The 106,271-nt window shown below is 32.5% G+C and overlaps 7 protein-coding genes and 2 long non-coding RNA genes across 23 annotated transcripts; 6 read left to right on the top strand and 3 right to left on the bottom strand.

The window, feature by feature from the left end:
- Positions 1-5,584: 5,584 nt before the first annotated feature.
- Positions 5,585-14,520, bottom strand: LOC118057707 (uncharacterized). Of its 9 annotated transcripts, none has more exons than XM_035070369.2 (10): positions 13,488-14,518; positions 12,728-12,916; positions 12,066-12,158; positions 11,504-11,686; positions 11,320-11,422; positions 11,020-11,205; positions 7,488-9,943; positions 6,650-6,956; positions 6,370-6,538; positions 5,585-6,159 (listed from the first exon to the last, which is right to left on the bottom strand). In XM_035070369.2, exons 1-10 carry the CDS (start codon positions 13,719-13,721, stop codon positions 6,150-6,152), a joined length of 3,930 nt encoding a protein of 1,309 aa, XP_034926260.1. In that variant the 5' UTR covers positions 13,722-14,518; the 3' UTR covers positions 5,585-6,149. The 9 variants fall into 9 exon arrangements, 8 of the variants coding, with proteins under 8 accessions (XP_034926260.1, XP_034926258.1, XP_034926255.1 ...); XM_035070367.2 differs by having other exon boundaries at positions 6,370-6,956; positions 7,488-8,278; positions 8,363-9,943; positions 13,488-14,517; XM_035070364.2 differs by having other exon boundaries at positions 6,370-6,956; positions 13,488-13,892; positions 13,993-14,517.
- A 3,150-nt stretch (positions 14,521-17,670) lies between these two features.
- Positions 17,671-20,118, top strand: LOC140955238 (uncharacterized). The gene is made up of 2 exons (XR_012169055.1): positions 17,671-18,524; positions 18,751-20,118. It is a non-coding gene; the product is annotated as an uncharacterized lncRNA (long non-coding RNA).
- LOC118057706 (phospholipase A1 PLIP1, chloroplastic) lies at positions 19,648-23,008 on the bottom strand. Its single transcript, XM_035070362.2, has 5 exons — positions 22,013-23,008; positions 21,141-21,689; positions 20,902-20,961; positions 20,371-20,787; positions 19,648-20,064 (listed from the first exon to the last, which is right to left on the bottom strand). Exons 1-5 carry the CDS (start codon positions 22,706-22,708, stop codon positions 19,648-19,650), a joined length of 2,139 nt encoding a protein of 712 aa, XP_034926253.1. The 5' UTR covers positions 22,709-23,008.
- A 21,341-nt stretch (positions 23,009-44,349) lies between these two features.
- LOC118057705 (abscisic acid receptor PYL9) lies at positions 44,350-47,095 on the top strand. The gene is made up of 3 exons (XM_035070360.2): positions 44,350-44,685; positions 45,042-45,257; positions 46,362-47,095. Exons 1-3 carry the CDS (start codon positions 44,560-44,562, stop codon positions 46,578-46,580), a joined length of 561 nt encoding a protein of 186 aa, XP_034926251.1. The 5' UTR covers positions 44,350-44,559; the 3' UTR covers positions 46,581-47,095.
- A 10,000-nt stretch (positions 47,096-57,095) lies between these two features.
- LOC118057704 (protein WHAT'S THIS FACTOR 1 homolog, chloroplastic-like) lies at positions 57,096-59,328 on the bottom strand. The gene has a single exon (XM_035070359.2). It carries the CDS (start codon positions 59,117-59,119, stop codon positions 57,509-57,511), a length of 1,611 nt encoding a protein of 536 aa, XP_034926250.1. The 5' UTR covers positions 59,120-59,328; the 3' UTR covers positions 57,096-57,508.
- A 122-nt stretch (positions 59,329-59,450) lies between these two features.
- Positions 59,451-68,006, top strand: LOC140955298 (uncharacterized). 5 transcript variants are annotated; one of them, XR_012169219.1, is made up of 5 exons: positions 59,451-59,636; positions 60,062-60,146; positions 65,380-65,467; positions 65,795-66,211; positions 67,656-68,006. It is a non-coding gene; the product is annotated as an uncharacterized lncRNA (long non-coding RNA). The 5 variants fall into 5 exon arrangements; XR_012169220.1 differs by lacking the exon at positions 67,656-68,006 and having other exon boundaries at positions 59,460-59,636; positions 65,798-67,578; XR_012169218.1 differs by lacking the exon at positions 67,656-68,006 and having other exon boundaries at positions 59,460-59,636; positions 65,795-67,578.
- A 712-nt stretch (positions 68,007-68,718) lies between these two features.
- Positions 68,719-72,766, top strand: LOC118057703 (rhodanese-like domain-containing protein 4, chloroplastic). Its single transcript, XM_035070358.2, has 8 exons — positions 68,719-69,531; positions 70,323-70,425; positions 70,521-70,607; positions 70,985-71,059; positions 71,190-71,264; positions 71,735-71,815; positions 71,940-72,140; positions 72,281-72,766. Exons 1-8 carry the CDS (start codon positions 68,891-68,893, stop codon positions 72,326-72,328), a joined length of 1,311 nt encoding a protein of 436 aa, XP_034926249.1. The 5' UTR covers positions 68,719-68,890; the 3' UTR covers positions 72,329-72,766.
- Positions 72,767-73,118: 352 nt separating this feature from the next.
- On the top strand, positions 73,119-79,346 carry LOC118057702 (histone H3-like centromeric protein CENH3). 2 transcript variants are annotated; one of them, XM_035070357.2, is made up of 7 exons: positions 73,135-73,481; positions 73,663-73,712; positions 74,249-74,306; positions 74,456-74,580; positions 76,105-76,158; positions 76,854-76,929; positions 77,747-79,344. In XM_035070357.2, exons 1-7 carry the CDS (start codon positions 73,424-73,426, stop codon positions 77,800-77,802), a joined length of 477 nt encoding a protein of 158 aa, XP_034926248.1. In that variant the 5' UTR covers positions 73,135-73,423; the 3' UTR covers positions 77,803-79,344. The 2 variants fall into 2 exon arrangements, with proteins under 2 accessions (XP_073263824.1, XP_034926248.1); XM_073407723.1 differs by lacking the exon at positions 76,105-76,158 and having other exon boundaries at positions 73,119-73,481; positions 77,747-79,346.
- Positions 79,347-91,474: 12,128 nt separating this feature from the next.
- On the top strand, positions 91,475-93,090 carry LOC118057701 (transcription factor TRY). 2 transcript variants are annotated; one of them, XM_035070354.2, is made up of 3 exons: positions 91,475-91,648; positions 91,874-91,997; positions 92,803-93,090. In XM_035070354.2, the coding sequence occupies exons 1-3, from the start codon at positions 91,594-91,596 to the stop codon at positions 92,936-92,938; spliced, it is 315 nt and encodes a 104-aa protein (XP_034926245.1). In that variant the 5' UTR covers positions 91,475-91,593; the 3' UTR covers positions 92,939-93,090. The 2 variants fall into 2 exon arrangements, with proteins under 2 accessions (XP_034926245.1, XP_034926247.1); XM_035070356.2 differs by having other exon boundaries at positions 91,478-91,648; positions 91,910-91,997.
- The last annotated feature ends 13,181 nt before the right edge of the window (positions 93,091-106,271 follow it).

Below are 106,271 nucleotides of genomic sequence, written 5' to 3'. Positions count from 1 at the left end.
GCAGTTCTTTGATTAAATTAAGAGGCTTGAGTGCAAAATAATTAGATAAATTTAATAGTATGGATTCCCTTTCATTCCTTTATTTTCTCTTTCCTTTTTTTAATTTAATTATGGAGACTATACTAGAGAATTATATAAAGACTAGGATTGAAGTGAAATGACTAAAAAGAAGGGAAAAAGAATCTTGGTTAACACATATAATACATGCACTAGCATGTGAGCCACACCCAGATGCCTTTGGAAAACATGCATGGCTTACCCTTGGCTCCAACGACAAGCTTTCTTGGTGTAACAAAATTCTTTTTGTTGAAATTTTTCAATGCAAGTATCTAAAAAGATGAGTTATTGTGCCTTATTATGGTATTGGTGGGAAAAGTTGCTGCTTGAGTGTGATTAACATGAAAAGTGAGCGAAGGCAGGCACTTTATGAGGAGACAAGTTAGCAAGAGATAATTATTGATGAGAAACTTGAAGGTATGAGCCACACTAACAATTCATGTGTAAATATATGAAAGTGCATCGCAGTATTTAGTAACTTTGAATTGGAGTGTGTGCTAATCGCTTGTTTTCCTGGAATTTACCTGGGATTTGGTCCCAAGTTTGTTGGGGCAAGGACTAGCTTGTGGTTAAGAGATTAACAATGATTGAAAGGGAGTCTGATTCGGTTTGAGAGCAGTTCTTTGATTAAATTAAGAGGCTTGAGTGCAAAATAATTAGATAAATTTAATAGTATGGATTCCCTTTCATTCCTTTATTTTCTCTTTCCTTTTTTTAATTTAATTATGGAGACTATACTAGAGAATTATATAAAGACTAGGGATTGAAGTGAAATGACTAAAAAGAAGGGAAAAAGAATCTTGGTTAACACATATAATACATGCACTAGCATGTGAGCCACACCCAGATGCCTTTGGAAAACATGCATGGCTTACCCTTGGCTCCAACGACAAGCTTTCTTGGTGTAACAAAATTCTTTTTGTTGAAATTTTTCCATGCAAGTATCTAAAAAGATGAGTTATTGTGCCTTATTATGGTATTGGTGGGAAAAGTTGCTGCTTGAGTGTGATTAACATGAAAAGTGAGCGAAGGCAGGCACTTTATGAGGAGACAAGTTAACAAGAGATAATTATTGATGAGAAACATGAAGGTATGAGCCACACTAACAATTCATGTGTAAATATATGAAAGTGCATCGCAGTATTTAGTAACTTTGAATTGGAGTGTGTGCTAATCGCTTGTTTTCCTGGAATTTACCTGGGATTTGGTCCCAAGTTTGTTGGGACAAGGACTAGCTTGTGGTTAAGAGATTAACAATGATTGAAAGGGAGTCTGATTCGGTTTGAGAGCAGTTCTTTGATTAAATTAAGAGGCTTGAGTGCAAAATAATTAGATAAATTTAATAGTATGGATCCCCTTTCATTCCTTTATTTTCTCTTTCCTTTTTTTAATTTAATTATGGAGACTATACTAGAGAATTATATAAAGACTAGGATTGAAGTGAAATGACTAAAAAGAAGGGAAAAAGAATCTTGGTTAACACATATAATACATGCACTAGCATGTGAGCCACACCCAGATGCCTTTGGAAAACATGCATGGCTTACCCTTGGCTCCAACGACAAGCTTTCTTGGTGTAACAAAATTCTTTTTGTTGAAATTTTTCCATGCAAGTATCTAAAAAGATGAGTTATTGTGCCTTATTATGGTATTGGTGGGAAAAGTTGCTGCTCGAGCGTGATTAACATGAAAAGTGAGCAAAGGCAGGCACTTTATGAGGAGACAAGTTAGCAAGAGATAATTATTGGTGAGAAACTTGAAGGTATGAGCCACACTAACAATTCATGTGTAAATATATGAAAGTGCATCGCCGTATTTAGTAACTTTGAATTGGAGTGTGTGCTAATCGCTTGTTTTCCTAGAATTTACATGGGATTTGGTCCCAAGTTGGTTGGGGCAAGGACTAGCTTGTGGTTAAGAGATTGACAATGATTGAGAGGGAGTCTGATTCGGTTTAAGAGCAGTTCTTTGATTAAATTAAAGAGCTTGAGTGCAAAATAATTAGATAAATTTAATAGTATGGATCCCCTTTCATTCCTTATTTTCTCTTCCTTTTTTTTAATTTAATTATGGAGACTATACTAGAGAATTATATAAAGACTAGGATGAAGTGAAATGACTAAAAAGGAAGGGAAAAAGAATCTTGGTTAACACATATAATACATGCACTAGCATGTGAGCCACACCCAGATGCTTTGAAAACATGCATGGCTACCCTTGGCTCCAACGACAAGCTTTCTTGGTGTAACAAAAATTCTTTTTGTTGAAATTTTTCCATGCAAGTATCTAAAAAGATGAGTTATTGTGCCTTATTATGGTATTGGTGGGAAAAGTTGCTGCTCGAGCGTGATTAACATGAAAAGTGAGCAAAGGCAGGCATTTTATGAGAAGACAAGTTAGCAAGAGATAATTATTGGTGAGAAACTTGAAGGTATGAGCCACACTAACAATTCATGTGTAAATATATGAAAGTGCATCGCCGTATTTAGTAACTTTGAATTGGAGTGTGTGCTAATCGCTTGTTTTCCTAGAATTTACATGGGATTTGGTCCCAAGTTGGTTGGGGCAAGGACTAGCTTGTGGTTAAGAGATTGACAATGATTGAGAGGGAGTCTGATTCGGTTTAAGAGCAGTTCTTTGATTAAATTAAAGAGGCTTGAGTGCAAAATAATTAGATAAATTTAATAGTATGGATTCCCTTTCATTCCTTTATTTTCTCTTTCCTTTTTTTAATTTAATTATGGAGACTATACTAGAGAATTATATAAAGACTAGGGATTGAAGTGAAATGACTAAAAAGAAGGGAAAAAGAATCTTGGTTAACACATATAATACATGCACTAGCATGTGAGCCACACCCAGATGCCTTTGGAAAACATGCATGGCTTACCCTTGGCTCCAACGACAAGCTTTCTTGGTGTAACAAAATTCTTTTTGTTGAAATTTTTTCAATGATACAAATACATGTATTTATCAAAGTTTTAGTGTGTCACCAATATCCCTTTTTTTCTTTGTTTTTTCTCTCCCATCACTTCAAATCTATACTATTATTTCTTCGTTTCTTCTCTCTCACGTGTCAACTTTTCCTTGCCATATTTAGTCATTGCTATTTTTATTTTGATTTAGCTTGGTCTCAACTTTTCCTTGCCATATTTAGTCATTGCTATTTTTATTTTGATTTAGCTTGGTCTCTAGTTTATTGTCTTACCTTCTACTATTTAGGTTGACAAAAAAGGCAAGGGTTGTCTCTTTTTTTTTGCATCACCATTTTCCCTCAGTATTTAAATTTGCGTGTAATTTCAAAGAATCATAAATTTATCTTCATCAAGTTGTACAACACTACTAGTGTCCACTATGGTTTTTCGGGTAAATAAAATCTTCACAAGTAGAAAATGCTTTTGTGATGTAGCAAGGCATTATATATGAAGATATTACATGAAGACATGGAGTTTTTATTGGAGACATAGAAATTCCATAAGAGACATGCAGATATAGAGAATCCATTAAAGACATGGAGATTTCATTGAGATATAAGGATTTCATTTAATGCATAAAGATTTCTCTTGTAGATATTATCATGGAGAGATGAGAAAACTTTGTTTGAACACGTTTCATTAGATACATTGAGATATGAAGATTTTATTGGGGAGATATGAAAAGTTCTTGTTAGAGGCCTTGAGATTTTGTTTGCAGACATGGAGAATTTGTTGGATACATTAAGACTTCATTCAAAGACATTTTGTTAAAGACATAAAGATTTTATTATAAGCATGAAAAATTATTGTTGGAAACTTGAAGATTTTATTTGGAAACAGAGAGATTTTCACTTCAAAATATAAAGATAAATTAAACAATGGAGAAAAATGTATAGAGATTACTTAGCGAGATAATATTAATTTGTTCATTGAAAAGCAATGGAAATTTTGTTTGGAGATATTTTATTAGAGATATAAAGATATAAGGATTTCATTATTGTTGGAAACTGTAAATTTTATTTAAAGAAATGGATAATTTGTTGGAGATTTTCTGAAGATATGTAAACTTCATTTGAAGACATAGAAATTTCATTATAAAATACATGGAGAATTCTCGTTGGAGACCTAACGATTTTATTTGGAGATATGAAGATTTTTGACTTACAGACACCGAAGATAAATCAAAACATATACCAGTGTGTTGTCATACTAGCAATTCATAGGTAAGTATTAAAAAGTACATTATTATACTGATTTTCTTGGAGGCAGTAACCTTGCCCTATAGTACGGGCCAGTGGCTTTTGCATTATTGTATGTGCAAGTCGCTTGGCTTCCTAGAATTTGCATGAGATTCGATCCAAAGATGGATAGAACAAGGCATAGTTTGTAATTGAGAGCCTGAAAATGACTTGGAGCGAGTCGTGCCATTTTTTTATTTGGGTTTATTTTTATTTTATTTATTTTTTTTTTTTTATGAAGCATAGCCTGTATATAAACTTTGCATTGGGGAGTGTGCTGTTATTTTTCTTTTCTTCTCTCCTGCGTGCCTTCTTATTTAATCGGTACAATTAGAAGTTCACTCAAAACCCAAAAAAGCGAAGGGAAAAATAGCAAAGACCTATGTACATAGCAAGTTGCATGGCAGGAGGTTAAAAAAAAACTAACAAGAAAAACCAAACATTTAAAGGTATAAAATCAACATTTTGGTATGCCTAGTGACAGGGCAACGTTTTTTTTTTTTTTTTTTGAGTTGAGGGTTTAAGTTAGAGGTGCAGGTTGACTATGATTGGGTGAGTGAAAATAAAAACTAATTCTTTTTATATATAAAGTTTCATGTATAAAATGCAGCTTTTGTATATAAAAAGAATAATTTTCTATGTATAGTACATTTAATTGCTTTTCAATTGAAAATATATTAAAATAGTATTTTTTATTTTTAATATCAACACCCATCAAAATACATCTTAAAAAAATATTAATTTTATAAATCATTAAAGCTATCAATGCAAGTCAATTAGGTTTGATTTAGACATAATAAGCGATTTTTCATGCGACGTGCGGCTTGACCTTTTCAAACTGAGGATTTTTAATGCAATGTTTTTTTTTTACATGGAGGACTAATGTGTTAAAGCTAAGGCAAAATAGGATTAAGTTCTAAAATTTTTGAAGGTTGCAGACTGATCCATCAGTTGTTTATACATTGCACTGTTGTTATCCCAAAATAGAAAATTATGCTGAAGATCGCATAGCTAACGAAAATTGTTTTTATTTTATTTTATTTTATTATTATTTTAAAAAAGATAAAAAATAAAGAGCAAAGCCAAGTAGAAGGATGGGCAGATATTCCTATAAAAGAAAGGATGTGAAAGTCTCAAAGTAATGCCTCAACTATCCTCCTATTCTCAGTAGTCCCCAGTCATTTTTGTCCTCAATTAAGTCGCATAATATTTACAACATCGTGAATTTTTTTTAAAAAAATCCTTAATAAAATCACTAGAAACTTAACAGTATTTGACCATAAAAAGAACAGAAGCTTTCCTGAACAATCACCATTGGAAACCTGAGAGCATCGTGCATTTTCACCCCATCTTTGGGGGTAGTATTACTACACCGTACTTCTTGAAACGAGTATAGTATAGCTGTTACACCGAACTCATGAATCAAAATCCCTAATACATCGTGGAAGAAGATCCCGAGAAACGTTTTTTAGAACACGATAAAGTTCTAGATTCTAAATCTGCGAGCTTCTACATCAGTGGAGTTACATGGTGTTGAACCCTAAAATATATTTTAAAAAAGAACTAATCACAGAGCCTGCATCCCATTACCTGCCAATCTGTTAATTCTTGTAAGCAGGACAGGTTCGATAATGACTTCTAGTGTACAAACAAGCACAAGTCATCAAGAAGTGCGACCTTGAGAAAATGATGACATGCATCAAACTGAGAAACCATTGACAATAAGGCGAGAATGGAAAAACCTTGTAGTTGAAGGTTTCTCCCTCCATCGTTTTCTCCCACCATCGTTTTCTCCCTGGTTTGGAAACGCACGAGGGGGAATTGTCATCCTTGATTGATAATACCTGATTCCTCTGGGCCATAGATGTTGCAACGAAAGTCAAATCCCCCTGTTAACACAATAAATCAAATCCTAAAATTAGCTTGTTACGTCACATATAATAATTTATAATATGGACGAGACCGCTAACCACATTGCATTAGTAACTCTAGTACTAGTATAATACACCGCAAACTTACACCAACTTGCCTTTAACACACAGCAATTCTGAAATCTTGCACTTCTATAACTGACTTCAAGAAATAAACAGTGTAACTACCTCTGGACATGGGGTGAAGAAGGCTGATCTGGTGATGGCTGATGAGCAGAGCTGCTATGAAACCTTTGGTCCTCAAATCCCCCACTTGATCGACTCACCTCATTTAAATGCAAGGTCTCATTTGCACCGGAGAAACCTACTGGCCCAACGAACCCAAGCTCAAGATGCTCTGCAGAACCATAGCCAGTATTATGATCATAAGGATACAGCATGACAGCAGAAGGAATGGTAGGTCCATTTGATGACACTCCAGGATTCAAGGATGGTAATGGATACATGCCATATGCCACATTGCTGGAACCACTCTGAGTTGTGTTTGAGCGGATTGGACCATTCTGAGACTGGCACGAAGGGAACATATCATGTCTATGTGAGCCCCATGTCCTCTCAGCTTGACTCTCACCAGCCAACCAGTCTGGCCTTGTATTAGACTTCTCAGCATGGCTGCGATTGTTGCCGCGCCCAGCAGCTCGTGCTCTAGAATTATTGTTCCAGCTCACTTCCCTATCACCATGGTGGTCACTTCTATTGTAGTTGTGATTTCCCTTTCTCATATTTGTAGCATGCCGGTCTCGGACAGCAACCTTCTGCAGTAAGAACTTAACTGTAAAAAATTATAGATTTGAAGTGTACAAAATGCTGCATAATTCAAAACTATTTGAATATGACACAAAATCAAATTATTTTAACCAAAAAAATGCCAACTTTCCAAACCATGTTAGAATCAAACAATCACAGCACATATTTTCCACATCCAGGTAAATTAAAGGTGAATAGTTTTCCAATAATATGCAACCAGAACCAAATTACTACCACCGAATAAAAAGCACATGGCAAAGAAAACCATAAGCTCATCAAATGAGCGGTCATTACTGGGGAAAAGATTGTCTAAATGGAGAACTAGAAGGGTCTACAGTTCAAGAAAACATGGCAAGAGAAGTGCAAAGCATCCATGCAAACATAAGTACATAAAAAATATTACAACTGAATGACGGTTGCAACTCTCTGCCTCTCTCCAATGACAACTGCACTGTTGATACAAAAAAACATGCACAACAAAGAGGGGGGTGGGGGGAGCATGGAAAGAACAAAAGATAAAGCTGGTCAGGTAACCTTACTGGATTCGGCAAGTAGGTCCCAGTTCCACCTCGATATCTAGGCATTTCATCAACATAATGCTGATAGGCACCAGCAGGTCTATTAGATGCAGACTGTAGTGGAGCAACTGGAACAATACTAAGCTGAGTAAAATTATTCATGTTAGTTGAAACTGGTCTCCCAGAACCATCCCATGGAAAACGGCCCTGTAAATACACAGGCGGCACCATAACAGGTGATGGATAAATCATAGGTGCAGGATTTTGTGTGTTTTGGCATAAACGCCCAAACTGCAAGTTCTGCCAGTGGCTATGAAAATCACTATTAAGAATGTCGGGTTTGTGTTCCAATGGCTCTACAGAAGCAGCCATTCTCATAGAACTGGAGGTACTTAAGACCTCAGATAGATCAATTCCTTCAGATGAATCGAAATTTTGACCCGAATCACTGTTATCAAGGCCCTCTTCACCGTCGAATTGGCTAGTTGATGCACCAGAAGTTCCTGTCTCAGTTGGGAAGTTGTACAGTGGAAGCATTGTAACAAATGGAACTGGTAGCCCTGCAGGATAAAATGTATAGTGAACAGTCCCTGACCCTGAGTTATCAGCAGATCTTTGCCGTGAACCATGACCTAAGAGCACTGGAGCAATGGGTACCAATGAATCAGATTCACTTGGCTGTGCTCTTTCATATCCAGGTACTTGATGCCTTGAAACATGCAAAGCAGCAGAAGATTCAGTTTGGGATCCTATGCTTCTTTCAGGTTCAGGGCCCATTGTTGATGGCTCATTCCATTCTTTATTGTCATCATCTGTCAGATTGGAAGAATGTTCAGAGGCACTCTTACCTTTTCCATAAACAGAAGACTGCACTGCAGAAGAAACTGTTTTCCTACCTCTTTTTTCCTTCACAGGCTTTGACATCTTTGCTGATGATCCTTCCCATGAACTCTCAGATGAGGTTTTACTTCTCAAAGGACTAATATTCACCGTAGTAAAGGACCTTGAACATGCACTTCTATCATCAAAGTATTCTTCAGTGCCTCTGTTTTCTTGATATATTAAAGCACCTATAGATTCTTCCCTAGCTGGCCCTCGGGTTTCTCTGGTGAGCTTCTGGTGAGCTCTCAAAGAGTTGCCAGAGCCACCTCTTCGAGATGATGAAACAAATTTATAACTAGATGAACTAGGCTGCGGATCATCTAATTGATGCATCTCAAAGCTTCCATTTTCTATATCAAACCCACTAATGGAGCCCCTCTCCTGCTCATGCCAGAAATCATGATCAGGCTCCCTGACATTCATTTTCATGGGACCAATATTCTCATTACCAGGTTGAATTGAATCTTCTTGGTTTGAAGTCAATTCAATGCCAGGAAGATAATGGGCTAATGGTGATGGAATCAAACCTTGAGGAAATTGCATATTTAAACCCCAAGGAGTCTCCAAGAAGGGAATGTTTGCGGGTACCATTCCACCCATATTTCTCTGACCATATCCCATTGAAGCTAGAACAGAAGGTGGAATTGGAAGAGAAATGTGACCAGGTGCCATATTCAGTGGAACATGAACCTGTCCATTGAAATCCAGACCAGTAGAAGAAGCCATCACATTCACAAGATCTTGCTCTTCCTGATGCATCCCCTGTGACCCTAGGACAGAAACAAATTCTTCACTGGCAACATCCAAGCATGGATCTTTGTGGTAACTATTTGAATCAGCAGCAGGATTGCAGTTTTGACTGGAAATGGTGTGCCTAACAGATGAAGGATCATCACTTGAAGAGCTAATACCATGGTTTTTCAAATTATCAGATCCCAGGTTTTTCCTCCTGCCATGATTTAGCCTAGCAGATGAAGACTGGCCTTTCCCACTTTCTTGGACTTTGTTACGCCTTCCTTGAGAAGAAATTTCGCCATATGTCTCAGAAAGTTCAGGACTAGAGCGTGTCCTAGCAAAAGGATACCTTCCCTGAAAGTCGGTGACTAAGTTGTCGGGCTTTTCATTTCTCTGACTTCTATCAGCATGCATACTCTGATTGGAAGTAGATTCCCTTCTACTCTGATCAGAGGTGCTCCTTGTGCTGTTAGTGTTAGCGTTAGTCTTTTGGCTTTGAGTACGAGAAAGTGTTGAAACTTCACTACCTTTGGATGTGCTATCTATGGAATAATTATCATTCTGGGAGGGAACAGTACATGAGCCATGAGCCACATCAACTTGAGCTTCATGACCGGAAGGTTTGCTGCTTGAATTGTTCCTTAGACTCTCAGGCCCATGCAAGTGATCATGATTTGACAATCTCAACAGCCACAAATCATTCCTTGGCGCATCAGGACGATGGCCACTACCATGTCTCTCCCAGGTGTTCAGAAAAAACTGATTTACTTCAAAACACAGGTCTTCTTTGGGGCAATCAATTAACCTAGATAGCCTTTTAGCTCCAAATGCAAACGCACTGCGTATCCTAAAGAAGTTACCTGGAAAATGTAGGTTGTATTACACAATAAAAATTACTAAATGTAACAGATCAGTAAGAAGTATAAAACATTCATGAACTGATCTATATGTTTACATTCCAATCAAATTCTGTTGCGTCCAAGGACATAAATGCCCATATGCACGCGTGAAGTTTAGAGAAGCACACTTATGTTATCATTTCCCTTTGTTCTGTACACTCTTAACCTCAATTACAATTTGCAACCATTCCCACCATCCAGACCACTTAACCTACATTAAATTTTCGACCAATATGTATACATATGTATATAGGTAAGGCAAATAATGGAAAACCATTAACACGTCAATATTAATAGCATATTTAGGCAATTGACAACACAAGAACCCTTTACAAGTCCTAGAACGAAAAATCTAAGTATATCAACTTGAATGCCCAATTTCCCTGTTATAAGCCTTAACCCTACTACCAATAAAAGAACAAGAACTAGGATATATTTGAAGACCAGAGAGAGAGAGAGGCAGAAAAAGAAACATAGTTACAGATGTTTTTCTTTTTCCTTTTTTGCAAGGAATAAACAAAAAAATAAATATAGAAATACATCAACATACATCTTTTGCCCCTTCTTTATTTCTGGTACCTTTCTTTATCAAAACCTTTTCTATCCATTTTTGCTTGAAATCATCACTAAAAACCATGGTGTACAAAATAACTTAAGGAGAAATTTGCAAAACAACTGCACAAACCTCTCTTACGGTTCTTGCACGCTACTGTCAGCAGAAACATGTATAAAGAAGAAATAGCACCAAAGGTAATGCTAGTTTGTACCATATAAAAAATGACACAATCAATAAAGAAAAAAAATTGCAGTTGGATAATGCTTCAATGAATATTAAAAGCCAGCAAAGAAAAGACAAGACATTAAGTCCTGATTCTGTGCTATCTACAGTAACTTGTCAAAGGGAAGAAGAAGAAAGAAGTGCATTTGTCATGCAGATGCACAATAAAACATATCTACAACTCAAAATGAAAAGGGAGAAATATTCAAACAACAGTTAACTTGGTAGCAGACAACATGGCAGGGTTCTATTTGTGTACCTTTACTGACACTACGTCCCAGGTTGTTGTTTACACGCAAAGGATCAATAACATTGAAGTGTTTGGACAAAAAAGGTTGCCCTTGATTATCCTGTCCAGCAGGTAAAACAGCATACACAGCACTACAAGCCTCAAGAAATAATTTGCTAAGTAGTAACTCTCCGCCATCCTTTCGAGGACGTTCCGCTGTGTAACATTTCACTAAAATAGTTGGTGCCAGTAGATTGACAAATATTTACAAAAAAAGAAAGGGTCACTTATTGAGAAGATGGAAAGGAGTCTCCAATCAATCAAGCATACCTGTTACATCTGGAAGTGAACTAATAGGTACAGGACCCCAGAGACTAACACATAAATTATCCCAATCAAACTTACTGAAGAACTTGAGAAAACGATAAAGGACCTAGACAGGTAGATAGAGAAAGAATCAGATAAACGAAGAGGGGAATGCAGCAAGACAGTGAGACCAAGCACCAAAATCCACCTCAAGAGGACCCGCGAAGGAGTTGTTGAAAACATGAAATATATATAGAACCAAGGTTTCCAAAGCATAGGTGGAGATCAATCCATGGTGAGCACCAAGTATTCGGCTCTCATAGTAACACCAGGCCTTTATCAATATAATGCTACGCTTGAATAGATGGTTTTGATTTATCAAATTATCAACCTACAGAGGCAAGAATACTATCAGGGACAAAAATATAAAAGAGTATCCTGGTTTCTAGTTACCAAGGGAAAAATGCTACTTCTCCATCTGAAATTATAATACATGTTTTACTTTTCAGTTGTTTAAGGAAGGCTGATCACATGGTTGTACAGCACTTTATGCCATCACCTTTTTCATTTTGTTAGCCTCTTTTTTTGGTTTACTTTTTTTTTTTTCAACTTTGAGGTTGCTTAATGATTAGGGCATGACAGCTAAACATCAAAATAATTTGTGAATTCCGAATAATGCACTAATAATTTGGTATGGCAGAAGTGTTCCAACAGGGATCGTTATATTTGGACAAAGGAAGTAAGAAAGATTTTCCAGATAGAGCACTAACCTCCTCAAGGAAACAAAGGGTGCACAGTCCACCAAGTTGGTTAAATGAAATATCTACCACAATGTTTTCCACAAGACACTTTATTATCTTCACCTGTATATGTGTATTCAAACAAAAAGAAAGTTACATCTATCATCAAGAATTGCTTCATAGAGTACAGGGCATTGAGAAATCTTTAATTGAGATTTTTTGGTACGCCTTCTAGACACAGATCTCAGAGGGAGAATCATTTTCTTAAACAAACAAATATGAAAACGATCAAAACAAATTACATAGAAATTAGATTGCAAAATATAATTTCACCTCAAAATAATGTTGAAAATGTGTTGAAAAGCTTACTAGTGTTCACCATTGCCCCATAATTAGAGGTAACACAGAGTGCATATGTCTAGCAAACTACCCACTTGTTTCAAACATACCACAGAACCTTGAAATATTCACTGAAGATTACAAGTCCACTGTAGTAGAAGAAAATGCATGGATGGAATATTACTGCTGCTATAACAACTCTGAAGTCAACATTACTAACTAGATATATTCAAGCCAAACACAAACAATCGCATCTAGTTGTAGAAGCAAGCTTAAAATAAAATGAAGAAACAGTGATAACAAAAGAAATAAACAGAATGTAAGGGAATTGAAAGGATTAATAAGGGACCTACCTCTGCCTGAATGTACTGAACCTCCTTCACTCGGAATTCAGCATTTTCATTCCTCTCCTCATTCTCCAGCATATCACGAACCTGATGAGCCCATGTATCTTTTAAATTAGGATTCTTACTGAAGGCTGTTAAGTCAATATCCCCGTCAGGTAAATAAGTCTTAAGTGGTACAGACCCAAAGGTGAATACCTGTAGATCATAGCAATCATGGGTAAATAATTATATTAAAAACTTGAAGATGCATACCTTTTGCAGCAATGAAACAATTGATATTATGAATCCAAATCACTCTCACTATAAAAATACTCAAGTCCTGCCAGCAAGCCAGTCTGCATTGTTCACAGTTGTTGATGTCTTTGAACTCAACCTTAGGTCTTTAATCTATTCTAATTAAGACAAACATATTCTTTTTGTTTGGACACTTACACAGAAAACACAGTATTTTACTGCCATCAGCTTATTATCCACTAAATGCTCTTGTTTGCATACATTGCCAATCAAGACATACCATCTCATATTTCACAAAATATTTTTTTGATCAACGCCTTAACTTACAATTCCTACGCACAAAATCACATTCCCAGATTCCATATCAACAATCCAGGCATAACGATGAGGCATTATTCCATGTCTCTCTCTACTGGACCAACACAATCCACAACAATGGTTATAGAATCTAAATCCAGAAACCCATCAGGACATACACCATGAGCGTGAGCAACAAAAAGGTTTCATACGTTAAGGCATATAGGCAATGCACCTGGCAAGGAAAGCACTTTGCAATAAGCCGCTGCACATAATCTGCAACGGCATTGCGAAGCTCTTCAGAGGGCTGGTTGGGCTGAATGCAGGCAATAAGCTCTGCAGTTCTCTCTTCGGCCTTTGACCATCGCTCTGAATCAAGCACTCTGATCACAGAGGGCGCTTCATTGGGCAATAGGCCATTTGGCGATAGCTCACTTGGTGGCTGTGCCCACCCTTCATGCTCTCCCATGCAATCCTAAAATAAAAGCAAGTGTTTTCCTCTCTCTCCCTCTCCCCCCTTTTATTCCACAACCAACAAACCAACTTTCTTCCAGAAAATAACAAATTTTAAACACTTGAAACCATAAACAACCACACAAAAAAACAGGTACAGTATTCAGATATAGGTTTTCAGGACAACCTGTTTCCAAAAATGGAAAAAAAAAAAAGCAGGTGCTGAAATTTCCACCAATATTGGGTAAAAAAAACACAAATCAATTTCAGTTAAGTTGGGCACTTACGTGACATTGCATGATTGAAAGGATTCTCCTGAATAAAACAGAATAATAAATTAAACTGAATAAAATGAAACGCTGGAAATTACGAGCCCAGATAAAAAAAAAAAAAAAACCAGAGAAAATCAGAATCCTGATAGAAAAAAATTATAATGATTGAAGTGTCGGCAAATCAAATAAAGAAATATCGCAGGATTAAAAAGGACCACATAGCAAATGCAATAAGCAATATTAGGTGCGTTGAATTTATCTCTGAATAAAGGATGGAGGCGTGGATCAATTTCAATACAGTGATTAGTTTTTTTCCTTTCCTATTATTCTCGGGGTTGCACAGAGAGAGAGAAAGGGAGCGGGGGTGTTTGCTTGGAGGAAATGGAAATTGCGGGGGCTAGACAAAATTACATTTGAGGGAGTTTGGGCCTCTGAGAGGGTCTTTTTTCTTTATTATTATTATTTTGATTAGATTTCTTAAAACTAGTTTTTTAAATATTGAGAGAGTTGAGGATAGAGTTTCAGGGAAGGAGAGAGAAAAAAGGGGAAAAAAACAGTATCCAAATTAATAAATTATAAGATTATTAATCTTAAATAAATCATCGTGATTTTATATTAGAGGCCCGAATATGATGATGTTTGCCCACTCCAATGACTTGTGCATTCAAGTAGCGTTAGGACAAAAGAAATAGAGAAGGTAAAGACAAAACAGAAAAGAAGATACGAATAAAATTATATTTTGCATTAATATATAAGATAAATTGATTCTCTGGAAATGATGAATTAAATAAAAAAATAAAAAAAATTTTATTTTAAAAATAAAAAATAACAAATATGGTCTTTGGAGACATATCTTCTTTGTACCTTATATTTTAAGAATACAAAGATTTACTCTAAAATTATCTTAGAGACAAATTTATTTTTATATCTCTATCTCTTTAACTAAATATATTTTTTGTCTCTACTTTTTGGATATCTTATTATTTTTTATTATTCAAATTACTTGTGAGATTAATATTCAAGTGTAGGTTGTTTCATGTTGTTTACAACTTTCAAAATATGCTAATAATTTACTAATTATTTAATAGCACATTTAAAAAATATTTTGTTATTATAGTAAAAATTAAAAATAATAAAAATAAAATGCATACACTTAAAAAAATAATGAAACTTTAAATAATGCATACAAATTAAAACTACTATTATATCATTTAGTTAATATATTTATCTGATACATCTCATAATATTCAATTAAGTATTAAGGCATATATATCGTATCTATCAACATTATTCTCTCATCTTCGTGTTATTGTTTCATTCTTTTTACATAATAACAATAATCTCTTATTTTATTTTAGTTTTTTTATGTTTTGCATTTACTTTCTTTTACTTGAAAGCAAATATTTTCAAAAAAAAAAATTATCCTTCTTGCATTTCATTTCTATTTTATGTTCTTTATAATCCTCTAAGATCAATCCAACATATTTTTTATCTTTTTTCTACCTATTGGTCTTTCCATACTGCCATTATCATTAAGTACAACATCATCTTCTTATAAGTTGATTGAACTTTGAGTAAGAGGAGAATAAGTTGTAGGAGTTGCATTTCTAATGTTTATGAACTTCTTCTTTGAATTTATAATTATCCATTTATATTGGCTCTTCAATTTCTTCTAAAAATAAGAACAGTGAATTTTAAATTTTTTGATAAGCAATCTTTATTTCACTGATCCAATATTAAAACACATTGAAATCTATTATTTAAAAAAAAAATTGAATAATTTAAATATATGAGTTTTATGTAAACAATATGTCTATATAGGTGAAACCACTTTGGTTTTTATTTTCAATTCAAGTATAGTATAAATAAAATAATATCGATCGAAGATGCATTAGAGAACTTGATGTACTTTTGAATATAAAGTTTTTGTTTTGGTTGTAGCTTTTGTGAATTCTTTTCCATCACACCTAACTTTTTTTTATTAATTTCTACATATTGGATCCATCCTAGTGTTGATCCATGTCTCTCTAAGAACAATATTTTATTCGTCCTTAAAGTTACTCGATCGCTTTGTCATTTAGCCGCAAGTGGATTTAGGGATTGGGGTATTGATAGGCTAGATTATAATTTTCTTGTGAAAATTAGGCATTCGGGCTGACCCTTCGTAAGACTAGTGAATTAGCCACCACCTTCTTGAGATTCCTTTGAAAAACTTTGAGCAACTGTGATCGAGAAAGAAATTGAAGCTACGCAAATATACATGAAAGTGTAAATTTTTAATAGAAAAAATCCAATTTATAAAAGAATTTGGGTTGGGTGCAAATTATACCGTTTATATTAAACGGTAAAATTGTAATGGACAATTTTTTTTAAATGCAACAACTTTGCAATTTATTATTGGAAAATTGAGAACAAACCTAAGTAAATAAAAAATTTCAGACTGAACTATTTAGTAGGTAATTCAGTAATAAAAGTTTAGAACCAAAAGATTTGTTTCTTTATGGTTTCAGGTTCGAGCCCTGTGATTGCCAATATTGATAACCACTGGAGGTTTATCTGGTCGTTAACTTCAAGGCCAATAAAAATTAGTCGAAGTGCGTATAAGTTGGTTCAAATACCCCAAGTGAATCAACAAAAAAAATCTCTTACTAAACTTTATATGTATAATTTAACTGTTTAGGTCTTGAATTTATTCTTCAAATATCACAAATTCAAGTTTTATCAACTTTAGGGTCATTAAAGATGCTAAAATTAACCTCCATTATTTTTCTTAAAAAATTACCAAAGTAAAAAAAAAATAACCTTAATAAAAAGCAAATAAAAAAATAGAATCTTTATTTTGTCATACTAAAAATAAAATTTTTAAAATTATAGAGTAGCATATACATAAATGGATAAAACCCAGCAAAGATTGTCTCTTTCCAAGTTTGTTTGAGCACATAGAGTAGTTAGAAAACTAGAAAAACTATATCACAAGGAGCGTTTAACTAGATAACTCCTACCGAAAAGAATAATTGAGATTATATATAGTTGTACTTGCAACAACAAATAATTTTAGACAAGTATATATCAGTTTGATATACTTAAATAAAGATTTATTTTAGATAAATTATATAAATAATTTAGTAGATATATTTATGAATTGATAAAATAGATTTCAGTTTAAAAAACAGTTTATTTATACCAGACTAGAATAATAACTTAAAAAGAGTTATAACTTTTATTTTGATTATTGGATTACGCTTAAATTTCTACATAAATTTTTAAATGATATTTTTTTAGAATATTTATGAAATCACTACTTCGATTTTAAAAATTTTACTTTGAAATCTTGTTTTTGATAATTTTTGTTATTTTTATATTTCATGCTTTTTTTATATAATTTTAGATTTTTATTTTGTTTTCTAGTTAAGATATAATTTTTATCCTTTTTAAAATTTTACAAGTCTCTACGAAAACTATTCATTCAATAAATTAACAACTGCAAAACTTAAAATTCTCATTTATAATCATTTGTACTTTTAAAATTCATATTCATTTTTTTTATTTGTTACTATCTTTGACTTCTAACTAAAAGAGAACATTTTAGAAGTGAATTTCAAAAAAGAAACGACAAAACATGTTGACTACTTATCTACTTGGTTTGTGTAGGAAACAAGCAAATTAAAACACCATCCAGGCAGTTGGCTCACCACGATCTTCTCTCTTTATATAACCATATCTATATCCAAAAGCTACCGGTCGGGAAATTTTCTAATATCTTGACCATAAATTCTTCCGAGAACTAAAGGCATATAAATATGATAGACCTAAATGCAAATCTCATAAAAAGAAAAAAAGAAAACCAATGTTAGAAAACTAGAAAGATTCATAATTTAGAAATAAAAAAGACCATTCCTTTCTTGGGCAACAGTGTCCCAAATCCTAGTGAGTTGTTTTTCGTAAATCTTCACCAAAGATTGGATTTTCCAACACCAGAACCATCTGATAAAGAGATGATCAAGACTCAATTCCAGTGGATTCTCTAGCTCCGGATCAAGATACAACCCAACCTTTCCCTTTTCATGCGACGACCTCACCTTCTTTTCCCTCCACACCTTTTTTCTCATCACAAAATTGAGGAGTGCTACAATGCTAGCATATATATATATAACAAGAACTATTCGCAAAGCGAGGGTAGATAGTTTTTACAGAGCATGGATGCTATGGGAAAAACCTTCACTTACTAGCTATGATAGCAAAGGAGAGTCGTAATACAGAGAAGGGTGTGAATGCTCTTAGCTAATGTGAGTAGGTAAATGTTCGAATACCTTACCAAACGTCATCTGATCACACGGATCATATGACATCAATCACGGATTATAATTACAAGGCAAAGATTGAAAGCGGCAGCACGGCAGGACAACGCCCATGCCCGCCCTCTAGGCGTTCCTACGTTACCCCCAGAAAAGCCGAAACGGATTTCGAAAAAGTTCCTCAATCAGAGAAATCCCCGGACGAACCTAGAACTTTCTAGAATTTGACGACGGTTTTCTTTCTGCTTCTGGGTAAGTTATTGGTGGTTACTTTATTATCTCGCTCGGTTCTTTCGGTCTTGCTTTTAAGGGTTTGGTTGCAAGAGAGATTGTAATCAAGGTTCTTAGTTAGTCAATCGGTGCTTTACAGGCGGCTTTGTGAAGTTATTTGCCTCAGATTTGGATCGAATTGCAGTGTAGAATGTGCTTGGTGAATGTTCTCTTGTTGATTTCCTAAGGTTTCGTCATTGATTTTCAGATTCTCAAAGCACAGTGAATTGTAGCTATTGGATGTATTGGACTGGTGAAAGCTGTGATCTTTAGTCTTTTATATGGAAGATTACACTGAACCCGAACCTCAAAAGAGCGAAGCAGTTATGGATTTTCTTTTGTCAAAGCTCATCTCTTTGTTTGCTTTTTTCTACTTTACCTGCTATCGGTTGCGTTAATGTTTACATTTATGCATATGCAAATGGCATTTGCAGTGTGCAATTTTTTCATGAAGTCTATTTTTCAGTAGTTCCTCAAAACTCTATGTATCTTTCAGAGCTATCTTTTTAGAAAACAATCCGATTCATTAGAGAGTGCTTGTAATTAATAAAATAGAGGCTTCTTTTAAGTGTATTGGTCAAGAGTTTCAAACTTTTGTAGTTTTAAATTGCTAGTCAGGAGTTACATTGCACTTTATACTTTGTAGTAGTGATACTGAGGACATTAGAGTTGTTCTATTTACAAAATTTAGATCTTGGATTACATCGAGTGCACTAAAATTTGCTCAGTGACTTTTTTTTAACAAATTTAATTTCCTTCGATTGTGATTATTGAGTTGTTGGTCATTAGTTTTGTAACCCTTGATGCAGCAGTGCAGCTTAGAATATAAATATGAAATAATTAATAGCTGTGAGCGTAGCTTGGTAAGTCAATATTGTGAAGAACAAAAAAAAGAACGAATGCATAGAACATTGCCGTATCTTTGCTGCAAGAAATATTGGATTTCACCAAGGCGTTATTCAATGAGGACGAATGATAAATACAGATACAAGAGTTTATTGGCTTTACATATTGACTATTTACAAACAGATGAAAGGAGAAACAGAAAATTCTCTCGTCAGTGTCTTGTGCATATGTAACCAGGGGAGAACCCTGCAAAAGAGCTTCAGACACCAGTCATGACTTTCTTGGTCCCTAGCACACTCTTTTCCAGAGTGTTTTCATGGTTCCATGAATGTGGAGACGGTGAGGCCAGCAATGGCCACAATTGATTCCTCTGCTCTTGTACTTTACGAACCATCTTTAAGTTTTGCCTTATAACCTTGTTCACTGCGTTTAGGTAGTTGCTTGAGTCATGGTCTCTTAAAATTGTACCTTCTGAGCCGTAGGCTTTAGGATCACTAAGAGTTTCCAGTGGGTGGGGACAATTCAGGAATGCCTTTATGGCACTTGCAGAGAACCCATATTGGGTTTTGTTGAAAGCATACAGTGCACTGCCTGGAGGCAGTAAAGGGTGTGGAGGAGATGACTTCTCATCAGGTTGGAGAATGAATAATTTCCCAAGTGGAGAGTACAAAAATTTCTGCATAAAAACATCAGAGAAAGTGAATGAGAAATATGACGAACTTCCTTTGTATTTTTTACTTTTTTATGGATCTAAACTTGAGATTGGTTTTGAGTTTTATAGAACAAATGTAGGCATCTATGAACTTTTAAAAAAAAATTAGGTACATGATACATTTGGAATGAGCCTTTGGATGGAGGTCGAATTTGAGGGATGTCATGAAGTAGATAGTCAAAACTCTTTAGTTAGACAATGCAAGTTTGAGCAAATAATGTATGGATGGTTTGAGAATTGAAAGTTGGAATTGATCAAATATATACTTACATTCTTAATTAGACAAGGGTGTGACTGGAAGGAGCCACTTAATCGCTTGAGGACTAGTGCCACATGGTTGGGGTAGTTGCAGGAGAAAGCTCTTGGGACAATATCTCTATGCATCACTACACAATGTACATGGTTGTCATCCAACCCCAAATGATTTAGGATTTTTTGGCCTCCACAGAATACAAATGGCGAGCCAAAAGTGACCACTGGCCTAAGAGTGGAGGGCTTGACAAACTTTCTGGTTAGTAGCATCAAGTGAACTAAAAGAGAGAGGCTACCCCCTAGAGAATGGCCAGTAAATTGAAGCTTAGCACGCTTTCCATACTTGTTCAAGTGTTCCATAATTTCTGGCATGAACTGGTCATAAATTCCCTTTGCTGCTTCATAAATTCCTCTGTGGACAAGCACATCTGTACCCTGTTAAACACAGTATTTAATCAATGGTAAAGGTCTTTCTACTGTTAGAATATGGTCTATCTTTTCCTCAAAAGGACTCTTTTCGAGTTGCGAGAGTTTGCAGTCAATACTTACCTCAAACTTAGCTGGTTCAAATAGGAGGTTTGCCTGCCAAGATGCAAGGGAGTCAGATCCCTGCAATTTTGAAACATGAAAACAGGTTCAAGGCCTATCAGTTTCGTGTCTTCCTTTCAGAAATAGAATATCATGTTTAATGTGAAAACTGTGACGTGATTTCTTTTTATTTGTTTCTAGAGCCTAGGAATATGTTACATAACATACAGAATGAAATGAATGGTGAAGGAATTATTCACCTGGATCACAAAGCAGCGTGTGTACGTGCTTATGTCATCACAAACAAACCATTCACAAGGTGCCGAGTGAAGTGACTGAAGGTCCCTTGCTGCCTCCTGTTTTTCCTTCTCCCCAGCTGCAACCACTGCTGTCATAGTTGAAGCAGCAACGTAAGCAGCCACCTCTGATTTTTTATATACTCGTTGAGATCTCTCACCATCTTCAACTGTTCGGTCTCTGTCCTCAACTGGTTGGTTTCCAGTACTGCTTGAATCAGTACACTCATCTTCCTGCTGAGGTTGAGCGCCATGAGAAAGAAGGCCTCGTGCATGTGATTGGACATAAGATGCTGCTGAGGCAGCAATCCCATAAGCAACAGATGACCGTATTGGGTGCTTCTGCTCAGGTTCCTCTGTGTTCTGCGGGTTGGATTTGGCCACTACAGAAGCAGCTGCCGGGACATAAGTAGAGTCCTGATCGAGCTTGTCTTTCATGGCAGCAGCCTCCGCCTTCTTCTCTAAAGAAGATGTTACAAAGTGTAGGCCGTGATATCTCCTCAAATCCATGGCCTGCGTATCAATGGATGAATTGCTTGTGTTATAAGCATTTGTATTTATACTTGCTTTAGGCCGGCATTACATGTCTGGGGATGATGAACGAAGTAGATTAGTGATTTCTATGCTTTGAATCACATAATGAATGGGCGATAATTTTCTTGACCTAAAGTTTTAATTTTCGTTGTTATTTTTTGAAATCCAAAACCAAATTTCTTAACCAATAGCTCGATAGTACCATAGAGTTAACGAAAGCAGTGGAGTTTAGAAGATCTGAACATATCCAGATCTTAGAAGGATGGCCTCCATAATTGTATTGAAGAACACAGTGTGTGTACCTTAATCTCTGGTATAACGTAAGCCATGTTGCACAAGAAAGCCAGCTTTGAGAATAGCTTGATATCAGACCATGCAACGGGAGCCAAAAATCTCGAAAACGTTTCCCGATCATATTTTGTTTCTCCTCCTTCCTCTTCTGAGTTGTAGTCTACCGTGCAACCACCCTCACAATTGCTATCACCAATTTTGTTGGCATCAGATGACTCTTTTCCATATATATCCGCTTTCCGTTGTCTATTCCTCCGATGAAATCCGATCTCGTAAATCCGCTCCACCCAATTTGCTCTCTTTACCTCTCCCAGTTCATCGTTAGCACTTCCCTCGTCTGAATTGTCCCCTATATTCCCACCCTTCTCTGATGATATTTCAATTGCATCCTTCGCAATATTCATGTCCTTGCTTGCCTCTGGGTCAAACAGAAATGACCGAAGTGATGTTGGGATAATGGAGCTAGCAATTTGAAATGGGAAAACCCCAACCGATCGGCTGCTCTTTAGCTTTGGTTGTGTTGATGCAGCGCGTACACGGTTACTGGAATAACAGAGGTGGTTATCTGAATAGGATCTCTGCATAGTGGCTCGGTTGCGGAAGTCCTTGCCAGAGTTTGAACGGAAAAGACCATCGTGTTCTTTGAACACATCCTTTTGTGCTGTAGTCGCTGGGGAGGAGGGAATGGCCATTGAATTGCATGCCATGACTTGAATGTAACAGTCGATGCCTTTCAAACTCTTTAAAGTAAAAATTTAAGTTGTGAAGGGTCTCTTCTTGCTACTCGAGACATCCCGGAAACCCACCTTTGTTAGTAAAATCCCCCTCCTTCCCTCTCTTCTTCTCTGTCTCCGCCTCTCTGGCGATCTCAAGGTTTGGCGGATTTCCTGAAAAAAATTAAAGAGGTGGCGATGGACTTTACAAATAGGTTAGGTAGAACAAATGCAAATTGTTTAACAACGAGAACATTAAGACGCCACAAATTCTTGTTGTGCTAAAATCAACTATTCAATTACCTAAATAAATTAACTATTCAATTGCCTAAATATTGGTTATTTTGAATCAATTTTTTATTATAATTAAATTCAATATATATATAAAATGGTAAACTCATATAGCTAAATGTAAAAAAGTTTTTATTTAAACCCGGTTAAGATCTTAATTAATACAACCTTTCCGAGCTTGTATCCGGACAAAATATTAAATGCATACAAAAATTCCAGAATTTAGAAGAATAACAACATGCAATTCTAAACTTCGGATTTTCTGATTTTATATAACCTGGAAAATGATCTTGAAGTCGCATGGTATTTTAGGCTCAAAAGATTTGCTAAGAATAAAGTAAAAGAAAAACTTATAAAATAAGGATTTGCCAAGGACAAAATAAAAATAGAAATCAGTGAGGTATTCGTTTATGTATCAAGTGTTTTTCCTGCCTAAAAACCGTCTTACGTGAGGAATAAGGTAGCAGGACATCAAGAAATCGAAAAGCTGTAACAAAAAGTTTGTCTTGTACCTGTAATCAAGCTTAATGTTGTTGATCTCTCGAAGGGTGCCTTGACTCGGTCTGCGTTTCAATTTCTGCGTCTCCCATGCTTGGAAATGTCCGTCCTCTGCTACCTACCACAGTCTACATTAATCTACAGAGTTAAATGCTATTAATTATGTCTAACAAAATGCGTTCTTGAGAGTATCTTAAGCACAAAAAAAAGGTCAATCAACCGAGTGAAAATGCTAGGACATCACAGTTTCCGAGATGTTAGACAAGGAAGCTTGGATCCTCGATGAGTATAAGTTCAAAATATATACATCCCGATCTCTTGAAATCTCTCCTCGGAAGTACCGAGGTAGGATTGTGTTTAATGATGTTTTCGAGTGGATTCCACTTATGGATCCTTTGTCCGAGGATTATTGAAACCTTTCGGGAAGACTTTTTCAATAAAATTACCATTATATATAAATTTTAAGATTATCCCATTGGAAGGAAGAAATAAAGGAATCAATACTTCCATTCCGCTAAAAAACTTTAACTAATGATATCCTATATTAATTACTTGATGATATTCTTGTTATTTTTAGTGGAATTTAATTATTATTTTTCTTCCAAATAAATTAACCTTATTAAATAACTAATAAAATGTATTTAGTTATAACTTAAATACCGACAAATTTTCCTTTCCAATACAAGCCATAAAACATTGAGAAAGAATTAAGGGGGGCTTTTTCGTGGCAGTGTTCCTTCAAACAAAGGCTCTTGCATGGGCGCCAGGAGGATTCATGGCAACTTTTTTTTCTTTGTTATATAATCACATAATTCACAGCAATTAGATTACCAAAATCCCTGAAAAAAACATGTTAAAATATTTTTATATCTTTGAAACTTCATTTAATATATATATATATATATATATATATATAAACCTATATTTCTACCTCTTTTTTAATACCCTGAACTCATTTGGATTTTTTGGTATAATTAAAATTTTTTTGGAGCTTTTATAGATATAAAAATATTTCAATGAATTTTATCCAAAAACCTTTCTACAAGTTATATTTTATTGTTCATTACATTAATAATATATTTTTAATATTAATAAATTTAACTTATATGAACAAATTATATTTTATTGCTCAGCACACGCATATGTATAAATATATACGGTTACAGTAAATTTTTCTTCTAACTAGGCTATAGTAGTTGCTGGAAGAAAAAAAGGTGTTTGCTTAATTAATTAGTGTTGAAACGTACCGTAGTTGCGATCTAAAGGAAAAGAAATTATTTTACAATATTGTATATATGTGTGTAATTAAGTATAAAAACATAGTACATACAATATATTCATTATAAATATAAAATATTTATATCTAAAACGCCTTTTTTTTTTCATTTCTACAAAACTCTATTTTTTTTTCATATTGAAAATCCAAATGGATTAATAATGTCAAGTGAGATTATTTACTAGCGCTAACTATGTTATAGGTTAGAACTCGGGTATATTTTTTTAATATAAAAAATATCTAGACGTTATTAATATATTTTCTAGTAGAGTTTTTTTTTTCTTTTTTTTTTTTTAAAAAAAATTATGATGCGGTTAATTTGAAAGTGACTCGGTTGACTTAACAGGTTAAAAAGCAATATGAACATAGTTTAACGAAAATAATTTCAAGATATATATATTATATATATATATATATATATATAATATTAAGACAATAACATACTCGATCAACTTGAATTAATTTATATCATGAGTCATGTTATAATATTGAATAATAGAATTTAAAAAAAATCAATTAAAAAACTTATAAAAAATTAAAATAAATAATAAAATTGAATCCCTAGAAAATTCAATATTAAAAAAAAGCTAAACTAATTTTTTTTATATATAGCTTTTTGTTAGTATATAGGATGTGAAAATTTTTAAAAATTAAAATAAGTTATTTATTGTCACCTCGATTATGTTTCTCCTTAATTATTTCAGTTCTTGGGTCCTTTCGAATATCTCATGAGATAAAAACAAATAGCTAAAATAATCTAATTAATTAAAAACTCTGATGACAATATTATGATATCACCAGTACTCTGACTAGAAATGGATGGCACTTTTCTTTGCTCAAACTAGAGAAGATGCTCATAGGAAAAGAGTTTGAGACACGCATGTAATTAATTAAACAAACAAATTTTATGTAAGATTGTAGGTGGAATCGGTCAAAGAATCTCTTGAAATAGAATATTTGATGGTGTTCGATACCATGATGTGTTTGTTTTTTATATTTTTAATTTTTTTTTTTTTAATTTTAAATTAATATTTTTTAAATATTTCCAGATTATTTTAATATACAAATATCAAAAATAATTTTTTATTATAAAAAATATTTTAAAAAATAATTAATATAATACTTTCATGTAACTTTAAACATACGAGTACTCAACAATGCCCCTTCTATTTTTCTGTATTACCTTGATGGCTTGCCTCCATTACGATTTATCAGTAAATTATGTCTCATTATTAACAAATAAATGAGTGCTTACATTTTCCCGTTAATTATCTAAATACTCTCATTTAATTAATATAATTATTTGACACATCTTAAATAAAATAAATGAAACTCATTCATGTATCCTTTGTCCTAAAATAACTTCGGGAAGACTTTTTCAATAAAATTACCATTATATATAAATTTTAAGATTATCCCATTGGAAGGAAGAAATAAAGGAATCAATACTTCCATTCCGATGAATTTTATAAATTTTATAGTGTTAACTAGTGATATTCTACATTAATTACTTGATGAGATTGTTATTAAAACTGTAACTAAACTAATTTTTTTATATAGTTTTTTGTTAATATATAAGATGTGAAAAAATTAAAAAATTGGAGGGTTCCTTAGATTAAAAAAAAATGGTTGGGTTTTCTGGACAAAAGAATTTTAATTTCGGTTATAATCTCTAATTATTTTTCATTCTTCAAAATAATACTAATAATAAAATAGTTATTTTTGCCACCTTGATTATGTTTCTCCTTAATTATTTCAGTTCTTGGGTCCTTTCGAATATCTCATGAGATAAAAACAAACAGCTAATTAAAATAATCTAATTAATTCAAAACTCGAATGACAATATTATGATATCACCACTTCTCTGACTAGAAATGGTTGGCACTTTCTTTGCTCAAACTAGAGAGGATGCTCCTAGGAAAAGAGTTCGAGACACGCATGTAATTAAACAAACAAATTTTACAAAAACTTATCAGAAAATAAGATGGTTTATATCTTAATATAATTTATTTTAATTTTTTAAAAGTGTCTGTTTTAATTTAAAATACTTTTGTTTATTCAAACCAATATTATTTTAGAGGGCAATTTTCCACATTAAAAAGATAAAATAAAGTGCTTGATTAAAATAATAAAATAATAAATAAAAATTCATGTACTTGATTGACACATAGAATGAAAATTAAAATATCAAAAGATACAGAAGAGAAGAAATGAACTAATGAATCTTTTGGAAAATACACATCACCTTAAATCATCTTCTTGCTACGCACGGATGCGACCATGCATGGTTCCTACCAAAATGGGAGACGCCATATATCTCGAGAGAAGGATCGAAGTGGTGAAAATGGCGATCCAAATTTACAGAGAAGGTGGCACAAAAACATTCATGGCGTGCGTGATTGAATTTGGACAAGACAAGAGATGCCCTGAAACACAGGCAAGCCTCTATTTGTTCACTTCTTTTCGGAATATCTGTACGAAAAATGTTTGTTTGAATCCTTCTCTACTCTCTCTCGAAATGGGATTCTGTTTTTGCTACAGATCGATGGGAATGTTCGTGCATATATATATATATATATATATATATATATATATGCAAGATTGGAGGTGGAATCGGTCAAAGAATCCCTCGAACACCTCGAACACTCATGTTTTGGTATTTAAGGTATTTATTTTTGTGTTTTAAAAAAAATGTTAATTTTTTTATTTGCTTCAAATTAATATTTTTTATATTTGCAGGTCATTTTTAATATACCAATATCAAAAATAATTTTTTTAAAAATAAAAATAAAAATTATTTTAATATATTTTTATGTAAAATATATTTTAAAAATAACTGTTAACAGTTTAGATACCATGAATCCTTCTATTTCTCTGTATTGCCTTGCACAGTCCTGTCAGTGTGCGATGATGACTTGCCTCCATTATGATTTATCGGTAAATTATGTCTCATTCATTAAAAGATAAATGAGTGCTTACATTTTCCCGTTAATCATCTAAATACTCTCGTTTAATTAATATAATTATTTGACACATCTTAAATAAAATAAATGAAACTCATTCTTGATATTTGAGTATATATGCTCTTCAATTTAATTATGTGAAGAAAGAAATAAGTAAATATCAGTATGGTATTTAGAACACTCTAACAATTAAAAGAAAATTAATCTCCGATCAATAAATCTTCCATTGATCCAAAATATATAAAAAAAGTCATTATACTAAACTCGAAGAATAGCAATAAAATGTTAACATTTATTCTTTCAACACAGCATGCAATCGATACAAAATGCGAAGCATAGTATATTTCACATTTTTTGCGTGGTAGCCATGGGGGGAGGGGTCTTTTTCAGTAGAGAAGCTGGCGGAGAAAATTCCAAGACGAGGGGCATTGTTGTCATAACAAAATGAGGCTGTTGAGTGCTGAGTTGACGGAGAAACCGCCCTTAGAGCCAAATGTAGGGTTGCATGAGGCACCCAGCGCCGGCAACCTCCACATTGCATCACCGCCCTGGTGGAATGGAAGACACGTGCACCTGCTGGCTGCTGCTTATGTCCAATCCCCTTCGTCTGGCTTTTAAACAGAAAGGCTCATCTTTCCTGTCATTTTGCCAAGATTCTTCCCCTCAGGTTAACGGAAACCACAACGCGTGGCAAAAGCTTGCCAGCGCTCCGCCAGGGAACGTCCCACGCGTGACCACACTTTCTAGCATCTCTTGCTTGGTGCAATGAACAGAAGATGTTGGGAATCTTGTGTCAGTATTGAAGGAATATTATTTTTTGTATTTTAAAAGTGTTTTTAATTTTTAATTTATTTTAAATTAATATTTTTATATTATTTTAATGCGCTGATATTAAAACTAATTTTTTAAAAATAAAAAATATATATTTTTAAATAAAAACTATTTTAAAAAGCAATCATAACAACACTCCTAAACAGACCATAAAATTATAATTAATAGTACTATGATAGTGTTTTTTATAATTAGTAAATTTTATTGTTTGTTTAAATGGTAATTAATATAATTAATGGGCTGGTTTTATAATTAAATTAATTTAGTATATAATAATAATAATAATAATGTGTTTAGGATGGTAATATATAATCTTTTCATTATTAAAACTTAAGCGAGTAAAATGGTGATTTAAAGGTTTGAGTAATTTTTGCTGCATCAAGAAATTCTAATGAATTGTGTATTTTGAAAAAGAAATGTATTATATACAAAATTATTCTTGTGCAGCGAAGATGTTTTCTAGATTGTTCTATTATGTGCCACAATTTCAGGTTTTTTTTTAAACCCTTACTCTTTCTATATTTACTTTTAGTTATTATTTTTATTGTTGATTTTAGTTGCTAATTTAATATTGAAAAAGAAAACAAAAATCTTGGTTTCATTTATTTGCCTAATTCTTTCAAATATCTTTAACTTTACTAACAATATTAGAGAAAAAGGAGGTTATTTTCCTTACTTTTCCAAAATTTATTTGCTTGATTGTTGTGATAGACATCATAAATTCATTATTTACCAAAACTAGAAATTGTTTTGGTCAAAACTTTATTTGTTGACAACAATAAATGAAATATAATTAAGGAATAAAAATTGAAGTATGGGAGTACTTTATCTTGATCCAAACTTTGATGTTATAAGCTCCACATTAAGTTTAATTCATGTTTCAAGTATAGCAAAGAGATTTTAATCTCTTATGGAATTTTTTTTTTTCTTGATACGTGCTTGTGTTCATGTGGCATAAGCCTCAATTATATATATTGCTAAAAAGTGTTTAGAAATATGGTAATGGTTACAATTTAAAAATTTTTTATTTAAAAAATATATCAAAATAATATTTTTTTAATTTAAAAAAATTATTTTTGACATCTAAAAACATAAAAAAAAAAATAAAAAAAATAAATAAATTTAAACAATATTATCTTAACTATGTTTCCAAGCTCTGCTCAAATGGTATCACTGCGTCTTCTTTAATTTCCAAGTTACAGAGGCCTAAGTAATAATTTCCTTTATTGCTAAACATGGACCCTGCTTCTCAGAAGCTTTAATGGGCTCATTGTCTTTTAGTTGGAATACTAACATGATTTTTATAAATTAAGTATGATGCTTTCTTCTAATACTGCTTTGCATTTTCCATCTTCATCTGTTGCTAATGTTGAATGTTGTGATTTACAGCATGGTAGACTTAGACATGTTAACTTTAATACTATTGAAAGAATGGTGCATTTAAATTTAATTTCTAAATCACATATTAATAAAAATATATAAAAAAAAAATTTATGTACAAGCTAAATAACCTAGACTAGGCTTTTAATTCCGTAGGCACTTGAGGTCTTGGCCTAGTGGTGGAAGGGGCTTGTTCCCTTCCTCTACACCAGGGTTCAAACCTCACCGTGCACGCCTGTCACCCCCGCGGTGCCTTACATGCTCACTGGGTTTGCAGAATGTTCAGTGGGTCGTGGGATTAGTCGTGGTGCGCGCAAGCTGGCCCGGACACCCACGTAAATAAAAAAAAAAGAATACAAGTTTATTGGAATTAATATATATATATAGTTCTATTTGTCATAGTACATAATAATACCGGTGATAAAAGATACTTTGTAAATTTTAGTGATGACTTTTCAAGATTTTATGTTTATTTTACTAACTATATAAAAGTGAATTGTTTGATAAGTTTAAAATTTTTAAAGGAGTAAAAAATCAATTAGAAAGAAAAATGAAAATTTTACTATTTAATAGAGGTGGTAGTGTTCTTCAATGAAATGAATTATTTTTTTAGAATTGCATGGTATTATACATCAAATAACAACCTCCTTATGCACCAAAGTCTAATGGGACAGCGGAGAGAGAGAAAAAACTTTAATGGATATAGTTAATGTAATGTTATTTATTTATGGTTTATCTAATAATTTATGGGGGTGAAGATTTGAATTCTGCTTATTATATTCTCAATAGAGTTCCTTATAAAAAATTGGATAAAACACCATATGAAATTTGAAAGAATAGAAAACCTTGTTCAAAATATTGTATAATGGAGGTGTTTAGCTAACTACAATCACTAAGAAAAGAAAAATAGGTCCTAAAACTATATATTATGCATTTGTTAGATATTTTCTTAATAGTATTACTTATATATTTTTAGTTTTAAATTATAAAATTTTTTAAATTTCAAATAATACAATTATTGAGTCACTAGAAGTAATCTTATTTGAAAATATTTTTCCAATGAATATTGTATGATCTTCAATTTCTTTTCGATTTTATTATTTTATAATGAATCAAACTTTAACCATTGACCGAAACATTATTTAAAATTTATCTTTTAGTATTTTCAATTCAATTTTTTCATAAATAATAATAATAATAATAACTTGATCTAATTTACAAAGAAATAATCTTAGTTTTTTTAAGATCAAAAGTTATATTTTTATTTGTTTTCAGATCTTTAAAAATTTATAAAATCGAAAAAAATAAAATACAAGTCGGAGCGCTCTCAAATTTTGTCAGACAAATCCTGATGCGCTGCAATTTCAACAGTTAATAAAAAAAAACACAAAATTAGCAAGGAGCTGGGAGCTTGTGTGCGCTTGCCTTTGTAGCCCTCGCTGGGGTTATTGTTTATAGGAGAAGATTATACACTATACAGGCATGTGAAGTTGATAAGCCCGTGTCTGTGTAGGCAGCAGGGCCAGGGTCCGGGCCCTGAAAAATATTTTAATTTTTTTTATTTAGTATTTAAATATAAAATAATATGATATTTTTATTTTAAATAAATAATTTTTTTAATAATATATGTTGTTATATTAATTTTAGCTTTTCTTATCAAATATTACCAATTCCGCCCCTATGTGTATGAGAATGAAGTCTTGGCTGGAGGCCCAATTATATGTTTTTTTTTTTGTTACACCATTTTTCTGGGGAGCTACTAGCAAATAGCAACTATTACATGCAAAGGGATTTGGGAGAACAGAAGAGGAAAATGATGAAAATTTAAAGGAAAAGGGACAAAAAGATAGCCCTTCTATTATCTATTCCATGGCCTGTTTGGTAAGTATCACGATTGATATTAGAAATTACAATCTTTCGAGCTAAGGTGGAATGTTGCTAAATTTTAGGGGCTAAAAAATACTCCATTTTTTTTCCGAGGTCTATGTTTTGCATTGCGATCCAATTATATTTTTTAAAAATTTTGAATTTATTTAGCTTTAAATAATGTTTTTATATTTTTAAATCATTTTAATATATAATAATTAAAAAAATAAAAAATATATATTATTTTAACACACTCAGTCTAAGCTTCTTTCCCCTCTCTCTATTTTTTCCTCTCCTTGGTGTAGTAATGTTCACATCATTACATTGCAGCTTTTAAAGGGTCCAAGATAATAATTTTGGAAAAAAGAAAACCCAATTCTTTTATCTTTCTAGCTCAGATAATAATTATGTCCTCTAAAGGTTGTTTGGTACTATGTTGTAATATGTGTTTGAGTATGTTTTAAGAATGTATTTAATATAAAAAATATCAAATTAATATTGTTTTAATATTTTATGATTGTGTTTGATATAAAAAATATTTTAATTTTTTTTTAAGCACAAAGCAGCTTTAAAGAGGACAAGGGAAACCATTTCTTTTTCTTTATGCCATTTCTTTTAAGGCCCAAGGCCCAAAAAAACATTAAAAGAGCTGATCTTTGACATAAGGAATGAAAAAAATTAATTTCATCCTTGCCAAAGTATGAAATTCCCTCAACGAAAATTGTGAAGTCAACTATCACCGAGCAGGGAATTTTATTTCTGTTTGTTTTTATATTTTATAAATATTTTTTAAAAAAAATTAATTTTTTTTATTTTTTTATTTAAATTAATATATTTTTTATTTTTATATTATTTTGATTAACTAATATTAAAAATAATTTTAAAAAATAAAAAAATAAAGTAAATTTCTTATCTCACCCCTTTCCGTGCATTATACCTTCTCTGTTGTCTTAGAGCATGTTAGACAGTGTGGTGGCAATTACTTTTCAAATAACTTTTCGTACCGAAATATATGTCAATGATATTTTTTTCATTTTTTAAAAATTATTTTTGACATAAGCACATTAAAACGATCCAAAAGATACAAATCACACTTAATTTTAATAAAAAAAAAAAAAATTTAAAATTTAGCCAAACACAATTTCAATCGAGAGCCAAAAAGACTCCCAGCCCTTTTGAGTACTTGGCTTTTTAAAAGCACGGTCTTATCCATGCATGATCCCTTTCACAATTCTCGACCAGCTACGATATTTGCCTTGGGCTTTATTTGTTTTTATGATTATGGTATTTTCATTAGGGATATATATACTGTAATAGTTGTTTTTTTTTAAAAAATACTTTTATTTTAAAATTATTTTAAAAATTTATTTTTAATATTAAAACACTCTAAAAATATATAAAATATAATTTTTAAAACTTTTTAGAAATACTGTTGATGCAATAAATGAGCTTTATGTTTCTGGACACAGAAGATGAGCTTTTACAACTGATCACCAGCTCAAACGGGTTCTGTTCATCTCTTTTTTTAGAAGAAGACAATGTCCTTTTTAATTATCCCATGAACTGAAATTAATTAGCTGTTTCCTTTTCTAGCTTTCCATGCATGCCACAGACAAGGTTCTACAATCCACCCATGGATCGATGAACATGATTAGGAGCTTATCCCTAGCAAGCCTGGCGAGTTTTGGGTAGGCAAGACCAAAGCCATCCAAGAAAATCCCATCTTTGTGCCGTATTTCAATTTGCTTAGGAGCTTATTGTCTGGATAAATATTCCATGAAAGCTATCTTCATGTGCTGTGTGTGGATGATGGAGGTTAGATTCTCGTCGGAGAATTAATGATAAAAGTGGGGAGGTGTTGTGTTCATTTCACGGTTGCTTATCCCACCATCTCTTCCTCTCTGCCAGCAGCGTTTCTTTTCTCCATTCTCGCTAGCTGATGTCAATAATTTTGCCGCCGGCAGCACTGGTGCTTGCGTTTTTCCTTTCTGGGGGTTGACTTCTAGTATTGCACTCGATACTTTGATTAATTTCAAATTTATATTGTGTCCTCCTCTCTTGATTTGTTTATTTTCATCTATGTTTTGTTGTGCTTCAGAGTAAGTTTTTACTAGTTTTTTTTTTTTTTAAAAAAATTGATGTCCAGATTTATTGGAAAAAAATGTATAAAAAAGGAAGATTATTCACAGTGCCAGAACTGATAGTGAGTTGTTGAAGAGAATAGAGTCTACCCCTTCCTTTTGTATTATAGTTTCTTCGAATTTGAGAAATATGGACTAGATTTTAGTTTATTATTTATTTTTATTTCGTAAAAGTATTTTATGTGTGCTTTGGACGTCCATATAATGGTATTGAAATCCTTTCTATTAGAAAATAGAAAATCCTACTAATCTTCTTTTACTGGCTAGATTCAGTTCTAGATTAGAAGTCATTCATTTTTTTTTTCCCGCCTAGGGTTATAATTTTTTTTTTTGAAAAAAATATTGGATATGCAAGCTGCTTCAATGTATTTTTATACATAAAAAAAATCAAAATATAAGTCAAAAAGCCAATGAAAGCACCTAATTAAATAAATTGATAACCATTTATATATATAAACAAAAAAAAGTCATTAACAATCACCCAAATGTGTATATTGAACTTCTTTATTTAACTCAATAAAAAATCAATTCACATCCTAAAAAAACTCATGACTTAAAAGATAAACACAAATAAAACTGATTGAATAAACTTACAACCTAAAAAAAATATTATGTAAGGCCCAACGCATTAGCAATATTATTTAAAAGTTTTTTATTTTGAGAAATAAAGTTTGTTTGTATATGTAAAACCCCGGATAATATTGCTTATATTAATAAAAGTTAGGATTATGAAAAATGAGGAAAAGTGATAAATTAAATTATAAGAATAATGATATATTTGAGAATTTGAATTAAAATGTTTTGTTCAAGTGTTAATTTATATAAATAAATAAATAAACATGAAAATGCAAATAATTTTTTTTTAGAAGTGAATTTCATGAAACTAAAAGTACCAATGAATAACTTAGTGAAATTCAACATAACCTCGGCAAGATTTGGTATAAACAGGTATCAGGATTCGGGAAATTTTATCTAAAATCTTAGAAGTTAATGTTAAGGGATATAGAATGCATTTAAAAAAAAAAGTTAAAGAAATAATGTGGGCTAAAGTGTGTGCACGGAAGGAAATAAAAATACATACATACATATATATATATATATATATATATAATTAAAAATTTTAAAAAATACCATCCATGTCCCTAATGTTTTCTTCCACACACACACTTGCACTTTTATATCTAGGACATGGATGGTATTTTTTTAAAAGTTAATTATATATATACATACACTTTCACTTTTATATCTAGGACATGAATGATATTTTTAAAAAAGTTAATTATATATATACAGACACACACATGTGAGTGCAAGTGTGTGCTGTAGGGAGAAAGAAAAAAAGAAAGAACAAAACTTGCTTTTCAAAGAGAAAGAACAAGCATTCGGCCATAAGAGGAAAAAAACAATTCAAGCAAGGAAAAATTTTTAATACAAAAGTGTTAAAGCTTTGGCTATTGCTCGGTAAGGTGCCCTCACACTTTTAAATAAAATTCGTGAAGAATGAATACTTTAAATTGTTTGAACTTTGTGAAATGAGGAATTAGGATTCATGATAATTAAATTTTGGAAAAAATTACAATTGATTGTGAAATTGTGTTAAGATTGTTGAAGTGAGTAGAGAAAGTAGAAAATTATGGTAATTGAAGCAAAATTTTAGGTATTATTGAAGAAGGGGATTTTTTTAGAAAAAATAATAATAAGAAGAATAAAATTTAAGAGTTTGAATAAGATGATGAGATTGTATAGGAAAGAGATGATATTAATGTTAAAGAGAGAATGGATCATGAATTTTTTTTTTATGTTTTCCTTTAATTTAAATTTAATATATATATATATATATATATATATATATATATTGTTTTGAATGATGAAATGTTATGTGTTACAATGCAGAAATTGAAAGAATAGGAAGGAAATTTACAAAAGGAAGAAGGAAATTTTTCATGTTTCTCTCTAAATTTTATTTTGGCAAATGAAAGAATAATCGAAAGGATTTTATTTATTGAGTGTTTCGATATGAAAAGTAAAATAATGATGTTATATACATGTCAATTCAGGAGAGGCTGCCATGCTGACACCACAGCAGAGAACTATGGCTCGAGCTCAGTCATCAGGTAATTACATGATACCCGAATTTAACATTGGATAATATGCATTTTTTTATTTAATTAATTGTGGTTGATATATTATAAATTATTATGTTGTTAACTTGAGAAAATAAGATATGCGATATGATGAATTAATTCCTAAATGAATAGGATTAGTGCCCTAGTGAATGGGCGTTGTAAGAAATTGAGTCCTTAGTTAATGAGATTAGTATCCTGGTGAATGGGTAAGTTGTTGAACTAATTCCTGATTTAATGGAATTAGTTCCCTAGAAAATGGGCGAGAAAAAATAAGGACTGAAACTATAAAAGACATAAGAACAAAATCAGAAATTAAAAGAATGAAGACTAAAACTAAAAATAAAACATATGAGTAAGTGTAATTCAAGGACTAAATTGCAAAACAAAAAAAATTCTATAAAAGAAATAAAAACGAAAAAAGAAATGAAAAGAATGAGAACTGGAATTGACAAACAAAAAACAAAAAGAATAATTATATACTTTGGTTGTCATGAGAGAGAAAAAGGAAAAAACAAAAACAATTGCTGGTGACAATCCAATCACCATCCTTCGCCACGCGCCATTCCTTGTAAAAGAGGACACGATTGTGCATACAGGAAGATGACAAAAGGCCAAATTTGACCATCAAGTGGCGTCACATGCGCTGCTTGAATGATGCGGATGTCACCCACGCACAAGTGCATGTTCAACACGCGCCTATAATTTTCTGATTTAAATATTCAAAAGTTAATGTGAAAATACCAAAACACCCCCTGACCCTATTAATTACACAAAATACTGTGTGAAAGTACAAATATACCCCTAAATGCAAAGGTTTTTTTTTTTTTTTTTGTCTCATCCAAAGTTAAATTTGTATTTGCATTGGATATAAATAACAAAAAACCAAAAAAACCCTTGTCCGGCATGCCATTAAATTTTTTGATTTTAGAGGCTAAGAAGTTTATGAAAAATCAAGAAAACTCTTGGTTAGCTGTTAAACTTTGTTGACTCTAAGGATAAAGGAGTATTTTTATTGTGTAAGAAAAAAATAAAAAGACACACATACCTTCAAGCAAATATTTATAAATAAAATAATGAAGAGTAAAATGGTAATTGTATTATAATCAATGTTGAAAGTATTATTCTACCTTCGAGCAAAACTTCATCTATAAAAGAATGAACAATAAAAATAATAATTTACTATAAACCAAAACACATTTCACAATGGACTAAACTATAGAGAAAATCACATAATCACATGAGATTTAGTTTTTTAGTTAATAGCTGTCTAATATAAGTTACAATTTTTTTTATGAAATTACTATTTATATTATAATTATTCAAGTGATCTTTGACACTCTTTATGCTAGGTGTTTAATGTTATAAAACTTTATAAAAAGAAACAATATTTTATGAAATTTAATTAAAAAAACATGTAAAAACCACTTGACAAAAACTGCATTTTAATTTTAATTTTTTAATGGGTTCCGCATTATAAAACATAATTTAACATGTTATTAAATATCTTACTGTATTTTTTGCTTGCACTGCAAACGCAAAAGTCAAAGATAAACAAACACACCCATGGACTGTGAAGATGTGAAGAAAATGATCTATTTTACAAGATTTCATGGACTGTGAAGCAAACTAATTTCTTCACCTATCACTTTCAAAGCTCAGTAATCTGGATTTAAAACATCTTAAAATCTGCTCCACGCTTTGTCAGTACTCTTTCCAAATCTGGATTGTTCACTGCAGTTGCAGATATCTAGCTAAAAGTACTTGTGCTTTTCAAGAATTGTTGTCGATGAATCACTGGCTGCCAAGTCCCTTGGCAAGGGGGAATGGAGCAACGAGAATATATCTGTACGATGGAAAGGTTCACTTTCATGGTCCCCAATTCGATGGCAGGGTTTGGGCACTACTCTACATCTCTGAATCGTCCACTAAATAGTTTGGCTACTGGATTTTTGCTAGTGGGGAAGACGAGTCCTGCTTTTTCATGATTTTGTCCTTGTAATTCTCAGCATTAACCAGTCGTCTTGCTCCATGTATCCCCATGGAATAGTTGCTGTCTTCCCCAGGAGTAGCAGCCTGGCCGTAATTAACACGAGGGAGATAGATGATTGGACCCTTAACGGATCTGGACCTTTCACCCTCTCTTCGGAGCAAATTGATTGGCTAGGATCGTCGCCGAGTTGCAATTGCTGGTGGCCAAATTGTTCAGCTTCGAATGAACAACACAGCTGAAGGAGTCGCCGCCTGGGTAATGTCTGATGCAGCACCATGGGATGTAATGCATTTATGATGGAAACGATTTGATTGTTCTCCACGATTTACTATACTGCGTTGTCTTTTTCGTCCCCCCAGAAGAAATCATTAGAAATTATTATTTGGGTGTTGAAAATTCAAGCACTCCTTGATGTTTTTGTGTCTCTGATATTAAAAGAAAAATGATTGGCATAGAGAATTCACTGTGTTCCTCAACACCTATCATCATTATTGATCGTAATAATGAATTTTTTCTGAGAAATTATAGTTTACATCTTAATCAATTCAATATTTAAAACATGGTAAAAAACAAATCTACCTTATTTGTTTTAGGTTAGATTAATCAAACAGCAAATTAATCATCTAAATCCATCAATCATACAATTTCTTCTCCCCTCTCAAGGAACACAAGATCTCACCAAGATCAAAACCTAATCTGCCTGCCAAAGCAAACCGGCAAAGAGAAGCAACACGATATTTAACAACCTGTTTTGTGGTTGATTATTTGACGGCCCCTTTTTGTGGTTAAGTTATGAAATCATGCAGGTGAAATCTGGAGTCATGATGCGAGGAGAAATTGATGGTGAGATCAAAGAGATTGATGGCGTGCATGGGTAAAATTGCGTGGGTGATATGATTTTGATTATGTTTTTACTAGTTTTACTTGTGACACATCAATGGATTTAATAAATATATAGCAAGATGATGGGAATTGGCTTGATATTAGCTCTGTTGATAGGGTGGACCTTTTTAAACTCGCTATTAAACAGAATTTCCCAAATAATCCTTCCATTTTTTAGCTCGCAAGAACAAAAGAATTCTACATACCCTTTTCTTCTACTAATTTTTTTATTTAAAAAAAAAAACTAATCATGAATTCTGCGTCATCTATAATAAACTTGAGCTCAATTATGTAAAACCTGGGGATATTAGAGGGTGAATAGTGTCATCAAGTTCGATCTTGTTTGGAAATGTGTCCAAACATTCTAGATTATAATTTTTTTTTAAAATTATCTTTGTATAATAAAGTTAAATCATAAGGAGAAAATATTGTAAATTTCCTCACAAAACACTGTGCATTGCTACAGTATTTTTCTATATGGTTTTTTTTTGTTATAATTTTTTCTAAAATTATCTTACACTATAGCTTTTTTTCACAAAACACTGTGGATTGTTACAATGTTTTTTTCATGGTTTTTTTTTTTAACTTTTTTTTTAATATTAAGCTGGTAGAGAATTTAAGCTTTGTATTTTTTTTCTCTTTTTATTAACAGAAAAACTAAATCATGTAGCAAAAATTTAAATCATGTGGAGAAAGTATTGTATCTTTTCTCACAAAACATTATGGATTGCTACAAATCATTATATTTCCATCTCTATTTTTTTTATTACCAACACAATTTTTTTCCGTCATGGAATATTGTCTTTATCATACCTTTAGGTTCTATTATTTATCTAGCACTGATTCGTAATTATAACACTATCAATTCATAGCTCGCGGTAGCGCGCGGGCATGCCATCTCTTTTTTGTTATTTTAAGTTTTAAATCATTAAATTAAATATAATGATAATTTTATAAATAATTTAACTTTTTTGTTAATTTTTTACATGCATGAATGGGGTATAAAGGATTATCAACTTATAAATTTTAGGATATAAAAAATTACTAAACTAAATGAGGGTCGGAGTAATTTTTTATTTTATTTTTATAACAGTATCATTCCTTCCCTTGATTTATTTTCATCATAATTTCCTGTAACATTCATAGCTTGACTTGCATAATCTGTAAAACTTGCATACAATTTCCTGATAGATTATCAAAATTGCTATTCTTAAACCCTCACGAGATCTGAATCCCACCACCATCATCTATTTAGTTTTTTTTTTCTTTTTTAAATAATTAAAAGTATATGAATTACTTTTAGTATCAATCAAAATCAAATATATTACTTAGATTAAATATATTATTCGCACAAATTTAAAAACACATTCTAGATTAATGCATTCAAAAAATAAATTCTTCTAGTATTAATAAAAAAAACTATCAGGGCTCGATCTTTCATTGTAAGCCAATACATATTGTGCTATGGATTGGAACAATGACTATTTAGCTATTCTAAAAAAAATCAATGAAATAGCTATTGGGGTAACACAATGTTTTCACAATGGTCTATTAGTTATTATTAGGTTAATAGAGGATAAATAAACCTTTTAACCTTTTAAAACACATTAAAATAATTAAATTACCCTTAAAAATAATAAAAAAATTAAATTGACGTCTAGTTTATATATATATATATATATATATATATATATATATATATATATATTCACTTTTTAAACACATTAAAATGAATAAATTGTCATTCAAATCAAAATTTCTTTTAACTAGTGTACAATTATGTTTTTTGTGTTTTCTGCCTGTTTTTTTTTGTTATAATCATATTAAATGAGGGATAATTTGGTAATTTAATAAATATAATATAATTTTAAAAAAAGTGAATTGAAAACATCAGAGTGTTGGTTGTTATAGCGCCATTTAGGTGGCTCATGAGCGGAGTGCTCGATAGCCAAATAATGGTTTTTGGGGCAACATTAGAATCGTCTGAGTAGATCCTCTATCCTTAGGTAGCTTGTGTGGCTAATGCACCACTAGTTTGACATCGACAACGTTTTTTTTTATTTTTCCTTCTTTTTCTACATTATTCTTGATTTTCATGCTTAGCTCTTCAAATTTTCAAACATTCCTTTAATTTGGTTTTTTTTTTTTTCATATTTGGGCCATACTTTTTTTATTACAATTTGCTTTATTTAAAATAATTTGTAAAATTGAATTGTTTTCAATTTTATCCTCCTTTAATTTTTTTTTTATCATATTTGGTTCTTATTCTTTTTATATATTGAGTTCTTATAATTTCATCATTCTTTATTTTTTTTAAGATTTAATCATCTTTTTTTTATTGCTATTTTTTTTACTTTGACAACTTTTTTAAATTGATTTTTTTGTGGTTTCATCCTTCAACATTGAATTGGTTGAGAATTAAGCTTATGATTGAGTTTGGATATAAAATTTCACGGGTTGTGAGTTTGAAAGAATAATAGATGTTTAAGTTATTCATCTGGGTTTGCTCCACTCCTCTCCTTTTTTCATTATCATCATTAAGCATTTATTTTAGATTGAAAACTCAATTTTTTTGTTATTTTTTTATATTTTTAGATTATTTTGATATATTAATCTCAAAAATAATTTTTTAAAATAAAAAAAATATCATTTAAAATCATTTATAAGCGAAAAATACTTTAAATCAAAACTACTACTACAATCCAAACATGTCCTGAAACTTTTTGAAAGTTGGAATGTAGTTTTATTTAGTTATATTTCTTGATAGGTAACTATAGTAAAACATGTTCGAAAATTTGTTTGTTGTCTTCTCATTTATGCAATTTGTTTTTATTTTTTTAAAAAAAATTTTCTTTGTTATTCCCACATGCTTCCGTTTATAATACATTCGGTGTTGATAAAAGTTAATGGTTTTTTTTTTATTTGGTATTACAGCTTAACTTTGTTTTTTGAAAGTTTATTTTTAGTATTTTTAGATTTTTTATATATTAATATTAAAAATAATTTTTTTAAAAAAATAATTAAGAAATTTTTTTGGATAGGAGCATTAAAAATCCTTAAAACATTACAATCTTGCCGTCAGAATGACTGATCATATGGTTGGACGATGTTCACCGGATCCCACCCGCATAGATAGGCATCCATTGTTTTTAGCTATAAAAAAACCCAGGGCATTCTAGGAAAATGCCCTATCAAACCTGACGGGTCCAGTACATGAAACCCATACGAAGAATTACAGTTCCTCCTTCCCCCTTTCTCTTTCTATATTTATTTTTATTTTTTATTATTATTATTAACATAAATATTCTATTAGTTTATATATATCTAAAATAATTTTATAACCTTAATTATTATATAAATTTTTAATAACTTTAAAATTTATAAAATTTAAATTAATAACTTCTAAAAAAAATAAATATAAATCTAATTAATTAAACTACATTTAAGAATTACAGTTCCTTTACAACTTTCATGGGTGGATGTGATATTTTCTTCACCTTTTATCCAGTCCTTGAACAACGGTAAAGATTTGGCTTCGTGCCAAGGAAGAGAGAATGTAGTGGGGTTGTTGAATGTCCCCATTATTGCTATAGGTATATTTGTTATTGTGTTTTTAAAATATTTTTTTTAAAAAAATGATTTTTTTTTATTTTTTTTGTTTTAAATTAATATTTTTTTTCAGATAATTTGATTTACTATATAAAAATATTTTTTTTAAAAATAAAAAAAAAAAAATATTATTTTAATATATTTTTAAAATAAAAAAAACCACTACAAGACTCCCAAATAATATTTAGTGCAACTTGCTGACAAGTGACAATATGCAAACCAACATGATCCCAAAGAAAGCAGGTAGGCATGCATGCGTAGTTCCACACTTTTATGTTATTTTTTTTTTATTTACATGGGTGTTTGGACCAGTTTGCGCGCACCACGACTAATCTCACGGTTCACTAAACATCTTGCAAACCCAGTGAACATGTAAGGCATCGCGGGGGTGACAAGGGTGCACAGTGAGGTTTGAACCCAGGATGCAGAGGAAGGGAACAAGTCCCTTCAACCACGGGGCCAAGACCTCAAGTGCCACTTTTATGTTATTTTATATTAGCAAGTGGTTGCGGCTTCCAGAACAATTATTCAATACTGTCATTTTTTTTTTTTCACATAAAAGTGGATTTATTGATAACTTTCATAGCGTAGTCTTTGTTTACACGAGAGTGTGGGTGTTTTTTATATATATGTATGTGTGTGATTATTTATTATTGCTTCTATGAATATATTTAAATTATAATCTCACCTTAAAAAAAATAAGAATGATACCAGCATAAGAGGAAATAAAAACCAATGATTTATTTATTAGAAAGAACGAAGAAAGAAAGTAGATAAAGAGACGTTTGGAAACACAAATCAAACTCTATTTGTTAAAAAAAAATATGATTTTTTTTATATTTTTGAATAGTTTTGATGTGTTGATAATAAAAATAAATTTTAAAAATTAAATAAAAAATATTATTTTAATATATTTTCGAGTAAAAAACTTTTTGAAAAATAATCGTTACCACAATATCAAATACTATTTTTTTTTCAATGCTAATTTTTAGGCAAACTTCATATATATTAGTCCTTCAAGCATAATACTTTCTTGACTGGGTGATTCAATTACCAATCTTATTAATTAGTAAAAAACTTCATAATTTTTCTAACTGATCCTGATTTTTCCAAGTTTTTAGTAAAATAAATAAATAAATTCAATTGTTGATTTCAATTTAAAACGGGAGAGGTGAAATTAATACACATTCGAACAAAATTTATACTTTAATTACACATGTTGAATGGATAGAAAATATATATTTTTATATTTATACTTTAATCTGAAAAAAAAATGAGTGTTTAAAAGAGGAATAACCTTTTTTTTCGCATGTTTCATTTTTAAAAAATAATCGATTTATTATTTTTTAATATTTTGATTATTTAATATAATAATAATAATAATAAAAAAAAACTTTTAATAAACAACAACAACAACACAGCACCAATCAGACAAGTCTTCAATGGTCAAAACCGTCATTGTAATTCCCAACATCTCTCCCACTCCACATAGTTTGACTTTAAAGTAAACCCAATATGCCTGGTGGTGGTCACATTACACGCTAAATACCTAACCACCTAAAAAAAATCATTATCAATATTCAATGAACAAAACAACAATGGACTGTCACCGCACACGATCTCTCTCTCTCTCTCTCTGTTTTTTATTTTTTTTTTTTTTATATAAAAGGATATTACTATTATATAGGAATCTTGTCTAGTGGAGTAAGATGGGCCCATAGCTTAGGCTGGGCTTTTTAGTGAAAACTATATAAAATAGAAGATTGTCGGTGGATTGATGGACTTTCTTGCATCCTGCTAATCTAAAATAAAACGAACAGCCAAACCGAGCGAGCGAGTGAAAGGCTATCCTTCCTTCCTTCAAATCCAAATACGAACCCTCTTCTCTTCTCCTCCTTCTAATCTTATCTTTAAAAGGATCATATTTCCTTTTCAGACAAAGAGAGAGAGATAGACGACACAAACTATATTGATAATCATCTGATAAAAAGAATGAACGGTGGTGATGCGTACAGTGCAGCAGAGGTTCAATACATACGGAGACACCATCAACACGAGCCTGCGGAGAACCAGTGCACGTCTGCTCTTGTTAAGCACATCAAAGCTCCTGCTCACCTTGTGAGTTTATTTTTGATACTCTGTTTTGGTCGTTGATTGGTTGATTTTGTGTTCGTTGATTTGTTTGACTCCTTTTCTAAGGTGTTTGACTTCCTTGTTCTGTGTCAAATCTGGTAATTTTTACTCGATTTCGGCTGGTTTTGCTTCATTTCTGCCTTTTCTCGTAATGGGGTTCTCTCTGCTATTTGTTTTCTCGTTCATTTTTGATAAACCAATATAAATAATGGGGCTTTATTTTTATTTCTTTTCGATATCTTGTTGTGTGTACTCTGCATATATAAACGGATTCTTATCGATAGAAAATCTGGTTTGATTTTGTTTGATGAATATATATATTTTTTGTTTATTTGGATCAGGTTTGGTCACTGGTGAGGCGATTTGATCAGCCACAGAGTTATAAGCCATTTGTGAGCAGGTGCGTTATGAATGGAGAGCTTGGGATTGGAAGTGTTAGGGAGGTGAATGTTAAATCTGGACTTCCTGCAACTACTAGTACCGAGAGGCTTGAACTTCTTGATGATGAAGAGCACATCCTTGGGGTCAAGATTGTTGGTGGTGATCATAGGCTCAAGGTATAAATAAATTTATCTTTCTTCTTGACCTTCTATTATAAGCTGTTGGGGTTTGGGTCGTGTTGTTTCTTGCAGTGTTATAGATTTTAGTACCTTCAACTGTATTTATGTGCTTTTACGCGTGCTTATAATAAATAGATACGCGGTTATCACAAGTTTATGGCGTGTTAAATGCTGTGTTTTGAATCGATCGAAACGTGTGATAAGCTGCTGAAAAGTGGATAGATTTCAATAAAATCATCTCTACATCTCTGTGTGTATTGCTGTTTTTTCCATTTGTGATGAAGAGATTTGCTGTTTTGATTCTTAATAGCATTTCCCCAAGGGGGATTTGCTGTGTATTCCTTTTTTATGAAAATTGGAATTTTGTTTCCAAATGTTGGTCATGGAACGTAGCACCTAGTTCCAAGAAACGTGGATAACATACTATCTTCTGTTGATGTGGTAAGTTATTCTGCTCTTTCAATCACATTAGATTTGTGTGGCCAAAGGGGCCTCTTTTGGTGGGTTAGGTATGTTCTAGTGTTTTCTCCTTCAACATTTTGCTTGGTAGGTAACTTTATTTTAGGGCCATGATATCAAAAGTCACTTAGAGCTCACATATAGTGGTTGTGTATCACAGTAGCACGTGGGAGCTAAAGTTTTTTGCCTTCTTTTTTATCCCTTTACTGTTCAGTGTCCAAATTATATATGTGAATTGGTCTCTCTCAATATGTTTGGAGGAAGAGAAATTGGAATCTTGTTTTGTTGAACGATGCTGAAAACGAAATAGAGAATGTTTTTGGGGATTGTAGCCTTTTCAATTCTGAGGAAATAAAGTTTGCTCCAAATGGACAAGCCACTTTTCCTTGGTGAAATGGAATGAACCTTTATTTAAAATCCATATAGATTCAAAGTGCGCATATGCACATAATGAAAAGACATTTGGAATCTGCCTCTAACTATGATATTTTGCAGTTGGATACTTGGTTGAAATATCGGTCTTTGGGCTACTTGTGTCCAGAGTAACCAAAGCATTCCTTTCAGTACTCAGATAAAGATGCCTGTCACTAAAATCATCCTGGATTCCTCCTCCTCCTGATTCCCCCCTGGTTTATTTTGCAGAACTACTCATCTATCATGACTGTCCACCCTGAGATTATTGATGGGAGGCCTGGGACTTTAGTCATCGAATCATTTATTGTAGATGTGCCTGACGGGAACACCAAGGATGAGACATGCTACTTTGTCAAGGCCTTGATAAGGTGCAATCTCAAATCTCTGGCAGATGTTTCTGAGAGGATGGCTGTGCAGGACCTGGTTGAACCCATCAATCAATTCTGAGTAGTGAGGTCCTAGAGATGCATATGAAGAATGATGAGCTGGAGTCATGCCATTTGACTTGTCTAGTTTCCCGAAGCATCATATAGATTGGTAGGAGTACTTTTTAGGATGAGAAGTTTTCAATGCAATGGGTGTGCATTTCCACCTCATCGGGATTCGAGGCCCTACCTGTCTGCTGTTCCCTTTGCATTAATCCTCAACATTAATGCGGGAGTTTCCCCAGTTTAGTCCCTAGGTTCTTAGTCAAGTTTCCTTAAACATCCAATGAATGGGAAAGAATCAGCTGTTTTCCCGAGTTGTTTTTACTTTATGCATGGTGGTATATAAATACACTACTGTTCGTGTCTGTAAATACTCTTGCAAGACACAGTCGGCTCCTTTTGGATAGGGTTTCATGTTGTAGTTGAAGCTTGAAGGTGTAGGATGTTATAACAGGGAAGAACTTGTAGTAGTTGTTAGCTGCTGTCTCGTCGCGTACATATTTATTTTGCATTCAGTGCACTATTTATTTTACATATTCTCCCCTATAGTTCAATGGATACCCATCTGCTCTTGGTAAAACTTCTTATGGGTTTGATTTATTTTTGTCTTCAACGGAAGCCCTTTTGAAAGAAGCCATTCAGGAACAGATGGATGGAACGTTTTCTACTTCAGGAACAGGAAAAAAGAAGTTCATTACTCTTAATCTTTATTATAACCAGATTAATAATACTATTAATTAATAATTAATAAGAAATAATAACAATATATATATGGAAAAATGAAAAAAATATTCCGGAAAAATATTTCGTCCAACCTTTAAAGCAGCATGTTGAAGCATATGGTTTTAAGCTCATTTTCTATTATTTCTTTCAATCTTATTCCTATTAGGGACTTGTTTACACCTATAATTAAAATAAAAAACCTAGCGTTTCGTGGTTTAAAAATCTCGAATCTTCTCTCAAGTACCACTATTTGTCAAGATTATAGAGTAAGTTTCTTGGCTTGGACATAACATTTAGTCCATGTTGTTATTCCTGGCTTCAAAAGAAATTGTTCAAGCAGTGCATGTACATTCTGTGCTACTCCTTTGCGAATCCGAAAATAGTGTTTTCTTGTAGTTGTTAAAGATCATGATATTCTGGCTACTGTCTTCATCTATCACAATTTTTTCATGAGTGTTACAGTACGCTTGTTGTTGGACCTGCCAGCCTTCCGGACTCGTTGCTTGCTGATGCACAAGGGATACGGGACTGTTTCGGCTAAAAAATTCAGGTGGTGATCTCTTCCTTTCCATTTTTTCTTTAATTTCTGTGGTTAGGACTTCATGCTTGAGCCAGCCTAGTGTACTTTTATTGGATAACATGGTCAGCATTCTAATTTATCTTGAAAAAGTCACTCTAGAACTTTAGAGTGAGTGACTTCATCATATTCGAAGCCTGTTCTACTTACATTACAAATATGTAATATGGAAAAGGTGATGTATACCTGTATTTGCAAGATGGTGAAGTGTAACAGAAAAGACACACAAAAACAGATTTGACTTATGTTTTGCTTATCTGTGGAAGTGGTTCTTCTGACGGATTGTTGCCTGAATCTTCGAGTCCTATGTGAAGGCTTTCCGATGTTCTTTGAGGGACTTGATCACTTATCGTTTTGCTTTTCTGTAAGAGTTTTTTTTTTTTTACTGTTGCCTCTTTTCTTGCTAGTCCTCTGTGATGTTTCCCCTGCATTTCTTCTGTAAAGAACTTGATCATGCATCTCTGAAATGAATAAATTGTACTGTTTTAGACTTCAAGTACCAAACTGATTCCGTTGAGAATCACATCCAAGGCAACAGAAAAACAAATCTGGAACTGCTGACATCTTCACTAAAGTTCTCCTATAGACAACCTCTGTGTCCTACCTCAATCTGCTACTGAGGTGGTTGATAAAACTAAAAAAAAAAAAATATCCAGCTGTTTGGGCCATGGTTGGTAATTTTAACCTATCTAAACAGATATTAGTCTGTTCAATTTTGTTCTAACATATCCTTATATGTATTTTTTCGGTTCCAATTAGCCATGCACAAATTTTTCCCATAATTTTATGTAGAGAACTTTTTTCTATTCAAAGACATGCCACAACACCTAACGGGAGTCACAATGATTAGCCAAGAACAACGTGTGTGTGTGTGTGTCCATGATATGTCTCGTTTTTTATGAAGAAAGTTTAAAACACGAGTGTATAAATATACTTAGTCACCGGAAAATACATAGCTCTAGAAAGCCAAAGCATTCGGCTAAGGTTAGGTCAGACTTTACTTTTTGTAGCCATTATGTCTAGATATACACTCCTAGCAATTTCATTTTAATTGCTATCTACTGCTAGGGCAAGGGAAGTGCTTCAGCGAAGATTTTTCATAGCATTTTTCTAAAGAATGATTCTCCAAATGTACATAACGCACAGCCTGTTCTTCAAGCACCTGACTGGGAAGAGGGTAAAGAAAAAAATAGCTTTGGGCAGTGAGAGGACACACGCATGCTATATGCTCTATCTTCTTCAATTCGTTTGATGGTTCCTGATCAGAACTTTTAAAATATTTTCACTTTAACAGGAAATATTAAAATATCTAAAATTAAAACCATATGTTTGCTTTGTTTTTCTCACATGGCTTTGTTTTTCTTCTATTTATGGATGTCTCTTGTTTTCCTTCCTTTGTTTATTATTAATTTCTTTTTAGTTTTAGGTTGTTTCGAAGACCGCGTTACTTGGCTTGAGCATTACCCCGGAGGGCTACTGCTGGACATGGACGCCGGTGGATCGATCTGCAGGTTCCACGGCCATTTGTTCCCGCAGCACACCTTTCTTTTGATTCATTCTAGCCTTTTTCAAAGAATGCCATGATAAAGTCAGCATTATTTCAGTATTGCAAATAAGTTTCTCCGTTACTTGAGGGAGAAGATTCCATTTCTGTTATTCTTGATTTAGTCGTGTACCACGATCCTAGGTCCTGCAATCGTGGGCTGTTAGTTTTTCTGTTATTGTAAGGCTATTTAATAGCCATAAGCATCAATGAATAATTATCAAGTATTACTCCCAGTTCTTAGTGCAAATCCATTACTGTAAGCCTCACTGTCGTTCTTGCATTTTAACATTTGGTATCAGAGCCCCTCCACAAACACAGTCCCTCCACAAATACAGCCTGTTCCAAGAGTGTATCAGAAATATCAACTTTGTTGAGCTTTGTCAACACAGTCACCAGCGTGCAGAGACAATGGCATCTGAGAGCAGTTTTGTTCAACCTGCAATCCCAAGATTCGATGGACACTATGATCACTGGAGTATGCTGATGGAAAACTTTCTACGTTCCAAAGAGTATTGGAACTTGGTGGAGACAGGGATCATTGCAGCAGCAGATGGAGTAGATCCCATCGATGCACAACAGAAGCAGATTGATGAGCAGAAGTTGAAAGACCTGAAATGCAAAAATTATCTGTTTCAGGCTCTTGATCGATCAATATTAGAAACAATATTGAAGAAGGACACAGCTAAAGACATTTGGGATTCCTTGAAACAAAAATATCAAGGAACTGCACGTGTAAAAAGAGCTCAACTGCAGGCTCTTCGAAAGGAATTCGAAACATTGCATATGAAGGCTGCATAATCAGTTAATGACTATTTTGGAAGAACTCTCATTATTGCCAACAAAATGAGAATTCATGGAGAATGCATGAAGGACGTGGTGATCATTGAGAAAATATTACGGTCTATGACTCCCAAATATGACTATGTTGTATGTTCTATAGAAGAATCCAATGATCTGGATATTTTATCAATTGATGAGCTACAGAGTAGCTTATTAGTTCATGAACAGAGAATTAGCCGCCATGTTGTTATTGAAGAACAAGCATTGCAGATGTCTTACGGGGCCCAACAAGAAGGAAGAGATGGTGGTAGAAATAACTATCGCGGACGTGGCAGAGGAAGAGGAAGAGGAGGAAAAGGCAGATTTGGTTTTGATAAATCAACAATAGAATGCTATAAATGTGGTGAACTAGGACATTTCCAGTGGGAGTGTTCAAGGAAAGCACGGGATCAAACGGCAAATTATGCAGAAACAAGAGAAGAGATGTTGTTGATGGCTCATGTTCACTTCCAGCAAGCTGAAACAAACCATATATGGTTCCTTTATTCTGGATGCAGCAACCATATGTGTGGACAAAGGGACATTTTTTATCATTTTGACAGCAGCTTCAGAGAATCAGTAAAGATGGGAAATGACTCCAGTCTTGATGTCAAAGGAAAAGGCTGGATTCGAATGGAGGTAAATGGCTTTATTCATATGATCACAGATGTATTTTTTGTACCAGAACTGAAGAACAACTTGCTCAGCATCGGCCAACTCCAAGAAAAGGGACTTGCTGTGTTTATTCAACAAGGAAATTGCAAAATCTTTCATCCTGAGAAAGGCTTGATTATTGAGACAACAATGACTCATAATCGCTTGTTTGTGGTAATGGCAGACTGCTCACCATCAACTGATGAAAAATGTCTATCCTCCATGTATACTGATCAGTATACACTATGGCATTATCGGTATGGCCATCTCAGCTGGAATGGAATTAATACACTGCAGCAAAAGAAGATGGTGGACGGATTGCCTCATTTCAATGCTGTTCATCAAGTGTGTGAAGGATGTTTGGCAGGCAGGCAACATCGTGATTCATTTCCCAAAGGCAGCATATGGAGGGCATCAAAAATTCTTCAACTTATACATGCGGATATATGTGGTCCAATCACTCCGGTTTCCAACAGCAGTAAAAGGTATCTCATTACATTTATTGATGACTTCAGTAGGAAAATCTGGGTTTATTTCTTGACAGAAAAATCAGAAGCCTTTGCTACATTCCAAATATTTAAGGCTAAAGTTGAGAAAGAAAGTGGCACATTCATTCAAAGTCTGCGAACAGATAGGGGCGGCGAGTTTACTTCATCAGCATTCAACAGTTTCTGCGATAAGCATGGAATATTCAAGCAGCTGACAGCACCATATTCACCTCAACAAAACGGTGTTGCCGAAAGGAAAAATCGCACAATTATGAATATGGTGCGTAGTATGTTGCTGGAGAAACAAATTCCTAAATCCTTTTGGCCAGAAGCAGTGAATTGGGCAGTGCATATCTTGAATAGAAGTCCCACTCTTGCCGTGAAGAACAAGACCCCTGCTGAAGCTTGGAATGGCATCAAACCATCAGTAGCACATTTCAGAGTTTTTGGTTGTATATCCCATGTCCATGTTCCTGATCACAGAAGGGTGAAGCTTGATGCAAAAAGCTTGAAATGTGTCTTTCTAGGGGTAAGTGAAAATTCTAAGGCATACAGGTTTTTTGATCCTGTTTCACAGAAGATCATTATTAGCAGGGACGTGATTTTTGAAGAAGATCAAAAGTGGAATTGGGATGATATTCCTAAGCCAGTTGCAACAAATGATTTAGCATGGGAAGTCACAGACAATGAGGATGAGTCTCCTGTACTTGCAGAACCGGTGGAGAATGAGCCTGCAAAAATCCAGTTTCCAGGAGAATCTTCAAATGCAGATATAGCAACACTGGATGAACATGGCAGTACGGGAACAATTGTTGAAGCACACCAATCAGTCCACACAGAACCAACAATTGTAGAAGGCAGAACACGCAGACGTCCTGCATGGCTGACAGACTATGAAACTGATCAAAGTTTCTTCACTGCCACAGATGTTAATATTACTCATTTAGCTTTGTTCAATAACGGTGATCCAACTACATTTGAAGAAGCAGTAAAAAGTGAAAATTGGAGGCTTGCCATGAACCAGGAAATTGCAGCAATTGTGAAGAATGAGACATGGGAATTAACAACTCTGCCAGTAGGAGGAAAAACAGTTGGCGTGAAGTGGATTTTTAAAACCAAACTGAACGAGCTTGGCGAAGTTGATAAGTATAAAGCTCGTTTAGTTGCCAAGGATTACAGCCAACAATATGGGGTGGATTATGCAGAAATATTTGCACCCGTGGCTCGCTTAGACACAATTCGTATGGTGATAGCTTTTGCCGCACATAAAAGCTGGTTGATATATCAACTTGACGTAAAATCAGCTTTCCTGCATGGAGAAATTAGTGAGGAAGTGTTCGTCGATCAACCTCCAGGTTACGAGCAAAAGGGGGAAGAAACAAAAGTCTACCGACTCAAGAAGGCATTGTATGGCCTCAAACAAGCTCCTCGGGCTTGGTACAGTCGTATCGAGTCCTATTTCTCCAAAGAAGGCTTCACCAAATGTCCTTATGAACATACTTTGTTCATAAAAATAGCAGATGGAGGTAAAATATTAATCATTTGTCTTTACGTTGATGATCTTATTTTTACCGGCAATGATGAAGTTATGTTCGATGAATTTAAGAAGTCAATGATGGCTGAATTTGACATGACTGACCTTGGGAAAATGAGATATTTTTTGGGCATTGAAGTATTGCAAAAGGAAGGTGGCATTTTTATTAGTCAACAGAAATATGCTAATGAGGTTCTAGAAAGATTCAACATGGGTCAGTGCAACTCAGTCAAAAATCCAATTGTTCCTGGTTTTAAATTGACAAAAGATGAAGGAGGAGTGCAGGTTGATAGTACACTCTACAAGCAGATGGTGGAAAGTCTCATGTATCTAACTGCAACACGCCCTGATTTAATGTTTGTGGTAAGTCTAATTAGTAGATACATGGAACATCCCACTGAATCTCATTTGCTGGCAGCAAAAAGAATTCTAAGGTATGTAAGGGGGACAACTAAGTTCGGGATGTTTTATAGGAAGGGAGGAGATACAGAGTTTTGTGGCTACACAGACAGTGATTATGCGGGTGATCAAGATGATAGAAAAAGTACTTCAGGTTATGTTTTTATGATGAATTCAAGTGCAATCTCTTGGTCTTCAAAGAAACAACCGGTAGTTACTCTTTCTACCACCGAAGCTGAATTTATTGCTGCAGCATCAAGTGCCTGTCAGGTTGTTTGGTTAAGAAGAATTCTGAAAAGTCTAACTCATGTGTTGTCCGGACCTACGGTGGTGTATTGTGATAATATATCAGCCATCAGACTCTCAAAAAATCCAGTAATGCATGGTCGTAGCAAACACATTGACATTCGTTTTCATTTTCTTCGTGATCTAGTCAAAGATGGAGTAATCGAGCTAACTCAATGTTCTACTCATGAACAAGTTGCTGATATTATGACCAAACCATTGAAGATTGAAGTTTTTTCAAACATACGAGAATCAATGGGTGTTTGTGAATATTTTGAATAAACTGAATGTTAAGAACATGCAGTTTAAGGGAGGATGATAAAGTCAGCATTATTTCAGTATTGCAAATAAGTTTCTCCGTTACTTGAGGGAGAAGATTCCATTTCTGTTATTCTTGATTTAGTTGTGTACCACGATCCTAGGTCCTGCAATCGTGGGCTGTTAGTTCTTCTGTTATTGTAAGGCTATTTAATAGCCATAAGCATCAATGAATAATTATCAAGTATTACTCCCAGTTCTTAGTGCAAATCCATTACTGTAAGCCTCACTGTCGTTCTTGCATTTTAACATGCCAGGTGTTGAGATTTAAACAAATAAAAATAAAAAGTTGTATTTTCGTATGAAATGTTTATTATCAGCGGCTCTCTCTTTCTTGTAGCACAACGCAAGAAGATAGGTTTCACGGCCAAAGGGAGAGAGGAGAAAAGTCAGTGACGACAAAGCTTGAAATTAAAAGAGGCATCTGACTTCCTTGTTCATTCACCAGCCAGCCTACTGCACCTGAGGGCCTGCACACCAACACCACAACACCTCCTGTAGCACCATATCTCCACCCCAAGAGGAACAAGCAGTCGCCGGCCCCTAAGCACCGGCGGGTCACATCCCATCTGCTTTTGGGGAGTAAGCTGGCCTAGAGTCAAAAGGACCAATTTGTTTCCTTGAAATGCCTTTCTGTTTTGTTTACACGAAATCTTACTAGTTAATGATTTCCTCTAGATGTTTTCGTTTCTAGAACTAATTAATGATATCTTTATTTCTTGAAAATTAATTTTAAAAAAATTAATTTTTAAATTATTTTATATTTGTTTGTCATTAAAAAAATTAATCAACGAAAAATACTTTCCAGTCAAAGAAAAAATTTGACTTGGTTTCTAGGAAAGTGTTTTCCTAAAAAATTTGGGCGAAAAACACTTTTTAAAAGTTATGAAAAATTTAAAAATATCATATTATTTGTTGATTATATCAAATTTGGTCCTTAAATTTTTTATTACTATATATATTTTGTTTTGAATATTTATTTTTTTAATTTAATCTCTTAAAATTTAATTTTTATATTAACTTTAATATTCATTTTTATAATTATTATTTGCTTTTCCCTTATCATTTTTTTATTGAAATTTTTATCTATTAAATTTGGTCCTCATTCTTTTGATTACTTATTTTATTTGAAATAATTTATGAAATGTTAATTATTATTATTTTAATTTCTTCATCTTTTTTATATATTTTTATTTTTTAGATTTGATTTCTATTATTTTGATTATTATTTATTTTATTTGAGATAATTTATGAAATTATATTTTTTTTCAATTTCATTCTCATTCAATTTTTTAATTTGTAAAATTTGTTCTTCATTATTTTAATAAACTTGAAAAAAATAAAACATTAATAAATTATTTTTTAGATTATTTTCCATGACATAACCAAATACTGGAAAGTGTTTTTCAACTTATTTTTTATTACACTACCAAATATCAAAAAATAATTCATTTTTCTGGAATTTACTTTTCTGAAATTTAATTTTTTTTAAAAAAACTATTTTTCAATAAATAAACGAGATTAAGATTAATGGATGAAGTGACAAAAATCCTTTCTAGCTATCACAACATGAACTATTATTATATGCTTGAGTGATTTCTATATATCCAGCCACTAAAATGAAACGAAAAACTCCTTTTTTTTTAATCCAATAAATCTTGCAAGAGGAGATACCTGCAGGTAGGATTGATTACGAGCAAAGAATTTACAGGTGATATTTGTTTTTTCTTGTCTGCCAAAAACATGACAGCTTTTGATCACTACTCTCACCAAAGACCTCGAGCCTGCGACGAGAATATGCTGACATGCACGTACCTGCTTACTGCGTTGGAAGCCCTGAGGGAGAGCGAGCAACGATTGCCATCCTGAGACTACGGAGAGCCTTTGTAAGCAAGACAGAACCTGTTTAAACCCCCAAAAGAGCCCCCAGCCCGCCTTCATACTTGGTAGTATATGTTTTGTCTTAAAACACAAAACCATCATTACCGGATTGGGCAAACAGGAAGCCCTTGAGGGGGAGTGAACAGCCAGTGCCTTGAAGATCTGCGCATGGAGAGAACGTATGCTTTCTTTTGTCCTGCCTTAATCAAGGAGGAGCAGACCCTCCTTGTATCTTTTATCACCGATATAACCCTAACCCTAACGTACATGGCTATATGCACCTGCACGTAGTATCAATTTTGCAGAACAAGTGATGTGAAATTTTGTAGAACAAGTGATGTGATTTCGACAAAGCATGATAGTGATGCTCAATATAATCTGATAAAATGATGCTGAAGATTATTCTTTTTAGTTGCTTTATTACATTGATTTAGTTATAGATATATATTATCTTGGAATGCTAGAATTTTATAAAACAAAGGGTCTCTGATAAACAAAAATGACATGGAGAATTTTCTGGATGTAAAAATGATGCAGAATTTGAGATTTGGTGTACAAGAGCATCCGAATCCAGATGTTCTACTATTCACATCCAGCCTGGATTATCTCAACTCATCTTTACACAAGATTGAAAGTTGAAAATCTAGTCAAAAAGCAGTCACGTATACACGACAAAAATGAGGAAGTAAAATAATAGGGTAAGAAATTTCTAATAGGAAGAAGAAATTTATTGTGATTTATAAAATGGAAGAGGAGGGCTTGGTTAGCTTTCACTGGGAGGACTTTTAGCATCTACTACCATTTATTATCTACTGTACTTGATCTGAAAGAGGGAGTTTGGTGATGCCCACGAGCTGGCAACAGGGTTTGATGACGGTTCTGAATAAATGTATCACTACAATAGAAACTAGTATCTCATTGTGTGGAAGAAACGAATTTGAACATAGAGTTATTGTCAAGATTATCCATGATGAATACAAATAAATTAGTTCATGAATCTGAATATAGAGTTATTGTCAAGCCCTAAAATAGATATCCAAAGTTGTGGTCTCAATCTGCAAACAAGTTGCAGCTGGCAAGTTATTTTAACAAAAGCATCGCCATACATATAGACAGCTGATAGAACTTATTGCAGAGCGAAAGCTAAATAATATTTCGGAAATGGAAGTTAGAAGCCATCAACCCACCACGTAATTTTGGCTTTAGTCAGCTACATATGAGGACCTCACAGATTTCAGTATCAATATTCACTATTTGAGGGTGCTTCCATGATTAATGAGAAAATCAGCTTAACGATTTAAACAGAAATATAACATTCCAAAAAGATCTATGTTTATAATTTGAAAAGGCTATTAGGTTAATTATATTAACAGAAGGCATAAACTACTACATATTGAAAACAAGATAAAAAGACCTATTATCCATGCAAAAAAGTTTTCTTTTAATGGTTTCAGAAGTTCAGAAGCCATATCTTAAGTTTTGCACAAGTTTGAAGAGAAGAAGGCACATGCTATTGCTGCATGTCTCCATTTGCAAGGTACTTCCTGAGACTTCAAACTCGAGACATGGTCTAGACCCATATTTTTGAATAACCTTGTGAAATCTATGTTCTTCATCCAGAAAACTCACACTTACTGTAGCAATGCTATGATGATAGCCTCTTGGAGCAGTGACCCTACACCAGGGCACAGCTAATGATGCATATGGCAGATTTGAATCTCATTCACCAAAGCTCTCTTGGCCGGCCATCAGGAAACACTGGAGTGAGCACCTTCTCTTTGTCATTTGTTACAGTATCTGTCTGCTTGATTGATTTGCTCAAACGAATTCTCACAGTTCCATCATTATCATTATCATCATCATCATCTTCAAAATCTGGGGGCATATCATCATCTTCATCACTCCAATCATTTTCATAATCATCATCTTCATCATCATTGAGCTCATCACCACTCAAGTAACTATCAATATCAGACCAATCTTCAGCCTCCTTAATAATTCCATCTTCATGCCCCGAAGTTCCATCTTCTCCACCAACAGAATCTGTCTTCGGAGCACCTCTCCGAGGGAATCTAGGAACCATAACTAGAGAACGAAGCTTCTCTTTGATGAGCAATAGCCGGTCCTTCTCTACCAAATGAGAATCACAATATGCTTCCCTAAGGAAAACTGAATCCCTATCCCCTTTCAAAGAAACGTAAAACAAATCAGGATGTCTTATTAGCATCCCCCTCAGCTGCTGAGAGAATCTGAACTCCTCTCGAAAATGAGTTAGATGATCAACAAGGATCCGCTTCTCAACTGTGAGACTTAAAATCTCATGAACAACCCCACAAGCATGTTTTTCCTTCTCCTTTGAACCTGATCTCAGATGGGAAAAGTCTGAATAAGGAGATATGTAAGGTATGTCTCTGAACTGGCAAACCCTTCTCATTTCACTCTTGGAAAGCTGTAAGCCCTTAGGCAGCTTCACTCTGTTAAACTTTAGTGGTCTATCAATTATCAAATCTTTCTCTTGCAGCTCTTTGGCTCGATTTTCCTCGTCAGCTAATTCAGCGGCTGATACTGCAAGCTCAGGATCCCAATGAGTTAATTCTAATGCAGGACCCCTTCCAGTTGCAACAACTCTAAAGTATTGTGGATATCTATGACAAATCGTATCCCGAAATTCAAAAGGTAACCCAAAATCAGTCTTCAAATGGGCTATTTTCTCCAACAAAATCCGCTTATCCATTGACATCATCAATAATTTCCTCAACTTCAGAACCAACAGATCCTCCATCTCATTCCTAACCTTCAATTCCTCTAGATACAGCCTTTCAGCCTCGGGCGTCAATCTGAATTGCAATGAATAAACCCCTTCTTCAACAATCTCAAACACCGCAGGGAATTTCTTCAACAAAGCAATAAACCGGCGCTTCTTCGTAAGACCCAATTCTCTTCTAAACTTACCCAATTCCCTAAGTAACATAGTTCTATTGGGTTGATTAACCAAAATCTTCCGTATCTTCATAACTAATTTCAACTTCTTGTCCCTGTCAATAACATTATCGAAAGGACGCTCCTTTCTCCACTTGACACCAGCAGCTCTAACGGGCTCAAATGGGAGACGGGTTTTTCTGAACTTGCCACTAAAAGACCCGTTTCTATCTTCAAAAACCAAACCATTACCTAAAAACTGCGAATTTTCTAGTTGAAAAGGTGAAACAGAGAGAGTGGTTCTGACAGAAAGTTTTGGTCTTTCGAGGAAATAAGAAGACTTTTGTGAGAGAAAAAAGGGTAAAGAAGTAGATAGCGAAGCAATGGATGAGGAGAACAAGAGCTTAGGCTCCATATTTAAGCTTAGGCAATTTTAGAGGAACAAAATATAACAGAGAGAGGTAAGCGAATAGAAGCAAGAGGATAAAAGTTACCTTCTTTAATCAAGACAAGATGGTCGTTCGTAGCGTTTGAGCTGAAAATAGCCGAGGTAGACACTCTTTCTCTGAAAATAGCTGGGGTTTATCTCCGAAGAGCAAAAGCCCTTTCCTGTTCTTTGATTGCATTCAGATTAGATATATAATAATAATAAAAAAAAAATTATCTATTTCCTCTTAACTGCATGTACCTGTGCAAAAATAGAAGGACAAAAATGTCACTTGGGCCTAACTAGAGCCTCTTCTAAAGCCCAGATACATATAAAAAGGCAACTAGTTTCATTTCCACACGAGAGTGGAGTTGGCTGGTTGTTGACTGGCCATGGCCGTGGGCAGGTGCAGCCCCAGCCGCAGTGACTGTGAGTGTCTCAATCAGTACAGTTTGAAGAAGACGAAGTCGTTAAAACCGACGTGAATCACCAAGAAATCCTCGACGTAAGTATCCTGCGGTTGCTGTTAATCGCTAACTAATCATTTGCTGCTAATAGTTATTTTGTTTAAAATCGAAATGTCGTCGTAGGAAAATACATAGGTTTCGAAGAATGAAGGCAAATATCCTGTATTGGCCTACATTACAGTCTCCATGGTATATGCTGCGTATATCCCAATGGCATTCCATTTTTCCTTCTTTATTTACTGAATTAGTTAACCAGAGTGTTATGATGATAACTTTCTAGGAACTCCAAGGGATATGAAATGGCGAAGCTGTTTACCAATAAGTTTACGCATTTATCGCCTGTTTTGTATGATTTGAAGAGCTGTGTATTTTCTGATTTCTGCAATTACAGCAAATATAAATTCTTTTTTGTAATTTTTGATTGGTATGTTATAATTCGTTCCTTTTCTTTTGTGTTGCCCAGTCGAGGTGCCGGGTTAGTTCTGGAGGGGAGACATAATGCCGATATGGTATGGATTTCGGAGCTTAGAAGGAATTGAGATGCTCTGGTATTCCAAACCACTTCATGTTTCCTTTACTCTTCTCTGCTTTTATAATTGGGAATTGTTTGGATTTTCTTTTCTTAAGAAAATGCAATCCAATAGCTATCTGATAATTGATCCAAGTGATGCTATCTGAAATCATGTGGAGTTGGGCATCAATAAATTGGACGAGACAGTCACTAGATTATAACAAAGCAAATTCAGAAATGTGGATGAGTATTTTAAACTAACAAGTTCTACATATTGTTTAAATTTACAAAATATTTTCAGGTAGTCCAAACACTGATCACTTGAAGTCTATATTTTCTTGTGTAAATGAATTGAATTAATTTTCCGTCAGACATCTCTATAATGACCATCAAGATATTTCATTCATACTCATGAAAAGCTCTCAGATCCAATTTCTCGTAGTTGTGAATACCCAAAGGTTTAAACTACGAATGGACAATTTTTACTTGTCTGCGTATGGATCCTCAGGTGCTCAAAATTTTAGTACTTCTGACCATACTTGTCAATAGAAAGACTTAAGTCAAAGCATACAGCTATTACAGCTGTATGCTTGAATAGGAAATAGGAAAGCATACAGAGCATACAGCTATTACAGCTGTATGCTTGAATAGGAAATAGGAAAGCATACAGCTGTTACAGCTGTATGCTGGAATAAGAATATAAATGATTGATAGGAAAGAGGAAACTTATTTAAATTCCTAGATTCCCTCTTTGTAATGGCCATGTACAACACAACTTTTCCTATATAATGAAAGCCTAGTCGAAAGGTGAAGGCAATTCAAACCATTCTGTTATGGTATCAGAGCTTGGTGTTTTCTCACAGAATTCTTAAGATTTTTTGTTCTTTCTTAGTCATAGCTATATGGAGAAGTCAGATAATGTTTGTGTCAGATTTACTGGCAAAAATTATGCTGCCTGGACATTCCAGTTAGAGATTTTTCTCAAGGGAAAGGAGTTATGGGGCCATATAGATGGCAGTGACAAAGACATGGTTGCTGAAGGATCTGTGGTTGCTAAGGCAGCATGGGCTGCCAAAGATGCACAAATAATGTCCTGGATTCTCAGTTCTATGGAGCCACATCTGATCCTTTCTTTGCGTCCTTATAGATCTGCAAAGGCTATGTGGGATCATCTCACTCAAGTTTATAACCAAGACAACAATGCTAGGCGTTTTCAGCTTGAGTTGGCTATTGCCAACTATACCCAAGGAGATCTTTCTATTCAAGATTACTATTGTGGTTTTCTGGCTTTATGGAGTGATTATTCTGATCTTGTTACAGCCAAGGTTTCTGCAGAAGGTGTGCTGGCAGTGCAACAAGTCCATAAAATCAGCCAACGAGACCAATTTCTGATGAAATTGCGACCAGAATATGAACCCATTCGTGCCTCTCTAGTCAATCGTGATCCTGTTCCATCCTTGGATGCTTGCTTTGGAGAACTATTGCGTGAAGAGCAGCGTCTCCATACTCAAACCATTATGGAGCAAGCAAGAGTTGCCTCTGCCAGTGTCTCAGTTGCTTATGCTGCTTCTGCTTACAACAAGGGGAAGAGTCGCGATATGAGCAAGACACAATGCTATAGTTGTAAGAAGTATGGACATATTGCTCCCCATTGTCCTCATAAAATTTGCAACTACTGCAAGCAGCTGGGTCACATCATTAAGGAGTGTCCTATTCGTCCTCCTCCACGCCCCAACAAAGCTTATCACGCTGCTGTTACTGCTGCTGGTTCCTCTTTTTCACAGACTCAGCCTCCAGCAAATTTACTCACCCGAGAGATGGTGCAAGAAATGATTGTGAGTGCTTTCTCCACACTTGGCCTTCAAGGTACTGGTTCTTCAGCCCTTACTTGGATCTTAGACTCAGGTGCTTCCAATCATATGAAAAACTCTTTGCATGGGTTAAGTAATATCCGCAAATATTGTGGATCCTCACATATTCAAACAGCCAATGGTAGTACTCTTCCCATCATAGCTGTTGGTGATGTACCTCCCTTTTTTAAAGGATGTTTATGTCTCACCCAAGCTTGCTATAAACTTAGCTTCTGTAGGTCAACTTGTGGACAATAACTGTGATGTAAACTTCTCTAATCGTGGCTGTATTGTACAGGATCAGATGTCCGGACAGCTGATAGCGAAGGGGCCTAAGCACGGACGTTTATTTTCTCTCCAACTTCCTATTCCACGCACTTTGCTTCCTTCCTCTGTTTTAGCTTTCTTTTGTACTGCACCTAAAGTGTCCAATGAAGTTTGGCATAAACGTCTAGGTCATCCAAATCCTAGAATCCTCTCTCATTTGTTGAAATCTGGGTTAATAAGTAATAAAGAACATTCAGCTTCAACTGTGTTCCTTGATTGTGCTACTTGTAAACTTGGCAAAAGTAAATTTTACCCTTTCCTTCTGCTGGCAGTAGAGCCACAAAACCCTTTTGAGATAATTCATAGTGATGTCTGGGGGATTAGTCCTGTCATTTCTCATGCAAATTACAGATATTTTGTCACTTTTATTGATGACTACAGCCGCTATACATGGGTTTATTTCTTGCGGAACAAATCAGAAGTTTTCTCTATGTTCAAACTATTCTTGGCATTGGTTAACACTCAATTTTCTGCCACTGTTAAGACACTTAGATCAGATTCGGGAGGGGAATATATGTCTCATGCTTTCCAATCATTCTTGCAATCTAATGGTATCGTTTCTCAACGATCATGTTCCTATACTCCTCAACAAAATGGAGTAGCAGAACGCAAGAATCGCCATCTTTTGGATATGGTTCGTACCTTGCTCATTGAATCTTTTGTTCCTCCAAAGTTTTGGGTAGAAGCACTCATTACAGCAACTTATCTAATCAATAGACTTCCTTCACAAGTCTTAGGTCTAGAGTCTCCATATTTTCGGCTTCATCATTGCCATCCTATATACAACAATCTTCACACCTTTGGGTGTGTATGCTTCATGCATCTTCCTCCACCTCATAGAAATAAACTTTCTGCTCAGTCAATTAGGTGTGCTTTTCTTGGATATAGTATTACTCAAAAGGGTTATCTATGTTTTGATCCACACACTAATCGCGTTCATGTTTCCAGAAATGTTATTTTCTTTGAAAATCAATGTTTCTTTCCTTTGTCTTCATCCTCAGCCACTTCTCTTGCCTCTTTACCCTCTTTTGATGACTCTTCTCCTTTGCAAAGTGTTCCAGTTGACAGGTTCCAGCCACCTTTGGTGTACAAAAGAAGACTTCCTGTGCTGCCCCCTTCAGCTTCTATCTTGTCATCTGCTCCTCCTTTACAGCCTTCTGTGGCTTCTGAGGTACCTGTTTTGGCTCCTTTACGCCGCTCCTCTAGAATATCTGTTCCACCTGCTAAGTATGGATTTACCTCATCTGTGGCACATCATTCTACTGCTGCTCTCTCTGTCACTTTATCCTCTATTTCTATCCCTACTGGTTATTCACAGGCAGCTACAGAACCATGCTGGCAGCAGGCTATGCAGGAAGAGTTAAATGCTCTAGAAGCTAATCAGACTTGGGATATTGTTGATTGTCCTTCTGGTGTGACTCCTCTTGGGTGTCGATGGGTCTATTCTGTTAAAATCAAGGCTGATGGCAGCTTGGACAGATATAAAGCACGATTGGTGGCTCTTGGAAACCATCAAAAATATGGAGAACATTATGAGGAGACCTTTGCTCCAGTGGCTAAAATGGGTACTATTCGAACAATTCTGGCCATCGCAGCATCCCAACATTGGTGTTTGCACCAATTGGATGTGAAGAATGCCTTTCTTCATGGTGATCTCACTGAAGATATATATATGCGACCACCAGCTGGCTTATTTTCCACTCCTACCTCTGCTGTGTGTAAGTTACGCCGCTCCTTGTATGGTCTCAAACAGGCTCCTCGTGCTTGGTATGAGCGATTTACTTCTGTCCTTCTTCAATTTGATTTCCTCAAAAGTAAATATGATGCCTCTTTGTTTCTACGTAAGACTGCAAATGGAGTTGTGTTTTTATTGGTGTATGTTGATGATATAGTCATAACCGGTACTGATTTCGCTCTGATTGATCAACTCAAGCAGCATCTGCAGAAATCCTTTCACATGAAGGATCTAGGTCCTCTCACATATTTTCTTGGTCTAGAGATTCATGCTGGTTCCCATGGCATTTTTTTATCCCAACACAAGTATGCCATGGACTTGGTGGCAGCTGCTGGTCTCCAGCATTTGCCACCCCTTGATACTCCAATGGAAATTAATCTCAAGCTACGCAAAGATGAGGGTGATTTATTCATCTCCATATGGCTGCTGTTCGCCGTATCATTCGTTATATTCATGGCACAATTCGACGTGGCCTTTGCTATCCTGCTGGTACTTCCCTTGATCTTATTGCTTATAGTGATGCTGATTATGCCGGGTGTTCCGACACTCGCCGTTCCATTACTGGTTGGTGTATGTTTCTTGGTCCTGCACTTATTTCCTGGAAGAGCAAGAAACAAGATCGTGTTTCCAAGTCTTCTACTGCGTCTGAATACCGGGCTATGTCCCAAGCTTGTTCCGAAATCATCTGGCTCCACGGGCTCCTTGCTGAGCTGGGTTTTCAGCAGCGCACTCCTACTCCTCTTTTTGCTGATAATACCAGTGCTATTCATCTTACCGCCAATCCTATCTTCCATGAGCGCACAAAGCATATTGAGGTGGATTGCCACTTCATTCGGGACGCATATGCGACAAAGACTATCTCACTTCCACATGTGTCCAGCACTCTTCAGGTGGCTGATGTTTTTACCAAGACTCTCACTCGCCAACGTCATCATTTTCTTGCTACCAAATTGCTGCTTATGGACCAGCCCGCATCAATTTGAGGGGGGATGTCAATAGAAAGACTTAAGTCAAAGCATACAGCTATTACAGCTGTATGCTTGAATAGGAAATAGGAAAGCATACAGAGCATACAGCTATTACAGCTGTATGCTTGAATAGGAAATAGGAAAGCATACAGCTGTTACAGCTGTATGCTGGAATAAGAATATAAATGATTGATAGGAAAGAGGAAACTTATTTAAATTCCTAGATTCCCTCTTTGTAATGGCCATGTACAACACAACTTTTCCTATATAATGAAAGCCTAGTCGAAAGGTGAAGGCAATTCAAACCATTCTGTTAATACTTAGTCAAGAAAACCATCCATTTGGCTTTACTTTAGTTCCGGTTGCCTGTTGATTCTTCTCTATTTGTAGGGAAATGGAATATGACGGCATTGTGCTTGAGTCCTGGTCAAGGTGGGCAGCTTATGGTGTCTTGCATGATCCTGAAATGAGGAATAAGGTAACTGTTGACTTGTATAAGGCTTCTTTTATAGCTCAGTTTTTGTTAGGATCTGATTTTTATTGAAAACTACCAAAATATTTTGTTCTATGTATCAAGAAAACCAAACTCCATGTTAAATTTTTCAGTGCGTTATTTATAAACCAAACTGACGAGGAGAAAACTGTTAGTTCATATGTATCAAGAAAACAAAAGGAAAATTGCTAATTCATGATTTTCTTGCTTCAATGTGCGATCAATGGTTTCACTTAAATTTTTGACTTCTAAAACATGTTTTTTTTCCTGATTTTATGCTTACAATCCATGTTTTCACAATCCATTTGCTAGTAGATGAAACCATCAACACACTGTGGTGTTAGGGATTTTGAGGATTATGTCCGGGCCAGCAAGCCTAGGCGCTGCAGTTTATTAAACAACTTGGGTATGCAATGCATTCTGTAAGCTCATCACAGAATGGGAAGCAACATTTACAGTAGGCCTACATTATCTGTCCACCATATTTAGAGAAGCTCCAACCTCATGACTTCAGTCCAGAGGATCTTCAGAGCTTGAGTGATGCTGTAGATAGTTTCTCGTTAATGAACTATGACATCTCAAGCCCTCACAACCCAGGTCCAAATGCACCTTTGAAGTGAATCCATTTCACTCTGCAAATATTCACAGGCAACAGGGGTGCTCGTACCCCGGCCCATAAGATATTTCTGGGCATCAATTTTTAGGGAAATGATTTCATGCTTTCTGAAGGTACTTTTCATCTTTCTTTCATTTATCCCCTTCACTTGTTTTTCTTTCTTTCTTTTGGTGATTCATTCTGGAGATATTCTAGTTTGATTTCAATAACTTTGGACAAGACACCAACAAGCACTTGGCTAGCAGCCTAGGCTTTCTTCTCCTTTTATCTTCCCATCTCGGCATCTAGCTTTAAACTACAGAATGGCCCATCCATGTTGTCCAAGACAGTAAGAGATTCCAACTCCTGGGAGGGTGAAGGGTTCATACACATCTTATAACACAACCTTTACTGGAATGGGTCTGGACAAACCAACAATATTATAGGATCTGCTGGTTTCCTTAAATTTGCTAGTCATGTTGCCTCCAGTTATTGAAACTGATTCTTGTTAATGTGGGGTGTATCTTGTGTTTAGAAAGACAAGGGGTGGAGTCACCAAAACAAACACTTAAATTATCTATCTATCTATAGATAGATAAATAGATAAGCTAACTTAGCTCTGTCTCCTTTCACTACGAATACCACACCATGTATGGAACATGCTTATATGACACTCATTTTATGGGAGTCGCAAATGGCCATTTTCCCAAGTTGGTGGCAAGCAACTGCTGTGTATGAATATGTGCATGACTCCAGGTCAAAAGGCATTCTTATGCTATGCGAGGGAAATTGAACAGCTGGTCCTGATAACACCTGCTCCTGGAAACACTCTTTCTCTCAAAAACGTATGCTGCAACAGTCAATCAGCTATTTGTTTGGCAGAAAATCATGTATTCCATGCATGAAAGAAGCTTGGTGAATTGCTTTATCACTTGCAAGATAGAAGGTTTTACAAGGACTTTTACATTTATATTGATACGGAGGGCAAAGTGCCTGGTGTATGCACCGAGCCCTAAGGAACTCAATGGAGGAAGTTTATGGAGCTCTACTCGTGACTTGGAATGACAATAGGAATTGTTGTTGAGGGTAATTCAACGCTGACTTGACACTTAGAAGAAGTGAAATTAAATTTGCTTTCTCAAGCAAGCCAAGAATTATACTAGGCCAGCTGTGGTATTGTTTAAATCCAACCATGAAGACAAGTTTAGCCAATAGGGAGAGTCTTCTTTGAACAAAATTTGTTCAGCTTCTTCATACCAACGAGACATGCGAAAAAAAGGAAAGTGTTTACAACTGGCCTTGAACTAGTATAAATAGTTCAACTTGGCTCCATATAGTTATGTTTCAAAACTTTGCGCTTCACCTTTTGAGTGCTTGTGTAAGTGCGTATGAGGTGAGCTTGTGGGTGCTTTTGAGCTAGTCATGGGCAGCATATTATGAGAAAGTTTTACTTGTTTCTTGGTTGTATGAGGTTCATGTATAGTGTTGAAGTACAATAAAATTGTGATTTTTTGTGTGGTCCACCCTTGTATTCCTAAACAGTATGTTGGGATTTTTAAATTAGTCACAGAACTGCAGGTTCTGAGGGTGGTGGAGCCATCGCGAGAATAGAATACCTCTCGTTACAGGAGAAGCATAAGCCTAAATTACAGTGGGAAAAGAACAGCGGGGAGGATTTTTTCCTCTACATTGGTGATGACCCTATCAATCACGCAGTGTTCTCTAGAAGAAGCTCGACTAGGGGAGCAGGTATCTCAATCTGGGAAGCTAGGCAAGATTTGGATTACTTTTTTGATATTTTGTTCTCAATACAATGTAACATAACTTCTTATTTTTAGTGGTTCATCTTAACTGTAACAAATTTTGGTTATGTCATCATCAGTTTATAGAGTTCTTTCTGAATGGAAAAGACGTATAATTTTCAACATCGATCTTGGAATTTCAAAGCATAAAGATTGGTTAGCAGCAGAAACGGTGTTCTTTTACAAGGTTAAGAGTCGGGTGATCCAGCCCTCTTTCTTGGAAAGTATATATATAGATTTGAAGCTGCTGCTACTACTTTTAGGCTTTTAATAAGAATCTCATATTTTAATATTGTCAATATGTGAATTAAATTATGCCATAAAAAATGATAAATACCAGAGCACAAGACTGTACTTCATGGAATGTGGAACGGCTTTCTGCCTATCTTGCATTATAACCACACATTGGATGAAATATTACTACATTTTAAGCACCACCATGCTATTAGAACTTCTCTTTTTAATCCTTTGTAATCCCACCATATCCATAATTTTATGTTGTAAAAACAGTCTTGAAGCTGCGAAAGCATGGCTGTAACTAATTTTGTTACGAATTTTGTTAGCCGAGCCTAAGCCTTCTGTCCATGTTTAATGTCAAAACCTTACCTCTTTATGTCTGTAGACTGTAGTGCTGTACTGTAGGAAAAGTTCAGTACTACATAGTACATATGTAGCTTCCATAAACTTCCTCTTTAATATCAGCCACAGAATCTCTTTCCAAGAAAGTCATCAAGCCATATGATCACCAACTCCTCATCTCAGTTCCACGTGTCAGGCAATGAGTGGCAAAGATATCCATTCCCCATGCCACGCCAGCAGCTCCCCCCCACTCAAAGCGCACCGGCAGCAACTCGCATTCACTGAGGACAGGCTATCCATCCTCTGCTTTACTTTCCATCCAATCATCCTAAAAGAAACAAAATCAGTATAAAACTCCACTCTTATGGTGGTTCAAGCTTCTGCATCAGTTCGGTAAGAGAACATAATTTGTCCGTGACAGAGAGCTATGCCATGAAGGCCCTCAATGCTGCAAGCTTGACACCATTATCTGTTCTTTGTGAGAGAAGAGCAGAAACCAGAAAATCTTCATCGCTCCCTACAGTTTCACCAATCAAATTCTCTCATTCTGACTCTTTAAGCGCGAGCCGGTCAGCTGCACAAGAATGTCTATCAAGGACTTTACATGGTGGTGTAGTGCTACTATCTTCAGTTCTTAGTACTGGGATAGCTAGAGCTTTAACATATGAAGAAGCACTAGAAAAACCTGCGAGTCCCTTCTTATCTGATTTTGATGTTAATGGGATCCTAGATAGTGTCATCAAATTTGGATCAGAAAACCCAACAATTATAGCAGGTGGTGTTACAGTTTTGGCAGTTCCTCTGATTCTGTCTCTGGTGCTAAACAAGCCTAAGTCATGGGGTGTTGAGTCTGCAAAAAAGGCTTATGCAGCATTGGGTGATGACGCAAAGGCTCAGTTACTTGATATAAGAGCAACAGTTGAGTTTCGACAAGTGGGCAGTCCTGATATCAGCGGTTTGAGCAAGAAGCCAGCGTCGGTTGTTTATAAAAGTGAAGATAAGCCAGGTTTCTTGAAGAAGCTGTCTTTGAAGTTTAAGGAACCAGAGAACACCACATTGTTCATTCTAGACAAGTAAGATAGTGAATCCAATTATTATATTTTTCATGAAGATTTCATCTCTTATTTTCATTAATATCAGGGTTATCAGTTAATCTTTGATATAGAAAACCTAAATGGGGCAATTAATCGTGGTTCTATGCAATTTGTCTCTGCACGGGCTGGTTTTAGATTCCATATTCTTAGCCTGTTGAAAATCAATTAAAGAACTAGATCTCCTCAGTTGTGGCCATTTTCTTAATGAATTCAAAGGACTGACTGAGATCGAGAACCTTGTTTTAGTGACTGCTTTAAATTGGCTAACTGGCATCTGTGAAAGTTCCATTTGCAATTTGAAACATGCTATAGTAACAAGTACATCATCTTTGATTGGGTTTGGCACAAATGTTAATCTTCATTTGGAGTTGTATCTTTGCCGTTTGGAGCTGGAAGAACCAGGAAAATCCGTCAAAATAGCTGACAGATGGTGCTCGCTGCATCATATACTATACGGAACCGCCCAGGCTTGATGACTCAGATGTAGAAATCATTAATAAAGTTAAAATCTTATATATTATAGCCCTTATCAAGGACCCACAACTCATTGAATTACAGGGACATGCTGTTTACTACAGAATCTAATTAGGAAAAATAAGGAAATTAGTATCACTAACTCTTGCAATTTCTTAACCCTCCAATAGCCCTTTTCTCCTTTGTGCCTTTGCGGTTCCATTTCTGAAACGATAATAATTAGAGCTCTAATTCGTTCTTTGTTATCTAAAGCTAAAATTTGAAGCTAACGTTGCTAAATTTACAATGAAAGCCAGATTTGATGGCAACTCTGAATTGGTTGCGGAGTTGGTCACTGTAAATGGATTCAAAGCAGCTTATGCAATCAAAGATGGAGCAGAGGGACCCCGCGGATGGATGGTATTTGCTTTTTTTTCTTTCACTTTTAATTCGTGTTCAATCCCTTTCTTACCTTATGGAACATAAATACAAGCTTTGAGAAATGTATTTTGCAGAGTAGTGGGCTTCCCTGGATACCACCAAAGAAAGCATTGAGTCTTGATCTTAGCGATCTATCAGACACTATCAGTGGTGCATTTGGAGTATGTTTCCATCTTCTTCCTTTTCCTTTTAATCGAAAATCTAACTTCATATACAATCTAAGGACCTTTACGAATAGAATGCTTATCCTTTCTTGTTTCATATAACTTTGAACCACTGATATTTATTGTAGGTTTCGTGATGAACCATTTATTTCTTCCTGTTCCAGTTATTTCATCCCTCACACTGATCTAGTAGGGGAACAATTTATGTGCGGGTCACAGCTTTCATTTCTATTCTTGGTTTGAATCTCAGAATTATGGCACTTAAGGATCGCTAATACTGAGTTCTTATATAAAAAGTCGTAGAGCTGTGGCCATATATTTATGATTTTAGAAACAAGCACTTCAGCATGGTAATCTCAATGATTATTTTGCAGGAGGGCTCCGGTGCCTTGCCCGTCACCTTTGCACTTTCAGCAGCAGCTGGCTTAGGTGTACTGGCATTCTCAGAGGTTGGGTTGTGAAGCATTTCTGTATTATTTTTATTTCATGTCTTTATTTATAATTCCTCTCATTTTATTTTCACTAAAAGGGATTTTGTTGTGAGAGATGCGAGATTGACTGTTTCATTGTATTTTCCAGATGGAAACAATACTCCAAGTATTAGGCTCAGCTGCTCTAATTCAGTTTGGGAGTAAGAAACTCCTGTTTGCTGAGGCAAGTCTCTGTTACAATTCTAGATAAAATTCTATTTTATTTAATCTCGTGATTGGAGATGATATGATTTCATTCCGTTGCATGGGCTCCTGGTTGAAGTTTTGATGGACCTTTCTGCCTGCAAACAAGAGGTGAAAGGGGAAAAACACTTTCTTAATCATCAGAAAAATAAAAAAAGCTTGCTTCGAAATTTAAGAAATAATGTGTGCAGAAGCAAGCTCTGTGCCCTAAACAGTTAAAGACATGCTACCACACATGTCGTTATAATATGTTCTACTATAAAATTGAAAATATATTCTGATTCTGAAAAACCACTCAGACTGGGCCTTCCCTTGTTCAATGTCCTCGTGTGAGTGTGACCCAGCATCCAGACTAGGAAGTTCCATAACTTAGGCGCCATAACACTCAGGTCCTTAAACTGGAAACTTGAAGGTTCACTTTCACATTTTATTCTTTGCTTCCAATGGCAGGACCGTAAGCAAACTCTGGAACAAGTTGATGAATTCCTGACCACCAAGATTGCACCTAAAGAGTTAGGGGATGAATTGAAGGTAACATTTCACATATGTTTGTCTTCTACAATGGCGAAGCTAAGCCAGTTGTATCCTTCTAAAAACATGAAATTGTTTAGCGATGGAAGGAAAATCTTTTTTCTCAATTACCTGGTGAATTCAGGATATAGGGAGGGCTCTTCTACCAGTACCAGTGACTACCAAGGCCCTTCCTGCAACCACAGAAGCAAGTCCAGAACCTGCTGTTGCTGATGGTGCTGTACAGAAAGCAGAAGCTGCTTCCCAGATAAATTCAGTACCCATAACAGAACCTAAAGCTGAATCATTTTCTGGATTTTCGAGGCCGCTTTCTCCGTATCCTTACGTAATTCTCACTCTCATCACTCTTGTTTATTTCCAGCATGATTTTTCTTCCAGATTACAGCACACATGGTGGTTGCATATGGTATGAAGTTTTCTACTGGTCTAGGCGCTGAACATATGACTGCCTTTCTTGCATTGCAGTATCCGGATCTCAAGCCTCCAACATCACCAACCCCATCTAAACCTTAAGTCCAGGTCTTAATGTCTTGTTCTGCAACAGGAAGCTGTTTTTTACCGGGAATATCTGGAGTTGTTACTTTGCGAGCTGTGCAAGCAATGCTCCTCGTACATAACATGTTCGAGTCTACTAGACGATTTGAATCGAAGAAAAAAACTAGGTTTGATGAACCATAAGAAAAAAAAAGTGGGGGAAGGAAAGAAAATCAGTCATGTAATGGATGGCTGCTTCGTGATATGCTGCTGCAGCCAACCTGATCTGACAGTGTCTCTGTTCTAACTGTTTCGAGTAATGGCTGTCTTATTAAAAAGTTATTTTTCTTTAAATTCACTTTCCAAAACACATTCAACCAACCATTGTTTTGTATTCATGGGATTCACGAGCTAGCACTTGATGACCATTATTGTACAAGACCCAAGCAATTTGAATAAGTGATTTAATACCCGTTATGTTGTGTTTTCTGTATACTTATCTTGAAAAATTATTAAATTAATATTTATTAAATATTTTTTATATAAATTTTTTACTGTAATTGAATTTAATTATAGTGGTTAATAAATTGAATTCACTGTTTGATGAGATAAAATTTAATTCAATTTATTTTATATATTATATTTATTATTTTATTTTTATTTTTTAAAAGGTTTTTTAAAAAACAATGAGAAGATAGATATTTTTAAAAAGTTAGTTTTAATATTTATTTTTAAAAAAATGAAAATTAAAAGGGTCAATCTTTGATTTATTTTTATAGTATTTTTAGAAATTAAATTCTACTTAAATTTTAATTTGTAATATTCAAAAAGGTTTGAAACATAATATTTCATTAAAATCTTGAAATTAAGTTCAATTCAAAAGGTTACAAATTTGTTATTAATAATTTTGATATATTAATATCAAAAATTAATTTTTTTTTTTTAAAAGCGCACGAGTTAGAATACCGACTCCCTTCGCTTCTCCAGGGACACAGGAGAGCGCTTTTCAAAAATCCAAGAGAGCGGCAAAACGCTAGAAAGAAAAGCCCCAAAAATTTGCAGGCTCCTCCTAACTTATTGGCTTTTTTAAAAAAAAAAGTACAGAATTTCTTCTCTTTCACGCACATTCAATAGATGGCGAGAACTAAAAATATAGCATCTCGAAAACGAATCAGAAATCGAAGGCAATCTGGTCAGATCTCTCTTTCTATCTATACACACAAATGCTGGAATTTATGTGCTTTTTTTTTTTTTTTTTTTATGTAAACACGCTTTTGTTGACGTTGTGTTTATATGTAAATGGCTAGGGTTTTTATTTCTCTCTTTTTTTTCTAAACCCTAACTTTTTTGTGTTTTCCTTTGTGAAATTACAGGTGCTTCACCGTCTACTACACAGTCATCACCTAGAACGCCAACATCTTCGGTGCCCCTCTCTCTCTAGGTTTTGTTATTTTTTCTGAGTTTTTTCCTGTTGCCTGTTTGCTTGCTGAGAAAACGCGGGAAAGGAAAATCCCCGTTGATTATTTTTTTTAACTTCTGTTTTATGTTTTTTTTTTTTCCTTCTCTGCATGATTTGACTGAAAATATTAGACAAATGAATTTGCATGAGCTAGAGATAATTAGTTGTGGAAACCCCAGGAACAGGATAAATATTAAATTAAAAACAATGTGAAATATTTTTTTTATTTAAAACATTTTCATGGCTATTGAACTAAATAAAATTTTGTTTTCTAATTTGTTGTTTTCTGCTATCATTTTTATTTTCCCTGGTAAAGATAAAAATGGGTAAGACTAAGACAAGAAGAAAAGAAACTTGAAATGGTTTTTAACTGTTATTTTAGCTGTGAAAGAAATGAAAAAAAAAAAGAAGAAGCTATACATGTCTTGTTTTTCACTTGCCTTAAATTTCAAATGATGTAGTGTTTTTCTTTTGTTGTTTAATGGTCTCATGTTTTATAGTTTTGGTTGCGGAGGACGCCTGGACAGAGTAAAAGATCACAAGCAACTGCCCAACAAAGTGAATATATTTTTCATTTTCTTTTGGGGAGTGAAATTTGGTTATTGTTTTAGATTGAGTTGGTGAATTGGATTGTACTGACATGTGTTTTTTTTTTTTTTTTCTTCTGGGATTCTTTTGCGTTTATATATATATATATATTTGTCAAGATCCATCCACACAAAGGCAGAGGAAAAAGCATCGCTTCCATCCAGGAACAGTAGCTTTCTGGGAAATTCGGCACTACCAGAAGGCATGGAAGCCACTCATACCAGCTGCTAGCTTCATTCGATGTGTGAGCACTCTCTGTAATGACCTTTGTACAGTTTATTTTGTTAAACCAACCATTAGACGTCATGTTTAATTGTTCTATTTCCTGCTTGTAAAATCCAAATTAATTTCATCTAGATAACTCTTTGAAGTCCGCTCTTAATATATTATAATTATGAATGAAAAATTATCCTAGAATGAATGGAGTGTTTAGAAATATTTTATTAATTTTCTACTTTTATGTGCATGATCTACATGAAGAGAGTATTACGTCCAAAGTCTGGTTGGTAAAGTTCAGATTGTCTAAAAATGTGCTAAACAATCAAACAATTCATACAGGTGGGTTTCTATGCATGCATGCATGCTTGCTTGCCTGTTTTGAAATGTTTGCATGTGTTCATATATTAAAGTACACATGCGCATGAGCTTAAACGAACGTAGGCTATATATGATGTTGGTTCCCACAGCTATAAAGGTCACAATTAGTGCTACGATATTTCAGTCAGGATTGAATTTTACATGGTTGGATAAGCATGCACCAATATGTAATTTATATAACATGCAAATCTGACTTCTAAATTTACTTTGTGATAAACTGGTTGTGTTTCATTATTCTGATGAACCTATTTGTTTTTTTAGTTGACAAATTAATCATACAAACCTCACAAAGTTTTTTGCTCTACTCGTTTGCGTTGCTCTCATGAAATTTCTATATCCTCGCAGTGCTTTTTAATGCTTCTTGCTGTCATGTTATTTACTCTGGCATTTGATTTGTCTTATTGTTTGGATCTGAAATTGTGTTCTTATTTGTGACCTTTCCCACAACCTATTGGTTTTTCTCCTCCTTGTGTTCCATCTCCATATTTCTTAGTTTTTCTTCCGTTCATGATTCAAGTTTTTTTTTACAATTGATTGTTCTATTTATGATTTTGCTACATCCTTTTGCCAATAGAAACCCAAAATTTTCTTCGTTGAAGATTTCAACTTTTTTTTCACGTCCAAGTTTTGCCGGTTGCCTTGCCTTTGTTATATATATTAGCAATGGATTGACAAAGGAGGGACTCAAACTTGAGACCTCACCTCTCTTTCTTTTTTGCAAGAGTACCATTAAGCTACAAGCTCATTGGTATGATTTCATGCTTTGTTTATAAGGGCTTGTTGATTTTTTTTCCCGACAAACAAAGTTGGATCTCTCTGAATGCTGATAGGAACAAAATTCAATGGTTACTCTAGAAAAAACAAGATCATCTTTTTTGGTGAAGAACATCAATATTTGGAATCTTAAGTCCACTCCAGTCATGTTTTTGTAACCCCCCCCCCCCTCTCTGTGTGTCTGTGTGTTTGCTACATTCACCTGTTACTTATTCTACTTTCATGGTTTAGTAACTTTGCTGTTCTCTCTCTCTCTCTCTCTATGTATTTGTTAAAATCTCATAGAGATTCTACAACTAGTTTCTTTAACCTTGCCCTTTTGGTACATTAGGTTGTCGCCTTTTGTTTATATGATCATATTATTGAGGTTTAATTGGATGAGGTAATGGTCCTACAGGTAAGAATGATTACCCAGGAGTTTTCCCAAGAAGTTAACCGTTGGACTGGGGAGGTATCTTGACTTTCAGGAGGTATCTTGACTTTTCTCTAAAGCATATGCCAGTAGTATATATGCTTCACTACTTCCATGCCCCAGAAAAAAATCTATATACGTCTTCAAAAGTCTACATGCATTTTCTTTTCTGTGTTTGATAGTATGCGATCTCCTCTTAGTGTTGTCATCACCTCTAGTCTTGTTCAGTTCAGTCATGTAGTTTTTGATAAGAAACGGAACCAGAGGTCCATAACACTCAAACTAAAGAGAACAAACATAAGGAACAACCAGCCCTGTCAAGTCATCAAAAACAAAACGTCCCAAACTCGATGTAGGGGACTCCAACCAAGAAACAGTAGAGTTACCATGCAGACTAAAGTATGCTTAATAATCAGCAGGCATGCTACCTTCAAGAAGAACATGTTGAATGATCACCATCCAATCACAGTTTTGACAGCAGAGCACCATCCAATAGTTCCGTGAGGCCACCTCTCCAGACTCCACTGCTATCACTAACCAGTCCTTCCAAACCAGCTTTAACAGGACAGAACCATAATATTTCAGTCATGTGGTTGTTACAAGCACCGATACTTATTCAAAAATGTAACTTCTAGATAGTAATTACTCTGTTATGGTTCTACTTTTTATAGGATTAGGAAATTTGTGCTAATAGATCTTGATGCGTGCCGGTTATTGTTTTGTTACTTGTGTAGGCAGCAGAGGATTTTTTAGTTCATCTGTTTGAAGATGGCATGCTCTGTGCAATTCATGCAAAACGCGTTACATTAAGTGAGTGGGACTTGATGCACCTATTATAATTACATGCTTTCCCGTAGAGTTAGATTTTATACAACTACATTTATTATGATCATGACCCTTTGTCTTTCCTTCAAATTCTTTGGGAAAATTTTGCACTTTCATTTATTTATTTTGGTGGATTTTTTATCAAGTTCTCTTCTGTGGTCTTAGATATCACTAAATAATGTTCAATGATTTTCAGTGTAAATGCACTCCAAAACTTGTGCTGTTGTTTTGTTTGAATGATCGCTAATATGATTTGCAGATCAATGACAATTCAGAAAATAAATATCTAGGATTGTGTGAACATGCTCGAAGTTATCTAGACTGATTTGTGACTTCGAGGAAATCAGTCTTGATGAAACATTAAAATAGACATTAACAAACCATAGACCATACAAGATACTTCTAATAGATTGCACACCTACATAACCTTGATCTTGATGGAATTGTTCTCTCAACTTCTACTCTAAATACATTTTCAGAAGTTCTTCTGCAGTAATTACTGGCTGTTTTACTCAGAAGACCATGCCTTTTGTTTTCCTTTCCTTGTGCCAGCGATGCACCCTTTTTTATTGCATTTGGAGGTACATACAAATGGATAACAATCGGATATTCAAAAGTGCTTTCCTGCAGTGTTCTCATTGTGCACAATTATTTGGATTCATCAGTAATATACATCTTCCTATTGATGATGCCATAGCACCATGCCTATAATGTTTTGTCCAATTCAAATTTCATTCAATCTTGCTTTTGAATTTTATATTAGCTATTCAGTAAAGAACTTTTATTTGCCTTATTCCCTCAGTGAAAAAGGATTTTGAGCTGGCTCGGCGGCTTGGAGGGAAGGGACAACCTTGGTGAGAGTATCATAGTAAAAGAGCATCACTTATTGCAACCACCTTGTTATGTAATTATGCGGTTGTTCTTTGGCAGCCATCGCTTTCTAGCTGTTTAGCAGGTATATTGGTATACAATTAGGAAGTAAGAATCAGTCTCGATCCTCTTCACACCACTTGCAATGTGGCAGCGTGTAGAAATATATGTACACAGAAAATTTGTGGTCCATGATATTTTAGAATATAGAGAAGGTAGATCCCATGTCAAAGTTTCCTTGGAATTCACAAATCATACTAGGGTTAGAATTTGCCATTTATTTTACTGTAAGCATGTCCAGCACCCATATTTACTCCTGCTACTGTCAGGTTTTTTATTATTGTTGTTGAAAATGCTTGTTTTGAAGGGGGCTAATAGCTGCCGTGCGTTGTCTTCTTGGACGCGTATATGTTGTCTTTTAATTCTTGTCACTCAAATAACCATAGCAATTTTAATCTGGTTTGCATAGCTTATTTGATGTGAAAATTGGAACATTAGAGCTTATTAGATAGATGTCACGCGTTAAGTTCCTGGGTTAATTTTTTTTTATTTTTTCCTTCTTGACCACTAACATGTCTTCCACGTCTATTCTATTGTTGGCACTGCCACGAGTTTCTTCCGTGAATGATGATGAGTTCAGATGGAAACAACCATTACGACAAAAATCTGCTTGACTTTTGAAAATGGAAACGACCAGATCGGATGGAAAAGCAAACTAACCAGGAATTCGAGTTTCAAATTTCGAGAATAGAATTGAATCCATGTGACCGACAGGTTTGATCCTAATTCGGTACGATTGCACATGGAGACTTGTTTCCAGGTACCATTCCATTTTCCAGTGATTTGTTGAGTGAAATCTTTCTTTTTCTTGACAGGCATAGGATGATTTTTTGCACTCTACATGATAGTGACGGATCTATTCTATTACGATTTATGATAGCTGACGCTCTAACGAACTACTTGAATTTTCACCTTTGGCACCGGTGGTTATATGGTCAAAACCTCGAACTATAAAATTCACCGTTGATATAATAGAGTTTTTTCCTTTACTGTTTTTTACCCTAGCACATTTAAAAAAAATAGAGGAAATAGCATGTTTCATAAAATATTTAGAGATATAACATATTTTAAAAAATAACATCTCATCTATCTTAAATTGTTAAATGGTTGGTAAAAATATTCAATGATGAGAGTGGAGTAAGAAACAAAGAGATATTGGAAGCACAATGAAATTATAATGATGACATTATTTATATTATTGAAAAGATTTTAATAAGATAAATCTAACGACACCAAAGAAAAAATAACTAAGAGAGACTAAAGTGGGTCACAGGAGCTAATTAAAGGTGGTGTGGGCTCAGTTGCTTTTAAGCGGCTTATGTGGCCCAATCTACTCATTGTTATTGAACTTTTCATGTGTCGTTGGAATCGTTTTGTCGAGATTTTTTTTATGGTATCATTAGTTTCATCATCACAATATCAATGTGAATTAGGGTTTTTCTTTCTTTGTTTGTTTTTTATCTTCCTCTATCCTCGTAATTTTTGAAGATAAAAGAGAAAAAAAACTATTGTGGCACAAAATCTCTGATGACAACATCACAAGTATTATTAGAGGGATCTCAATGAGATCAATCTAACAACACCATGAAAGGCCGCTAACAACGATCAGAGTGGGCTAAACGACTTGTCCAAAGGCAAATGAGCCTTGCTGCCTTTAGACAACTCGTGTAGCCCCCTCCAACCATCGTTGGTGCCTTCCATGGTGTCCTTAAAGTCATCTTGTCGAGATCTTTCTAATGGTACTGATGGTGTTATCATCGAAGCTTTAATGTGTTTTCGATATCTTTTTTTTTTCTTCTCTCTTCTTTGTAATATTTTACAAGCCATTTAAAAATTTAAGAGAGTCGCAAGTGATATGATTCACATCTATCATTTGTGATTCTAAATTGTACTACTTTTCTAAATATTTTATAGACTATGTTATTTCTCCAAAAAATTAAAATGACCAGAAAAAGGCAAATAAGAATGAACACCTAGCTCTTTTAGTTGTTTTTATAATTCTAATCTAGTTCTAATCCTAATCCTAAACCTAATACTATTTCTAATTTAACTGTAATAACTTAATTATGTTATGGAGCCTTTTTTTCTTATATATTTATATTCTTTTTATAGTTAATTTTTTTTCATTTTCTCAAGGATGAATAGCTAAATGGTAATTTGTGATTTTTATAAATTTGAAGTTTATTATATGTCCTCTGATTTGGGAAGTTATAAAAGGATAGAGAATTTATCAACATTAATTAAAAAGAGCTAAAACTTTTTGGAAAGTACTGCAGCACTAGACTTATTGTTACTATTCAATGGAATAGTGTAATAGCGTTTTTACCCCTTCATCCAAAAAACTTAGCACATGCTTTTTTTAGGTATTGAAGTTTTTTCACATGGCCCATTTATCGTTATTAAGCAGAGTAGGGGAAAATAAGTATTCTTCTATCATAATTGCACAGTGAAACGGCTCAAATACTATTGAAAGCAAAAAAATTAAACTTGGCGTCAAAGGGTATTTTTATATTTTTACAATGGTTTTTTGGTTATTTTAATTTAAGTTGAGGGGCAATTTAGTATTTGAAAAAATATAAAAATAATATACAATTAAAATACACAATGAAGTGACGAAAATACCTTTAAAATAAATAAAAAATATAAACCTGGAGTAAATGGACATTTTCAGCTTTTCATAATGATTTTTTTATAATTACAAAGTCAGCTCAGAAGTAATTTTGTATTTGGCTTGAAAAAAATAAAGATGGGTATACATGTATAGCACTAAGAAGCACGTGGGAGGCGTCCATACATTTTAGACGGGGCGTACGGCGCCTCCTAACATCCAAAAATACATTTCCATCATATTGTTGGACACGTTGTTGTGTCTTCTTCCTATTAATATGGCATGTGTCTCCGGTGGTAGTCTAGTTTGTTGCTAATGAGCTTTTTTTTTCTTCTTTATCCTCTAAAAATTAAATTTTGGCCTTTTTTATTGTTGTATTTCAACTCCAATTCTCATTCTTTTGATTTTTAATTTTTGGTTTTAACCCTTTTGTATAAGTTTTATTTTTTTTTCAATTCATCATTCAATCATAATTTAAAAAAAATATTATATTTTCTAATTTGGTTCTCATTTTTTTTTCCTTGATCATTTTTGTAAAATTTTTATTGGTTTTGAATTTCATCCTTCAATTTAAATTGATGGTATATGTTTTTCAATTTGATCGTCGTTGTTTTGATTTCTGATTTTTTTTCTTGGATCCTTTGAAAAAGTTATTATTCTTTTTAATTTCACCCTTTAATCAAGACTTTTTTATTTTATTTTTTATGTCAATTTTGATCCTTATTCTTTTGATTTTTCTTTGTCCTTTTACTAAATTGATTTCTCTTTTTAATTTCATCTTTCAATCAAACATAAAACTATTTTTTTTCAATTTTGGTTCTCATTCTTTTAACTGTTAGTTTATTTTTTAATATTTTGTTAGTTTTTTTTTAATATTTTGTATAATTAAAATTATTTTTTTAATTTTATCCTTCAATATTTGATTAATTGGGAATTGAACTTTATATTTTTTCTAGATTGGGTGTTTGAGTCTAATGACCGAGGTAAAAAGTTTGAAAAGTTAACGCAAGTATGACAGGATATTCTAGGTTGGCTTGTCCCTAATTACTGGGGTTTCCAGACTTTATAGGTTTTTTCATGTTATTTTTTACCTCGTTTTGTTCTTTTGTATTTAATGGACTGAAGATCCATCTACTATCATTTTCTATTTTTTTTTCTAATTAAATTAAACTCAGCTTATTTATCCTAGTCAGGTTGATGACCCAAGTTAAGTATTTTTTTTTTCCTTTTTTAAAACACACTTACAGCAACTAAGTAAAATTTGTTTTTGATAAAGTGATTTAACAACTAAAAATAATTCGACCCCGCAGTGAAGCATGGACACCAAAACAAGTTTTTTCTACACAAACTTACTGGACCAAACTATTTTTTATTTAAAAAAGACTAAATTTAATAGATTGGAAGACACTGATTTAATTTGATATTTTTGATAAATGGAATATAACATTGACACCTACCACCAACATTGGTTATATACTAGTTTATCGGCATACACTACGATGCCAATCAGATAAAAAAAATTGATTAAAAACATTTAAGCCATAGAGAACTATTTGGTGTTTTTATTAAATTTGACCTGGTAGTTTAATATTGAAACCTCTTGATTTAACTCATTTTCTAAGAAAAGTTTAAAATTAAATCGTACAGGAGTTGCTTCAATGTGACATAATTGACTTGGTTGGTCGAAATGCATAAAAAACACTCTAGAGATAAGATTGGGAATAAAAGATGAAATTAACATAACAACCCTCCTGACCTAACTTCTTGTCTAGTTCAGGTTTAAAATTAAATTGTGTAGAAGTTTTTCCAACATGACCTACTTGACTTGGCTGATTCAAATGCAATCTGGCTAACTGGTAAAAAAAGAATTAAGGATGAAATTGAGAAAAACAAATTAGGAGTGAAAAGATAAAAAAAAGAGGCAATTGAAAAAAAGAAAAAAGAAGAAAAGGAGGAGCTTCACTTTTCATATAAACAGTGAAGCTCCATATGCATTCCCAAGTCTTCTACATGAGAAATAGTGGTTGTAGATGCATGACCTAATTGCTCCTCCTCACTTTTTATATAAATAGTGAAGTTCCATATTCATTTCCAAGTCTTTTAGTAGAGAAATAGTAGTCAAAGATGACAAACCTGATTGTATAATTGTGAGGTTCATTTTGGGATCTCGGTCAAAAACTTGAGTTAAACTATGGTTTGCAAGGATATTCTACAATGTAGATTTTTTTTCCCTTATTTCAACTAAACAAAATTAAAAAAAAAAAAAAAAAGTTCATTTTTTCTTACCCATCAACCGAATCAATTAGTTGGACAATTCAAATAAAAACCTAATTCGGATTAGTTTCATCACAACTATGTGAAAAGGAAAAACAAGTAATCCTTGGAGTTAATTAGACTAGTTAGGTTGTTATAAAAACTATTATTATCATGAATCTTGTAATCAAGAAGTGGATAATTTGTTCTTAATCCTTACTTTTTTTTATTTATAAATAGTAATATAAAATTATTCTAAAATTTTTATTTTTGAATTGGGATAACTTTGTTTTTAAATAGTAATTTTTTTTTTATATGTATCGAAGTTACTTTTTGCTGAGCCACTGTACCCTTGTCTTCAAGAATAATAAGATGTAAAAAATTGGTTTTGTCTTTTAGAACTGACCCTTGAGAGGGGTTTAAAGACAAGAGCATTATTTTGACGACATCATTGTATTGAAGAAATGTTCTAATTTTCAGAAAAACATGAAAAGAGAGACAAAAAAAAAGTTTCTTGTCCATATTCAAAAATTTCTAATTAGAAATCTGAAAATTATGTTTTCCCATTTTTCACTTTTGTTCTTTGCTTGGGAGAACATTGTTTTTATTTTCTTCAAATCACTTGTATTTTTTAGAAAAGTGCTTTCACATTTATTTTTAAATTGAGCTTAGCAAAAAGAAATTTAAAAAATAAAATTTCTCCTCTTATATAGTTAATTCCCATTTCTTTACCCTTTTATATTGTTAATTATTTATTATTATTTTTATGTTCTTAACATGAAATTTATTATGTTTTGAAGACGTGGATAAAAATTTACATTATCACTAATTTGATTGTATAAGAATTTAATGAAATCATTTTTAAAAATGATGGTTTTATGTTTAGGTGATCTTGATTTCTGCAAATAGATGCACTTTAAGCATGTTTGTTACTCTAAAGTTGAAGATGGAAGGTTTTAATTTAATTTTAAAGTTTAAGTTTATTCACTTTAATTCTTATGATTGTAATTAGAGAATGAACATATTCTTCAATTTTATGAAAAATATTATGAAACTGTAATATATGAACGAGATTTTTTTATTTTTAATAGAAAATAAAAAGTAAAAATAAAGTAAAAAACTAAAATTGAAAAATGAAAGATAAATACTAAAGATATCCTTGACTTTTCTTCCTTGATCAATCGTTATAGATCTTACCATATATTTTTCTTTTTAATCATTTTTGTTTGTGCAATTCATTCTTGTTTTTGAATTTTTTTTTCAAAGTAATTTTTTTATATATTTTTTAAACTATTTTGATATATTAATGTTAAAAATAAATATTAATAATAATAATAATAATAATAATAATAGTATTATTTTTATCTCTTTATGAATAAAAACAATTTTCATGACGGTTAAAAACACTGCTTTGATTGGATAGCTTACTGTAAAAGTTCAGTTCCTATATTTGTTTAAAAGGGAAAAAATAAATGCGATGCCAGAGAGACTGATATCGATGAGCACTGGACCAGCACCAAATTATTTTTTTCCAATTAAATAATCACCTGTCTTGTCGCTGTTCATTTGTCAAAATCGTATGATTTCAGTGAATGATTGTTCGGGTGGTCAAATTTTCTCTAGTTTGTTTTCTGTTTTAAAAAAAAATTAAAATGTTTTATTTACTGTAGGTTAATATATTTTTTAATATTTTTATATTATTTTGATATACTAATATTAAAAATAATTTTAAAAAAAATAAAAATATATTATTTTAATATATTTTTAAGTAAAATTTTTTTATAATAATACTGAAACAACTACTTTCACAACAAATGCTACAAGATTAAAGTCGCAACGGGGTGTTTTATAGTTTTATAATGTGATTATAGTTTTTTTAAAAAATATATGTTAAAATAATATTTTTTTTATTTTTAAAAATTTATTTTAAATATTAATAAATTAAAATAATCTGAAAACAACAAAAAATTAATTTGAAACAAAAAAATAAAAAAATATCAAATTTTTTTTAAAAATATTTTTAAAACATAAAAATAAACAGGATAAGCTAAAAATAAATTTGCCAACAATAACATTTTAATTTGTTTTTTATAAAATAATATATTTTTATTTTGTCACTTTTAAAAATGATATATTATTTTTAATAACAAGATAATTTATAAATCTTAAAATTATAATATTTAATAAATATTATATTTATTAAATTATTCGATTCAATGTTTTGGTAGGAAAAACAAAACGCATCCAAATTGATAGGCGCCCCTATGTCACCAGCCTCACCTAACTAAGCCGTGAATTTTTAAGAAATCAATGCACTTTCCAGGCATATAACGATAGAATATTAGATATTGGTCATTCACATCTTCTCCAGAAGATATTTTGGTTTTATGTTTTAAAAATATTTAATTTTTTATTTTTTATTAATTTTTATTAATATATATTTTTAATATTTTTAAATTATTTTAATATGCTAATATTAAAAATAATTTTTAAAAAATAAAAAAATATCATTAATATATGTTTTAGCACGAAAAAATTATTTAAAAAGTAATCAAGAACACACTATCAAACAAGCTTATAAATCCAAGAATGATTTGATTGTTTAAATATAACTTTCTTTTTTAATTTTTCTCTTCATATTAGATTAAATAAGTTTTTCTAATGTTTTTAAAAGATTGGTTAGTTTTGTTATCCAAATCTCTTAGATTTAGTGTATCTAATATGCAAATGTATTTGTCTTAAACATAATAGTAAATAGTTAGTAACTAGGGCAAATAACACTTCAAATATAATGACTTTTTCGTATTATAAAGACATTATAATTAGCATCAATTCTCCCAATAATTTCATCTTTTATATTGATATAATATAGATTTCCCCGGCATATGACCCTACCTACATTAGATAAACAATAATTATTAAGCTGCTAGATTTGAGAAAATATAATTACGGTGTTTAATCAATATGTTATATATGTAATATAGGATACAAATTAATAGTCATCCACCTCGATTAAGTGTATATATGTTATATGCGTTAATTTTTATTCGAGAACAAAATGTATTTTTAAACTAATTTAGGTATCAACCTAGGTATAGAAATATTTTTTAAAAATAGTTTTAGAAACATATCTACGATCACATCATAAATTAAAATATGTTTTATATGTAGACATGGATGGAAAAACTAATGGACGTCCATCAATATAGTTTGTTGTAAGAATTGAAAAAATCATGAAAACCTATTAACCTCAAACCCAAAATATAACCTTATCTCTACATACCATAAAAAAGTAAAATTAAAATAACAATGAGTTGGCATGCATGTATAGATGATAAGTACGTCAGGGATTACTTTTTTTATTTTAGATTTTTATAGTAAAACAAGTATTTTTATTGAATGCAAAAAAAAAAAGTAAGAGAAAAAAATTGCTTTTTTATCCCGATAAAAATATGATAAAAAATGAATTTTAAGAATAACTTGTCCGTAATGCACACAAAATGTATCTTCACATAAAATTGAGGTTATTTTTAGTTTTTTTTACAAAATAGCCCAAGCTTATTAACATTTACCGTGTGAGCCCAACCCGGTAATCATTACAGCCCCAAAACACAAGCCCATGCTTATTTGTTGTGTGAAAAGGGGTAAAAAAAAATGACAGGTTTAGCTTTATACGACCTCCTGCCATGGCGACTTTTACAACCTTAAAAAAGGGAATGCACAAGGTGACGCGCAAACAGACAAGCACGGGTCACACTTTTCTCCGTAGAGGAAGGAAACCGGGAGCAAGGTTCGCTTTTCTCGACACAGAAGGTAGAGGGCGGGTTTCTTGTTTTTGCAGCAGATTATATGCATAAAAAAAACAAAAAAAAAGAGGAAACGAGGCTGCCTTGCCTTCATTACATGTTAAGAGAAACGAGCACCAAGACCCATAACATGCATGTGATTAACGAAGAGGCAGTACGTAGCCATGAGAGGGTGTGAAAGGGAGGGAGTAAAAGAGGTTATTATACCTTTTTTAGCACTGATAAATCGATGTCCTTCTGTCTTGAGGGGTCACTTGGATTCGTGAATATAAAACCTGCAATAACCAAAGCTGCTTTCTGTGCTCTTGTTTTGTAGTTGGATGTCCAGTTCCCGGCCCGCAAAAGGTTGGCTTTAACAATAATGGAAAAGCTGAATTATGGACCGGAAAAGATGTTGATTGAGTGTGCGTGCGTGTGTGTGTGTGAGTGTGTGTGTGTGCGTGCGTGTGTGTTCGGCTTGAAATTTGAAGTGGGTTAGGTTTCTTGCATTATATGCTATCAAGAGAATCAATTGAGATCATAAATTAAAGTACAAGGATCACATGAGAGTCGGCTGTTCCTGTTTTGCCTATAAATTCTGCAGATTCATGAACAAAATGATGTTGTTTTGTTTGGATTTTCAAAACTTGTGTGTCGTTAACAAAATGCATCATTTCACTTAATGTGAAACAATGTCATTTTGGTCTCAAATAGAAAATTCATCACAGAAAAAGCTTCAAATTTGTCATGTAATGAATATAATTTCATTGTTATGGTAGATTAGGATATATGGAATCATAGTGATTTTGATTTTGTATGTAAGAATTATATATATTATGATTAGATAGGATAATGCATAAAATGATGATGTGTATAATTCAATCAAAAAAACAAATATACTTTGAAAAAATTTGAATAAAAAATTCAAGGTTGACGTACATTGCTAGTATGTAAAAGCTTATAATTGATAAAATTTTAAATTTTAAGATAATTGACTCAATGATTGTTATGAGTCAAGTTCAAGTGTTTCAACTCACCTTGCGTGATATCTATACTAAAGATATATTTATAAGTGACTACTTTTAAATGGCTATAATTATTAAAAAATTATAATCATCTTAAAAAAAAATTCAAAAATTACTTTAAGCATGGTAGCAAGAAAATGTGAGTTAAAGGGCTCCTATTGAGGCTAAGGGTAAAAGAGGACAATAAACTATCTAAGTGAAGAGCCAACTTTTTTGATATAGTTTTCAAAGCAAATTTTATAAAACAAGCCGTGAAGTTTCTAAATAAAAAACTTTAAAAAGTAAAACATTTAGAGAGTGTTTGGCATTGTGTTTGTAACTGCGTTTCGTCAAATTTTGAAATTTTTTTTTTGTTGCTAAAATTGAGTTCGGTTTGTACTTTTTGGATCGTTTTGATGTGCTGATGTCAAAAATGATTTTTAAAAAATAAAAAAACATCATTGGCATGCTTTTCGGCACGAAAAGCTATTTGAAAAGCAACCGCTACCACACTACCAAACACGCTCTTAATAGCAATTGTTTTATTTGCAACAAGACAAGGAATCCATCCGAGGGTTGCAAAATTAGAGCTCAATAAATTAATACAAGAAAGGGTACAATTATTAAAGTTAATATCAATGAAGTTGATCACCTTGCTAGTAAAATTTTAAAAATGAACATGTTTATTGTTATTTATAAAGTTAGCCTGATTAAAAATCTTGTATTGTAGTTGGTTAACACTAATGCAACTACACATGTATGTAACAAGATAATGTACCCACCAACAGGGTGTGTGGCTCAGTGGTTAAGGAGCAATTTTCCTTCCTTCGAACCTAGGTTCGAGTCCCAGTGGGAGTGGGGCTAGAAAGTTTGCTCCTTTCCCATCTCAACTGGGTCCTCCCTATGCGGTATGCTTGTCACCCTCGCGGTGCCTTACCTGCTCATTAGGGCTTGCAGGATGTTCAGTGGGCCGTGGGATTAGTTGTGGTACGCGTAAGCTGGCCCGGACACCCACGTTATCAAAAAAAAAAAAACAAAAAAAAACAAGACAATGTACCCAACCAATGATTATATAAATAGAGCTCAAGAAAGTAATCCAAGAAATGGTATGATTATTGAAGCTAGTGTCAAAGAGGTTAATCACTTTATTGATGAATGAACACGTTAATTTTTTGTCTATATTATTGTTTATATTATTATGTTTGATGGTCCACCTTGGTCACCAACACAATAATTAATACATGACTATTATATAATAATAATAATAATAATAATGCCTATTCTTTTTGTATGCTTAAGACTTGTAATATGTAGCATGGAAGGTTAAATCATGAGAATTATAATTCTATATAAAGATTAGTAAATTTTAATTTATTACCTAGTATGATTTTTGAGAAAAATCATAACTGCGAGGTTTGGAATCAAAATTTATAAAAACTTTTTTTTCTATTCAATTGAAAAAAGTAATGAACCTCTAAGTTTAATTCACTTGGATATTGATGATTTAAAATGTTTGCAAAACTAAGACAACGTTTGGTTACTTTTCTGGAATAGAAGGGGCGAAGATAGTAAGATAAAAATATATTTGATTGAATATTCAAAGATAGAGACATAAAAAAAATTTTATCTGTAAAATAATTTTGGAGTGAATTTTTGTACCTTCAACATAGGACAATTTTTATTTTTTTTTATTTCTAACATATCCTTATAAAAAAAATCTCAATTCAAAAAGTGTCAAACTAGAACATGTAAAAATAAAAATAATTTTTATAATATTTTTAAAACTCAACTTGGTGGTCGATCCGAGACAAGGCCGGGGTCACGAGTAATGAGAGTTGACCTGAGTTAATATAAGAATGAAAATGAATATTATCATAATTTTAAAACCTGACTTGGAGATTAACCCGGAACAATGCTCAATTCATAGATTAGGTTGATTGTTGGCCATGGTTAAAATAAAAATAAAAAATAATTACTTTTATAATTTTAAATTTCAACTTAGAGTTTGAATTGGAAAATTCATGGATTTTACTTCCACATTGGCGTATATTGCATCATTTTATTGTAGTTCATTCACTGTCATTTCAGTGCCAAATCATAAAATTAAAACGCTCTACTCTCGTGATTTTATTTGATTTACTTCCCTGCTCTAATGCAATTTAAATATGCCTTAATATTTATTTTTTCAGCAGCGCTTTATTTATTTAATAAAATAGGAGGAAGTTAGACTTGCCTTAAATTTATGGTCGGACATGTTGCATGCTCAACATTTACAAACATTTAAACACTGTACAAATAATACCATAAGATGTAAATTTGTCACTTTGAAAAGTCATTTGTGATTATTATGGTGAAAATTACTACAGAAAGAAAAACTAGCCAACAATATTAAAAACCAACAGTAAACTACTCAAATTTATGTTTGATAATATGATATAGATTCTATTTGAATTGAAAAATCAAAATCATTCAAATTTTTTTGAAAAAATATGAAATTAATATTTTTTGTTCTTAACTCAAATGTAATTTAAAAATCATCTTCAAATACAGTAAAAACACCTTAATAATTTTTTTTTTTTTCCTTGAGTATGCCACCATTCCTTGTGTTGCAGCCTAGAGGGATCTGGCGCGCACCGATAGAGAAAGAGAGAGAAAAATGTGGCTTATTTTGTATTTGATAATAAGTGTAGTTTATTCTAATAATTGCTAATAATCTTTTTAGTATCAATAAATTTATCTTGTCAAGGTTTTTTTTTATGATATTAGTAATGTTGTAATTAAAACTTTGATATGCTTTCAGAATCCTTTTTTTCTCTCTAATCTCTCCTCATTATAATTTGTGAAGAAAAAGGAAAAAAAAAATATATTATGAAGACATATTAAAACTCTAATTACAACACTAGTAAAAAAACATAGATAAGATGAATCAAAGAATATCAAGAAAAATAATTAATTGTAATCGGAATGGGTCACACTAGCCACTAAAAACAAATGAGTCACTTATCATTTTTGGATAACAAGTGTAGCTTATCTCGATCACCGTATATGACATTAGTTATATTTATTTTATCGAGATCTTTTTTATAATATCGTTAATTTTATAATTAGAGCATTGATATGCTTCTGATAAATTTTTCTTTATTTTTTTTCCCTTTCTTTTTTATTCTCTCCTCTTCATAATTTGTACCATTCATTTTGAAAGAGCAATAAGGTTGAAAGTTGTATTTTCCAATTATGACATGCAACAACGTACCAAAAAGCAAATTTTGTTATGTAAAATAATGAGAAAAAGATCAAGGGAATAGCTGAGATAGAGAGGGTTGATTAATTAAAAAAACTCAACCCAACTAAGTCGAAAATGTTAAATTTAGTATCGATTGGCTGATGGGAATACAATAACTTGTATTTTTAGATTTTTAAAAAAATATATATTTGCTTTGAAAAAGCATTGATAATTTTTTGAAAATTCTGATAATTTTAATATTAAAAATTAAAAAAATATTTTTTTTATTATATTTTAAAAAATATTATAAATCACACTACCAAACATACATCAGGGTAAATGCGCTCTTGTGTTGCGTGGACAGAGGGAGATGAACAAACATCATGGTTTGTTCAACAAACCACAGGCTCTGCCAATAAAATGGAATTGTTGTCGAGGGCATTTACCGAGGGTCCAAGTTCCTGTATTTCGGGCCCCCCTTTTGCTGAAAAGACAACTATACCATTCATGAAAGGGACAGCATCGCGCTTTCCTCGCACAAATTGGTCTTTTCAAAACATGCTGGATTCATTTAACTACAGGGTTTCTTATTGTATCTTATCCACTATTTTTGCTTATTGGTAATTTTATTTTTATTTTAAAAGCAAAATTAATATTCTAAAAGAAATATTTAAACTTCTTTAAAACAAATATATTTAATACTCAATACATTGTCGGCTCTTTCATTTTCACACGCGAAAATTCTGTGGGGTTGGGTTGTCTTTCTCTTTATTAATTAACCCCCCCCCTGTCTGAGCTCGTTCCCTGTATTTTTTTCCTCACTGAAACTGCTCAGGGGAAAAGAAAATGGATAGACGTCGCAAGAAGCGAGCCAAGACCACCACTTATTGCTCTGATCAAGGTGAGCTTCCTCCGCTTTAATTATAATTGTTATGGTGTTTCAAATCCAATGAGTTTCTTTCCCTCCTCTTTCCTTCCTCTTTCCTTCCTCTTTCCAATGAGTTTCAAATCCCTCTTACGTCCGTTTCGTGTTTAACTTTTTTTTTTTTTCTTTGAGTTCTCCCCTGTCTCCCCCTTTCTTGCGAGGCCAATAGTTTCTCTTTACAGTTTCTCGTTTTCTTTCTAGCTACTTCACAGCTCTTTCTGTGTGATGATTTGGTAGAGGTAAGCAGCATTGAATGGGAATTCATCAACATGTCAGAAGAAGAAGAAGATCTCATTTACAGAATGTATAAGCTGGTCGGAGACAGGTAAAGCATCCTTTTTAAGAGTGTATATCAAGAAGCTTACCCTCTCTTTCTCGCAATGCACACCGGAAAGTTCTTCTTCTTCTTCAATTAATCGATGGGCCCTGTGTGGCGTGGGTGATGGATCCGATCAGATCCGATCATAGTTTAAATTTCTATTTATATAATGTAAACATGGTCCAAAAATGGGTCTCATTTGATGATCCGTCCTTCCCATTAAAGTATTTGAAAATTATCATTTCTACTTCTCTGAAGATTAAAAAAACAAATTCGAAAAGAAAGGAAATTGTTTTTTAAGGGCGAGCACTGTGAGATAATGCCTCAGGAATTTCTCAAAGACAATTTAAAAAATACCTGTATATTAAGAGGAACAATACTAAATGCATACCATCCTTCTTTATGTGTTGTGTTGTAGGGTTTTCACAATGATTCGATTTGGAGGTATATTCAAGGCTTACATTTTTTTCTCCCTCATCATAAACAATGGTGGTATCACTGAATAAGTTAAAAAGTAAAAACATCTATAGTGGACTACAAAATGAAGTTTTACTCTATTTATGGATACCGAGAAACGAAACTTGGTTTAATAAAAAAAATTATTTTAACATGTTTCTAAATAAAAAATCCTTTAAAATTGAATCATCATCGCACTACAAAACACGAACATAAAAGAAACAAAGTAAAAGAGTTTTTATGTTGGCTAGCTGCTGCTTTGGGTGCTTGTGTTCACAGAAAAAGAAAGAAGAGTATTATATATTCTCCGTTTTGTGAGATTAATCGGAATTCTCTTCTTCATGATTTATTACAGGTGGGCTTTGATCGCAGGTCGAATTCCAGGCCGCAAAGCTGAGGAAATAGAGAGATATTGGATTATGAGACATTGTGAAGGGTTTGCCAGTCGACGAAAGGAAGAAAAAAGAGATGTAATTCCGAATACCTCTTAATTAGGTCGTATCAATTTGTTTGGAAATGTACCTGTTCCTCTCTCTCTCTCTCTCTCTCTCTCTCTCTCCCTTCATCATGTTCTTCTCTGCCATTATTGGACTTCTTATGCAGTATATATGTCATAGTGACAGTGATCGTGTTTTGCCTCGCCTATCGTCCCTAATTTTGATTATGAACATTTGAACAGCTATTCCATGATTGTACCCAAAATCATATGTATGTAGGAAAACGCAAGCTGTTCCCCAGAATTTAAAATCGAGGATTTTTTTTTTATATAATTTCACAATAAGGAAATATAAATTTCTTGTCAATTTGTTGATATCTTTCCGTTCGGTAGAGGGCGGGGAAGGCGAGGAACCAAATCTCCTGCCTCGCCAAAAATATTCTCAATTTGGGTTTCGGACTTTCCTTCTTCCCTTAAAACTTAGAAGTAGATAGGAGAGATGGTTCTATGTTGGTATTAAATTGCGACAATTGTTTAGTTCAATTTAATATATTTAAGAATATTTATGCTAATTGCATGCAGGTTTAGTTCAATTTAAATTATTTAAATTATCTAATTAACAACTTGTAACTAAATCAATTCCAGCTATTGGCATCCATATTAAAGTTAATGACATAAAGTATTAAGCTAAATTTAATTTTTTAAATATAATAATAAAGTAAATATGATATACTTGTTGAAAAATCCTGACAAAAAATATAAATATTCTTGTCAAGAACTTAATCATTTTTCCTTGAAAATAAAATGTTCTATTGACAAAATATGCTTGTTTATTCCAATTGCTAATGATAGCCCTAGCCCAAACAAGAACTGTCATAATTAATTTTGAATAAAGAAAATTAATTCTGATGCTTTCTATTAAATAAAAAATGTTTAGGACTTTAGACTGTTTAGGTATAAAACATAACAAATTGATAGGATAAATTTACTGAATTTGAACATTTACTTTTACTGGATTGAAAAAAAAAATTCTCTTACATCAAAAGGTTAATTTATTAAAAATCTAGATACAGGTTAAGCAATCACGTATCACTTAAATCTATTTGGAGTCTGTTTGGAAATGCGGTTGAAATCACGTTCTCTTAAATTTAAAAAAAAAATTGTTAAATTATATATATATTATATATATATATATATATATATTCAGATTTTTTTGATATACTGATTTAAAAAATTATTAAAAAACAAAAAAAAATAATATTATTTTAATGTATTTTTAAACAAAAAGTATTTTAAACCGCAACCGTTACCACAATTCTAAATATGCTCTTGGTTTAAGACCTTTTCTCTCTAAAAATTATGATGTTTTATAAGATTAATTTTAATTCTTTAGTTTTTTATTATATAAGTTATCAGAAAATTTTATATTTTTTTTTTATGTAAAAGTGAAGTTTTTTTTATTTTCAAAAAAAGTCAATTAAAAATTATAAAATTATTTTTTTTATTAATCCAAGATTAATTTTAAATTTTTTAATATTTCATTTTAAAAGATTTATGTTAGAAAACAATTTTTAACAAAATTCTAACTCAAATTACGAGTGGACTCCACAATAAAATTTATCTTAAATGTATTTATTACCTATGTTTCTAAACCAACTGTTCTAACATTCTAATTCACATTTTGTTAATCTTAAAAAACGTTTCAAAACATTAACACATTGCTATAATCTCCTAAAAGAGCATCCAATATCATAAATCTTGACGCGATTAGTGTTAAGAGGATTGGGCAGTTATTAAATTGGAGTAAATGCATTTTTAAATTAAAATTAGATTGATTACTGTTGAAGCTTATTGTGCTTCTATTGGTTATATATATATGTAAGCGGATGATAACATATTCTTTATTTATGAAGTTTGATTTTTAATAAATTTATTGTTAAATACTAAAATTTTTAAAAATATCAATAAAAAACTTAAATCATTCTAGATTAACAAGTTAAACTTGCGATTTAAATTATGAGATCAGAACAATCCAATTAAAATAAATTAAGAAATTTATTTTCTAATTAATATTTCAATGTTGAAAAAATAAAATTAAAAAAATAAAATTAAAAAATAATTTAAGACAACACAAGTTAACTTACTAAACTCGTAACTCTAGTAATAAGATAAGGATAACCTTTAAAAAACAAATAGAACAAAATCTAGTTTTCAATCAATTTAATATTGAATAATAAAATTAAAAAAAATTAATTAAAAAAAGAAAAATAACTTAACTTGTTAAACCTTAAATTATAATTATGAGATTAGGATAACCTATAAAACATAAATTTAAAAAAAACTATGAATTTAAGTTTCAATAAATATAATATTAAAAAAATAAATTAAAATTAAAAAGAAAAAAAGGGGAAAAAAACATGGTTTTTATCTAGTTAAGAAAAGTACAATGATTCCCCTTTTCTTTCCAGGTTCTTGTTTATTATAATTTAATTCCTTTAAGTACATGTTACTCCTTTTGACTTTTAGAAACACGATTCACTTTAGTGGTCAATTCTTTTTTAAAAAGTCCAAAGGAAATAATTGCATAGAGAAACAAGTGAATTCAAACATAAGATTGCAGCACTCAAACAATTCCCGTGTAACAGCATTAACTTTTTGAATAATTTTTTGTATTAAAATATATATAAATAATATATTTTTTATTTTTTTAAAATTATTTTTAATATCAGCACATCAAAATAATTTTAAAATACTAAAAATATATTAATTTAAAGTAAATACAAAAACAAACAAATACTAAAATAAAATCCTAATAGAAAACAACATTAAATATCAAATATGAAACTAAGAGCATCAGCATTGAGATCTTAAAAGCCCTTTGCCATACTTCCCGTCAAGAAGTACCCCACCGATGCAAAATATCATATGGGCATCAAATTCCTTCCTACTTCCATTGTTGGTGTGGTAGTTGAGGGCTACGTGTACATTGTTGCGTCACTCCTTTTCTCTGGTACTCTTCTTCGTCTTTTCCAATGCTTTTATTTATTTATTTATTTATTTTTGTATCTTTTTTTTCTAAATAAAAATCATTTTAAAAATCAAACACCCTTTAAATTTTTAGGAGGACAGGAGCGTGATGATGTTTTTAATTAAGAAAAAAAAAGATAAAGGGATCACGTTGAAAGATACCAAGAATAGAGGGACAGAAATTCTCGTCCTTGTAGCGGGGGCCAAAACTGAAGATGATGGATATGAACCAAACACGTCATTATATATTGTCTTCGAGCCCAAAAACAAAATAGATCCGTATCCGCAGTCCTTGGTAATGGTGCTATGCCAGCTAAAGGAATGTACGGCAAACACAATGGCCCGTGTAGCTTTGAGATTGCGTCCAAAGTCCAAACAACTGCTCAACTCTCTCTCTCTCTCTCTCTCTCTCTGATGTGAGATGAAGTGGGCAGACATTTACTAGTGTCTTTGATTTTAATGTTGTTTTTTTATTGTGAATTTAAAAAAATAAATTTTAAAAAAATATAGTTTATTGAATTTAGAAATGTGTTTGATAAAAATTATAATTGAAATTTTATATGCAATGAAAAACATATATAAAATGTTTGGTAGTTATATCATGTGTGATTTGCTTTTCAAAGTGTTTTTTTAACTTGAAAAATACATCAAAATAATTTTTTTTATTTTAAAAAAAATTATTATTTATATCAGTGCATCAGAATGTTCTAAGAACAATATATATATATATATATATATATATATATATATATATATATATATATATTAATTTGAAGTAAAAAAAATTATTTTTTTTAAAAGTGTTTTTGAAATGTAAAAACAAACGGAGTTTTATGAAACTCAGTTATAAAAACATGTAAAAATTGCATTTCAAATTCAAGTTTTTAGTGGGCTCTATAGAAAAAAAATACAATTTAGTGTGTTACCAAATACCCCAAGGGCGGAGGGAAGGTAAAGGCTTGAGTGGGTTATAGCACAAGTCAAGATTTTATCAATATTTTTTGACTAGTTTTATGTAAAAAAAATTCATAATTCTCAATTGAGTTATCAAAAAATTTTGAAAATTTACGTGGAGTCTTCTAATATGATGTTTTAGCTTCAGTTAAAATTTTAGAATTTTTGGATAAATTTAGAAATTTGATGGAAAAACACAATTTGACCAGTTTTACGTTATTGAACGTAATTTTCAATCCGACCATCATATTGAGCTAAAATTTTACGAGGAATCTTAAAATATATTGAATAAAATCTGTTTAAAATTTTAGGATGAACGAAGTTTGGTAGTATTAACAAAAAAATCATCAAATAAATGCAAAACAACTCATTAACAGTAAAATACTTATTTGCTATTAAAAAATAAAACAAATCAGCTCTTCCTTCCTTTTATATGTTGCCGACTGGGCAGAAACATAATAGATAAAGAAAGAAAAGAAAAGGCGCGAGAGAGAGAAAAGTAATGAAAAAACATAAAACAAAATCCAAGAAAAAAAATTAAAAAAAATAAGAGAATAACCTTGTAAACTTACAAAGTCTAACTTATAAAACACTAATATAAAGAAGAATCAAGTGAAGGAAGGAGGAATTGAGAGAGTGAAAAAATTTAATTACTTTGTTTTTCAATTGACATAAAATTGTTATTTTATCTCGGTTGAGGGGTTGTTACAATATTGATTTGGATTTGATTATAGATGAATTATATTTCAAAAAACATCGAAGATGTAACTTTAATAGTGGATTTTTTTTTACTTTCACTTCAATTATATGTACTTTTAAATTTATTTTTTAATATTTTGGGTAAAAACTTTACTGCTAACTTCAAAAATTCGTGTATATATAAATTAATAATTGATTTTTTAAAAAAATTATATATTTATTTAATAGCCCATAACAGTAAAAATTACTGACTTCACTCTTAAAATACCTTACTATATTTTTTACATCGCAAACACAAAAACTGAATTAGAAACGCAGCTCTAGTATGTAGTTTTTCTACAAATAAATTTAAAAACCACTGCCAGACTTGATATTGATACAAGTAAGACCATTGAATATGGATATTAAAAGCCCAATACTAGGATAAAACATTCCACGCAAGTCTTCAGCATTAATGCATCTTTTTATGTTTTTTTTTTTTTTTTTTTTTTACCATGGTAGGTGCTGAGGCAGCAGCCGCGTAGGTTTAGCCATTAGCCTGTCCTAACGAAGAGCTAAAAAATATATATTATTTCAGCACTTGAATTTTTTTTATAGGCTTCAATAACAGTGCTAAACAAAATGTTATTTTATTAATCTTTTATAAAAATATTATTTTTACTTATCTTGCAAAAATGATAAAACACCATTTATTGCAATAATTTTTTTCATCACTAGTTTTTTATTTTTCATTTTTTTATAAGATTATTTTGATTTTATAATCAACTTGAATAATGAATACAACTGCTGGAATGGAAGGTTTGAGAAAGTTTATTTTTCTTGTTGGATATAGAAAAACTACCAGCCCATGAGTCTGAAGCCCAAGAGCCCATCCATAAAAGGACTTTTACGAGATTGACGACCATATCTTTCAGGCCCATTTATTACAGTGATCAGCTCATTGTCTCCTTAGCAGCAGAACTAGTTATATGGCCCCCAGCACACACAAAAAAAAAAATGAATTTGCAAGTGCTTATAACATGTTCCTTTACACCAAAAAAATTCTAGTCATAAACCGAGAATTTTTTATATGAATTTAATTAAATAAATCAAAAATCATTTATGATAATAAAAGCTAAAAAGAAAAAAAAATCATAGATGATAATTAAAATTAAATAAAAAAATTGAGAGATTGATGTACATCAAAATATATGATCTCGAAACAAGGACAATAAACCTGATTGTGTTTGATATCTTTGTATCTTGGAATTATTTTTTTATTAAATCAAATAATAATAATAACACACAAAAGAAAGCAAGTTAAATTAATTTGTTTTCAAATGCAAAAAAAAAAGTCACTCATGGTTAATAATTAATAAATAAATTAAGAATGCTATTAAACTTAACTAGAAATTCTATCTAAATTGATATGGTATACATAATTTTTTTTTTTTTTGATAACCGGGGTGTCCGGGCCAGCTTGCGCGCACCACAACTAATCCCCGGCCCCACTGAACATCCTGCAAGCCTAGTGAGCAGGTAAGACACCACGGGGGTGACAGGGGTACTCTTTGAGGTTCGAACCCGGGAGGTTCGCAAGGATTGAACTTGCAGTTTACCACAACAGCTAAGCCCTCAAGTGTTGGTATACATAAATTAATATTAGCACTCATGGTGAGAGGTGGTGATGGTGTTAAGATTGAGGTGATTGTTGAAATATTTGGATAATATTATAAATGAATTATTATTTATAAAATATTTTATAAAATTTTATAAGTTGAATTTTTTCTTTAGTAAATAAATTAAATTTGAAAGTTGACAGTAAGATATTTTATATTGACTAATGTTTCTGTAAAATATTTCATAAAAAACAAATAATTTTTTTTCTAGCTGTTTGTTTTCGATAAAGTATTTTACACCAAATAAATGGACCCTTGGATTCAATTTTTTGTCCAAGAAATTTTTACTGACTTTGATGTCTAATAAACATATATATTTTTTATTTATGTAAGTGTTCGAGCTAATTTACATATATCTTAATTAATTTTATAAATTTTAAAATTAATAATTATATAAATTTTTAATAATTATCATATTAACAACTACACGTTATAAAACTAAAAAAAAAAAACATTTTGAACCTAGGCTACCACTGAACACCTGCTATATGGTTGCTTGATTAATAATATTGAATGATAATTTCAGGGGCTTCTTCGTGCAAGTAAAGAAGACCTCTTGCCACACGTGTAACTATTTGGAACCGTGTTGTCCAATCCAGGGAACAGGGATGAATATTTCACTTCCCACGTAGTACTGGTTTTCTAAAAACAAAATCACCCCAAAATTCAAGTGGCTAATTAAAAAAATTCCAAGAACAAGCTTTTACCGAAGAGAGTAGCCATGGCTTTTATTTAGAAAATATTATTCGTAAACAAGCATCTTTTCTTGCCTTTCTGTACATCAACCAAGCGACCAAATTCTAATTAAAAAAGATTAGCTGAATAATATTATTTAAAAAATATTGAAAACATAGTATATTATAATTTTTTATAGCTATTCTCATGATAAAATAATTATCATGCTCCAAATTAATGATATTTAAGAGATATTTAGAAGAAGTGTATTAAGAGTTGTGGTTCATAATATTTTTTTTAAAATAAATATATTAAAAAATATATTTTTAATTTTATAATATTAAAAAATTTAAAAATTAAAAAAAATCAATTATTTTTTTAAATAATTTCAACCGAAGTTATACCTTACTAAACATCCTACTTTTATCTCTAACATCAGTGGCGGAGCCAGAATTTTTTAAATGAGGGGACAAATTATTAATAAATACTATATTATATAGACATGCATTCGAAATCAATTCAAACATATATGAGAAATCATGGTGTGAAGGTTGACAAGGACCTTTTTGTAGATAAGGTTTTCGGATTGCATCCCTATCATTTATATGGTATTCATAAATTGATCTTTTTGAGCCAGGGACAACAAGGAAAGTGTCGGGGTTGATTTCAATATGACTTTTCTTTAAACTTGATTGAGTTACATGACTTGAAGCTTTGATTGACTTTTCATCTTCAATAGATTTACGCTTGAAATATTTGTCCAGTGACATGTTAATTTAATATGAACCTGCTGAATTTTTTTATCATTAGTGTCTACATAATAATTAACACAACTACACAACAATTCTCTGTCAAACAAAACTTAGTTGAGTTACACAATAATTCTAAATCTTTCATATAAAATTAAAAGTAAAATACATGTCAATTCATCAAAATCAGAACCTATTTCAATTCATATCTATATGCATATAATAAGTATGTTGATTAAATTATACTTAATCATTTCTAGACATTTAATTAAGGAACAATGCCTACTGTATGTGTAAGAGGAACAATGCTTGAAAAACATGCTTTCTACTTGATATTTTACTTACAAAACAAATCATGTGAAAAATATTAAATTTCAATAAACTACTCTATCAATGCAAGAGATGTCAAGAATAGTGGTTTTTGGATGAATATTAATTTATTTCTTTGTAATAAGAAAAGAAACATTTAATTGATTAAATTAGCAGATTTATATATTTATTTTGAACATATTTATAAACAAAACCCCTAAATTATCATAAACCCTAAAAAAATTTTTTAATAACTAATTATAAAAAAAATAAAACTAAAATTAGACAATAAAATAAAATAAAAGAAAAGATTTTTTAAAAAAAAATTAGCCCCTTTTGACCCATTGTGGCTCCGCCATGGTCTAATATGGTATAGTAACAATCATTTTTTAAAATATTTTTAATTTAAAAATATTTCAAAATAAAAAAATTTTATTTTTTTAAATTATTTTAATATTAGTATATTAAAATAATTTAAAAAGATTAAAAAAATTAATTTAAATAAAAAATAAAAAATGTTTTTTAAAAAACATGTTTAGTCACGTAACAATGACAAGACATCATGGAGAGAAAGAGAGAGATGCTGTGCAGTTTCCCTTTCTTATCTGTAACAAGTAGACAAGGGATTCGACAGCATCCATCTGTCTTGGCATCCACTACTCATATAAACCACCCACGGCAGCAGCGCTCACCACAACCATCTTCTGAAGCAGCCGCAGCCTTCACGCCACTGTTAGCCACCAGAAAAACCCACTCAACCTCTCCTCCATCCCAATCATTAAAGAAAACAAAAGGACAGCCCCAAAACTGACCCATCAACCAGCCACCAAAGGCAACCCAATCCTTCTCAACACAGGAAAACCAAACCTGTAGCAATCACCAAAGAAGAAGAAAACAAATTCAGAAATAAAGAAAAGTAAACGGTGAAGAGGAAAAGAAGATAATGAAATAAAACTGGCTGTTGTTGTGATTTTTTTTTTTTGTCTTTTCAGGTTACTGTGAACTTCGCCATCGGTATAAACATGAAGAGAAGGAGGAGATCTACACTACTGGGAACTGGAATATTAAAAAGACAGCAATTGAAATTTAATTCATGTGGCTTTATATCAATTAAAATTTTATATTAAATATCACGGGTATAAAACGTTAGTTACCAATTTTTTTTTTTTATTGGATTGTACAAGCTCTTTACTACAATAGGGTGACGTTGACAATGCTCAGTGACGGCGTCCGGTGTGTTTGGTAACGTATCCGGTGTGTTTAAAAACTCGGTATAAACCATGTTTTTTAAATTTAAATTTTTTTTTTATTTAAAATATATTTTTAAATTATTTTAATTTATTAATATAAAAAATAATTTTGTAAAAATAAAAAAATATTATTTTAATATATTTTTAAATAAAAAAATAATTTAAACTATTGTTACATACTTTAAGATTATCGAGAACTAAAAATAATAGGATTTTAAAGAGATAAAAAAAATAATGTTTTCGGGGGGGTTAAAATAAAATCAATATCTTTATTTTATTTTATTCGGTGGTTATCAAAGTACTTTTTGTTCAATGAACATACACGATTACAATTTAATTAATTTGTTTCAGGAATGAATACATCAAAACGTGTTTGTATAATTGAACTTGATCGTAATCTATGTGTCCAAGGGGATGGAAGACCAAAATACCTCATAGCTAATTATTTGGGTTTTGTACTAGCACAAAAATAATATTTTTAAAATATTTTTTATTTAAAATAAATTAAAATAATATTTTTTATTTTATAAAATTTATTTTTGATAACAATATATAAAATAACCTGAAAATATAAAAAAATTAAAATTAAAAAATTTTAATTAAAAAAAAAAACAAACTGGATGTAATAAATGCATTAATTTTAAAATTAACAGTATTGCATCGTAGCATCTGGAGCAGCTCGTGATGAAGCACACAGGATTTGTACAGAGCAGCGAGATGCCGAACTTCAAGGAAGGAGCAAATGGTCTCCGTAGAGATATTTTGATTGAAGTTTTAACGAGTCAATTATTACTGTGAACAGAGACGCATCCACGCGACCCACGTTTTGAATATATATACCGACCACTGGAACCCCATCATTTTCCAATTCAAGGTTATGGACCCGGCCTCCAGACACGGTTCTTACTTCTTCTTCTTTTTTTTTTTTTTTTTTTTTTTTTTTTTATGGTGAATCGAAATGGTCTTTTTCTTTTTAAGGCAATATTGCAGCACATCATGGAATAACAAAAAATAAAAATAAAAAATTATAGATGTTTGCTTCCCCCTCCCCTTTAAAGTATTTTTTTATATACATATATTAAAATAATTTTTTTTTATATAAAAATCTAATTTTAATATTAGCATATTAAAACGATTTAAAGATATGAATTTTTTAAAAAAAACATTTTTAAAATGTAAAAACAAACATTTTTTAAATTGACTTGAGCTTTTTTATTAAAAAAAAAAACTAAAATAATATTATTTTGGTTTTTTAAAAAACAAAATAATATCATTTTTAATAAAAATAAATAATAGTTCGATATAAAACCCGACTCATGTCAAATTTTAAGTTGACATGTTACCATATTAACCTAGTACACCAGATTTTTAGTCGGCTAGTTATCACTTTAATTGTCGAGTTGAGTCGAGTTTTATAACTATCCAAATAAACTCAATATTTTTATTTGTGAATTTAATTTGTTTCAAGAAAAAAATTATAATGTATTTTTACACTTTTCAAGTATTTAATGAAATTATATTTTTTAATAAAAAAAATATTATTTGGCTTCAAACCACTTTCCAATATTATCCTTCATTTTATTTTAATATAATTAGGATAGTGGAGGTCTTGATAACTTGGAGTTCAATTTTGGATGCACGTATACGATTTTTTTTTAATTATTTACACCAAATAATAATTTGTAGATTTTTTAATAGCTCACATTATTTAAACCTCTCGGTAGAGTAATATTAGCTATAAAAAATAAGGAAGAATATCATTATTTGTTTTTTTAAAATAACTTGGACTTATTTTTAGAAAATTAATTTCAAAGAGTTAACTTCTAAATAGAAGATTCAAATCCATTAATTCCCAGTTATGTTAAATGTGATCTTGAAAACATAACTATTAAACCTACTCGGCGCTCGACAGGTTGACTGAAAAAACTTGGAATCCAAAGCTAATCTTGATTGGATTGCTCGTTGAATTAGTTAATATTTTGGTCCAATAAACCTACTTGGCCCCTTTTATTACGTTTAGGCCAATATTAGTGATGATACCACCATCAAATGAAATTTTTAATCAATACGGGTTCATTTGTACCATTTTTAAACTCATCCATCACCGGAATTGATTATTTTAAGATTTAAAATTTTCAAATTGAAAACTAGAAACTTAATTTTTTAAGTTTGATTTGATTGTAAAAATGATTTTTTATATATAAATATTGTTTGAGATGCTGAAAAGATTATTTTAATGATTTCTTTTTAATTGATTTCACGACAACTAGATGGTTGATTTATGCTACATTGTAGACTAGATCAATTTTTATTTTAAAGTAAACAAATATTCAAGTTTTGCTAATGTGTTTTCTAATAGTAAAAAAAAATATATATGGAGATTGATGTTACTTGATGTCACCTATTTGACTCCATGGATTTAAAAATAATCTAACGAACCAGTAAAAACATAGTTTAACCTAAACAAAAAGGATTTTAAGATGATTATTTTTGTTAAATACCGAGACGACTACATATTAGATCAACCCGGATCAACTTTGATTAACTTGCCAAATTTATAATAAGATAATTCAAAACGAATTTATAAAGTTCAATTCTTAAGCAACCCAATATTAAATAAAAAATAATAAAAAAAAAGATAAAAAAACTTGAGTCAACTTGGGTTAACATGTTAAATTCAAGACTCAAGTCATTAGATCGGGGTAACCCCCTTAAAAAAAATAATCAAAATAAATTATGATGTTTAATTACACAATCAACCTAATATTGATGGATGAAATTGAAAAAAAAAAATCAATTAAAAAAAATAAAAAATAACCGGATAGTTAATTTAGGTTAACTCGTTAAATCAATTATTCAAGTCAAGAGACCGGGATGACCTAAAACAAAGACCTGTGACAACCTAGATTACCCTTCCAAACCCGCAACTCGGATTATAAGACAAATATAATTCTATATAAAGCACATTGAAATAAATTATGAAGTACAATTTTCAATCAAACCATTATTGAATAATGAAATTGAAAAAAAGAATCAATAAAAAAAATAAAAATAAAACGACATGAGTAAATCTAGATTAACCCGTAAAACTTGTAATAAAAGTCATGAGATTAAGATAATACAATAGAAAGTAAACGGAGATAAATTATAAACCTAATTCCTAATCAATCTAATATTAAATAATAAAATTAAAATAATAATTAATAATTAAAAAAAAACTCTAATCGATTTAATTACTCTGTTAGAACACATGAGACGATACTGAAATAATCACTAAATGGTTTGGAATAAGAATCTTCATCTAAATGACTAATAATTCAAGAGCTGTACGTACAAATTTAACTTTTTCATCTAAATGACTGATAATTCAAGAGCTATACGTAGAAATTTAACTTTTTTTTATTCAAATAAAATTATATAATATCTAAATAAAAACAGTTGAAGTTTTAATTAGAGGCGTGGTAAAAAAAAATTCAAGTAATTGATGCTTTGACTAATAGAAAGTAGACAAGTGTTTTGAACATTCCAGAACAAATACAAATTTAACTTTTTCATCTAAATGACTGACAATTCAAGAGCTGTACGTAGAAATTTAACTTTTTTTTATTCAAATAAAATTATATAATATCTAAATAAAAACAATTGAAGTTTTAATTAGAGGCGTGGTAAAAAAAAAATCAAGTAATTGATGCTTTGACTAATAGAAAGTAGACAAGTGTTTTGAACATCCCAGAACAAATTATTTGAGATGAAAGTTATGTTCCATGAGTACATGATATGGCTACAAAGGGTATGCTTTGGTATAAATAATGATTTTTTTTCTTACAACAATATCTGAGTTAAATGAGCACCGCCGGGCCAGTTCCACCTGAATAAAATGCTTCTATCCATTTCCGGCCGGTGGATATAATTTCAACTTTCAAGTGACGATCCATCTTCCAGGAAGATTGTGGCCTTGGCTCTATGTGGTCGAGTGTCAGGTTCAAAACGAGGCTTTTTTATAATTTGAAGCTGAGAAGTCATGCAGTGGCCGGCGGGATCATGACCTTTTCGAATAGAATTCGTGC

This window comes from Populus alba, chromosome 2 (genome assembly GCF_005239225.2).
Source record: "Populus alba chromosome 2, ASM523922v2, whole genome shotgun sequence".
Lineage (NCBI taxonomy): Eukaryota > Viridiplantae > Streptophyta > Magnoliopsida > Malpighiales > Salicaceae > Populus > Populus alba.
The sequence above is the reverse complement of the archived record's forward strand: the minus strand, read 5'-3'. Positions and strand labels throughout refer to the sequence as shown.

Excerpts from the sequence above, each read along its gene's own strand:
- LOC118057706 (XM_035070362.2), bottom strand. The coding sequence starts at position 22,708 with ATGGCATGCAATTCAATGGCCATTCCCTCCTCCCCAGCGACTACAGCA. Across the intron at positions 21,690-22,012 it reads ACGTTATACCAGAGATTAAG|GCCATGGATTTGAGGAGATA; the intron begins GTACACACACTG and ends ATTGATACGCAG. Across the intron at positions 20,065-20,370 it reads ACCCTTGTCTAATTAAGAAT|AAATTTTTGTACTCTCCACT; the intron begins GTAAGTATATAT and ends GTTTTTATGCAG.
- LOC118057703 (XM_035070358.2), top strand. The coding sequence starts at position 68,891 with ATGAAGGCCCTCAATGCTGCAAGCTTGACACCATTATCTGTTCTTTGT. Across the intron at positions 71,265-71,734 it reads AGAAACTCCTGTTTGCTGAG|GACCGTAAGCAAACTCTGGA; the intron begins GCAAGTCTCTGT and ends TTCCAATGGCAG. Across the intron at positions 71,816-71,939 it reads AGTTAGGGGATGAATTGAAG|GATATAGGGAGGGCTCTTCT; the intron begins GTAACATTTCAC and ends TGGTGAATTCAG.
- LOC118057704 (XM_035070359.2), bottom strand. The coding sequence starts at position 59,119 with ATGGAGCCTAAGCTCTTGTTCTCCTCATCCATTGCTTCGCTATCTACT.
- LOC118057707 (XM_073407462.1), bottom strand. The coding sequence starts at position 13,721 with ATGGGAGAGCATGAAGGGTGGGCACAGCCACCAAGTGAGCTATCGCCA. Across the intron at positions 11,423-11,503 it reads CCTTCGCGGGTCCTCTTGAG|GTCCTTTATCGTTTTCTCAA; the intron begins GTGGATTTTGGT and ends CTACCTGTCTAG. Across the intron at positions 9,944-11,019 it reads GGGACGTAGTGTCAGTAAAG|GTAACTTCTTTAGGATACGC; the intron begins GTACACAAATAG and ends TACATTTTCCAG.
- LOC118057705 (XM_035070360.2), top strand. The coding sequence starts at position 44,560 with ATGAACGGTGGTGATGCGTACAGTGCAGCAGAGGTTCAATACATACGG. Across the intron at positions 44,686-45,041 it reads TCAAAGCTCCTGCTCACCTT|GTTTGGTCACTGGTGAGGCG; the intron begins GTGAGTTTATTT and ends TATTTGGATCAG. Across the intron at positions 45,258-46,361 it reads GTGGTGATCATAGGCTCAAG|AACTACTCATCTATCATGAC; the intron begins GTATAAATAAAT and ends TTTATTTTGCAG.
- LOC118057702 (XM_035070357.2), top strand. The coding sequence starts at position 73,424 with ATGGCGAGAACTAAAAATATAGCATCTCGAAAACGAATCAGAAATCGA. Across the intron at positions 74,581-76,104 it reads CTGCTAGCTTCATTCGATGT|GTAAGAATGATTACCCAGGA; the intron begins GTGAGCACTCTC and ends ATGGTCCTACAG. Across the intron at positions 76,930-77,746 it reads TGCAAAACGCGTTACATTAA|TGAAAAAGGATTTTGAGCTG; the intron begins GTGAGTGGGACT and ends TTATTCCCTCAG.
- LOC118057701 (XM_035070354.2), top strand. The coding sequence starts at position 91,594 with ATGGATAGACGTCGCAAGAAGCGAGCCAAGACCACCACTTATTGCTCT. Across the intron at positions 91,649-91,873 it reads CACTTATTGCTCTGATCAAG|CTACTTCACAGCTCTTTCTG; the intron begins GTGAGCTTCCTC and ends TTTTCTTTCTAG. Across the intron at positions 91,998-92,802 it reads TATAAGCTGGTCGGAGACAG|GTGGGCTTTGATCGCAGGTC; the intron begins GTAAAGCATCCT and ends GATTTATTACAG.